This window comes from Eptesicus fuscus, chromosome 18 (assembly GCF_027574615.1).
Source record: "Eptesicus fuscus isolate TK198812 chromosome 18, DD_ASM_mEF_20220401, whole genome shotgun sequence".
NCBI lineage: Eukaryota > Metazoa > Chordata > Mammalia > Chiroptera > Vespertilionidae > Eptesicus > Eptesicus fuscus.
The window spans coordinates 59,653,035-59,764,045 of record NC_072490.1 but is presented as its reverse complement, the minus strand read 5'-3'; the positions used below and the strand labels follow the sequence as shown (position 1 = coordinate 59,764,045).

Genomic DNA, 111,011 nt, shown 5'->3' with positions numbered 1-111,011 from the left:
TAGAAAGGCCATAGATTTCTTGGCATTAATTTTGTATCCTGCTACATTGCCAAATTCATTTATTAAGTCTATTAGTTTTTTGACGGAGTCTTTCGGATTTTTTTATGTACAATATCATGTCGTTTGCAAATAAAGACAGCTTTACTTGTTCTTTTCCAATTTGGATGCCTTTTATTTCTTCTTCTTGTCTGATTGCAATGGCTAGTATTTCCAACACTATGTTGAACAGGAGTGGTGAGAGTGGGCATCCCTGTCTTGTTCCTGTTCTTAGGGGAAATGGTTTTAGTTTTTGCCCATTGAGTATGATGTTTGCTGTGGGTTTATAATACATAGCTTTTATTATGTTGAGGAATGATCCTTCTATTCCCACCTTGTTGAGAGTTTTTATCAAGAATGGATGTTGGATTTTGTCAAATGCTTTTTCTGCATCAATTGATATGACTATGTGATTTTTATCTCTCAATTTGTTTATGTGATGTATCACGTTTATTGATTTGCGGATATTGTACCATCCTTGCATTCCTGGGAGAAATCCTACTTGGTCATGGTGTATGATCTTTCTGATGTACTGCTGGAGCCGATTTGCTAGAATTTTGTTGAGGATTTTGGCATCTATGTTCATGAGGGATATTGGTCTTTAATTCTCTTTCATTGTTTTGTCTTTATCTGGTTTTGGTATTAGGGTGATGCTGGCTTCATAGAAGGAGCTTGGAAGTGTTCCTTTTTCTTGAATTTTTTGGAATAGTCTGAGGAGGATAGGTTTTAGCTCTTCCTTGAATGTTTGGTAAAACTCTCCTGTGAAGCTGTCAGGCCCCGGGCTTTAGTTTGCCAGAAGCTTTTTGATGAGTGCTTCAATTTCATCCATAGTTATTGGCCTACTGAGCTGTTTAGATTCTTCTTAATTGATTTTTGGAAGGTATATTTTTCTAGGAATATGTCCATTTCCTCCAGGTTATCCAGTTTGTTGGAATAGAGTTGTTGGTAGTATTTTGTAACAATCCTTTGTATCTCAGCAGGGTCCGTTGTTATTTCACCTCTTTCATATCTGATTTTCTTTATTTGGGTCCTCTCTCTTTGCTTCTTGGTGAGCCTGGCTACAGGTCCGTCAATCTTGTTTATCCTTTCAAAGAACCAGCTCTTGGTTTTGTTGATCTTTTGTATTGTTTCTTTGGTCTCTATGTCATTTATCTCTGCTCTGATCTTTGTTATTTCCTTCCTTCTGGTTTCACTGGGCTTTTCTTGCTGCTCTTTTTCTAGCTCTTTGAGTTGTAGGGTTAGGTAATTTATTACCATTGTTTCTTGTTTTTTGCCATAGGCTTGTAGAGCTATGAACTTCCCTCTCAAGACTGCTTTCGCTGTGTCCCATAGATTTTGGATTGTTGTGTTTTCATTGTCATTTGTTGCCATGATGTTTTTTATTTCTTCCTTGATCTCTCTGGGGACCCAGTCCTTGTTTAATAGTATGCTGTTTAGTCTCCATGTGTTTGATTTCTTTGGATTGTATTTATTGTAGTTGATTTCCAGTTTTATGCCACTGTGATCTGAGAAGATGCTTGATATAATTTCTATCTTCTTGAATTTGAAGAGACTTTGCCTGTGACCCAGCATATGGTCTATCTTTGAAAATGACCCATATACACTTGAGAATAATGTATATTCTGTGGCTTTAGGGTGAAATGTTCTGAAGATGTCAATTAATTCCATCTGGTCTAGTGAGTCATTTAGGATTGCTGTTTCCTTGCTGATTTTTTGTTTAGAGGATTTGTCCAATGGTGATAGCGGGGTATTAAAGTCTCCTACTATGATTGTATTGCTATTAATCTCTCCCTTGATATCCTCCAGGAGTTTTTTATGTATTTGGGTGCTCCTATATTGGGTGCGTATATGTTTACCAGAATTATTTCTTCTTGTTGGATTTCTCCCTTTAGTATTATGAAGTGGCCTTCCTTATCTCTTGTTATGGCATTTACTTTGAGGTCTATTTTGTCAGATATAAGTATTGCTACCCCAGCTTTTTTTTCATTTCCATTTGACTGAAAGATATTTTTCCATCCCTTCACTTTCAATCTGTGTGAGTCTCTTGTTCTGAGGTGGGTCTCTTGTAGACAGCGTATATATGGGTCATATTTTTTTATCCATTCAGCCACTTGATGTATTTTGATTGGAGCATTTAGTCCGTTTACATTTAAAGTTATTACTGAAAGGTATTTGTTTGTAGTCCTATCTATTTTTGTGTCTGTATTCCTTCTTACCTGTTTATTTCTTCTTTTTACAGTATTCCCTTTAGCAATTCTTGCATTGCTGGTTTGGTGGTGATAAACTCCTTGAGCCTTTTTTTGTCTGCGAAGCTCCTGATTTCCCCTTCAATTTTGATTGATAGTCTTGCTGGGTATAGTATTCTTGGATTCAGTCCTTTGCTTTGCAACACTTTGTATACCTCCTTCCATTCACTTCTAGCTTGTTGTGTTTCTGTTGAGTAATCATTTGACAATCTGATGGGTGTTCCTTTGTAGGTAACTCTCTGTCTCTCTCTTGCCACCTTTAAGGTTCTCTCTTTATCATTTATATTTGCCATTGAAATTATGACATGTCTTGGTGTGGGTCTTTTGGGGTTGATCCTGCTTGGGACTCTCTGTACTTGCGTAACTTTTATCTTTCCCATATCCGGGAAGTTTTCTGTCATTATTTCTTCAAATAGATTTTCTAATCCCTGCTGCTCTTCTTGTCCTTCTGGCAGCCCTATTATACGCATGTTACTTCATTTCATGTTGTCCCGAAGCTCCCTTAGGCTTTCCTCCTGCTTTTTAATGTTTTTCTCCAATTGCTGTTCAGATTGAGCTTGTTTCTGTACTTGATCTTCTAACTCACTAATTCGGTCCTCTGCTTCTTGTAGTCTACTGTTGAAACTTTCCATGGTGTTTTTGATTGTAGCTATATCACTTTTCATTTCTTCCTGATTCTTGCATAAGTTGTTGATTTTCTCATCCATCCGATGTATAAATTCCACGACCATTACTCTGAACTCCTTTTCGGTCATGTTGCAAGCTTCAGTTTCACTAATTTCCTTTCTTGGCGACTCCACATTTTCTTTCCTCTGTGAGTTATTTCGTTTCCCTATTCTGGCTATCACCAGAAAGCTCAAGCTTCTGTTTGCATGGACCTGGGCCGTGTGCTGTGGGGACTTCGCTCCACCTGAGTTTCACTGAAGTGCTCTGACACTAGGACGTGTGGCTGCCTTTGGTTGGTGGGAACCAGACTTGCCCAGGGTCAGTGTCCCCAGTGTTCCGTGTGGTCTCGTGTGCACACTTAGAATCAGAGGCCCTGTGTGCACCACACTCTTGGTATGTGCCAAAAATGAGATCCTTAGCATGTGCCAGGATTCAGAGTTTCCCTGTGTCTGCACCAAGACTTGAGTGTCAGAGTCTGTGTTGCCTTGTGCGGTTTCTCGTTGAGAATCAGGGTCCCTGTGTGTGCATGCACCAACAACTGGGGTCGCTGGGTCTTAGTGTGAATGCGCTGTGAGTCAGGGATCCCAGGCAGCTGTGTCCGGCGTGCCAAATTCCCTGAAGTGGAGCTGAGTCCTGTGTGTGCTCTCTCTACTGAGCCAAACTGGCTAGGGCGCACACTCTCAAATTCCTGAAGGTGAGCTGGCTCCATGCACTCTCCCAGATTCCCCGAAGGGGGCGGAGTCCATCCTGCGTGCCAAATTCCCCAAAGGGAAGCCCCTCTGTGCACGCTCTATGATTCCCCGAAGTGGGAGCTGTTACCCGCAAGCCAAATTCCCCCAAATTTCCCGAAGGAGAGCCTTCTGTGTGCACTGACAGATTTCCCTGACGGGGATCTGCTTCTGTAAGGGGGGAGCGCGTCCCTGCACAAAGCTCTGCAGCTTGGGCGAGGGGCGGGTCTATCAGTTACTATGGCGCTATCCTCTCCCTTGCGAGGAGGGAGATAGGCTCTTTGACTCACGGAAATCTGCCGGGAAGTCTGGATTCTTGTTGTTTGTTGGTCTGAAGCTGTGATATCAGTTCTCTGTCCCCTGTGGCTGCAGGGTCCTGGTTTGTGTCAGAAGCCAGGATCCGAGTCTCAGGCAGCTCTGTTTCTCAAGATGGCGTGGTCTCCGCATCCGCACCAGCTGCTGAGAAGTGTCCACTTTGTGCGCGGGGCTCCGCAGTCTAGGACTGCCCAGTTAGGCAGCCCCTTGGAAGACCTGCAGAATCTAACTGACCCTAGCTCATACACACACACACACACACACACACACACACACACACACACACCACACACGTCTACACTCTCCTCTATGGGTTCCTCACTCACACTCTCTCTCTCCCTACCTTCCTGCCAGTTGCCATCTTTCCAACTACCCGGTCTGCATAGATTTTGTTGAGAAATCAGCTGTCAGTCATATGGGTACTCCCTTGTAGGTAACTAACTGTTTTTCTCTTGCTGCTTTCAAGATTCTCTCTTTGTCTTTTGCCCTTGGCATTTTAAATATGATGTGTCTTTGTGTGGTCCTCTTTGGATTCCTCTTGTTTGGGGTTCTGTGCGCTTCCTGAACTTGTAAGTCTATTTCTTTCACCAGTTGGGGGAAGTTTTCTGTCATTATTTCTTCAAATAGGTTTTCAGTATCTTGCTCTCTCTCTCTTCTGGCACCCCAAAAATTTGGATGTTGGTACGCTTAAAGCCGTCCCAGAGGCTCCTGAAGCTATTCTCACACTTTTGGATTCTTCTTTCTTTCCGCCTCTCTGGTTGGGTGTTTTTTGGTTCCTCATATTCCAGATCTTTGGTTTGACTCTTGGGGTACGGTGATCTACAGTTGAGTTTCTGTATATTCTTTATTTTAGACAGTGTATGCTTAATTTCTGACTGGTCCTTTTCCACTTTTTTGGTATTCTCATTAAGGTCCTTGAAGGTCTCTTCAAGTTTCTCAGCAGTTTTTAGAAGATTCTTGAGTAACCTTATAAATGTGGTTCTGAACACTGTGTCATCCAGTAGTTTACTTTCCTCCATCTCTCCTATTCGTGACCTGCTTCGGTGTCTCCGCATTTTGGCTGCCTCCCTGTGTTGATGGAGTGGCTTTGTGTGGTCAGAAGCCGGTAGCTCAGCTTCCCCAATCACCCTAGGTGGTCGTTCTTGGTACATCCCTTTGTGGGTTGAGTGCAAAGTCTTGGTGTTGTTAAGCCTTGATTGCTGTTGGTACACTGGGAGGAATTGACCTCCAGGCAATTGGCTGTGAGGACCCACTGTGTCTATAATGGAAGCACTGCTGCGCTGGAGACATGCTTATGGTACAGGGCTTGTCTCACACTGACCACTAGGTATACTGGCTTCTGGATCTCCAATGGGGTGCAGTTCAGCTGCTGTCTGAGGCCACCCTGCAGGAGCTACAGCGAGAACTGCTGTCCTCTCCTTCCTGCTTGGTCTTGGAGGCTTTAGAGCTGTCTGTACAGGGTTGCAAGTTTGCTAGGTTAAACTGCAATAGAGAAGGCCATTCATATGCAAAAGCCGCTGCTAGGAGCTTGGGTGTGTTTGTAGATTGTGCGGGGGCGGAGTCTCAGGGCGTCACTAGGCTAGGTGTGGCAAACAGCGATGGCTGGCAGTGAGCCACCTCCAACTGCGTCCCCGCATCTCACGCCCGGCGCCACCAACAATTCTACCTCCACGCAGCTCTGCTAGCAAGCCACCCTCACTCTCCAACCCTATGGCAGACAGCCCAGTCTCTCCCCAGAAACTGGATTTCAGAGAGATTGGGGGCTTGTCTCTCTTCGGATTGAAGAAAGCAATGCCCGCCTCCAGCTGGGCTCTGCTGCCAGCCCGTTTCATGCGCGTGTGCTCCCCTGTACCTCAATTTTTCAGTGTTTGTGCCCTGATTGCTCCCGTCTCTTTCGGTCTAGTTGTAGAGGTTCCACTCAGCCAGCTTTCCCATGGTTCTGGGTGAGAGATGTTCTGCCTTTTAGTTGTAGTTTTGGAAATTGTTGTGGACGGCAACAGCCCAGATGTTTATCTACGCCGCCATCTTGGATCTCCTTCTCTTCCTTTGTTTTAAACTCCCCTGGATTGCAACCTTTACAAATGTTATACTTTTAAATTCATCTAAGACATATAGACAGAAATTTCACAGCTAAGTAAACAAATTAAACAAACATAAAAAACCAGACATAAAACATCAACACACACTCTTATACAGCTGCGTACAGCACTAAAAGTTTTCACCAAGAGCAATGTCTCTGTCCCTGGTTCGGGAACTTGCCTCCCCAGAACCTCAGCATCCTCCCAATGGACTATTTGAGGGGAGTGTATTCTCTAGGCCTAGAATATCCCATCCTCAGCAGGTCCCTTGTGACTATGTGCTCAACCCCCCATGTTGGAGGTTTCTCGTACTCCCCGAGATCTGCTTCGTCCCTCTCTGGCCGCTTCCCTCACAGGAGAACGGGACCACAGATCAGAACGGGACCACTTGCTTTATGTCCAAAACACATCCCAGTCACATATGCTCGACCTCTGAGGACACCCAATCACCAAAGCAGTACTTGGTCCAATTCCCACCTTGGCTCATGCATGAGGTTACCTGATTGCCGCGGGTCTTGCTTGGGCCCTTCCTGCGTTGCTGGCTGACTCTAGATCCCAAGCTCGTAGTCGGCCCTGGGGTAATGGCTGTCCCTCCTCACTGAGGCTGCCACAACTTGGCAGCGGGGTGCACTGCCTCAGGAGAGGAGTCCACTTACCCTGTGGCGACAGACGGTATCCCGGACGAGCCCCCAAATTGTTAGAAATAAGGCAAGCCCCCCAAGTCAGGGGTTCTGGTAGAATACAAAACACTCGGGAGCCAGGAAGCAAGGCAAACATATTTACTTCTACGCAGAAGGGTGCAAACACATGGTCTGGAAGCACATGCACACCAAGCAGGCGGGCTGCTCGGCTTTATAATCCCTGACGCATGTGACCTGTCCCTTGCTCTTGATTGGAACTCAGGCACACAGTCTTTCGCAATTGGCTAATTCAAAGGGCAGCCCCCAGGGGAGCAGCAAGCCATGCAGCCAACATGGCGGCTGCCAAGTCATGTGGTGCAAAATGGCGGCTGTCTAAACTGTTCTTTGACAGAAAAGATGACTTGTTTATTCTCACACCTATTTCCCCCAAATCTTCCTTTAGCCAAAGTAGGGGAGAGGGTCTACCATATAGAATTTCAAAGGGAGAGAAACCTACCCTGGCCCTTGGAGCACAGTGTACCTGCAGGAGTACAAGAGGCAAGATATCTATCCAAAAAAAAAAAAAAAAAAAAAAAAGATATCTATCCAGGGTAAGGTTGTCTCTTGGTATAGCTTAGCCATAGCCTGCTTTAAAGTCTGGTTCATATGCTCCACTTTCCCTGAACTGAGGTCTGTAAGCGTATGTAGATTCCATTTAATTCCTAAAGCCTTGGCTACCTGTTGTACTATTTCTGCTACAAAGGCTGGTCCATTATCGGACCCTATGGTCAGAGGCATTCTATACCATGGAATTATATCCTTCAGCAATGCCTTAGTGACTTCTCTCACCTTTTCAGTGCGAGTGGGATATGCCTCAACCCAACCTGAAAAGGTGCAAACAAAGACTAGCAAGTATTTATTCCCTCTGCTAGGCCCTATTTCTGTAAAATCTACTTCTAAGTCCTCAAAAGGAGCTTTCCCACAGTGCTGAACTCCTATCGGTCCCATAGGACCCTGTTTAGCACTGTTCTGAGCACAGAGGAGGCAACGCTGAGAGACTGAGGCACACAAGGAAGGTAGATGAGCAATTAGGTAGTACCTGCCTAACAAAGCTTCGAGGGCAGCCTTTTCTAAATGAGTTCATACTGCTGGAGGACTACCTTATGGGCTAACTGTTCTGGGACATAGACCCTAGATCTGGGAATATCCACCAGCCTTCCATTGTTCTCTTGCCCCCTTCTTTCTGTGCCCATTTCTCTTCCTGAGGAGTGTATTTTGGAGGTTCCGGTAATTCGGGGGCCAACATGATCCGTGCCGGTGCTGCTTGTTCTTTAGCAGCCAGCTTGGCTGCGGCGTCAGCACACTGGTTTCCTTCTGACACTGAGTCTTTCCCTTTCTGGTGACCTTTGCAATGGATGATGGCTATTTTCTTAGGCTCCCGGACTGCTTCTAATAACTTTAAAATCTCAGTCTGATTTTTTATTCCTTTTCCTCTTGCTGTCAAGAGCCTCCTTTCCTTATATATGGCCCCATGGACATGCAGGGTAGCAAAGACATAGCACGAATAAGTGTAGATGTTGGCATGCTTATTCTTACCGAGTTCTAGGGCTCTTACTAGGACCCAAAGTTCTGCCCTCTGTGCTGACCATTTTTCAGGCAGGGCCTGTGCTTCAAAGTTTGATACTACTGCATATCTGGCTTGTCTTTTTCCTTCATCTAAGAAGCTGCTGCCATCTGTGAACAATACCAAGTCCGCGTTTTGCAGGGGCCTATCCCTTAGGTCTGGCCAGCTGGAATAAACCTCCTCTAGGACTTCCAGGGGCCCCCTCAGTGTTGGATAGAAAGGTGGCAGGATTAAGTGTTCTCACTGCTTTTAATCGTACCCACGGATTCTCACATAACAGCCCTTGATACTGAATCATTCAAGCATGAGTCAGCCATTGCTGCCCCCTTGCTTCCATCAGGGTGATAACAACATGAGGTACTTTTACATTTAAGTTTTTGTCCTAAGGTAAGCTTATAGGCTTCCTTGACTAATAATGCTGTGGCTGCAAGGACCCTGAGGCACAGGGGCCACCCGGAGGCAACCAGATCAATCCGCTTGGAGAGATAAGCTATTTGTCTTTGCCAAGGTCCAAACTCCTGGGTTAGAACTCCTAGGGCTATCCCGCTGTTCTCATGAACAAAAAAATTAAAGTCTCATGTCACATCTGGTAGTCCTAGTCCCGGGGTAGCTTTGAGCTTTGTCTTTATGGTGATGACTGCTTTCTCCTGTTCAGGACCCCAGTCAATGGGTGCCTTCTCTTCTCCTCCTAAAGCTTCATAGAGAGGCTTGGCCAGGTCTGAAAACCCTGGGATCCAAATTCGACAGAATTCTGCCACTCCCAGGAATTCCCAAATCTGCCACCGGGTGCTAGGGACTGGGATGGCACATACTGCCTGCTTCCTTTCAGTCCCTAGCCTTCCTTTCCCTTGGGTGATCCAGAAGCCTAGATACTTGACTTCTTTCTGACAAATCTGTGCCTTTTTCTTAGACACCTGATAACCTGTTTCAGTTAATAGTCTCAGAAGGGCTCGTGTTCCCTCCCAGCACTGAGCTTGTGTGGAGCTGGCCAGTAGGAGGTCATCTACATACTGGAGTAGAACACACTCCAAGTCCTGTCCTGGGAACTTAGATCAGATGATAGTGCTCCACTAAAAAGAGTAGGGGAGTTCTTGAACCCTTGTGGCAGTCTGGTCCAGGTGAACTGCTCCTTGGCCCCTGCAGTTGGGTTTTCCCATTCAAAAGCAAACAGAGGCTGACTGGAAGATGCTAATCGAAGACAGAAAAAGGCATTTTTCAGATCTAGGCATGTAAACCATTCCGCCTCTGATGGGATGAATCCCAGAAGAGTGTAGGGGTTCGGCAGTGCTGAATGCAGGGTTATAACAGCCTCATTAACAGCCTGTAAATCCTGGACAGGGTGGTAGTCATTAGTCCCAGGCTTTTTGACAGGCAAGAGAGGTGTGTTCCATGGAGATCTGCATCGTTTAACAAGTCCCCATGAAGCAGCCGGTCTAAGTGGACCTGGATTCCTAGGTGTGCTTCCATTGGAATTGGATATTGGCGGATTTTAACAGGCTGTATCCCAGGCTTTAATTCAGTTAGCACCGAGGCGTAGTCCTAAGCCAGTCCTGGAGGATTCCCTTCTGCCCAGACCAGTGGGAATTCCTTCTCTAATTCAAGTTCTAATGGTGAGGCGTTTGTCTGGGGGGTATAAAGTCTCCATTCTTCATTCCTCGGCATTGCTAAGGACAGGATCATTGGGGAGGTCTCCTCACCTAGGTGAAGCTGTGCTGAGCCAACTGGAGCAAAAGTGATTTCTGCACCCATTTTGGCTAAAAGGTCTCTACCCATTAGAGGCACTGGGCAGTCTGGCAAGTACAGGAATTCATGAATTACTTGATGACTGCCAAGTTGGCATTGGCGAGGGCGGCAGAATGGTCTATGGGTCTGGTCCCTAGTAGCTCCAATAATGGTGACCTCCTTTCCTGAGAGAGGCGCTATTTTCTGTGTGACTACTGAGTGCTCAGCTCCTGTATCAACCATAAAGTCCACAGTCTGGCCCCCAATTTTCATTCTGACCATGGGTTCGTGGGGGCCTCGCTGAAGTCAGCCCAGTCTGCCCTAGTCGGAATCAGCCATTGCTAGCCCAGTGAGATCTGCTTCAGGTGGCTCTGGTTGATAGTGACTGGGTGGAAAAGGGGGTCCAGTTTTCTTACTTTGTCGTTTGGGACATTCATTCTTCCAGTGTCCTGTCTCCTTACAATAGGCACACTGGTCTCGTCTCAGGCTCTCTCTTCCTTTTCCCCCTGATCTGTATTCTTGCTTCCCTTTTGGATCTGTCTGGAAGCCTGAGCCTCTAAAAGCTGCTGCTATTATATTGGCCCTTCTTTGTATTCTCTTTTCTTCCTCCCTCCTTGCTGCACTGTCTTGATTGATGAAAACATTGTTAGCCATCTCTAGCAGTTCAGTAGCATTCTTTCCTGCAAACCCTTCCAGTTTATGTAATTTTCTCCTGATGTCAGGCTGGGCATGGCCTACAGAAATGACATTTACCATGGTTTGATTTTCCGGGGCCTCAGGTCTTAAGGGGGTGTAGATCTGGTATGCCTCACATAGTCTCTCATAGAAAGCTGCTGGACTTTCATCAGGCTTCTGGAAAACCTCAGAGATTTTAGCCATATTGGTGGGCTTCTTGGCTCCAGCCCTGACCCCCTAGAGGAAGGCCAGCTGATATCTTTCTAGCCTGGTCCTTCCATCTTCTGAGTTTGGGTTCCTCATCTGAGAAGTCCTTCCTGGCCCATCTGTCTGTATCTAATATTCCTGCTGGGGCCTGGGTCTAGAGCCACTTCCGTGCCTCTACTACTACTCTCATGCACTCCTCAGTGTTAAAGAATGTGAAAAGGAGCTGCTTGCAGTCCACCCAGGTGGGCTTCTGTGTCTATAAGATTATTTCTAGGAGGTCTATCATGGCCTCAGCTTTTTCAGAATAAGCTGGGGTGTGATGTTTCCAATTCAAGATGTCACTGGTGATAAAGGGCTGATAATAATAGACTGGCCCTCCCTCCTAAAAGGCCCCATCTTTGCCAACTACTTTGGCACCCCAAATCTCCCTTAGAGGCATCTAATGTGCTGGTTGTGGCCTGGGCCCTTGATCAGCTGAACGCAAGCGCTGCCCAACTGGCTCTGGAGAGCCTAGTTGAGGAGAAATGGAAGTGGGTGGTGTTTCTGGACCTTTCAGACTAGCTAGAGAAGCACTTGGTGCTGCCTGTAAAACATATGGAGATGGTAAAATTAGTTGGACTTCCTCAGGGGATCCTGACAGAACAAGGGGTTGGGTTCCCTTCTGAGAGACCTGTTTCTTTTCTCCTATTACTAAAACCTTACAGAACCGGGAGGAACCAAGATGGCGGCAAAGTTAAACAACTAAACTGCCGCCTTGCAGAACAATTTCAAAAATACAACTAAAAGACAAAATGTCTACCACCCAGAACCACGGGAAAGCTGGCTGAGTGAATGATTTACAACTAAGGAGAGAAAGGAGCACAAATGCTGAAAAGCTGAGGTACAGAGGCGCACGAATCAGGCTGGTAGTGGGCAACTGGGCGCGCGGCTTTTCTTCAACCTGAAGGGAGACAAGCTCCCAATCACTCTGAAATCCAGTTTCTGAGGACACGCGGGGGACCCAGACGCCTACGGGGAGAAGCTGGACTCTCGGCCATCAGGTCAGAAAGTGAAAGCAACTTTTTTGCAGAGGTGCGCCCAGCAATCAGTGTTTACTGCACTGGAGCACGGGACATGGGGACTTGGAAACACAAAAAGGCAGAGACGGCAGATGGCAGCGATCGCCATTCGCCACACCCTAGCCTAGTGATGCCCTGAGACCCCACCCCACCTTGAAACCCCGCCCCACACATTCTACAAACCCGCCCAGGCTCCACATAGCGGCTTTGGCATATAAATGGCCTGTTCTGTGGCAGCTTAACCAAATTAACTGCAGCTCCAGTCAGACTGCTCCAAAACCGCCCAAGCAAGAGGAGAAAACTGTAGTTCTTGCTGTAGCTCCTGCTGGGGGGCCTCAGACAGTAGCTGACCTGCACCCCATTGGAGATCCAGACACTAGTGTATCTAGTGTTCGGTGTGAGACGACACCAGATTTCAACCACTCTCATAAAGGACACATTCAAGAGGCAGACTCAGTGAGCACCAAAGTCCTACTGTGTCTCCAGCACAGCAATTCTTTCGTTATAGACACAGTGGGTCCCCAAAGCCAATTGGCCTGGAGGTCAGTTCCTCCCAGTGACACCAACAACAATCAAGACTTAACTACAACAAGGCTGTATACACAGTCCACAAGGGGGTACACCAAGAGTGTCCACCTCAGGTAACTGGGAGGCTGACCCATTGAACCAATAGAACATCTAGTACACAAAGCTACCCAACCAACTCAGGGAAGCAGCAAATGAGGAGGCAAGGAAACAGATCCCAAATGAAAGAAATGGAGAACAAACAAATGGACATAGAGTTCAAAACCATGGTTGTAAGGTTTTTCAATAATTTCATGGAAAAGGCCGATAAATTTAATGAGACCCTGAGGATATGAAAAAGAACCAACTAGAAATTAAACATACACTGACTGAAATAAAAAATATTATACAGAGACCCAACAGCAGACTAGAGGAACGCAAGAATCAAGTCTAATATTTGGAATACAAAGAGGCAAAGGACACTCCTCCAGAGAAGCAAGAAGAGAAGAGAATTCAGAAAGTTGAAGATAGTGTAAGAAGCCTCTGGGACAACTTCAAGCGTACCAACATCAGAATTATGGGGTGCCAGAAGAAGAGAACAAGATGATGAAAACCTATTTGAAGAAATAATGACCGAAAACTTCCCCCACCTGATGAAAGAAACAGACTTACAAGTCCAGGAAGCACACAGAACCCCAAACAAAAGGAATCCAAAGAGGAACACACTAAGACACATCATAATTAAAATGCCAAGGGCAAAAGACAAAGAGAGAATCTTATAAGCAGCAAGAGAAAAACAGTTAGTTACCTACAAGGGATTACCCATACGATTGTCAGCTGATTTCTCAACAGAAACAATGCAGGCCAGACGGGAGTGGCAAGAAATATTCAAAGTGATGAATAGAAAGAACCTACAACCAAGATTACTCTACCCCCCCCCCCCCAAAAAAAAAGATTACTCTACCCAGCAAAGTTTATCAATCAGAATTGAAGAGCAGATAAAGAGCTTCATAGATAAGAAAAAGCTAAAGGAGTTCATCACCACCAAACCAGTATTATATGAAATGCTGAAAGGTATTCTTTAAAAAGAGGAAAAAGAAGAAAAAAGTAAAGATAAAAATTATGAACAACAAATACATATCTATCAACAAGTGAATCTAAAAGTCAAGTGAATTAAAAATCTGAGGAACAGAATAAACTGGTGAACATAATAGAAGCAGAAGCATAGAACTGGAGTGGATTGATAATTCTCAGGGAGAAAGGGGTGTCTGTGTAGGGGGTACGGGAAGAGACTGGACAAAAATCATACACCTATGGATAAGGACAGCGGGGGGGAGGTAAGGGCAGGGAGGGGGTGGGAACTGGGTGGTGGGGAGATATGGGGGGGAAATGGAGAAACAATTGTAATAATCTGAACAATAAAGATTTATTAAATTTAAAAAAATAAAATAAAACCTTACAGAACCGGACCCAAGGTGGCAAGGTTTGAGCAATTCCTAACCAGCCGTAAGGGAACTGATCTGGGTGTCCAGCGTCTGTTGTGACTATTATTCCAGACCGCCCTGACCAGTCCTTCATCTAAAGAGCCTTCCAGGGGCCAGCCAACCCCAAAGGCTGGCCATTCTAATTCACAGAATTTCCTCAGTGTTTTGGGGTTCATTTTAATACCATAGTCCTCAATAAAACCCTTTTCAAAATTTTCCAACATGCAATGGGTTTACTTTGTCCCAACCCCATGATTATCAGTGACGAGACACAGACAAGGGTGCAGGGAAATTTACTAAAAGCCTAGAGGGTCTCCTTAAAGAAAAGATCCTTAATCAGCACATGCAAGGGCAGGGCGGGTAAAATCTCTCCACCCTTTGGAGCTGTGAGCCCCACCCCTGAAAGTCCCAGCCAGCCAAAAGAGACAAGAAAAGCCACAAATACCTTTAAATCTACCCCAGAATTCCAAAACTTCTACCTAACACAGCAAAATCACAGAGCAAACCAAAGCCCCTAGAGTACACAAACATAGACAGAAATTTTTATCAACTATCCCTCCATGATAGAGAGCAAACATCTCTGAGAAAACTAACTCAACAGCGCTTGAGACTTTTGCAGACCATCACGGGTTCAGCCTTCAGTAAATCAAACGTTTTAACCAGATGAGCAAACAGAAAATCAAAGTAGCTTTCTTTCACACAGACCAGTTAATCAGCAGATAATTATGCCAAGACAGACAAACATCCGTACTCACACTCTCTTAGTAGACTAGCCCAGACTGGAGCTGAGCAGATAATGCCCAACTCCGCAAATGGGCATGGGGGCACTCCCAGCACCCACGCCCCAGAACAGAATTTTGACCGATGTCTCGGTGAGAACCTACCAGAGGAGTTAAGACTTCGTCCAGCCCCCCTTCACCCATAATTTCTTAATTGAATTTGAATTCACTCACCTCCAGAGTCCTGATTCCTGATTTACCTGACGAAGTCCTATGACTTCAGGGGTGGTGATCAAGCTCCCCCTTCCACTCACTTGGAGTGGGCCTGACTGACTGGGGCCCCTACCTTACCGATTCTGTCAACAGGTCCAGAGGTGTCTGTCCACTTTCTCCAGATGCCGGCCGGGTCCTGGGCTGAGGTCCGGGAGCATCTGGAGTCCCGACGTCGCCCCCACCCTGTTCAATTCTGCTAAAATCAGCAGCACTCGCCTTCTGGAGGCCTGGCCCTGGCCCCCGGGCCCCAAACCCTGTCTACTCACCGGAGGCAAGAGCCAAATGCGGTTAGCTTCCCGGTTCAGGGAACCAAATGTTGCAGAAGGCCAAAGAAATACCAAGCACACTTCCTAGAGAAAAGGAGGGACCCAATTATTAACACTAGTGGACTCCGGGAATAATTTCCAAATCAGAGTGAAGAAACATGCACAGGGCTTCACTTTTTATAACCTTCTGGGGTCTTTGTCTTGCAGATATGGCTCCCCTCCCTTTCGTGGGCTTACAGGAAGGCCCCCAGCTGTTGGGGGTCCCCAGGCCATATCCGATGATCTGTCCTGGGGCCAGCGATAACGACCCTCCCACCCCCCACCCCACCACCCCCCGCCCAGGGCAGTGCATTGTTCACAGTTTTTATGGCCTGACATGCCTTGCAAGACCAGTTTCCTACTCACAACATCCAGTTCAGTTCGTTCTAAATGAATTTCACCCTTTGGGGGAAAGAATATATGGGCAGCATGAATTTCAAGAAAATCTCTCCCTACCAGGTGAATTGAGGCCGATTTGACCAGTAAGAATATATGTTTCCCCGAAACATTCCCTGGCTGAAAGGGGACGGGTTCTGATTTTAAAAGACATTGGCTGGTTAGACACCCTACTATTTGTATAGATGCTTTACTCCAATGGAGAGGGAACCTTAAATGAGAGGGTTAAGAACAGATAAAATAGCCCCAGTATCTACAAGGGCCTTCGTAACTTCCCTTTTTATGATAATTTCAAATTATCCTAATGTATTAGTAAGGAGAAGGGAAATGCTCTCTCCTAGTTCTCAGAGCAGCCCTATGTTTGCTTCTGTTTGTAAATCCCATTTCCGTTTTCTACAACCCTTCTTATGGTGACCTGGACTTTTACAGTAAAACAGACTCCTCTCCCGGCCCTGTCTGAGACCTTTAAGCAGATCTGACTTATTGCTTAATTGATGGAGCTATAACTTCATAACTTTGGCAGCTTTATCTTTTTCTCTCCTTTGAATAGTTTTAGATAGTTAATCAGCCAGAATAGCCAGTTCATCAGCATGGGTTGTCTGCCCGTTTAATTTATGCTGTTTGATCAACATGTCCTTCAAAAAAATGCAGAATTTGTAAGGGATCATTTTGGTGATCCTTAAAGTTGTCTGGAGACAGACAAAACATTAAGAAAACAAGCACTGGTTTTCAGGTTTCTTTTACATTGCTGGATCTTGGTCCGGTCCATTTTACAGGGTAAAATCTCAGGTATGGCTTGGTAAAGCTAGTGAGCTAATTCCCCGCATGTTCCCAGTCTGTCTTTCTCTGTGTGCCAGCAAATCTTATTTGGCCATTCTGTTGCTTGTTCTCAGAAACCAATAAGTATATTAATTAGAATAGGTTAGAATAGCCAGGATCAGATGTTCTAACAGTTCAATCAGATTTCTTTGCAAACCCATCAGGGTCCTAGAGAGGGTCAGGGAACTCTTTAGCTTTCTTAATTCTATTCTAGTCCAAGGAACATATACAGTCACTGGTTCCCCTTTACCAGAAGCAGGCTTTTCCCTGAAGGAAGCTGCTAGAATCCCTGGATTATCCTCAGTTTCCCCTAGGTCAGTGGTCGGCAAACTCATTAGTCAACAGAGCAAATATCAACAGTACAACGATTGAAATTTCTTTTGAAAGCCAAATTTTTTAAACTTAAACTATATAGGTAGGTACATTGTTATTAACTTAATTAGGGTACTCCTAAGCTGGCCTTTGCTAAAAACTCAAGGGCCAAAGAGCCACATGTGGCTCTCGAGCCGCAGTTTGCCGACCACTGCCCTAGGTCAATAGGGAGTATTAGTGGAGGAGATATAAAAGGAGAAGGAAGAAGGGAGGTGGAGGGCAAGTCTTCACAAGGAAGCTAAGGGAGCAAAGGATATAGTGGAGGAACTATAGAAGGGGAAGGAATGGGGTCTTGGCACTTAGTGGCTTCAGAAGCCTTCTTTAGTTCAGAGACAGTCCCTAAATTTTTCTTATTAACTTTCTGAAGGGAAGACATTTTATCTGAGACTCTCCTAGAAGCTTCTACTTTCCAATCAAGACAAGTTTCCCATTCATTCTATTTAAAGCTGGCTCTTTCTAATTGAGCACACATAATAATAAATCAGGAGGTGTGAAAAAAATTTAAAGGTGTCAACAGTCCCCTATTTTGGCTATTTCAAGCTAATATTAATTTAGTTAAATTTCCCCATTTTTGTAGACACTTGCAAGTTGAGATCCCATACAAATTATACATATAAATTGTGGGATTATTAATGGGGGACTGAGATTCTTGGGGTTCATCAACCTTAGCGGCACAATTTCCCATTTTAATTTTAGTTTTTATTTGGATATCTGCAGTGTCTGAACACTTTCTCTAGGGCTATTGTGTAGCAGGCCAAAGTGAGCTGCTTACGGATTGAGCGCCACAAGGATCTTACCCTCTGAGTTGCATCAACCCTCTTTCATGCCTCAGTTTCTCTCCCTGGCTGTCTAATTCAGCCATGAGGGCTCAGAGTGCTACATGACCAACAGTTAAATGTGCAGGGAAATGAGTTGGAATTTCCCTATGAGGCTCCTATAAGTCATGAGGATTGCCCTCTGACACCTCTACAAAGATTCTTAGTTGCCTAAGAATTCAGGCTGGAGGGAGAAAGTGCCTTGTCTTCAGAACTGAATGAGTTCAGGCTCTCATTTCAGCAAAAGATTTTGTTCAGAGTCATAGTAAAGTAATTCCAATTGAAAAGTTTAAATTAAAACTAGCAACCCATCTCAACTCCTAACATTTAGTGCCACCCTGAGGATTTTCTAAGAACAACTTAAATAAAGTTAGACCCCACAACCAAGGGAAGGTCCTGGATTCTAAGAAAAAACTCACCCAAGTTTACCTGAGATGGCAGGGCAGCCAGTGGGGCTCAATGGGTCCCCTGCTGGATCCTAGCACTGGGTGCCTGTCCACGGGGAGGTCCTGGGTGAGTTTCTTTGGAATCCTGCCACACTGTGCCAAGTAAATGTAAACATAAGTAACATTCAAACCTGTGGAGGATTTTTGTGAGTTTATTTGAGCTAAATTGATGACAATTGCTGGGAAACAAAATCTCAACCGATTGAGAAAATACTCTGGAAAATGACAGTTCTGCACCTAGATTTATACATTAAAATAAAAAGAGAAGATGTAGGTGGGTTACATGAATCCCATTGATGATAGATGAGGGAGGCAGGAAAAACAAAGCCAGGGGTAGAGGCGGGTAACCTCTGGGATTGGATAAAAAGTAAAATGAAAGACACATACTTCTTTTACATAGATGGGTACAGGATAGTTAACAGTCAACAATTACATCATAACAATAACAATGAGGGCATCTATGGTCTCTTCTCTGGTGTGGTGACTGCTTTGAGGGGTCTGGAAAAAGAGGTATGTCATTGTAAAGACAATAGATGGGGCTCAATTAAGGTAAAGATTGGCCTTTGTCAGAGGAGACTCTAGCCTAGAACATGACTATGTGCCATAAACAGCTTTTAGTTAAAAAGTTTTAATTTCAGATCATTCTATGCGGTTACTTAGGTCTCCGAGTTTGTAAGACCGCCATGCAGGCCTCCCCTGAAATTTCAGGTATAAATTTTCATCCACATTTCATCCACATTTGGATGCTGGATGGAACAACCAAGAACCTACAGAATATCTCAAAACTATGTGTTAGTGACATTGTTTAAAGCCAAAAGAAAAACTATACATCTTGGACTATTGCTGTTGTTTAGCTCTCACTGTTTCATGCTTAACTAGCTATATATTTTATCTTCTCTTACATATTTATCTGGAACTTGCTGCATAGTCAGTCCTTCAGAACATGATTAATATACTTAGTCTTTGACTATAAACTACATGGGAACCAAAGAACTGGAAACATTAAAGCCTGTACCTGCATCTCCAGGTGTTGACTGTCACCTTCGGTCACTTATATTAAATGACATGGTATTTGCATATTTAACTATGCATAACCTCCCATATACCTTTTTTTCATAGTTTTATTTTTGTTTTATTTATTTTATATATATGTATATTTTATTGTTGACAGTATTACATATGTCTCCCATTTACCCCCACCTTTAACCCTCTTCTATCAGCCCCTATTCACCACCCCCAGGTCTTCACCACACTATTGCCTGTGTCCATGGGCTATGCATATCCTATATAATAAAAGCCCAGTGACCGAACGGCAGAACGACCAGAGACCAGAATGACCACAGCCCCTCACCCCAGCCAGCCATCCCCAAGTGAGCAGATAGGGACAATTTGGCAGACAGGCAAAGTGCTTAGGGGCAATCAGACAGGCATGCAGACTGGTTAGGGGCAAACAGGCAGGCAGAGGCAGTTAGGGTCAATCAGGCAGGCAGGCAGAGGTGGTTAGGGGCAATCAGGCAGACAGGCAGAGTTCTTAGGGGCAATCAGGCAGGCAGAGGCAGTTAGGGTCGATCAGGAAGGCAGGCAGAGTGGTTAGTGGCTATCAGGCAGGCAAAGGTGGTTAGGGGCTATCAGGCAGGCAAGGAGAGGCAGTTAGGGGCAATCACGCAGGCAGAGTGCTTAGGGGCGATGAGGCATGCAGGCAGAGTGCTTAGGGGCAATGAGGCAGGCAGGCAGAGGCAGTTAGGCACAATCAGACAGGCAGGCCGAGGTGGTTAGGGGCAATCAGGCAGGCAGGCAAGCAGTTAGGGGCAGCAGTCCCAGATTGAGAGAGGGATGTCCACAACTGCTAGTTTAGGACTGATCTTCAGGGATCCCTGTGGGATCAGGCCTAAACCAGCAGTTGGGCATCCCCTGAGGGATCCCAGATTTTGAGAGGGTGCAGGCCAGGCTGAGGGACCACCCCCCACCAGCCCGCAGTGCATGAATTTCGTGCACTGGGCCTCTAGTAAGTATATACATTCTTTGGTTTATCTCTTCTCATTCCCCCACCCCCACATCAAGGTATGTCAGTTTGTTCCAAGCCTCCCTGCTTCTTTTGTTCATCAATTCATTTTGTTCATTAGATTTCACAAACAAGTGAGATCACGTGATATTTGTCTTTCTCAGATTGTCTTCATAGCATAATATTTTCCAGGTCCATCCATGCTGTCCCTCTTTTTTACAGCTGCATGGTATTCCATAGTACACAGTGTAAATGTCCCAGTTCTTTTTTTTTTTATCCACTCATCTACTGATGGACACTTGGGCTGTTTCCAAACCTTAGAACATAGCAATGCCTATTTTCTTTCTGATTGGTGTTTTGGGGTTTGTAGGATATATTCCCCAAAGTGGGGTCGCTGGGTTAAAGGGAAGTTCCACTTTTAAATTTTTGAGGAAACTTCATACTGTTTTCTGTAATGGCTACACCAATTTGCATTCCCACCAGCAGTGAACTAGGGTTCCCTTTTCTCCGTTTCCTCGCCAGCACTTGCTATTTGTTAATTTGTTGATGGTAGCCATTCTGACTGGTGAGGTGATACCTCATAGTCATTTTAATTTGCATCTCTCTAATGATTAGTGAGATTGGGCATTTTTTTCATATGTCTGTTGGCCATTTGTATGTCTCTTTGGAGAAGTGGCTGGCTATTCAGGTCCTCTGCCCATTTTTTATTATTTATTTATATTTTTATTGATTTCAGAGAGGGAGAGATAGAAACATGGATGAGGATCGTTGATCAGCTGCCTCCCACACCCCCCCCCCCCCACTGGGATCAAGCCCACAGCCTGGGCACATGCCCTTGACCAGAATCAAACCCTGGAACCTTCATTCCGCAGGCTGATGCTCTGTCCACTGAGCCAAACCAGCCAGGGCATCTCTCTGCCCATTTCTAAATTTTTGTCTTCCTTTTGTTGAGTTGTATGACTACTTTATATGTTTTGGATATTAACCTCTTATCAGATGTATCATTGGTAAATATGTTCTCCCATATGGAGGGCTCCCTTTCCCCATTTTGATTTCTTTTGCTGTGCAGCTTTTTATTTTGATGTAGTTCCATTTGTTTATTTTTTCCTTTGTTTCTCTTGCCCTAGGTGAAGTATTGGCAAAAATATTGCCACATGAAACGTCTGAGATTATACTGCCTGTTTTTTCCTTAGGGTTCTTTTATGGTTTCTTGGCTTACATCTTTTATCCATTTTGAGTTTATTCTTTATGATGTAAATTGATGGTCTAGTTTCATCTTTTTGCATGTATCTTCTCATTTTCCCAACACCGTTTGTTGAAGAGACTATCTTTATTCCATTGTATGTTCTTGCCTTTGTCAAATATTGACTGTAATGATGTGGGTCCATTTCTGGGGTCTCTGTTCTGTTCCATTGATCTATATGCCTGTTCTTGTGCCAGTACCAGGCTGTTTTGATTACAATGGCTTTGTACTATAACTTGATATCTGGTATTGTAATCCCTCCAATGTTGTTCTTTCTCAAGACTGTTGCAGCTATTCAGTCTTTTATGGTTCCATATAAATTTTTGGAGTATTTATTCTAGTTCTGTAAAGAACCTTTGGTGTTTTAATAGAGATTGCATTGAATCTATAGATGCATTGGGTAGTATGGACATTTTAATTATGTTAATTCTTCTAATTCATGAACATGATATATTTCTCCACTTTTTTATATCTTCTTCTCTCTCTCTTTTTTTGTAGTTTTCACAGGACAGGTCTTTTACCTCTGGTTTATTCATAGGTATCTTATTCTGTAACAATGATAAATGGGATTTTTTCTGAGAATTCATTAAATAAACTATGGCTCATCTCTACGCTGAAATATTACACAGCTATTAAAATGACTGGGACAGCTTTCTGGGTACTGGTATAGAAATATCACAAAAATACATGAAACATTTTTATAGAGACAAGTTGTATTTCAATGTGTGTAATGTGTACTCGCTGTGGAAAGGAAAACTTTGGGCTTGCAATGGTATAAGGTTACCTTTGGACACATATAGCCTATTTCTTTTAAAATGCTAATTTTTAAACTCATGCTTGAGTGCATGCTATATGCCAGACCCTTTTCCAATGGTTAATTCATAACAGCCCCATGCAGTAGGCACTCATCTTACACAGAGATCACACAGCCAGCAAAATGGCAGAGCACACAAATATATTAAAAAAAAAAAACACAAACCTCTTGATAAACTTTGAGAGATTGACACCTCACTGACATCACTGGATAGGTCTTCTAGACAAAAAAAAAATCACCAAAGAAACAGAGGCCTTAAATAACACACTAGATCAGATGGACCTGATTCTTATAGAACATTTCACTCCAAAACAGTATATACATTCTTCTCCGGCCTCCCCAGAGCATATCAGCTGCACTTATGGGTCTCACCTGTGCATCTCTTCAAGTCCAGGGACATTGCTACTGTTCCCGAAAGGGGACTGAGTTCTCAAAGGTCAGAAATCTGCTCTTTTAGACCCCAGTACTAACAACTCACACAAGGGACAAATACTTGTTCGTACCTGTATGTCCTGTGTACTTTTTCTTTCCATTTATTGAAGTGAAATTTGAAAACATAGACTCCAAACTGAACACTTGGAATTCTTTTTTCAAATGTATTTTATTGATTTTCCAGAGAGGAAGAGAGAGGGATAGAGAGTTAGAAACATCAATGAGAAACATTGATCAGTTGCCTCCTGCACACCCCCACGGGGGATGTGCCCGCAACCAAGATACATGCCCCTGATCGGAATCGAACCTGGGACCCTTCAGTCCGCAGGCCGACGCTCCATCCACTGAGCGAAACCAGAATTCTTAAATATATTGGAAATTTATCTCCAATTTCCTATATCTGCAATGTATTTCTAGTATTCAATACAAAAACATGATCACAAGGCACTGCAAATTCTATTATGAATCACCAAATATTAATATATATTTAGTCGTTTATGTTGCCTCCATAAACCTTCTTTAAAAAACAACCTGGCAAGCTGCTGGATCCCCCAACACACCTCAATCTATGGAGTTCAAACTTATACTGCAAACACTGTGGGAGGCGTCTTAAACCCTCATTAGGAATTGGGCCACATTTCCCAACAGAAATACTACAAATGCTTAATTAACTACTAAATCACTCACAGTAAGGACTGAACAGCTTCATGTGTAGTGGCCTGACAATTAGCTACACTTCTAATAATTTATTTAAGAAACTGTATTCTGAATCCAAGTAACTTAAGTTTAGGTACCCAGCCAGGCTGAAGGTGGGGCTGTGTGCACTACTAAATGCACAGGAGAATGGTCAGTCACAGCAAGGAAGCTTACCCTCCGTACTGCAGCAGTATGAGCAATGCGAAGAAAAACAACCATCTAAAATGAAGACAGCCAAATACCACGTTTATCCCTCAAATAGCCAGCATTAAAAGACTTGGAAGCCTACTCAACTGCAAAGACTTCTTGATGCAAACATCACTGACCACATATCAAGTACCATTATACTACATCTAAAGCAAAACTTGGCTAGCTTACTGATCCAGCCCACTCGTAGAAACACCTGTCCCCCACCACGTGAGGGTGTGTTATGCCTCTCTGTGGTCGGGGTAACTGGTCTTGTCACAAAAGTTTTGTTACTGGGATGCACATTTCTTAGTGATTCACCATCTGCCTGAGGCTCCCAACACCACAAACTAAGCAACACAAAAAGCTCAGGGATAAACTCAGTACCTTGAAGTGAGAAAGTAGCCTCACAATACATTTTACTTTTAATAAATGTATTGCCTTTGGAAAAACCTTGACATTTACAAATAAATTCAAAGACCGGATACTCAAATGCTCAATATTAAACTAAAGGGGAAAAATATCTGTTGTTCTAAGACTGTTAGAACACAAGGGAACAGTATACTCTTCATTCTAGACAGCCAAGAAGCCAGACCTCTCACCGAGTCAGTTGAAGAATCAGTCTTACAATCATTAATTCAAAACTCTGTATTAGCTATACCATCTAGTAAATAAAGTGGGGATAAGTGAAATTAAATGAGTTAAAACCCAAAAGTATTTCCATTTAGAAACATGCAAGTACCCGTTGTTTTTTTTTCACTTCAGAGTATCACCTCTTGTGCAATATGTATAAAGAAATGAGAATCCAGAATTGAAAACAATCTATCCACTTAGGGGGATTCTACACATCTTACCATGTAGTTGTCTGAAAGTGAGATTTCTAAAATGATTCTAAACAAATGTTATAGCAACAACTTAATGCCAAGAGAAATTTGACATAGTAAATATAAATTTTGTCAGATATTGTTTGAATTGCTCAGCAAAGAACAATTGTCCATTCAACTCAGATGCATCCTCTTTGCAAAAATAGTACCACTTAAGCAGCAGAGCTATAATAAAGTAATGAATACATTAACCTTTCCTCCCTGTAGATCAGGAAATGCTAATGGATGCTGGACTATGAGGTCAGTAGGATGGGGGAAGCAGGGGAGGGATTTGTGAATTACTATAGCAAATAAAATATTCCACACAGTCTTCTAATTTATATTTTATTGCATTATGAAAATAATACATTTGGCAAAGTAATCTATACTCCAAGTTGAAATAAAAATTCTCAAAGTGTACTGTATTTTTAAATGTGAAATATTAGATGTATTCTAACATCCTAGCATTCATATTAGGCCGATAATCCAGTAAACCTAATAATTGCATATGAAATGACAAGGTGATTTTGCATTCATCCATTTTAATAGCACAAATCTCGAGAGAACTGAACTTCATTTGATCAAAATGAAAAAATGAAAGGAATTCCTGTTCAGAAGACAATTTGAAACACTACCCCACTTTTTATTTCCTTTGCTTCTACAAGTTGCATTTGCATCCTTACCACAAGATACATTTCTCATAATCACACATTGTAGCGGTTTTAGATGCTGCCCAACTATCTTTATAGGTAAACTAGTATATTATTTTAAAAATCGCTAATTTTGCCCTGGCCAGTTGCCTCAGTGGCAGAGCCTCAGCCCAGACAGAAGTGTCACGAGTGGATCCAGCCAAGGGCATGGACCGCGGTTGCAGGCTCAATCCTCTTGCCTGCCGGGGAAACGTGCAGAAGGCACCAAATCATTCTCTCTCTCTCTCTCTCTCTCTCTCTCTCTCTCTCTCTCTCTCTCTCTCTCTCTCTCTCTCTCTCTCATTGATTTTACTGTCTCTCCCCCTCCCACTTGCTCTAAAAAAAAAAAAATTTTTTTTTAATATCCTCATGTGAGGATTAACAGTGAAGTTGCTGATTTTACAAATGCATAAATACATGCCTATCTACACCAGCAAAGCAAATACTCTGAGCCTCAATGTTTTCACAGGCCATGTCTTCTGGCCACGATTTCATGGATGCCTTTCCATGCTGAAGGGTTATGGCTCCCTACCACTGCTCAGGACACACTTTTGACAGATATAGTTAATAATAAATCCTAACTGGATTGAACTTACCTAATAATTAACACTTTCCCACTAATTTCACTCCTGCTATTCAGAACTGAAAAGCTACATTTTAAAAAATGTAGTAGGATAATGTTTTATTTTAAAGAGAAAAGTGCTAAAGATGTATTACCTGTATATTTTTACTTTTTTGACCAGCAAGAATTTCAAATTCTTTTTGCATGCTGGGTTCAGAGTATAGTCTTATAGGTAAACAATCTGCTCCAGGCCAAAAAAGTAAATTTTAATCATTGAAATTAAAATTAATCATTACAATTCTTTAGATCTTTTAATATGACTTTGCTGGTGGTATGTTAAGAAAATGTGCCTAAAATTAGTCTTTTAAAAAGTCTCATCTGACCCGGCCGGGGTTCTCAGTGGTTAGAGCATCAACACATGGACTGAAGGGTGGTAGGTTCAATTCCCAGGCAAGGGCATATAACTCAACTACAGGCTCAATCCCTGGCCCTGGCCGGGGCACATGGGGGAGGCAACCAATCCATGTGTCTCTCTCACATCTATGTTTCTCTCTCTCTTTCTCTCCTCCCCTGCCCCTAAAAATTAAATTAAATTTTAAAAAATCAATGGAAAAAATATCTTCAGTTGAGGATTTTAAAAAAAAATTCACATCTAAATCAGTTATGAGTAGAACTGACATTTTCATGAAGCAAAGTCTAAGTGCACCTATGCACACCTGTGGAAATTTACTTCCAAATGGGTATCAGTATCTTAAATCAGCGGAACAAGGTTCCTCAGTTTAACTACAGAGGTAGTCCATCTATTCTAAAGATATTCATGAGCATTCTACAGTTTTCTGTATAAAAAGCAACAAATTGATCAATATATAAAACTTAAATATGAAATTAAGCTACAGATCAAAATGCAGATCTCTCATAGAGTTAAGTGACAGCATTTTGGTACATTCACCATTATTGTACTTTATTTAATAAAGATATACATTTGCCCTTGCAAAAATAACAATCGCAAGTTTACAAATGAACCACAGACCTCAAAGTCATGATTGTTAAAACTTCAACCTAAAGCAACAAAGTAAATCTGTTTACAAATGGTCCATGGCACAATTAAAATAAAAATATCAAAAGTTCACAAGGTCTTAAAGAACAGGTTTATTGACAATAATTTCATAAATATGCTAAAGAAAATTTCAAGATTTCTTAACATGTTTACAAATCTGTTCTCATTGGCAAAATACCCTTCAACAAAATAAGGTTAATAAGTCACTAAAAAAGAATATCACATTTAAAATTTGCTTCATTTTAACATTTTTGCAACATTAAAAAATTTGTGTGATTTTTCTCCGAGTACAATAAATCAGTATTATTATTTCGACTACTAGACATATTCATAAACATATCTAGCTGCTGTGAACCTGACAGTCAAGCCAGTCAGTAGTTTGTTACCCTACAAACATAAACGGAGCCAAATTGTCCTAGTATTTTTAGTCATAGCAATTTAAGTAGTCAAAATGCAAAACTGTAGTTGCCATTCAAATCACCCAAAAGCATATGATACAGTGTGAGAAATTGTTTGCATCAGTTTTACAAGTTCATCTGTGTACTTCAGGTATCTGAAACTAAAAAAGAGATTTTATTTTTGATAAAAATGTACTCAAATATTTCATAACATTAGTATTTATTGCTTTATATGAATACTGTATTGAAAGCCCAAGCACTCAGTTTACACACAGAAATTATACAGTTATATACCGCGTCACAAAGGCAGTGAACACATTACATCCTACAAAATCTACTTTACAGAAATTTAAAAATTCTAAATATCAAAAGGTACAGCCAAAGAAAACAGGTATAAATTTGGCAGCCAGTAATTTGACAGGAAAATTGAATCTTACATGACATTAGATATGTGAATTTGAAAATATTGAGTTTAAAGTAATTATTGTGCTTTGTGTTGATCTGAAAAATATAACACTGGCTGTTGAAGAAGCATGTTCAAAAATATTTAATTCACTTCAAAATGTCATACAAATTATGGTGATTTCTATGCACCCCTAAAGCTTCTGTCATTTAGCTCCAGTACATTAATAAAGTAATATATTAATTCTTCCAGTACAGTGGTGTTTCATATCATTGACATCTGTATACTCTAGAATAATTTAGAAAGAAATGTGTAATATTCACAATGTTCAGAAAAGCAAGCAAAAAGTTAAGGAAACTGCTCAGTTCTGAGACGTTCTCATGTCAGCTTTATAAGCGTTCATTCTACAAAATAGTAAGCTCATGTTTGAACACAATTTCCAAGATAAAGCACATTTTCTCATAAATAATGAAGTTGTTTTCTCAGGCACCTCAGAGGTATAGAAAAGAATTTTAGTTTGAACAGATCTCTTGGAATGTGTTTAACCTGGTATTTCAACAGACTCTAGATTTCCAGGGTTTCACAAGGGCCAAATTTTATTTGAAGAGAAAGAAACTGTCTTCTGAAAGAGTGAAGTCATGACCAATAGAAAAAGTATCCACTGTATTTATTCATCTCTTATAGAAACAGAAAAATATAACATTTCCCCCCTTAGAATAATATATATGTGTGTATATATATGTATATATATATATATATATATATATGTATGTCTATATGACTTAAAGTTCCATTGTACAGTCAAAAACAATAAAATCTGGAAATCAGCATGAAACCCTAAAATTCACGTTAAAATGTTGAAACTATGACCAAAATATGAAAACTGCTAGAGCTGTCAGAAAAAGACAAGACAAAAAGCTTTTTTTGTGTATGTATAAGCTAAATAACCTCCAAAAGGTTTTCAAAATAATTACTTTCCAGTTAAAAAACTTTTAATTCTAAAAAAAAAAAAAAAAAAAAAAAAAAAATCTATACACACAAACCACTGATTTGACCAAACCAAAACAGTCAGCGGTAAGCAGGACCCATGGAACTGATATTCATAGTTCTTACAACTCTTTCAGGATTTATCCCACAAAATACTTTATATTACAACCTGCTTCTCTTGTAAAACTAAAGGTCCACTTTATTACATAAAAGTTTTATACAGTGTAAAACCAGAACTGTATGTAAAATACTGTATCTAATTAGTCTTGTTCCATTGGTTCCTCTGTGACCTCTGTGGGTGCATCATCATTTTCCATGGATGATTCTGAGAGAATCTCTCCAGTTTCACTAGAGCTGGATTCTACCAATTCCTCTGTTTCATGGCAATTAGAACCACTACTGTGAGGGCCTGTATTTTCACTACCTTCAGAATGTAAATCTTTCCCAGCTTGAGTCAGATCAGATTCTTCCATCTGCTTATTTTCCTCAGAAGTCTCTTCATTCACAGTTAAGGCATCAGATTCTTTTCCTTGATTTTTTCTTTCAGGGACCATTTCTCTTGATGTCATAAAAGACTCTAAAAATAAGCAAATGTTGTAGTTAAATTTTATTTTCAAAATACCTCCAAGAGTTAAGTCTCATGAATTGTGATATTCCACAGTTCAAAATCACATCCCCTGAAATTGAGCAGCAACTACATAAATGTGGGAGAAAAGCCCAACATCAGCATTATGTTACGCTTTATTTGAGGATCTCCTTACTCCACCCTTTTACAGATGGTTTCTAAATACCTTCTTCTCCCTCCTCTTCCTCCTCTTCCTCCTCCTCTTCTGTACAGTGTTGCCTGGTACAACCACTTTCTTTGTCTTTATCCTGAGATGAAGATGATGCATCTGTTTCTTCTACTGTAACTGAAGGAATTTCACTGGAAGATGTCTGACTGGCCGTCTCCCTGACTTCACTTTCTCTGTCAAACCGAAGCCTTTTTACCTCATGCCCCTCGGCTTCCACGGCATCTTCATCCGGATGTTTAGTTTTCATAGGGCTCACTGAGGAGCTTTCTGGTCCAGGTGTCGGAGAGTTACTGTAAATGGTTTTTCAAAATGTCATTAATAAAATTATTTTCTTCATCCTCTACATTCTCATTTTAAAGATCTAATTAATTTTTTTATTGTATTTCAGTGTCAAAGTTAAATTATACCACCTGGGCCAAGAAAACACGAGAAAATTTTCAAGGGAACCTAAACTGTTTAATGAATGTTTACCATTAGGAACTAGTCAACAAGTTATATGACTTTTCTGGTTCAATTCTCTGAATAAGTTAAATGTCCTCCTATAATAAAACTACAAAGTCTTCCATATGGGCATGCTCTTTAAATCCTCTCATTCAGTCTTCTTTCCCTTAAGTGATGCAGAAAATTTGATGAGTTATAAATAAAATGTTTCATTTTATGATCTATATAAGAAATTACCCACAAAATTTCAACTCATTTACAAATATATTTTCTAGTAGCTTTCAAAAAAAATTAAAATGCATCATGACTACCTTATTTTCTTAAGACCCTATTATAAAGAGGACCTCCATAATTTAGCAGTTTTAGTCTTTTCTATGCCCATCTTCAGTGTGTGCTAATAGCTCCTATAACCACATTAAAATCTGTCTATACCTCAAACATTAGTAAATTATGGATAGTAAACAATGAGTGCTAAAAATCACCAATGTTAACATTTTATAAACAGTTTTTGTTTTTAAATATAAATCTCAAACACACCTGTGACTTTTGTCCTCAGTTTGCTGTAAGTTTGACTCTTTGTCATCTGTGCTCTCAGGCAAGCCATTGGTTGTCATGGGGACTGACAAAGAAACCTTTGGTCGATTAAGTGGCCTAGGTGTTCCTGGCCCATTTATATTAGCCCTGTGGTAAGACAAGTGAACATCATTTTCCCATTTTGCTAAAAGTCATCCCTTTCAAGGTCATACTGACTTTCAGATCCACATTAACTAATATATGTTCTATTATCCTCCTAATGCCTAATTTTTTAAAAAAATATTGAGCCTGCTACTCAAAACTAAGAATATGTTGCCCTAATCGGTTTGGCTCAGTGGACAGAGTGTCAGCCTGCGCACTCAAGGGTCCCAGGTTCGATTCCGATCAAGGGCATGTAACTTAGTTGCGGGCACATCCCCATTGGGGAGTGTGCAGGAGGCAGCTGATCGATGTTTCTCTCTCATCGATGTTTCTAACTCTCTATCCCTCTCCATTCTCTGTGTTAAAAATTAATAATATATTAAAAAATATCTTTAAAAGAAAAACACCTAAGAATATATAAACTCTTTATTTAGATATTAAAAATCAAGAGTCTCACCTTTCAGTGTAAGTTGGTGAATTTCCAGGAAACATAACACCATTCATTCGATTTAAACTATTAGAATTGTTTTTCCTTTGAGACAAAACAAACAAACACTGTTATGGATGGTTTCATGTACTAGTTTTGACAGGAATCAAGATTTACATCTTTGTTAAGATATCACTGTTGCAAAACCAAACAATAAGACCTCTGTGAGAAATAACTATCATGGGATTATCTTAATTCATAACATGTATAATCTTGAAAAAATTCTGAACAAATTCAGGTGTTTTTTTTGCCCTGACCGGTTTGGCTCAGTGGATAGAGCGTGGGCCTCTGGACTGATGGGTCCCAGGTTTGATTCCGGTCAAGGGCATGTACCTTGGTTGCAGGCACATCCCTAGTAGGAGGTGTGCAGGAGGCAGCTGATCGATGTTTCTCTCTCATCGATGTTTCTAACTCTCTATCCCTCTCCCTTCCTCTCTGTAAAAAAATCAATAAAATATATGAAAAAAAAAATCAGTTTTTGTCTATTAAATCATAGGTATTTTTAATCTTAACACGTTAAGCGCCCAGTCAGTCACCAGTGACTGACACTATACTTTCTGTCTGGAAGACAAAACAGGCTGGGCGCTTAACCTTGTTAAATCAATTTTTCTCAATGAGAGGCAACTTCCTCCTCACAATCCCTCCACCCCACACTGCATCCCGGAAGACATTTGACAGTGTCTAAAGACTTTTTTTTTTTTTTGGGGGGGGGGGGGGAGGGAAGGGGATACTAGTGACAGTCAGGGGGTAGAGGCCAGGGACACTGCTAAACTTCCTGTAATTTCCAAGATATCCACTCATTAACAAAACGTTAATAGTGCCAAGGACTGTGCCCTTAACCGATATCTTATAAGTCTGGAGAACTGGAAATAGTTTTCCATCATGAAGAGGAATGTAATCAAGTAACTAAATTTCTAAAGATGCCCTGGGAAAGTATCTAGGATAGGGTCACAGGGCCCTGAGAGCCATGACAATACATAAATCCAACAATGTGAAGATTATGGTAAATCACAAATCTCCTTAATCCAAATCCCTTTATTGCAGAAACACACAGGTAATATTGGTAATATTCAATTTTGGAAACTGGGTGGTACATTCACAGGTATTTATGAATGTAATTATGTTTCATTACATATAAAATAAATGCAACTTTTTAAGACTAACATATTAGAAATAGAAAAGTTTCTCTACTTACTCCGAAGAAGGATGTACACAGCTAACAACCATCACATTCTGCAAACAAAAATTGGTGATTTAACTTGAGGAAAAGTACTACAACATAAGTTTAATCATTTGTTTCTAATTTCTCAAATTCATCCTAGTAGGTTAAATTTCTATTTATTCTGATTTTACTAATAAAAGTTTTAAAATAAAAACTTACAAACAACAAAAGACCAAAATCTAATATCCTACTAATGCATTTTTTTTTGACAGTCTTGTTTCTTTTTTACTCTACTTTAGTTTCTTTGGAGCCCTAACATTATATATTGCATATAATAAAGTAGAACCACCCTCTCCTTATTTTAGTTAGAATCGCCCCCAAGATACTTAGACATTAAAGTTCAAGGCCAAGTATAAATGAATTTCCTTATAAAGCAGTACCAATCAAAGCCTGATGTGTAGTATCATATACCACAAGAGACTAAAAACATTAATCCGGTAAGGCCTTATGATCTATTGTAAATGACTCATTAACAGTTTTGGATTCCAGCTCCCAGGGTAAATAAACTGAATTTGAATTATAACCTTAAAATGAACACTGGACTAGGATCAATCACCAAGGGAGGGGATTAGCCACCCACTGGTCCAATCTTGGTTTCCAGGGCTCCTTCACCTTCTTTACACAAATCAACTTCCTCAAACACCTTGATGTTTTTGCTCATAATGCTCTTCCCTCTGTCCAAAATGTCCTTTCCTTATTACTAATATCTCCTCAACTCACAGAAAACCTAATGTTTTCTTCATTCTTCAAGCTGACCTTTACCTTTCACAACATCTAATTTAAATGCTTTGTATCAGTGAATTTCCAGAGTTGTGTACATCTGAATTCCAGAACTGAAATAAATGAATTCCATGGATTAACAAGTTTGCAAAATACTCTATTAAAGTTAAAATATCAATTATAGAACTTCACAGAACATTAAATATACTGATATATAGTATGAATATCCAGGAGAGAATTCCTAAGCTACTTTCCTAAACTTAATTGATCATAAGCCCTCATCTGCCCCTCTATTAAATCTCTCAGAAACTCTGACCACAATTCAGACAATAACTTGGGAAAAACTTCAAGTAGGTTGAGAAACTTGTTTCAAGAAAAGGTGACTACATTAATTCTTACTCAATGCGTTTTTATGAAATCTATTATGCTACAGTTTAATATAATTTCAATAACAAAATATATACCTTCTCTACTCCTCTGAGAAATTTGTCTGTTCCTGTATAATTTCTCCTTGGATCAGTTAGCAATTCACATAGCCGTTGAATAGTAAAAGGGATACTGCAAAAGAATATAATTTTATCATTTGAGGTAGTTATTAAGAAAATTAGAAATATTATCAGTCTCACTTTTTAAAGCTTTACCTAGTCAAGCATGTGTTAAACTACAAAAGAAAATGCTGTGATAGGAGAATGAATGAGTCATTTAAAACCAGGCAAAACAATAGGCACAACCTATCTTTTTATTTACAAAAATACCCCAAACAATTTTCCATTCTTTGCCTTAAAAAGCAATACAGAATATCCAAAATTAACAGAAAGTTTAAAAACTGAGAAAAAAAATTTGTTTCAACTCAAAATTTTTTCCTCAATCATTCAAGCAAGGCAGGGGGGCGTTTTCTGGGAGGATGGCCGGCCACGGGAGGTTGGCCGTGGGAGCGCACCTGACCATCAGGGGGCAGCTCCTGCATTAACCGCCTATCTCCTGGTGGTCAGAGCACATCATGGCTACTTGGCCAGCTGTCCGGTCATCATAAGAGTCACTTAGGCTTGTATATATATAGATACATTTTAAGTATATTACATGATTTCAGAGTATAGCAATATACCTGAACCTCAGCCCCTCTTCTAGATCACTATCTCCAATCATTAAACTCACACATCATCACCTCCACCTGTTATTTCCTCAGTAAATGTCTCGTAGTGATTCTGTAATTAAAAGTTTATGTACTAACCAAAAATACACAAAAAAGCATCCTGTGTTAAGAATTTTTAAATCCTTAACTGGCACATACTTAAACAGATAATGTCTTTCCTCAAAGTAAATTTCTTTCACACATCAAAAGCTAATACTTTCTCTTAAATGAATAAGCTTTAAAAAATTAGTATCGGGAGAAACCAAAATGGCGGCATAGGTAAACACCTAAACTGCTGCCTCGCACAATTTCAAAACTACAACTAAAAGACAAAACGGACACCACCATCCAGAACCACAGAAAAGCTGGCTGAGTGGAAATTCTACAACTAGAAGGGAAGAGAAAAGCACATTGAAACTCAGAGGAGCTACAAAAGGCTGAGGTGCGGAGACGCGCGTGCAGAGAGGGTGAACAATTGAGTGCACGGCTGCCTCTCTCTAGCGGGAGGGAGACGGAAGCTCCTGAATGCGCTGAACTCCAGTTCCAGGGGAGACTTTGGGAACCCAGACTCAATCGGGGAGAAAATGGACTGACAGGCAGCGGGCAAAACTTGAGGGCGGCTTTCTCTCAGAGGTGCCTGCAGCGATTACTGAGTGACACCGAGACCCAGAGGCCTCATAGGGCAGGGCTGACAGGAAGCCAATACTGTCTGCTCTGCCCAGAGACTCTGCCCCATCCAAGCTAAGCACAGAGATTTTTGCAATTTTGCAAGTCTTGTCTCAGAAGGCTGTCTCCAGCACAGTTCTCCCAGCGTAGACACAGCTGATCCTCACAGCCAATTGGCCTGGACATCAATTCCTCCCACTGATACCAACAACAATCAAGACTTAACCTTTTGCACTTGGATGTCGAGTGTTACTCGACACGGTTAGCATCGGTAGCCCATCCCTCCTCCTTTATTTGGGCTTTTCTTACATTAAATAAATAAGTTTGTATGAAAAGAAACTCCAGTTTTTTATTCTACTGCCGCGCTTTGTAAAATCTAGGGTATTTAAAAAATTAAATCCCGAGTAGAATAAAGGAATCAAGAAAAAAGCAAGCAAGTGCAAAGGGTTAACTACAACAAGGCTGTACACACAGCCCACAAAGGGGTGCATCAGGAGTGTCCACCTCAGGTCACTTGGGAGGCTGAGCCATGGGGCCCTATATAACACCTAGCACACAAAGCTACTCTACCAACTCAGGGAAGCAGCCAAAATGCGGAGACAAAGACACAGATCACAAACGAAAGAAATGGAGGAAAACAAACAACTGGATATAGAGTTCAAAACCATGGCTATAAGGTTTTTCAGGAATTTCCTAGGAAAGACTGATAAATTTAGCGAGACCCTCAAGGATAAGAAAAAGGACCAACTAGAAATTAAACATACACTGACTGAAATAAAAAATATTATACAGAGACCTAACAGCAGACTAGAGGACCACAAGAATCAAGTCAAAGATTTGAAATACAAAGAAGCAAAAAACACTCAACTGGAAAAGCTAAAAGAAAAAAGAATCCAAAAATTTGAAGATGGTATAAGAAGCCTCTGGGACAACCTCAAGCGTACCAACATCAGAATAATGGGGTGCCAGAAGAAGAGAGAGAGCAAGATACTGAAACCTATTTGAAGAAATAATGACCGAAAACTTCCCCCGCTTGGTGAAAGAAATAGACTTACAAGTCCAGGAAGTGCACAGAACCCCAAACGAAAGGAATCCAAAGAGGAACACACCAAGACACATCATAATTAAAATGCCAAGAGCAAAAGACAAAGAGAATATTAAAAGCAGCAAGAGAAAAACAGTTAATTACCTACAAGGGAGCACCCATACGATTGTCAGCTGATTTCTCAACAGAAACTATGCAGGCCAGACGGGAGTGGCAAGAAATATGAAAAGTGATGAATAGCAAGAACCTACAACCAGCAAAGCTATCATTCAGAATTGAAGGTCAGATAAAGAGCTTCACAGACAAGAAAAAGCTAAAGGAGTTCATCACCACCAAACCAGTATTATATGAAATGCTGAAAGGTATTCTTTAAGAAGAGGAAGAAGAACAAGGTAAAGATAAAAATTATGAACAACAAATACTGAACAAAATTATGAACAACAAATATCAACAAGTGAATCTAAAAATCAAGTGAATGAAAAATCTGATGAACAGAATAAACTGGTGAATATAATAGAATCAGGGGCATAGAAAGGTAGTGGAATGACAATTCTCAGGGGGAAAGAGGTGTGGGGGGTGCTGGAAGAGACTGGACAAAAATCGTACACCAATGGTCGAGGACAGTTGGGGAAGGTAAGGGCAGAGGGTGGGGTGGGAACCGGGTAGAGGGGAACTATGGGGGGGGGAAAAAAAGAGGAACAATTGTAATAATCTAAACAATAAAGATTTATTAAATAAAAAAAATTTAGTACCTTTATTTAAGTTTCCCATTTAACAACATTTACACTAAATGTTTGGGTAATTTTCTTTAGGAAGGTAAGTAAAACTGTAGTCAATTATGAACAATTTATGTTTGGGTGATTATCATTACTGCTTTCAGGGGGAAAAGGTACATTATGTTTGCACAACAATGTTGGCAAAATTAGTTTTAATTCACAGACACTTTCAGAAGCCTTTAAAGTCATTTTGTCAAATGTCCAAGAGATGGCACTAAAATGTCATAGAATACTTCCCTTCCTCACTTGAACAGGATATTATTTACTTGTAAATAACAGAATCCATTGGAAATTTTAACATCGTAATTTTGACAACTACACTAAAAGGTGTCTTTACATAGAGTTAGTATTTTCAAATAAATAGGAGAGCCTATTATATGCTGGAAAAACTTACTACCCAAGAAGACAGACATGTAAATAATTACAGTAATAAAAGGTAATAATATTATGTACCAGTGCAATGAGGATAGAATAAAATGCATGCCAGGGAAGTATGCATGCATGTGGGAACATTTAATTTGAGGTAGGTCTTTGAAAGGAGGCATAAGAATAAATCAGATAAATCCAAAATGAATGCTTGGTACAACTATAAGAAAGGTTTGGTTTCTGTTACTCTTCCATTAGACATAGTACACAAAACAGTTTATTTTATCTCCTGAAAATATTAAGGCTCTTCCCAATAAAATTCACTAAACTAAATTCAGATACATGTGCCAAAAGAAAAAGGACGCGACTCACTTTCAAAGAAAAACATGAACCAGAATCCCTAAATTTGGTTAATGGGGGAAAGATGTTCATTAGAAATGGTATACTGTAAAATAAATAACTTAGTAGAAAAAATATTTTGGGTTATTTTAAAAATAATGCATTCAGTTTATTTATTTAATATATTACCTTTATTTTGCCCACATTGTAAGATGGAATTTTTTCCAGTATTTAAGGAACTGAAAAAAACACACACATTTAAAAAGGCCATGACTAGCCAGCATTTTTTTTTTTAAATAATGCCTACAAAATCTAACACACACACACACACACACACACACACACACACACACAGCTAGGTGCCTGGGAGACCTTGCCCAAATTGAATTTACTTGTCTTAAATCATCATGTTCTTATATCAGGAAAACAGGGCTTCTGAAAGCACACTTCTTACATGATATACATAAATCACTAATAGTACCTGAAATATTTTATGAAACATTCAATAAATCTTAGTTCCTATTATCATCCTGGTCCCTCCTACTATTTAACAGAGAATGTAGGAAGACACAAATACTTCAAAAACCAACTGCAGAGGCACAAAACCAAAGATATATCTGTTTTTAAAAATGTTCCTTTTAATTCCAAGGAAATAAGGTTACACATTTTACATTAGTTATATATCTTACTCTGACTGCAATCTGCCCCCATTTACTGATTTAAAAAAAGAAGTCTGGCCGGTGTTATTCAATGGTTAAGTGACACTCATGGTTCTATTCCCGGTCAGAGCATATGCCCAGTTTTGTGGGCTTGATCTCCAGTAGGGGTCGTGTAGGAGGCCACCGATTGATGCGTCTCCTTCATCATTGATGTTTCTTTCAATTTCTCCTTTCCTTTCTCTATAAAAATCAATAAAAATATTTTTAAAAAATTTTAAAGAAAGATCAAGTACCTAATAGCTATGGAAATTCAAATACCAAGAAATGCTACTAAGCAGAAATCAGCAATCCAATGCTATTCTTTAAAAGAAAAAAATTTAGCCCTATCCGGTTTGGCTCAGTGGATAGTGCGTCGGCCTGTGGACTGAAAGGTCCCAGGTTTGATTCCGGTCAAGGGCATGTACCTTGGTTGCGGGCACATCCCCGGTAGGGAGTGTGCAGGAGGCAGCTGAATCGGTGTCTCTCTCATCAATGTTTCTAACTCTCTATCCCTCTCCCTTCCTCTCTGTAAAAAATCAATAAAATATATTTTTAAAAGAAAAAAATTTAAACAATATGGCTAAGGTCTAAAGGAGTAATTTCTTATCTTTAAAAATGCGCTTCAGATTTAGGAAGGACAACCGAGATGGCAGCATAGGTAAACACCTGTACTAGCAGCCTCCCACAACCACATCAAAATTACAACTAGCCCTAGCTGGTTTGGCTCAGTGAATAGAGCACTGGCCTATGGACTGAAGAGTCCCAGGTTCGATTCTGGTCAAGGGCACATGCCTGGGTTGCAGGCTCGATCCCCAGTAGGGGGCATACAGGAGGCAGCAAATCAATGATTCCCTGTCATCATTGATGTCTGTCTCTCTCTCTCTCTTCCTTCCTCTCTGAAATCAATAAAAATATATCCTATATAATAAGCTAATATGCAAATTGTCCCCTCGACTGGGAGCGGGGCCAGCAGGCCAACTGCCTGTAGCCCCTCCCTCCGACCCCATGGGGCAGGCGGGCCAGACCCCACCCATGCACAAATTCAAGCACCGGGCCTCCAGTATAAAAAAATAAAAAACTACATCATTCAGAACTGCCTAAAATCTGACTGAATGAAGTCCTACAACTAGAGAAGCAAAGAAAAAAGCACATTGACACTGGTAAGAGGGGTGGAGGCTTGGATAGGGCTGGCCCAACACCCATGTCTGACTTTTTTCAGATCAGGAGGGAGACAGTCCCTGTGGAGGCTGTGTGTGAGGAGCAAGGGGACCCACCCAGGGTTCCAGAGCTGGCAAGAGAAAGCCCTGTAAACTAGGGGCTAGCTGTAAAAACCAGGGGAGATGGGAGCTCAGTGACACAGAAGCTGCTGAAGACCTTAGGTATTGCTCTTAAAAGGCCAGCACATGAACTTACTCGAACTCACTTCCTCTGAACTCCAGTACAGGGTGACTCTGGGGGGCCCAGACACATAGGGGAGAAACTAGATTATCTGGCATCAGGGCAGGAACTTGGAGGTGGCTTTCTCCCAGACTGGGGGTGCTTGTAGGGGTCATTGTTCCTGAGCTGGGACCTTCCCTGTCACAAGGCTGACCGACAGCCATATCTGAATCTCCATCAGCCTGGAGCACACAGTTTGCTCTGCCCTGGCGATTTCCTGAGAATCCGCCCCACCCAATCTGTTTGCAGCAGCTTTTCCATATGAATGGCCTGTCCTGGCTCAGGCAAGCTGCAGCTGGTGACAGTGTGTCTCAAACCTACAATAAAAGGCCCAAGACTTGACTCTAGTATCAGCCTGCCTTGCTTCACAGCTGGGCCTCACCTGCACACCTCCAAGCCCAACACAAATAGCAGCCGTCTGCAGAGCCCTCTGTAGCTCCTGCCCAGTGGCCCCAGGCAGAAGCTGACTTGGCACCTCCCTGGAGGCCCTAGAGACAGTGCCCCCAGTGGACAGCTTTAGACCATACCAGATTACAACTCTACACATCCACAAATGTGCAGACTCAGTGAGCACCAAAGCCCCACTGAAGTAAGTCCTGCTCCACAAGGGTGTCTCCTGCACAGTAGCTCTCCCACTGTAGTCACAACTGGTCCTCATGCCAACAGCAATCAAGGCTCAACTACAATAGGGGCACACCTGGCTCACACAGGGGCACAACTAGATGCCCACTCAGGTGACTGAGGAGGCTGAGCCACTGGGCTCTACAGGACACCTAGACCACACAAGACCACTCTGCCACCAATCCCAGAAGACATAGCAGCCCTACCTAATACATAGAAATTAACACAGGGAAGCAGCCAAAATGCAGAGACAGAGTAGCATGTCACAAATGAAAGAAATGGAAGCAAGCAAACTACTGGATATAGAGTTCAAAACCATGGTTATAAGAGCAAGATATTGAAACCTATTTGAAAAAAATAATGACAGAAAACTACCCCTATCTGGTGAAAGAAATAGACTTGTAAGTCCAAGAAGTGCAGAGAGTTACAAACAGGAGGAAATTAAAGAGGCCACACCAAGACACATTAAATTAAAATGCCAAGAGTTAAAGACAAAGAGAGGATCTTCAAAACAGCAAGAGAAAAGCAGTTAAGTTACCTACATGGGAACACCCATACAACGGGTCTGTTGCTTTCTCAACAGAAACTTTGCAGGCCAGAAGGGAGTGGCAAGAAATACTCAAATTGATGAATAGTAAGGACCTACAACCAAGATTACCCAGCAAAATTCTTATTTAGAATTGAGGGTCAGATAAAGAGCTTCACAAACAAGAAAAGGCTAAAGGAATTCATTACCACCAAACCAGTATTATATGAAATGCTGAAGGGTCTTCTTTAAAAAGAGGAGAAAAGAAGAGGAGAAAAAATATCCTGGAGGAAGAAGATGACGGCTGGCAGGATGGAGTGGAGAGAGAGGAAGTGAGTGAGTGAGGGTATAAAAGGAGAGTGTGTGGTTGTGCGTGGGGTGTGTGAGAGTGAGTGAGGGAAAGTTAAATCTCGCAGGAGCAGCAGGGGCTGGCAGAAAGCCTCTCCTTGACAAAGAGAGACTACCACCACTGCGGGCACTCCCAGGACGACGGGACCCGAGCACAGAGGGAGCCTACGCCATCTTGAGCTGAGAACGGCCTTAGGTAGAAACTCATCAACACCACCAACAAGACAGGCCTTGGAACTGTCCCGCGACCCAGCACCCACTCCAACCAATATCCTGCTACCCCAGCTGCAGACTCGCGGAACCTGGGACCTCCACCTCCAAAGACACAGCTTTCCGCAGCTGTAAGTGCAACTCCCCCTCCCCAACAGCAGAACCCCTGGTACCCGCCCGCGCACATACCAACACGCACTCCTGTGGCCTCATCCCCAGGACACTTCACTCCGGGTTTGCACCCAAGGGTGAGATTCTGTGCAGATGGGGGCCCGCGGCCCCGCAGTGGAAATTCCTTCTTCCTTCTTTCTGGAGGGATGCCGACATTAACCCCAGCTGCGCACACACTTGCGTGTTCTCAGCCCCAGATCACTTTGCTCAGGGTTTGCAACCAAGGGTGTGATTCTGCGCAGACGGAGGCGCGCGGCCCCGCAGTGGAAATTCTGAATTCCCTCTTCCTGGAGGGTTGCCCACGTTAACCCCAGCTACTCAACCGAAGTGCCAGGACCCCTTGGAGTGCATCAGAGATCTGCGACCAGAGAGAGCGCCTCCACAGATACTAACACACTGAGCCCAACCAACCACAGAGCGCTAGTGGGAGCCACCATGAGCTCTCCTTGGGTGTGATCTTGAACAAGCAGGGGGCACATGCCCCTCCAGCAGTAGAAGCTTTGAACTCACTTACCGTGGATACCGGCCCATAGGCACCCCAATTACCCGGCTACACTGCCAGGGCCCTTCAGAGCCCTTCAGTGTACCTCACTGGCAAAAGTACTGAGGGTGCTCCTGTAAAACACTGCTGGGAGTAAGAACCTATCCACCACAGGTGCAACAGAAAAAGCTGGGTCTGTTCACCCCACGACTGCAGATCTCAGGGCACCACAGCAACGCCTTTCAAAGACCAGATCCCCTGAGCCCAACACCCCAACAGAAGGTACCTGGGGGCCAATGTGAGTCCCTGCTGGGCAGGTGTGATTACAATTAAGGGTGCAAGACAGCAAAAATGGAGACACTCCCACCCACAGCTGCTGACATCTAGACGCCGCAGTTGTGCCTCTCAAGCTCGCAGGCCTACATCAAGAGAACCCAAATAGCTCGAGTAGGAGCTACACTAGATTAACAAACCCAGGAAAACTGACATTAATCCAGTAGCACCATCCCCAAAAGAACCTGGGCAGCAAAGCAACTGGATCTACAATCAAAACATTACAGGAAAACATGGGGAGACAAAAAGGAAATCCCCAAAGGAAAGAAAAAGAAGAATCACCAGAAAGGGAGTTAAATGAACTTGAGGCTAGCAACCTAACAGAGAAAGAATTCAGAGTATTCATTACAAGGATGTTTAAGCGGATGGATGACAAATACACACAACTCAATGAGAACTATAAGGAGCTGAATGAGAATGTCACCAACATGAAAAGAAACCAAGAGGAGATGAAGAATGACATAGCTGCAATAAAGAACACAATGGAAGGCCAAAAGAGTAGAGTAGAAGAGGCTGAGGACCGCATCAGCGAATTAGAAGACCAGGTAGGAAAAAACACACAAACTCAGCAGCAATTGGAAAGAAGACTTAAAAAGCAAGAGGAGAGCCTAAGGGAGCTTTGGGAAAACACAAAACGCAACAACATTCGAATAATAGGGATAAAAGAAGGAGAGGAAGAGAAACAAGGAATAGAAAACCTGTTTCAAGAAATAATGACAGAAAACTTTCCTGATATTGTCAAGAAAAAAACTATCCAAGTGCAAGAAGTACACAGAGTCCCCAACAAATTTAACCCCAAAAGACCGACACCAAGACACATCATAATTAAATTGATGAACACCAACGACAAAGCAAGAATCTTAAAGGCTGCAAGAGAGAGACAGAAAGTAACATATAAGGGATCTCCTATTAGACTATCAACTGATTTCTCAACAGAAACACACCAGGCCAGAAGGGAATGGAATGAAATATACAAAGTGATGCAAAACAAGGGACTGAATCCAAGAATACTATACCCAGCAAGGCTATCATTCAAAATTGAAGGTGGAATCAGAAGCTTCACAGATAAAAAAGGGCTAAGAGAGTTCATCACTACCAAGCCAGCAATGCAAGAAATGCTAAAGGGACTGCTGTAAAAAGAAGAAAGAGAAAGGCAAGAAGAAAAACAAACACTAACAAAAAATATGACAACAAACAGGTACCTATCAATAATAACATTAAACGTAAATGGATTAAATGCACCAATCAAAAGACATAGGGTAGCTGAATGGATAAGAAAACATGACCCATATATTTGCTGTCTACAAGAGACCCACCTTAGAGCAAAGGATTCACACAGACTGAGAGTGAAGGGATGGAAAAACATTTTTCAGGCAAATGGAAATGAGAAAAAAGCTGGGGTTGCGATACTTATATCAGATAAAATAGACCTCAAAGTAAAGGCCATAATAAGAGATAAGGAAGGCCACTACATAATACTAAAGGGAGCAATTCAACAAGAAGATATAACTCTGGTAAACAATGCAGGAGCACCCAATGCAGGAGCGCCCAAATACATAAAAAATCTCCTGGAAGATATCAAGGGAGAGATCGACATCAATACAATCACAGTAGGGGACTTTAATACACCACTGACATCAATGGATAAATCCTCTGGACAAAAAATCAGCAAAGAAACAGCAATTCTAAATGACACACTAGATCAGATGGACCTAATTGACATCTTCAGAGTATTTCACCCCAAAGCCAGGGAATATACATTCTTCTCAAGTGCACATGGGACATTCTCAAAAATAGACCACATTTTGGGTAACAAGCAAAGTCTCCCTAAATTCAAAAAGATTGAAATCATATCAAGCATTTTCTCAGACCACAATGGCATAATATTAGAAATAAACAACAATAAAAACACTCCAAAAAATTCAAACACTTGGAAACTGAATAGTATGCTACTAAACAATGATTGGGTTATCAATCAGATCAAAGAAGAAATTAAAAACATCCTGGAGACTAATGACAATAAAAACACAACATTGCAAATCCTATGGGACACAATGAAAGCAGTCCTGAGAGGGAAGTGTATAGCTTTAGAGGCCTACCTCAAAAAAACAAGAAATAATGGTAATAGATGATCTAACTCAACAACTCAAAGAATTAGAAAGGGAGCAACAAGAAAAGCCCACAGTGAGCAGAAGAAAGGAAATAATAAAGATCAAAGCAGAAATGAATGACATAGAGACAAAAAAACAATACACAAGATCAACAAAACCAAAAGCTGGTTCTTTGAAAGGATAAACAAGATTGATGAACCTCTAGCCAGGATCACCAAGAAGCAAAGAGAGAGGACCCAAATAAACAAAATCAGAAATGAAAGAGGTGAAATAACAACAGACCCCACAGAAATACAAAGGATAGTCAAAAAATACATTGAACAACTCTATTCCAACAAACTAGACAACCTGGAGGAAATGGACACATTCCTAGAAAAACACAATCTTCCAAAACTTACTCAGGAAGAGACTAAAAATCTCAATCAGCTGATAACTATGGAAGAAATTGAAGCAGTCATCAAAAAGCTTCCAGCAAACAAAAGCCCGGGGCCAGATGGCTTCACAGGGGAGTTCTACAAAACATTCAAGGAAGAGCTAAAACCTATCCTCCTCAGACTATTCCAGAAAATTCAAGAGGAACACTTCCAAGCTCCTTCTATGAAGCCAGCATCACCCTAATATCAAAACCAGATAAAGACAACACAATGAAAGAGAATTACAGGCCAATATCCCTCATGAACATTGATGCCAAAATCCTCAACAAAATTCTAGCAAATCGAATCCAGCAGTACATCAGAAAGATCATACACCACGACCAAGGAGGATTTATCCCTGGGATGCAAGGATGGTACAATATTCGCAAATTAATAAACGTGATACATCACATAAACAAATTAAGAGATAAAAACCATATAGTCATATCAATTAATGCAGAAAAAGCATTTGACAAAATCCAACACCCTTACTTGATAAAAACTCTCAGCAAGCTAGGAATAGAAGGATCATACCTCAACATAATAAAAGCCATATATGACAAACCCACAGCCAACATCATACTCAATGGGCAAAAACTAAAACCATTTCCCCTAAGAACAGGAACAAGACAGGGATGCCCACTCTCACCACTCCTGTTCAACATAGTGTTGGAAATAATAGCCATTGCAATCAGACAAGAAGAAGAAATAAAAGGCATCCAAATTGGAAAAGAAGTAAAACTATCCTTATTTGCAGATGACATGATACTGTACATAGAAAACCCTAAAGACTCCATCAAAAAATTATTAGACTTAATAAATGAATTCGGCAATGTAGCAGGATACAAAATAAATGCTAAGAAATCTATGGCATTTCTATACACCAATAATGAACTTACAGAAAGAGAGACTAAAAAAAAAATCCCATTTACCATCACGCCAAAAAAATTAAGATACCTAGGAATAAACTTAACTAAGGAGGTAAAAGACCTATACGCGGAAAACTATACAACACTGAAAAAAGAGATAGAGGAAGACATAAACAGATGGAAGAACATACCATGTTCATGGATTGGTAGAATAAACATCATCAAAATGTCCATACTACCCAAAGCAATCTATAATTTCAATGCACTTCCCATTAAAATACCAATGGCATACTTCACAGACCTAGAACGAACTTTCCAAAAATTCATCTGGAATAAAAAAAGACCCCGAATAACTACAGCAAACCTGAGAAAGAAGAACAAAGTAGGAGGGATCTCAATACCAGATTTGTGGCTATATTACAAAGCCACTGTTCTCAAAACTGCCTGGTACTGGCACAAGAACAGACATATAGATCAATGGAATAGAATAGAGAACCCAGAAATCGATCCAAATTACTATGCTCAATTAATATTTGACAAAGGAGGCATGAACATACAATGGAGTCAAGACAGTCTCTTCAATAAATGGTGTTGGGAAAATTGGACAGATGCATGCAAAAAACTGAAACTAGACCACCAACTTACACCATACACAAAAATAAACTCAAAATGGATAAAGGACTTAAACATAAGACAGGAAACCATAAAAATACTAGAGGAATCTACAGGCAGAAAAATCTCTGACATATGCCAAAAGAACTTCTTCGCTGATACTGCTCCTAGGGCAATGGAAGCTAAAGAGAAAATAAACAAGTGGGACTACATCAAAATAAAAAGCTTTTGCACAGCAACGGAAACCATCAATAAAACAACAAGAAAGCCCAGTTCATGGGAGAACATATTTGCCAATGATGTCAACGATAAGGGTTTAGTCTCCAACATTTACAGGGAACTCATGCAGCTTAACAAAAAGAAGATAAACAACCCAATCAAAAAATGGGCAACTGATCTAAATAGACACTTTTCGAAAGAAGACAGAAGGAAGGCCAAGAAACATATGAAAACCTGCTCTAAATCACTAATCATTAGAGAGATGCAAATCAAAACAACAATGCGGTACCATCTCACACCTGTCAGAATGGCCATTATCAACAAGTCAACAAATGACAAGTGCTGGCGAGGATGTGGAGAAAAAGGAACCCTCATGCACTGCTGGTGGGAATGCAGACTGGTGCAGCCACTGTGGAGAACAGTATGGAGTTTCCTTAAAAAACTAAAAATAGAACTCCCATTTGACCCAGTGATCCCACTTCTAGGAATATATCCCAAGAAACTAGAAACACCAATCAGAAAGGATATATGCACCCGTATGTTCATAGCAGCACAATTCACCATAGCTAAGATTTGGTAACAGCCTAAGTGCCCATCAGCAGATGAGTGGATTAAAAAACTGTGGTACATCTACACAATGGAATACTACACTGCGGAAAAAAAAAAAAAAGGAGCTCTTACCATTTGCAACAATATGGATGGAGATGGAGAACATTATGCTTAGTGAAATAAGCCAGGCAGAGAAAGATAAATATCACATGATCTCACTCATTTGTGGAATATAATGAACAACATAAACTGATGGGGAAAAAATAGACCCAGAAACAGAGAAACATCAATCAGAACGTCAAACCTCAGGGAAGAAATTGTGAGGTAACCAGAAACACAAGAATGCCTGAGAATGCCTTTCTAGCCACGCTAGCAATCATCAGATGTACGGTAATTTTACCTGGGACAAGAGGGTAAGTATTCTGGTCTTATGCTACTGACCCTTCATGGGTAAGACCCCTTACAGGGGCTGATCCCCTGACTAATGTAGTTACCAATAATACCAAACACCTTGGTCATCCAGGAGGCCCATGGGTGGGGCAAGAAAGTATAAATACACAGGGGTCTCCACCCAGCTTCCCTTTTGTATGACACAAAATCAAAATAATGCCCCTTTGTGTGTACAATTAAAGAGAGGTTTCTGGCTTGTGTGGACACCAAAGAAAGGGTGTCACTACTATCACTACTTGCCCCCGGTAGAGGTGCAGAAAATGTAACTAAGACCTTGTCTATATAAAAAGAAATGAACAGCCAGTTTGAAAGGGAATTGCCATGGACTAGAACAAAGAATATCCTTACATGATATTATTCTACACTGTCAGTAAAATTTTTCCCAGATTTGGATCACCCTCAGTACTTATAATAGTTCCTCGCACCCTTGAGGATAACAAAAAACAAAAACAAAAACCATCTGTTTGGTGCTTGGAGACAAACTTAACACATCTCTTGACACTTTAGAATTACAACAGCATAATATACAATTATCCCAAGCAAACTTATTAATTCTTTGAATGTCTGGCAGCAAGTTAAAAAGGACATGTAAGGATTTAATCCTTTTCATTGTGTAGAGGGCCTCCTGGAAAGGCACCTGAGCATTCTATATTGGTCCCTCTTACCCTTTAGGCCAAGAGAGACCGTCTTCTCACAATTCAATTGCTCACAGCTGTTGCATGAGCTCTCTGTTCATGTCGAGGTTGAAGTCTCGTGATGACTGGTGCAATGGATCTGTCTCTCACCCAGTGGGGCGAACTGAGCCCTCCCTGGAGAAGAAACCCTGGTTCCACAAGATATGTGATCAGTGCTGGGGCCCCGCCAGCAGGCGAGGGGATCCCAAGACAAGTGCTGGGCATGGAGGCCATGGGGGCATAGGCTACCAGGGAGATAAAACTGAACCTCACGTCACCCTACTTGGCCCCGGAGGATGGCCGGTTATCCAGAGACGGGTAAGATTCCTCAAGGAAGGAACAACCTAAGACAGGCACAGTCGCAGAGGGGCCATCAGGAGAGAATTTGGGGATCAACAGAGGTGGGGCACAGACCCTCACCCGCCCTCCGCAACATTGCAGGAGCCTGAACCCTATCCCCTTCTGAGGGAGGTCTCCTGCCCCATGGCTGCTTCGTGCTTCCCATGCCCAGCTCAGATCAGGACCCAGGTGACCGACAGAGACTTGGCCGACAACAGCTGCCCTCTTACTCCAACAAGAATTGTTTGAGTTGTCTTATACCCATGGTGTGGGGAAGTGGGTTTACAATATCTAAATCCAGCCTACCACCAGGAATGCTCAGGACATACTCAAGAAGGCAAATAATCCCTTCAACTAATATTTACAGGGTAAAATAAGACTGTTGTTAGAGTAACAAATTTGACAGTAAAATAGTAGTCAAGTTTTCAGGCAAATTTAAATTGGCTAGTTGAAACAAGCGAATATTCTAGAAAAATTAATTGTACTGGACAAAAAGGTGTTCCTAAAGTGTTAAGTAAATTTTTTTATTGGTACTTCATCTCATGACAAAATTGTGCACCATGTAATGAACCTAAAACAGTAATACTATAGAGCAAAAAATTAAAATGTAAAAGCCATCAAGACTACATTATAAAATTTTCAAAAGCCTCCTAACATTTAAATCAACAAAGGAGGGTATAGTAGAAGGATATCATGTAAGGGAAAAAAAACCTGTAAGTAAATTACATCTGGAAAATTAATACTTTAGAAAATTAATTGTAAGGCTAAAAGCAAGACACCCATGAAAAACACACAAGGTGTCAAAACAAGCCAGAGGAAAATCATTTGGGCAAAAAATGAAATAGGATCCCAGGTCAAATTTATAGAAAATATTCCTTTATTAACTTTTGGTCGAGAATATGTTTGTATATTTTCAGAAAACAGCTCCGAGACCATGTAGATTCCAGCAACAGAGTGGAATCAACAGGACTACTCCAGCCATGAAGACAGAAGAGAAGCAGTCCAGAGATGGAAGACGCTGACTTGGTCTTCCCATACTAGCAGTTAGCAGCTGTGCATCACTGTAGGTTGCCCAGGACCAAACCAGAGAGAGTCGGACCTGCATGACCACCATTTCTCCACCATCCAGAACTGTAATGTCAGTGCTGACATGTACACATAAGGAACTGTTGGACATTGTAATTGGGTCTCAAAAGAACTGTTGGCCCAGAAGGAAACTCACTACAGACTGATTCATTTCCTGTCACCATAACCATTATTGCTTGCCTCATTTTCGGTTCTTGTAAGTGTATTTCTAATAGCACATGATCTCACTCATCTAGGGGAAATAATGAACAACATAGACTGATGAACAAGATCAGATCCAGAAACAAGGAGGCACGGATCAGACTGTCGGGCCTCAGAGGGAGGGTAGAGAGGGTGGGGGTAAAGGGGAGAGATCAACCAAAGGACTTGGGTGTAATCATATGCGCCTAACCAGCGGTTGGGGACAACAGGGGGGTGGGGGCATGTGTGGGGAGGGGTGTGGGATGGGAATGGGGGCATGAGGACAAATATGTGATACCTTAATCAATAAAGAAATTTAAAAAAATTAAAAAATATCCTATCTAATAAAGAGGGAATATGCTAATCGACCCTCACGCTGTTGCAAAGATGGCAGCGCCCACAGCCTATAAGGAGGGAATATGCTAATTCACTGCCCCAACCTCAAAGATAGCGGCGCTCACAGCCACAAGATGGTGGCATCCAGTCCTCTCAGCCCCACCAGGGTGTAAGGCACGCAGTCAGGCCAGGCCTGTCCCTAGGCTGGCCCAGCCTTGCCGTGTGCCTGTCTCCGGAGTCCCCCAGACCCCTCAGCCCCCCAGGGCCAGTCCGAGGCGCAGGCAAGCCTCAGATGGCGGCTGCCCAGCTGCCCAGGGCTGCCCGAGGCTCAGGTAACCAGGGCTGGCTGAGGCTTGCACTGCCCGTAGTGGCAGCAGCAGAGGTGGGATGGGGACGTCGCCTTCCCCAAATCGCAGGGTCGCCTCCCGCCCCTAAGGGCTCCTAGACTGGGAGAAGGGGCAGGACAGGCTAATGGACCACCCCCTGCCAGTGCATCAATTTTCATGCACCAGGCCTCTAGACAACAATAAAATGGCAACAGGAGATCCTAAAGATGGTGGCCAACAGGACAGCAGGGAGAGAGAGTGTGTGACAGAGTCAAGAAGCGAGAAGAGCATGTGTGGAAGTGCGTGGTGTGTGCGTGGATGAGTGAGGGACATGTAAGTATCTCAGGAGTACCAAGGACTGGCAGATTGGGCTCTCCTGGATGAGGAGCCCTTACTATCGCCACTGGCACCCCCACGCCAGTTCGGCTGTGGCTTGGAAAGCAGGCCATCTTGTAGAGGGGAGCAAAGGAGGCCTGGAGTCCTGCCCCACCAACATCCAGACTGACCTGGGGCAGGGAGCTGCTTGCCAGCCATAACCCGTGTGGAACCACCACCGTGCCCCAGCAGTGAGCAATGCAGTATCTCAACGTGGGTCCCAGACGTCTTTAGTGGGAGAGATCAGACAGACCTCCGGAGCTGAGCTTCCTATCCAGAGCCCAAACCCAGCATCCCAGGATCCCACGCTTCAGGTCCTCGCTCTGTGAGTGCAAGCTATGGTCCCCCACTCGCTGCTCCATCCTTGATACAAATACAGAACCTCAGCCTGGTGTGTCCTACACCCTTGCCCAAACGGAACCCTAGCCAGGCAAGTGCCCAGCCCCTTACACAGAGCGCGCTCTCCAACAGTTCAGGCAGAGCTCTCACAGGGCGAGGGCCACACCCCTTGCGCAAGACTGAATGCGCTCCGCCATGAGCTTTGTGCTCCACCAACTTAGGCAAAGCCTGCGAAGGGCAAGTCCCCTGCCTCTGGCTCAGCCAGTGTGTGCTCCACCGCCAGCTTTGCCCTCCGCCGCCAGCTTAGGCAGAGCCCTTGAAGGGCAAGCATCCCACCTCTGGCATAAACTGAGCGAGCTCCATGGTAGATAGAGCCCTCAAGGGCGACTGCCCAGCACCCCAACAAAGACAGAGCGGCTCCACCATCAGCACAGACTGATCCTTTGGCTGGGGCACACCCCACTCCGGCACAGACAGAGCTGCAGCCCAGTGTGTGCTACGCATCTGGCTGAGACAGAACCTTGAGCCAGTGGGTGCTCTGCTACCAGCATAGAAAGAGTCTTTGGCTGGTGCACGCCCTACCCACAGCCCAGGTCAGAGCTGCTGGCGCGAACTGGTGTGCCAAATCACAGGCCACAGGTCCATGCTGCAAGTGCACTGCCAGAGGGATCTAGGGTACCATCCTGCCTTAGAGGCTGGAGGAGCACAGCGAACTGCATGCCAGAGGGCTCTGGGCTCTCACAGAGAGTCACACACCAGGGGTACTGTGCAAATACTCCTCAAAGATAGAGATCGAGAACAATACAATCATACTTTAATACATCACTGGCATCACTGGATAAATTGTCTAGACCAAAAAAAACAGCAAAGAAACAACAATCCTAAATGACTCACTAGATCAGATGGACTTAATTAACACCTTCAGAACATTTCACCCCAAAGCCACGGAATAGACCCTCATACTCGTTCACGGGCAAAGTCTCTCCAAATTCAAGAAGATTGAAACCATATCAAGCATCCTCTCAGATCACAATGGCATAATATTATAAACTACAATAAAAACATTCCAGAAAATTCAAACACTTGGAAGCTGAATAGCATGCTATTAAACAATGATTAGATTACCAAAGAGATCAAAGAAGAAATTAAAAATATCTTGGAAATGAATGACAATGAAAAAACAACAATTCAATATCTATGGGACACAGTAAAAGCAGTCCTGAGAGGAAAAGTTTATAGCTCCACAGGCCTACCTCAAAAGAACATGATAAAATGGTAATAAATCATGTAACTAAGCAACTTAAAGAATTACAAAGAGAGCAACAAGAAAAGCCCAGAGTGAGCAGAAGGAAGGAGATAATAAAGATCAGAGAAGAAATAAATGACATAGAGACCCTCCACCCCCCCCCCCAAAAAAAAAATACAAAAGATCAACGAAAACAAGAGCTGGTTCTTTGAAAGGATAAACAAGATTGATGAACCTTTAGCCAGGCTCACCAAGAAGAAAAGAGAGAGGACCCAAATAAACAAAATCAGAAATGAAAGAGGTGAAATAACAACAGACACCGCCGAAATACAAAGGATTGTTAAAAAATACCATGAACAACTCTACTCCAACAAACTGGCCAACATAGAAGAAATGGACATATTCCTAGAAAAATACAATCTTCCAAGACTCAATCAGGAAGAATCTAAAAATCTCAATAGGCTGATTAACTATGGAGGAAATTGAAGCAGTAATCAAAAAGCTTCCAGCAAACGAAAGCCCTGAGCTGGACAGCTTCACAGGGGAGTTTTACAAAACATTCAAAGAAAAATTAAAACCTATCCTCCTCAGACTATTCAAAAAAAATTCAAGAAGAAGCAACACTATCAACCTCATTCTATGAAACCAACATTACCCTAATACCAAAACTGATAAAGACAACACAAAGAGAATTACAAGCCAATATTCTTCATGAACATAGATGCCAAAATCCTCAACAAAATTTTAACAAATTGGATCCAGCAGTACATCAGAAAGATCCTACACCATGACCAAGTAGGATTTATCCCGGGGATACAAGGATGGTACAATATCCGAAAATCAATAAATGTGATACATCACATAAACAAATTGAGAGATAAAAATCACAGTCATAATCAATTGATTCAGAAAAAGCATTTGACAAAATCCAATATCCTTTCTTGATAAAAACCATCAGCAAAAAATTATTAGACTTAATAAATGAATTTGGAATAGAGGGATCATATATCAACAAAATAAAAGCCTTCCTTATACGATAAATCTATAGCCAACATCATACTCAATGGGCAGAAACTAAAACCATTTCACCTAAGAACAGGAACTAGACAGGGATGCCCACTTTCACCACTCCTGTTCAACATAGTGCTGGAAGTACTAGCCATTGCAATCAGACAAGAAGAAATGAAAGCTATCCAAATTGAAAAGACGTAAAACTGTCATTATTCCCAGATGACATGATACTGTACACAGAAAACCATAAGACTCCATCAAAAAATTATTAGACTTAATAAATGAATTTGGCAATGTAGCAGGATACAAAATGAACACCAAGAAATGTATGGCATTTTTATACACCAATAGTGAACTTACAGAAAGAGAGATAAATCAACATCATCAAAATGTCCATACTACCCAAAGGAATCTATATATTCAATGCAATCCCCATTAAAATACCAACTGCATATTTCACAGACCTAGAACAAACTCTCCAAAAATTCATCTGGAATAAAAAGACACCGAATAGCTGCAGCAAACCTGAGAAAGAAGAACAAAGTAGGAGGAATCTCAATACCAGATATCAAGCAGTTTTACAAACCCACTGTTCTCAAAACTGCCTGGTACTGGCACAAGAACAGACACATAGATCAATGGAACAGAATAGAGAATCCAGATATTGACCCAAGCCACTATGCTCAATTAATATTTGATGAAAAAGGCAAGAGCATACAATGGAGTCAAGACAGTCTCTTCAATAAATGGTCTTGGGAAAATTGGACAGATACATGCAAAAAAAATGAAACTAGACCACCAACTTACACCATACACAAAAATAAACTCAAAATGGATACAGGACTTAAATGTAAGATGGGAAAACATAAAAATATTACAGGACTCCACAGGCAGCAAAATCTCAGGCATATGCCGAAGCAATATCTTCAAATACTGCTTCTAGGGCAATGAAAACCAAAAGAGAAAGTAAACAGATGGGACTACATCAAAATAAAAAGCTTCTGCACAGCTAAAGAAACCATCAACAAAACAACAAGAAAGCCCACTGCATGGGAGAACATATTTGCCAATGATAGCAACGATAAGTGTTTAATCTCCAATATTTAGAGAACTCATACAACTTAACAAAAGGGCACACCACTGTTTTGTGGGCTCCATATCCAGTGAGAGGGTGTGGGGGAGGCAGCCAATCAATGATTCTCTCTCCTCAATATATACCAATTGATGTTTCTCTGTCTCTTTCCTTCCCCCTTCCTCTCTGAAATCAATAAAATATTTTTTAAAAAAAGATGCAAATCAAAACAACAATGCGGTACCATCTCACACCTGTTAGAATGGCTATCATCAACAAATCAACACATGACAAGTCCTGGCTAGGATGAGGAGAAAAAGGAATCCTCGTGCACTGCTGGTGGGAATGCAGACTTGTTGCAGCCACTGTGGAGAACAGTATGGAGTTTCCTCAAAAAACTAAAAATGGAACTGCCATTTGACCCAGTGATCCCATTTCTAGGAATATATCCCAAGAAACTAGAAACACCAATTAGAAAGGATATATGCACCCCTATATTCATAGCAGCACAATTTACAATAGCTAAGATTTGGAAACAGCCTAAGTGCCCATCAGCAGATGAGTGGATTAAAAAACTGTGGTACATCTACACAATGGAACACTACACTGCAATAAAAAAAAAGTAATTCTTACTACTTGCAGCAGCATGGATGGAACTGGAGAGCATTATGCTAAGCAAAATAAGCCAGTCAGAGAAAGATAAATATCACATGATCTTACTCATTTATGGAATATAATGAACAACATAAACCGATGAACAGAAACAGATCCAGAGACAGAGAAGCATCGATCAGATGCTCAAATCTCAGAGGGAAGGGAGGGGAAAGTGGGGGTAAAGGGGAGAGATCAACCAAAGGACTTGTATGCCTGCTTATAAGCATAACCAACGGACACAGACACCAGGAGGGTGAGGGCACGAGCGGGAGTGGGAGGCGGGGAGGGGTGGGGGGGGGGGGGACGGGCAATGGGAGGATAAGGACACATATGTAATACCTTAATCAAAAAGAAAAAAAGTGAAAAAAATGGCAGCAAATACATATTTATTAACAAATGAATCTAAAAATAAAAATGAACAAGAAATCTAATGAACAAAATAAACTGGTGAATAAAACAGAATCAGAGGCATGGATGCATGGAACAGACCGACGAATCTCAAAGGGAAGGGGGGAGGCAGGGACAGGAAGAGATTAACCAAGGATCTTACCTATGGACACAGACAGTAGGGTGGTGAAGGTGGGACAGGAATGGGGTAAAGAGGGGCAATGGGAGACATCTCTAATACTCTCAACAATAAAGATTAAACATAAAATAAAATAAAAATATAAAAAAATGAATATGCATTTGACTTGAAGTTTAAGAAAAACAAATTCAGATAATTAACTACCTCATCTCTGTGTGTATAAGCAACTTTCTTCATGAAAAAGGTTAAGTACAGCCCAGCAGGTGTGACTCATCGGTTAAACTTGACCCAGGAACCATGAGGTCACGGTTTGATTCCCTGTTAGGACACATGCCTGGGTTTCAGGCTTGATCCCCAGTAAGAGGGTATGCAGGAGGCAGCTGATAGATTATGATTCTCCCTCGTAGATGTTTTTATATCTCTATTCCTCTTCAGTACTCTCTCACTCAAGTCAATAAAAACATAATTAAAAAAAGATAAACACAAAATATAACAAAGAGGCCAGTAGTGTAAAAGGCTAAAGAGATAATCATTAAATCAAACATCTTATTTAAGAAAAAAGCTAAAATAGCCAATTCACTTTTGTTTTGTGCTTTAGTTAACACTATTTAGGTGGAAACTAACTTAAATATCTCACAATTTTCAAAGGCTGAATGGGTTCAGTTTTGTTTCCTCTAAAGTCCCCACAAGAGACAGAAATGCCACTGGTTTTCTGCAATATTATCTTTACTTAAACTGCAAGCATGTCACACTCATGGCCCGCCGACCACGAGTGTGACATGCTTGAAAGCAATGGGTTCTTTCTATACTCAGACTTTATTTAATATATGGATAAAATATACACATACATCAATACTCATATACATATACCAGAGCCCTGGTGCACGAATTCGTGCACAGGTGGGATCCAGCCGGCCCACCCCCTGGTCGAACTCTAGTCAAACTCCCGGTGATGGGGACAACTTGCATATTACCCTTTTATTATATAGGAGGATTTTATACCTTAAACCAAACTCCAGAAATTCTGAGATTAATTGAAGATGTCATTGTGAAATGGTAAATATAAAAAATGAAGAAAATAGCCCTAGCCAGTTTGGCTCAATGGATAGAGTGTCGGCCTGTGAACTGAAGGGCCCCAGGTTTGATTCCAGTCAAGGGCACATGCCCGGGCTGCAGGCTCAATCCTCAGTAGGGGACTTGCAGGAGGCAGCCAATCAATGATTCTCTCTCATCATTGATGTTTCTATCTCTTTCTCCCTCTCCCTTCCTCTCTGAAATCAATAGCATGTATTTTTTTTTTTAATGAAGAAAATAAAGAAGCAGACTCTTACAATAAGGGTAAATAAACTAATACCTGTACCATTTCTCATCCCAAAATAAATCTCTAGCAATTGTCAACACTTTTAATCAAAAGCCTATCGTAGTATGAATTATTTAACTTGCATCAAATAAAGTCGTCAAGAAAAAATTCATTGGATTTCTGCTAGTTCCTACCTTTCAATGTAAAATTTTTTATTAGAGAGAGCATAACCTCAGACCATATTACCACGAGACAACATTTTTAGGGGGGGGAAGGGAGGTTACTAAATTAATCTGATTAGCAATTAGTTATGCTAAATAGAATGAAAGGGAATGAAGAAAAAGTAAATAAACACATTTGAACTACTAGAATAAATATGTTCAACCAGCAATGACACAAATACTTTTTAAAAGTGCAAAAACTCTATTTTTCCAAACCAACCAAGCAGCAGAAAATCCAGTAAGTACTAATAGGTCAGGTAAGTAAGAAAACAAAGTAACAAAGAAGGCTAGAATAATCTTAAACTGTAAAGCAAACAAAAATAAAATATGATGTGTTTTATATCTACACGCCAGACCTAAGAGTATAAAAATCTCACGTGACTTTTAAAAGACGTGTAAAGAGGTTCTGAAGTGCAGAAACTTACAAGAAATGTCTGTGTTTGTGCATACACATAAAACAATCATGTGAAAAGTTTTCAGGACTAAGCAAAATCTGATTAATCATGTGTATTAAAATAACTTTAGAGAAGAAATTCAAAAGTCGGAAAGACTATCATGCCAGAAGACGATAAGCACCTCTTAGTTATGACTATGCCTGCCTTGGAGATGATGTAACAAAGGTTTTTAGGTATCAGGTGGTTCTGTACTTTTCCCAGACCCCTCTTGCATAGCCACATTATATTTTAGTCAACTACCCAAAATAATAAAACTTCCTGCTTATTATTTACTAGAGGCCCGGTGCACGAATTCGTGCACGGGTGGGGTCTGGCTAGCCCACCCCAATGGGGGCCGTGGGCAACTGACCAGCAGGGGGGAGGGGACACAGGTGGTTGGCGGCGGGCCCTGCCCCCGACCGGGGTATTGGGGGCTAATCAGGACCTGGATCAGGCTGGTTGGCTGCTGCAGTGTATGTCATAGCCACCGGTCATTCCACCGTTCTGGTCACTGGGCTTTTCTAGATATACTAGAGACCCGTTGCAGGAAGATTCCTGCAAGAACAGGGCTTCTGTCGGGCTTCCCTCCCACCACCACCACCTCTCCCGGCCCCCTGCGCTTTCCCTGCCGCCTCTACCCCCCACTCCACGCTTTTTCTCCCACTGCCGCCGCCCCCCAACCCTCCGCGCTTTCCCTCCCACAGCCGCCGCCCCCCTGCGCTTTCCCTCCCACCGCCACTGCTGCCCCGTACTTTCCATCCCGCCGCCGCCTGGTGCTTTCCCTTCCCTCCCGCCGTCTCTGCCCCCCATCCCATGCTTTCCCTCCTGCAGCTGCTGCACCCCTCCGCGCTGTCCCTCCCACTACCGCTGCCCCGTGCTTTCCCGCCGCCTGCCCCTTCCCTCCCGCAGCCACCTTGCTTTCTGCTTTCCCTCCCTCTTCCTTCTATGCTGTCTTCAGTCTTCTCTCCTCCCTCCCTCAGCGTATGCAAATTAACTACCATCTTTGTTGGGTTAATTTGCATACTCACTCTAATTGGCTGTGGGCATAGCAAAGGTACAGTCAATTAGCATTTTTCTCTTTTATTAGTATAGATATATACTTATTTTTCTTCCTGCTTATTTTAGAGAGGTTGTAGGTCTAACATTGTCAAAGGAGAGACAAGACTTAATTAATTTACGTTTACATTCATTAATCCTTTCAGTCTCAATAATTCAGAGGACAATTTTTTAAAACCTCTAGAAATGTAAGTTACATTTTTCTCTACCCCTCAAAACCAGGAGTTTCTAAATTATATTCACGGTGTCCATGATAAGAAGAGGATTTTAAAAAGTGGCCCTGGTTTAATAGAATAAGTCCATATACTCTTATTGTTTATTATAATACTAAACAGAGGGCATAAAAGGGCAACAAATATGTTTTAATTGACCATCCCATTAAGTTTCTAGTTTTATTTTAATTTTTGGTGCCTTCTCACCTAAAAAAAAGTAACTTCAGTTCTGGAGAATAACTATAATCTATCTCCTCTTATAAAATCTTAAAGTTCAAAGGTAATCTAAAAAGAACTAAATTTAAAATAATAAAGGACCTAACTAAACATTGAACCATGTAATTCTATTTAACATTCCCCATCAAGTCTATTTAACATGCCCCATCAAACCAAATATAGATATAGAAATGTGCCTTTATTCCTTTCCTTTATTCATTCAATACTTATATTACAGTTCAGGAAATCAAGCAAACATGTGAATGGACAATTTCCACCTCAAAGTGGGAAAATTTGTAAGATGACAACATACAAAAGTAATTTAAAAAAATTGATAATCTTTTTCATGTCCAAAAACCATGTAGCATTTACTAAAACCATGTAGTTTTTACTAATTAAAAACAAAAGCAAAACAAGATGAACTTGCCTATTAGAAAATCAACCAAAAGATAATAAAAAATATGAAACAAATTCATAAGAGTCAATAAGAACATAAAAAGATGTTCAATTTCACCTGCAATCTAAGAAACAAATCCATGCACATACACCCAAAAATAAGGAAGAATTCTACTATCTGCACTCATGTACCCATGGAAGCGTTTATTTGTGGTCAATTTGCAAGTATCAATGAAAATTTTAAGTGTACATATAATATGACCTAGCAATTCCATTTCTACAAATTTTAAAAAGGCAACAATAAATCCATACATATAATCAATATATGACATTCATCAACACAAGAAGGTGTGTACCAGGATGCTGGTTATAAGTACTGGTAAGAGCCAAAAGTTAAACATCAGCCACCAATGGGGAAAGGGCAAATGAATTATAACCTGTTCATATAATAGAAAATAATGCAGCCATTAAAAAGAAAACACAGACAAACAAGACAGAGCTATAAATGTACTGATACAAAGATCATCAAAGCTCTTCCAAAATGAAAACACAACTAGCATCTAACACAGTCCTACTTTGATTCTTTTAGATACTCCTATTGTTACAGGATAGTGAGAAGCTAGGAAAATTCCAGGGCATGCATGAAGAATAGAGAAACTGAGACACAAAGAAATTAAACAAGGCCAAACATGTAGGCTAGCTTGTTGCAAAACCTTATACTAAGAACAAATGTTTCTCCTCACTAACCAAAGAATGTAGGAAAGAGAGGGGAGTTTTTAATGCCTCTTCTCCTCAACCAGAGTATGTATACACAGTGTAAATCACCCTGGAACTGCTAAGGCAGAAGGGGGAAGAAGGAAAGAAAGAAGGGAGAGATTTATCTCAAAGGCAGCCTTTTTGGGGAGTGGGGGGAGAAGAGGGAGTGTTAACTGTTTAAACAATTTACATTCAAAACATGAAAATAAAATTGAAAGATATAGGCATGTTTAATGTACCAATATATGATATTATAGTACAGACAAAAAAGGGTAAATTTAAAAAATATTAACATATCACTAATAAAGATTGGATTATGCTTGATTAGAAAATGATTCATAAACTTTCATTCTAAAAATTAAAGTTCAAAACCACGGTTCAAAGATGAAAAATATTTTAAAAGCAATTATGTTTAAGTATGCTTAGGTATTTAATGACCATTCAAGTCATTTTTGAAAGTAGGTCAGTTACCTGTTTCACAGATTAACGAATTCATTTAGACTTATTTAATAGTCTACATATATCAATGTCTGGTCCAATTTAATTTGAAAGAATTGAAAGTATTACTAATTCAGAATCACAAATAAATTAGCTTAACGTTCACAAAGCAGTGGTACAATTTGACCTGTTTCACCTTAACTCTTATGTTTAAATGGTAGCCATAACCCTGGTCGGTTTGAGTGTCTGCCCACTGACTGAAGGGTCCCAGGTTCGATTCACACTCAAGAGCACAACCAATCGATGTGTTTTTCTCAGGTAGATGTTTCTCGCTCTTCCCCCTCCCTCTTTCCCCTCCTATTCTCTCTAAAAGTCAATGAAAAAAATATCCTCAGAAGTGAAGATTTAAAAAAAGAAAATTAAAAAATGGTAGCCATAATTTACTGAAAAGATGAATCACCATAATGTCTAAAAAGCACTCTTATCTTGAACACATTTCAATCAGTAGTAAATCTTATGCAACATATTTCTAATAAACAGTATGTGACTTCTTGTGGGTATGTGCGTAAAAAAAGTAGCATCAATAAGTAATATATATGTATACTAGAGACTCGATGCATGAATTCATGCTTAAGTCCCTTGGCCTGGCCAGCAATCGAAGCCTATGGAGGTGGAGGGGGTGTGAGGGGACCGCAGGAGGTTGGCTGTGGGAGCACACTGGCCACCAGGGGGCAGCTCCTGCACTGAGTGTCTGTCCCCTGGTGGTCAGTGTGTGTCATAGTGACTGGTAGACCAGTCATTCTGTTTTAACAGTTGCTTTGGCTTCTATACATATACTAGAGGCCCGATGCATGAAATTTGTGCACAGGGGGTGGGGGGAGGAGGGAGGGGGGACAGGCGGGGGGAGATGTACCCTCAGCCCAGTCTGCACCCTCTCCAATCCAGGACATCCCTCTCACAATCCTGAACTGCTGGCTCCTAATTGCTCACCCGCCTGCCTGCCTGGTCACCCCTAACTGCCCCCCCTGCTGGCTAGGTCGTCCCCAACTGTCCCCTCCAAGCCAGCATGGTTGCCCCTAACTGCCCCCCCACTGCCGGCCTGGTCGCCCCCAACTGCACCCCCCCCCCTCACTGGCCTGATAGGCTCTTACTGCCTCTCCTGCTGGCCTGGTAACAGCCACGCAGCCTGCTTGTTCAGCCATTTGGTCATCCCTTGGGCCAGACCTGGGTGGCTGAGTAGCCACCATCTGAGGCTTGCCTGAGCCTCAGGCCGGCCCTGGATGGCTGTGGGGCTGAGGGGACTGGCTGTGCTGCCATCTTCTGGCTGTGGGCGCCACCATCTTTGAGAGTGTGGCAGTCAATTAGCATATTCCCTCTTTATTAGATAGGACTAAAGGTCCAGTGCATGGAATTCATGCACAGGGGAGGGGGAGGTGTCCCTCAGCCCAGCCTGCACCCTCTCCAATCCAGGACTCCTTGGGGGACATCCCTTTCACAATCCTGGACCACTGGCTCCTAATGGCTCACCTGCCTGCCTGGCCGTCCCTAACTGCCCCGCTCCCCCGCTCCCCCGCCAGCCTGATGGCCCCTCACTGCTTCTGTGTGCCAGCCTGGTCACCCCTAATGGCCCCCCGCTGCCAGCCAGGTCGCCCCCAACTGCCCCTCCCTGCCAGCCTGGTCGCAAACTGCCCCCTTCCCCCACTGGCCTGGTCACCCCTCACTGCACCCTCTGCCGGCCTGGTCACCACCAACTGTCCTCCCCATCGCCTGGTTGCCCATAACTGCCCCCCCCCCCCCACACTGGCCTAACCACCCTTCACTGCCCCCACATGCTGGCCTAATCGCCCCAACTGCCCTCCCTGCCAGGCTGGTCGCTCTCAACTACACCCTCCCCACTGACCTGGTCGCCTCTTACTGCCCCCCCCCCGCCCCCGCCGGCCTGATCGCCCCCAACAGTCCTCCCCTACTGGCCAGATGGCCCCCAATGGCCCTCCCCTGCCACATCCCGCCTCATCCACGTGAGGCAGCAGAGGCACCAGGACCGGCCTCCTCCACGCCGCACAGAGCTGCAGAAGCCCCAGGCCTTACTTCACGAAGAGGCTGCCAGGCCCTGCCTCCGCTGTGCCCGCAGCCATCTTGTGACTACATGAGGGCACGACGACCACTGAGGCTATTATTAGTATAGATGGTTTAATAACTTTCAACAGTACAACAGAGTACACACTGAAAATAAGTCTCTTTCCCATCCTAAATCCTCAAGGTCAACTATCATTAATGGAACTCAAAGCTGTAATTTCCTCCATTCCCCAATAAAATATTTTAGGAACAGGCCTGGCATCAAAGCATAAGGATTTGATATTTTAAGTAAAACTCCTAAACTTAAAAACAAAGGAACATGGAATACTGAATTACACTATCTGTTGGAAATCACATTTGATAAAATAGGTGGAGAGAGACTATTATGCTAACTGAAAATACAAGTGAAACCTCTTCAAATAAAATCTGTCCCTAAATATAAATTTATAGTTAACATACCCACAATTCACTAAATTTGGTATTGTCACTCCACACTCTAAATTGTTAATGCCAAACTAAATACTGAACAATTCAACTTCAGAAATACTACTCTCCCCTTCAATAAAGAAAACCCTAAAAATACTGCCCTGGAAAGTATTTAAAATAATACAGAATGAGACACAGCAACATTTTTTAAATATCAGTTATATTATAGTGGAGAGTATGTTTTCAAGTGCGATGTTTTACATAGGGCTAAAAATGGTTACTTGGGGAAAAAGAGGAGAACTCCCAAAATATTTTTTAAAGTCACTAAAGTAAAATAACACAAATTGTTAATTTTTGTGTTTTTTTTAAATGTGACATCTCATGTGTAAGTTCTATACAAAGTATAACAATTTATAACATTAAATATAAAATGCAAAAAGGACCCATTAAAATATTTCCTGTTTATTATACCCATTTCAAGTCTGAAAGCCACTGATATCCATTAAGGTAGTTGAAGTTTTTTTTTTTTTTAAAAAAAGCTACAGGGAGCATTTGAGATCTTTGTCCCAGGCATATGTTGTCAGTTTGACTCAAACTCATAAAAATTCTCTAAAAGTTTGGATGTTTAGGTCAACATTTATTTGACATAGTCGACAGGATTCTGAAGGACAACACTGCAGACCCAGACCCTGTGCTGGGTAAAAGCAAGGGTCCACTGTGCCCACCAGTTCCCTGCTTCACATCGGGTAAACTGGGTGAGACTTCTGGAATTCTGGGCCTCCTTGCTTTAAGCAGCAGGCCATGACTTTATTTGAGCTGTTCTTAGAAAATCCTCAAGGTGGATAAGGGTTGAGATAACTGAGGGAAAGGAAAACAAAATGGGTTGCTGCTTTTAACTGGATTGCTTCCTAAGAGTATGAAAAAAATCTTTGCTGATCAAATGAGACTAAACTCTCTTTAGCTCAGAAAGAGAAAGGACACTTTGCTTCCCTAACCTGAACAGCCAATGGGGTGACAATAGCTGTTCAGATCCCCAAATCCAGATTGGCAGAGATGGGCGCCAGGGGATATTCAGTGCAGCTGATACCAGAGAAGCCAGAGGGAGCCCCAGGGAAAAGGGCAGGGCACACTGAAATGGGTTCTAAGAAAGGGTCTGAGGGAGGGGCCCATGCCTTGGAAAGCATTCAGGTTCTGGAGGTATCTGGTAAGCTCTTGGTGGCCCTTGTTCAGGTATTCTTAGGTGACTAAGACTCTCTGCGGTGTTGCCTGAGGAAAAATTTCCTCTACCATGTAAAACTGTCCTACAGGGACGTCCACCACATCTGGCTGCTGGAAGGACTGGTTTGCATATAAGGACTGTTTTCCCTAGAAGTTTGTTCAAACTCTACAGATCTCAAAATTAAAGGAAAAATCATGCCTCCCAGGCCAAAAAGGCCCATGACAGTCAGCCTCCCATTAATACCACGAATACCATTCATAATGCGGATTTTGTAATCAAAGAAAACACGATAATTTCAAGAGAAACATCAAAAGTGCTTTATTCAAAGTAACGTTCATTGCTAGCTATGCATTTCCCCCATCTCACAGGTAATTTGTGGATACCGTCCCAATAGAACTTTTTTTTTAAGCCAAACCATTCAGAGACCCAATGTTCCACTTCTTCGTACGTTTTGAGGTGCTGCTCAGAAAGTGGATCGGAACAAGTGGTCATCTGAAGGAGCAAGGAGCAAGGTCTGGTGAATACATCAGGTGGGTTAATACTTCCCAGGCAAGATCTTTTAACGTGTCTTTGACTGGTTTTGAAGTGTGTGATGGTGCGTCATCATGAAGCAAAATTACTTTGCCGTGTCTTCTGGCCCATTCTGGTCATTTCACGATTAAAGCATGATTCAAATTGATTATCTGTTGTAGGTACCGGTCAGTATTAACGGTTTCACCTGGTTTTAGAAGCTCATAATACACCACACCTTCCTCATCCCACCAAACGCAGAGCATTGTCTTCTTTCCGAAGCGATTTGGCCTTGCAGTCCATGTTGATGGTTGACCTGGATCAACCCATGATTTTGTGCATTTGGTATTCTCAAAATAAATGCCATTTTCATCGCCAGTCACAATGCGATGCCAAAAAGACTTTCTTTCGTGCCGCTGAAGCAACATTTTACTGATGAGTTTTTGGTTTTCCATTTGTCTTTCGTTCAGTTGACGTGGCACCCATTTTCCTTCCTTTAAAATCTTTCCCATTGCTTGTAAATGATTGGAAATTGTTTGCTGAGCAACGTTTACTCTTTCTGCAAGTTGTTTTTGAGTTTGACACGCATCTTCATCCAATAATGCTTGTAATTGTTGGTCTTCAAACTTTTTCGGTTGACCTGGACGTTCTTTGTCTTTCACATCGAAATCATCACTTTTAAAGCGTTCCCAAGAATCTTGAGGTGGAGCATGTTCACCAGAAGCTTCCCGAAGTATATGATAATTTTCAGCAGCACTTTTCTTCAAATAAAGTAACGAATTAAAACTTCCCGCAAATGCTCTTTTTTTGGCATGAAATTCATTTTTAAGCATAAAAATATCTGATGTTAACACCTTCAGAAAAACTGACATATGAAATTTTGAAGCTTGTTATCAATACAACAAAAGAGCATACATATCAAATCGCACATATATCAAAATATGTGTAACTCCATCTATTGAAAAAAATCCACATTATTAGCCGGTACACCTGGTATTAAGATGGCCAAGATGAGGATCCTTTGATACTTCTAAAATAATTTTTGCACACACAATTAGAAAAAAGGCGGCTACAAAATTAGGCAGTAAGAATGGAAAGCATATTTAATTGGTCTCTCAAAGCTTCAAAAAGGATTTAGATAAATGGATCAATCTATGTCTTTTAGGTGTCAACCAAATTCTTTGAAGTATTAAAAACATGAAAGGTCATTTGGAACTTGACTTGAAAATAAAATTTGAATCCAACAGTTTTTTATTTTTGTCTATCCTGTACATCTATTATATGTATACTATAAATGTGCAATTTCAATATCTAGATGGTATTGTTACAATTAATTGAAAGGCAAGTGCTTATAAGGACTGGGTATTCGAAAATTCTTAGAAATATGGAAACGCAGTAAGGGCAGAGGGTGAGGTGGGAACCGGGTGGAGGGGAGTTATGGGGGGAAAAAGGAAAAACTATTGTAATAATCTGCACAATAAAGATTAAATTAAAAAAATAAAAAAATATGGAAACACAAATGCTTTTTAAATTCACGTGACTTGAGAAAACTACTTGTAAATAAAAGCTAGCTTAACTTTGTAGGTTTAAGTAACAGACATATCTTTATTTTTACCTGGGTTTCACAAAAATAAATTTATTTTAATATCTGACTTTGATGTCTATGAAATGTTTCTAGAGGTCACGCAATGCCTTCAATATATCTGCCAGTAAAACGTCTGTTTCTAGAGGTTATAAAGTGTACTCACATATCTGCCAAGCTAAAGAAGGGCACCTGAGCACCGCAAGGGATTGTGTCTTTTATGCTAAACTGCGTGGGAAAAGAATTGACTGAAACCAATAATGGATAGTTGGGGCTATGGGAAACCCGAGACAGCCACTGGGCTCCTCTCTGCTCCCTGGCTCCCCACTTTTCAGTTTTTTACATTCCTCTATGCATCAGAGTGCGTTTAAGCTGAACTTACATGAAGGAACTTATGAGCTGACATTATTGAAAGGAAATATCTTACACTATTGCCAAGGTTTGACAGAGACACTTCAAGAAAATGCCAAGCTCTGAGCGGTTTGACTGAAGGGTCCCAGGTTCGATTCCGGTCAGGGGCATGTACCTTGGTTGCGGGCACATCCCCAGTAGGAGGTGTGAAGGAGGCAGATGATCGATGTTTCTCTCTCACTGATGTTTCTAACTCTCTATCACTCTCCCTTCCTCTCTGTAAAAAATCAATAAAATGTATTTTAAAAAAGAAAAAAAGAATAAAAGAAAAGATAATGCCAAGATGGTAGCTGCTTCCTTTCACAGTTAATTCTAAGGAGACACTGACTTTAGATACTACTTTTGGGAAGAGACACTTTCCAACCTGTTTGGCAGGAAACTTATCAGGCACCTAAACACAAATGAACACTTACCCCTGCCTCTGGCACCTGCCTCCACCTACAACAAACATCAAAGACTCCTCAAGGATGAGAACCTGCTGACATCAGAGGTAGACAGCGATCCCAAGACACTGACAAAGCCTACATGCCTATGGACTGATACTGAACGCAGAATCCATTTTTTCTTTACCTGTCTGCTAATGATATTAGTCATAATAGTTATATTTGTTCTTTGTGTTTTTCAACTATTTATGATTATTGAACATGTATAAAATAACTGTTAATCCTCTTTTCATGGCTTATATAAATGTTATACCAGATTCCAAATATATAAAAATAAGACATGACAAAACTCAGATCATGCTAGTTATAGAAATGACCCAGAGTGGTATTTTTTAGCCTTATGACTGCCTTCCATCTACCTGCCCTTCCCTTTGGGAGAAAATTCAGACTTAACTCAGATCCCATCCCCAATTGACAACAGGACAATGTCCATATTGAGACTTCCTAATAACGAGCCCTCCTAGTGCGGTGAGACCACACTATTGGACAAAAGGTTCATCAATGAATCTTTTGAATTGATTTATGACCAAATAGGGGAACTGTAAATGTAAATGGGGTTCTCGGAATATAACCTAACAGGGTGATCTGATCATAAATTCATCACTGGGCAGGTCATGGTTGGTAGTCAAGCCCCAGGCATAGAACTTCTTTACTGAACAACTTATCTTTGCCTTAAACAAGCCCGTACACTGTTTTCTTTGCATGTGGGATAGCAATTTTTGAAATGTCTCTTTACAGACCCCTCCTTCTGGAGAGCAAATGAGCTATGCTGCAATTCAATCCCCAACTTGCTTTTTCTCACCTTCTTTAATCTTCCTTACTCCCCTCCTTAATTTCAAATGCATGAAAGAAACTGTAAAACTGTCATCTGCATTTGAGATCTTGCTTTCCAGCATGTTTCATCAGTTTGGCTCAAATAAACTCTTATCAAAAAAATTTAATACTGTACATATTTTAAATATTTGTAAGCTGAAAATCAGTAACTACTACATATATATATATATCACAGAACTAAATCGAATGGATAGTCAAACAACCAGATGCATCAAAACTTAAAGAAAAATCTAAAGAGCAAACCTTTAAAATAGTATTAAGTGCATACCCATTAAATCCAGTGACAATTTTCAGTATTCTTTCCTTCATTTCATCAAAGGGAATATATTCGACATTGGGGTTGGGTGGACCTCTTGGTTCAGGAGCTGAAGTTCTGAAATCATCCATCACTTTCTCCAGTTTGAAAGTAAAATAGCCTTTAAATTGGGACCACTGAATCCTACAAGCAAAAAAAAACAACAACTATAATACCATGTAGCTTTACAATTCTTGAACACAAAGCACAAATTCAGAATTTACCATCACTAATGCCACCAAAATGAACATCTAATAAGTAGTGAAAGTTAGAATGTCTTTGTTCAGCAGTATGCACTATGCCTGATCAACCTGGCTCATAAGCTCCAATCCGGTTCCATCCATTTCTCCCAACTCTTGACCCAAATGAAATCCAATCTCTGATTTAAAAAAAATTTTTTAAATGAAGTACCTCTGGCTGAAAGCCATTTATGTGCTACACCCTATTATTAGCATTTTATAACACTATTTTGTTTACATTCTCTGCCACATAAAAAAAAAAATCTAACCAGGAAGGTGTAACTATCCCATTTAAAATACATTATTAGATATTGGCCCAAGTTCATATTTATAATGTCAGTGTATAAGTCAAAATGATGCCATACCCTAAGCAATAATCCTATATAATAAAAGCCTAAGTGGCATTACGCCCTCGTGCAACACCCTCCTGTGACACTGCCACAAGATGGACGCCCTCAGGTTGTCACAAAATGGCCGCCACAAGATGGCCGGCAGGGAAGGACAGTTGGGGCAAAGGGGCCAGCAGAGGAGGGCAGTTGGGGGTGATAGGGCTGGCAGGGGAGGGCAGTTGAGGGCCATCAGGCCGACAGGGGAGGGCAAATGGGAGTGATCAGGCCAGCAGGGGAGCAGTTATGCGTCAATCAGGCCAGCAGGAGAGCAGTTAGGGGCGATCAGGCAGGCAGGCAGGCAGAAGTGGTTAGGGGCAATAAGGCAGGCAGACAGGTGAGCGGCTAAGAGCCAGCAGTCCCAGATTGTGAGTCGGACACACCCCAAGGGGTCCAAGATTGGAGAGGGTGAAGGCCGGACTGAGGGACAACCCCCGCCCCCATGCACAAATTTCATGCACCGGTCCTCTAGTGCTTATATAATCTAGTAAAGAAATCCTACTCCCTTTCCCCCATTTGTTACATAACAAAATGTCTCTGTGTTGATTTTTGGGCTACTGGTACAAAGGTAGCAATGGGTAAAAATGATGACACTTTATACAAATCAAGGCAGCAGTACCAAACTGTAATATTAGTAGTCATTATCATCTTCACTGCAACAATTTCATATTAAAACAAACCAAAGCAAACCTGTTTCACCGAAAGTTTAATAAACAAAAAATTTACTCATTTTATTAAATATTAACTTTTTAATACACATCGTTTTTGTTTTAATCTGTATAACAAAATGAGAAGTAAAAAGTACTTCTGCATAGCAAAATACTATGGACATCTCAAGAAAAAACAACAGATTATTGTACTTTTCTCAAAAATATTTATCACTTCAAGATAAACAACTCAAGTATTGGTGGCCAATGATAAAATTAACACAAAAAAATAGTCTAAAAAATGTTTATTTGTCACTATGTACTTTGAAGGTTCCTGATACATTCATATGAGGTACTAGAACAGTCTAATTCAAAGAGACAGAGAGCAGAAAGGCATTTGCCAGGGGCTGGGAGACATAAACCAGTATTGATATAAAAAATATTGTGACACCGAAGATAAATAAATGAAATAAAAATAAAGAACTATAACTCAAGAACTCAAACCCCAAACAACCCAATTAAAATATGGGCAAAGTACCAGAATAAACATTTATACAAAGATGGCCAATAAGTACATCAAAAGATACTCTCAACACCACTAATCATTAGGGATATTTATCAAAACCACAGAGATAGAATTCCACCTATATTAGGTTGGCTGTTATTTTAAAAAGGAAAACAAAACAAAACAAAACACAAGTATTGTCTGGCAAGGATGTAAAAAAATTGGAACCCTTGTGCACTGTTGAAGGGAATGAAAAATACTGCAGCGACTGTGTAAAACAGTATAGTAGTTCCTCCATCAGGCAATTTCATTCCTAGGTAGCTATCCAAAAGATCTGAAGACAGGTACTCGAGCACATACATGTACCCCAAGGTACACAGCAGTATTATTCACAATGACCAAAAGATGTAAACTTCCCAAATGTCCACCAACAGATGAATGGATAAACAAAATGTGGTGTATACATATACAATGGAATATTACTCAGCCTTAAAAAGAAGGAAATTTTGACACATGATGCAACATGGACTAATCTTAAATAGAGACATAGGCTAAGAGAAATAAACCAAACTCAAAATGAGTATTTTATGCTTCCATTTTATGAGGTACTAAAATAGTCCAATTCAAAGAGAGAGCAGAAAGGCATTTGCCAGGGGCTAAAAGGGTAAAGCGTTACTGTTTAATTAGTACCGAGTTTCAATTTGGGAAGATGAAAAAGGTCTGGATGTGGATGGTGGTGGTGGTGGCTTTAGCACAAGATTGTGAATGTATTTAATATCATTGAATTGCACACTTAAAATTATAAAGTTTATGTTACATATATTTTACCCCAATTAAAAAGTTTTAAAAAATGGACAAGAGATTCAAACAGCCATACCTCTAAAGATGATGCTTAACAGATGCAAATAAAAACCACAATGAGATACTATTTCATACCCACTAACATGACTATAATTCAAAAGATGGACAGTAACAAGTGTTGGGAAGGATGTAGGCAGGCAAATTGCTGAAGGGAATGCAAAATGGTGTGGCCATTTGGGAAAATAGTTTGGATGTTCCTCAAAAAATGAAGCACAAAGCTGACATGTGACCTGACAATTTCATTCATTGAATTATATATATATATATATATATATATATCATGTAAATTTTATTACCATTATTAAAAAATTGGATGAGGATGACAATTAAAAGCTATTTGCATAGCTACCTTTTCCCTCCTTTCCTGAGAAAGGGGAATTTGCAGTTAACAAGCAGAGGCAGCATATTATATTTTCTGATATGCTTAATATTAATTTCTGATTAATATAAAATTGTCAGTGGTTACTAAAATTTATTTTTGAATTTCACTAGACTCCCCATATGCATTTAACTAATCCTTAAATACGCCATGGAAGGTTATCATTGAAATAGAGTCTTGCACTTTTCGTTCCATAAATTAAAAATTCTTTATGTAGTTTTAATAACCACCCACTAAATCATAATCTGTCTTATGAATTAAGATTTCCACATACATGTTTTTTCTTACCCTATCTTTCCATTAAGCACTTGCCAATCAACCTGTGACACACACACCCAAATCCATGTGCCTGTGTACAAACACATACATGCATGCACCGATTAATGGAAATAATCAGACAAGAAGTGATGAGGCCTAGGTAAAGCTAACTGTGGGGAGCTTCAAAAACCCTATGATGTTAAATTATCAGACAGGAATTACGTAGCTCAACTGGAATAAATTATGAACACATTGTATTTTAAGTTTCAAATATCTAGTACAGTTCCTCTAAATTAGATCCAAGAGATGCAATTTGAGTTACACCATAATAAATGAAAAAAAAAAAAACAAAAACACAAAAAACACGCCTTTACAAAATGGAGAAGATACAGCTTTTTGTTGCAACCCAACTATTTAATAAAAACAAAAAATGCTTCCCTGACAATTACATAATTTGAGTACAAAAACAAGTCTTGAGCAAATCGAATGAAAATTTGATGATAAAAATAATTTTCTCAGAAATTTTCTCACTTATTTATTGGGTGAGTAGAAACCAGAAAACAACAACAACAAAAACCCCTTATTTTCAACATGAAAATAAATTTATTCTAAACAGTCAGGTGCTCAAGATACATTTTCAACTTTAGAATCAATTCCTCCACATATAAAAATCCCCCTCCAAAATACATACTCAGATTTTTGTTGTTGTTGTTAATCCTCACCTGAGGATATTTTTCCATTGATTTTTTTAAGAGAGAGTGGAAAGGAGGGGGAGAGACAAGAGAGAGAGAGAAGCCCCCAATGTAGCCGGGCTAGAGCCTGTAACCTGATATATGAGAAAACAAAGATCTATTCAGTAAGATTACTACAAGATTATATTAGAGTTTAAAAATAAAAGATATGTGTGTTTTTTCCTTTGCTGGTTATATCAACAGTAATCATTGTAAAGAAGTAGAATTTACAGAAAGAAACATAATAAATATGTTCCATAGTCTGCCCAGCAATCAAGTACATTTTAATGTATTTTTCACTAACCTTTTTATTCTATTCTTTTTATTTACTTAAATTGGCACTCTAGTTTAATATCCCTTAGTTCCTCCACCTTATACATGGGACAGTCTCTAAAGACTTAATTGCAGCACACATGGTTATACCATTATTTAACAGCTACCATTTAAAAAAAACAATCTAGGGAGTGATGGTCCTCCTTGGTCTCTGCCCTGTAAGTTACAACTTGAACAGCCATAATTTAACAAAAGATTCCTTGCTCAACACACAAACATTTCTGAGAGATCCGTGCATTGAAACATCCCAAGATGGGAGAGTGGGAGGGTCCAAGGGAGGAGGGAAGAGAAAACGCTGAATTGACACCTTGGAAACAGCCAGCAGCCCAAAGCTGGAACTCAGATCTCACTTTCCAGTCCCAGGAGAGGGAGGAGTCAGATTGCCTTTGTCACTCCCTTCAGCCAGGAGGAGCAGAAAGATACAGTGAGCAGAGAGAGAAGAGTGAGTGTTTGCAGTAGGAGTGATCAGTAGGCCCTGTGCTGAACCCAGGGACCTGGGCAGAGAGAGCACAGAAGTGCCCCTCTGGTTGTCTGGTAACCACCATCACCAGACAGATAAACAAAGCCACAGAGCCTGGCAGTCTCCCCTTGCCCTCTCAGAGCTAGTGAGTGAGTGAGTGTGTTGGGGGGAGGGGGGAAGGGTAGCAGAGGAAGCTGTAGCAGTGAGTGTCAGGTTGCAGAGCATATTATCTGCAAACCTGAGAACTAGAGCCACAGAAACATTTCCCCCCTGAGAGACAGGTGGGGATAATCCCAGCGTGGAGATACAAAGGTGAGGCTGCTGAGTTCTGCAAGTCACCATTATAGGAGAATAAAGCCACAAAGGCAGTGGGCAGCTTTAGGGTTTCACTTTCCCGACAGGGGTGGTGCCCTGAGACCAAGAAAGCCTGCTCACAGAAGAGATGCCCACCTTCCCACTTAATACAGGTCATTTTCCTCCACCCCTACCACCCCCACAAAATTTGAGAAGCCAGACCACTGCAAAAGAAACGAAAAAGACTTTTGCTTCATCACCACCTATTGGAAGGAAAACAAAAGCAGGACTTATCAACCTATTACAGATATGCCACTCTTTAAAAAAGAAAACACCCATTTCATTTCCATAAATGTCTAGACAGAGAATACATCAAATACAATGGATGACTAAGGAAACAAGGCAGCTCAAAAAGAAAATGAAAAACCTTCAGAAAGTAAATTTAAAGACTTAAAAATGTGATTTAAATGGTAGAGAATTCAAGATTGCAGTTCTGAAACTCAGAGATGCAAGAAAATACAGATAGTTAAATGAACTCAGAAGTAAAATCAACAAACAAAATGAATACTTTATCAGGTAAGAACTTTAGAATGAACTGGCAAGCTTAGGAAATAGAACTGATCAGATGGAAAAAAGAACCAGTGATATGGAAGAAATATCTAGAAATGAGGCAGATAAAGAGAAACTATCTTACTCCATCAGAAAGAGTAATCCTGAGAGAGAAACCAAGATGGCGACATAGGTAAACACCTAAACTGCTACCTTGCACAACAATTGCAAAACTACAACTAAAAGACAAAACGGACATCATCCAGAACCACAAGAAAGCTGGCTGAGTAGAAATTCTACAACTAGAAGGAAAGAGGAAAGCACATGGAGAATCAGAGGAGCTGCAAAAGGCTGAGGTACGGAGACACACGCGCGAACGGCTGAGTGCCTGGCTGTCTTTCTCTAGCGGGAAGGAGACAAAAGCTTGCAAATGAGCTGAACCCCAGTTCCGACTGCACTGAACCCCAGTTCCGGGTGAGACCCTGGGGACCCAGGCTTATACAGGGGGAATCTGGACTGTCAGGCAGAAACTCAGGGGAGCCGCGAAAAGGCAGAGGTCTAGAGGCACACGCGAGTGCGTGAAGAGAGGACTGACTGCTGAGAGACACGCGCGCAGGTAGCTGAGTGCCTGGCTGGCTTTCTCTAGCGGGAAGGAGACAAAAGCTCCCAACTGCGCTAAACCCCAGTTCCGACTGCATGGAACTCCAGTTCCGGGCAAGAATCTGGGAATCCAGATTCACTGGGGGAGAAACTGGACTGTCTGGCAGCAGGTGAAACTCAAGGGCGGCTTACTCTTAGAGGTACTTGCAGGGATTATCGAGGGATACTAAGACCCAGGGGCCTCATAGGGCAAGGCTGACAGGAAGACAAGACTGTCTGCTCAGCCCTGAAACTCCGCCCCATCCAAGCTGATCACAGAGGCTTTTGCAATTTTACAAGTCTTGTCTCAGGAGGCTGTCTCCAGCACAGTTCTCCCAGCGTAGACACAGCTGATCCTCACAGCCAATTGGCCTGGAGGTCAATTCCTCCCAGTGATACCAAGAACAATCAAGACTTAACTACAACAAGGCTGTACATACAGTCCACAAAGGGGTACACCAAGAATGTTCACCTCAGGTAACCAGGGAGGCCGAGCCACTGGGCCATATAGGACACCAAGCATACAAAGCTACCCTACCAACTCAGGGAAGCAGCCAAAATGCGGAGACAAAGAAACAGATCACAAACGAAAGAAATAGAGGAAAACAAATGACTGGATATAGAGTTCAAAACCACAGTTATAAGGTTTTTCAAGAATTTCCTTGGAAAGGCCAATAAATTTAGCAAGACCCTCGAGGATATGAAAAAGGACCAACTAGAAATTAAACATACACTGACTGAAATAAAAAATATTATACAGAGACCTAACAGCAGACTAGAGGACCACAAGAATCAAGTCAAAGAAGCAAAAAACACTCAACTAAAAAAGAAAAAAGAAAAACTAATCCAAAAATTTGAAGATGGATTAAGAAGACTCTGGGACAACTTCAAGCGTACCAACATCTGAATAATGGGGAAGCCAGAAGAAGAGAGAGAGCAAGATACTGAAAACCTATCTGAAGAAATAATGAACGAAAACTTCCCCCACCTGATGAAAGAAACAGACTTACAAGTCCAGGAAGCGAACTCCAAACAAAGAGGAATCCAAAGAGGGCCACACCAAGACACATCATAATTAAAATGCCAAGAGCAAAAGACAAAGAGAGGATATTAAAAGCAGCAAGAGAAAAACAGTTACCTACCTACAAGGGAGCACCCATATGATTGTCAGCTGATTTCTCAACAGAAACTATGCAGGCCAGATGGGAGTGGCAAGAAATGTGAAAAGTGATGAATAGCAAGAACCTACAACCAAGATTACTCTACCCAGCAAAGCTATCATTCAGAATTGAAGGTCAGATAAAGAGCTTCACAGACAAGAAAAAGCTAAAGGAGTTCATCACCACCAAACCAGTATTATATGAAATGCTGAAAGGTATTCTTTAAGAAGAGAAAGAAGAAAAAGGTAAAGATAAAAATTATGAACAACAAATACCTATCTATCAACAAGTGATTCTGAAAATCAAGTGAATTAAAAATCTAAGGAAAAGAATAAACTGGTGAATATAATAGAATCATGGGCATAGAAAGGGAGTGGAATGACAATTCTCAGGGGGAAAGGGGTGTGGGGGGTGCGGGAAGAGACTGGACAAAAATCGTACACCTATGGATGAGGACAGTGGGGAGGGAGGTAAGGGTAGAGGGTGGGGTGGGAACCGGGTGGAGGGGAGCTATGAGGGAAAAAAGAGGAACAATTGTAATAATCTGAACAACAAAGATTTGTTAAATTAAAAAAGAAAACAAAATTTTTTTAATTAAAAAATAAAAAAAAAGGAAGAGTAATTTTATCCTATCTAATAAAGAGGGAATATGCAAACTGACCATCACTCCACTACGAAGATGGCATTTCCCAGTCCCCTCAGCTCCACCGGAGTCCCCCAGTCTTTCAGCGCTCCCCATGGCGAGAGGCAAGCAGGCCCCCACAGAGAGCAGACAGGTCCACAGAGAGCAGAGAACCACAGAGAGTGGGCCTAAGCCATCAGTAGGACATGCCCTGAGGGTTCCAAAATTGGAGAGGGTGCAGGTTGGGCTGAGGGACTCCTCCTCCCCATCTACGAATTTCATGCACCGGGCCTCTAGTTTAAGAATAATAAGTATACCAGGAAGCGTAGAAAGGGACAGAGAGCCTATTCAAACAAACAATTGCCAACAACTTCCCAAACCTATGGAAAGAGCCTAATCCTTGAATCCAAGAAACAAACAGAGCACTTCAAAAAGGCCTTCTCCAAGGCACACTGTATTAAAGCTGTCAAACATTAATGACAAAGAAAAATTCTCAAGCCCTAACTGGTTTGGCTCAGTGGATAGAGCCTCAGCCTGAGGACTGAAGGGTCCCAGGTTCAATTCCAGTCAAGGGCATGTACCTTGGTTGCGGGCACATCCCCAGTAGGGGGTGTGCAAGAGGCAGCTGATAGATGTTTCTCTCTCATCGATGTTTCTAACTCTCTATCCTTCTCCCTTTCGCTCTGTAAAAAATCAATAAAATATATTTTTTAAAAAAAAGAAAAAGAAAAATTCTCAAGGCAACCCGGGAAAATAAGGCAATTGCCTATGAAGGAAATCCCATTAGATTAATGTCAAATTTCTTAGCAAAACTCTACAAGCAAGGAGAGTGGAATCAAATATTCAAGCTACTGAAAGAGAGAAATTGCCACCCAAAAATAATACATCCAGCAAAGATATCCTTCAGATATGAAGGAGAAATGAGCCTTTCCTAGACATACAGAATCTGAGGGAAATTACTATCAGAAGACCTCCAGTTATATGAAAAGGGGGTTATTCTACTTAAATAACAAAAGGATACAAAATTATAGATAAGAAATAATGAGATGACTAACAGACAGAAGCCAGATATTACAACCATTTTACAAAATAGGGTACTAGACACTTAAATATAACTAAGGTTAAGGGAAGTAAGACATTAAAGAGAAGACAACAATAGCTACTGCAATTTGGAAAAGAACTCACAGAACAAATAAGATAATTTGTGACAACAAACTCAATAAAGGGAAGAGGTAAAGGTCTGAATTTTGCAAAGTGAAATAGAGATAAGATGTATTCAGGAATAAATTACTACTGTATATATAGAACTTCCTTCTGCATAAATCTAATGGTAACCACCACCACCCCAACACACACACACACACACACACACACACACAATCCAAAACTGGGGCACATAACTTAAAAAACTCAACCATAGGAGACACATCTCACCTATAAAGACATATACCTAGACTGAAAGTGAAAGGGTGGAAAATGATTCTCAAAGCAAATGGCATTCAGAGAAAAGCAGGTGTAGCCATATCAGACAAGAGATTTCAAGACAACAAAGGTAACAAGAGACAAAAACGGACATTTCATAACAATAAAAGGGGCAATACATCAAAACATAAAACACTGATATATATATGCACCCAATCAAAAAGCACCAAAATATATACAGCAACTACTAATAGAACTAAAGGGAGAAACTGATAAAACAAAATCATAACAGGGTACCTAAATACCCTATTAACAACTATAGACAGATCATCCAAATAGAAAATCAATAAGGAAACATTGGCCTTAAAGGACACATTAGACCAAATGGACATAATTGATATTAACAGAGCCTTTCATCCTAGAACACCAGATTATATAACGTTTTTCTCCAGGGCACATGGACCATTCTCAAGGATAGATCATACGTTGGGACACAAAACTAACCTTAAAAAATTTAAGAATGAAATCATACCAAGCATGTTCTTCAACCACATTAGAAATCAACTGCAAAAAGTAAAAAAAACCACAAATGTGGAGATGAAACAACATGCCACTAAAACATGACTGGGTCAAATAAAGAAATAAATGACATAAAAAGATCCATAGAGACGAGTAAGAATGGCAACACAAGATATTAAAACTTTTGGGAAGAAACAAAAACAGTAATAAGAGAGAAGTTTATGTCATCACAGGTTTATCTCAAGAAATAAGAAAAATACCAAGTAAACAACCTAACACTACGTTGTAAAAAAATATAAAGAGAGGAACAAAAGCAGCTCAAGTCAGCAGAAGAAAGGATATATTAGAGAAGAATTATATGAAACAGACTTGTGAAAAGACTCTACAAAAAAATAATGCAACAAAGAATTGGTTATTTGGGAAGATTAATAAAATTGAGAAAACCCAAGCTAGAGTCAATAAAGAAAAAAGAGAAAAGACGCAAATAAACAAAATCAGAAATAAAAAAAGGAAACGTGCCCTGGCCGAGTGGCTCAGTTGCTTGGAGCATCATCCCCTACACAAAAGGGTTGCGGGCTCGATCTCTGGCTGGGAGCATATAGGAGGCAGCCAACTGATGTTTCCACATCTATGTTTCTCTCTCTCTAAAACAATAAAAATAAACAACAACAAAATACCCAGAAAACATATCCTCGGGTGAATATTTTAAAAAAAGAAAAGGAAAAGTTATAATACAACGGACACTTCAGAAATACAAAGGATCATACAAGAATACTAGGAAAGATCGTATGCTACCAAATTCAATAACCTTGATGAAACAGTTAAGTTCATAGAAATCTATAACCTTCCTATACTGAATCATGAAGAAGTAGAAAATCTAAATATACCAATCAACAGTGAGAGAATTGCAACAACAATAAAAAACCTAAAAGCCCAGAAACATGATTTTTCACTAGTGAATTCTACCAAACATTCAAGAACATTTAATGCCTGGCTAGTGTGGCTCAATGGTTGAGCCTAGACCCATGAACTAGGTCAAGGTTCAATTCCCAATCTAGGCAGATGCCCTGGTTGCAGGCTCAATCACCAGTAAGGGGCATGCAGGAGGCAGCCGACCAATGATTCTCTCTCATCACTGATGTTTCTATTCCTCTCTTGAAATCAATAAAAATATATGAAAAAGAACATTTAATACTTATCCTTTTCAAACTCTTCCAAAAAATTGAAAAATAATCAATACTTCCTTAACACTTTTTATGAGGTCAATATAACCCTGATGCCAAAACCTGGCAAGGATAACACAAAAAATGAAAACTACACACTAATATCTCTGATGAATACAGATGAAAAAAATCCTAAACAAAATACTAGCAAATTTCATTCCAGGAACACAAGGATGGTTCAACATATGCAAATCAATCAATATGATACACAACATTAACAAAATGAAGGATAAAAGCAGTATACAGATTCAAAAAACATTTAACAAAATATATCCATTTATGATTAAAACTCTCAGTAAAATGGGTGTAGAAAAAAAGGTACCTCAACACAAGTAAGGCCATGTATGACCTTGTAAACCTTCAGCTACTATCATACTCAATAGTAAAAATAGTTCAAGCTTTTCTCTAAGGTCAGGAATAAGACAAGGATGTCCACTCTCACCACCGTAATTCAACATAGAACAATCAGGCAAGAGGAAGAAATAACAGGCATCCAAATTGGGAATGAAGAAGTAAAATTGTCATTTTGCAGATGACATGATTCTTTATATAGAAAACCCAAAAGACTACACCAAAAAGTTATTAGGAACAATAAAAAATACAGTCAAGTTGTAGAATACAAAATCAATGTACAAAAATTCTTTGCAACAATGAAATAAGAAAAAGGAACGAGGAAAAACCAAGAAGGCCGTATAGGTAAACACCTGAACTTGCTGCCTCGCACTTCAAAACTACAACTACAAGACAAAACGGTTATTATCCAGAACCATGGGAAGATTGGCTGAGTGGAAATTCTACAAGAAGAAGGCAAGAAAAAAGCACAATGAGACTTGGAGAAGGTGCAGAGATGCGGAAGTGAAGTTCAGAGGTACAAAGGCGCATGCGCGGAAAGGGGCTGGCAACTGAGTACACTGTTGTCCTTTTCAATCGGGAGGAAACACAAGCTCCCGATTGCTCTGAACTCCAGTTCTGGGAGAGATTCTGGGGACCCAGACTCATACGGGGAAATACTGGACTATCTGGCATCGGGCCGGAATGCAAGGGCAGCTTTCTCTCAGAGGTGCTTGCAGTGATCATTGTTCCTGCACGTTGCCGCAGGACACAGAGACCTGGGGGCCTCTTGTGGGCAGTGCTGACAGTCAGCCATTGCTGTTTGCTCCACCCTGGTAATTCCCAGAGATCCCGCCCAATCCAATTTACAACTTCACCCAAGCTGTGCACAGAGGCTTTTGCATATGAATGGCCAGGCTTTTTACAATCTAAAATTACCTACCAAACTGCAGCTGGGTCAGAGAGCCCAGCGCTTCCAAAAGAAGGCCCAAGGCTCCACAGCAGCTTGCATTGCTTCACAGCTGGGCCTCATCTGGACACCTCCAAACCCCAAACAAAAGAGGAGGAATCTGCAGATCTCTCTGTAGCTCCTGCTGGGTGGCCTCAGGCATTGGCTGAATTTTGCACCTCCTTGGAGATCCAAAAGCCAGTGTACCGTGGTCAAAGTGAGACCATCCAGATTACAACTCTTCAGATCAATAAGGGACACACACAGGGACAGATCAATAAGGGACATACCCTATTAACAACTATATTAATTGTGTTGGGGTGGTAGTGGCAGACTCAGTGAGCACCAAAGCCCCACTGAAGCAAGTCTTGCCCCATAAGGGTGTCTCCAGCACAAAAGTTCTCCCATCACAGACACAACTGATCCTCACAGCCAATTGGCCTGGAGGTCAATTCCTCGCAGTGATACCAACAACAACGAAGGCTCAACTACAACAAGACTGTGCACACAGCCCACAAAGGGGTGCATCAAGAGTATCTACCTCAGGTAACTGGGGAGGTGGAGCCACTGGGCCGTATAGGACACCTAGCACACAAGGCCACTCTATCAACTCAGGGAAGCAGCCAAAATGTGGAGACAAAGAAAGATGTCACAAATGACAGAAATGCAGGAAAGCAAACTACAGGATATAGAGTTCAAAACCATGATTATAAGGTTACTCAAGAATCTTCTAGAAACGTCCGAGAATTTTAGTGAGACCCTCAAGGATATGAAAAAGGACCAACTAGAAATTAAGCATACACTGACTGAAATAAAGAATAATATACAGAGATCCAACAGCAGACTAGAGGATCGTAGGAATCAAGTCAAAGATTTGAAACACAAAGAAGCAAAAATCACCCAACCAGAAAAGCAAAAAGCAAAAAGAATAAAAAAATATGAAGATAGTGTAAGGAGACTCTGGGACAACTTCAAGCGTACCAACATCCGAATTATTGGGGTGCCAGAATAAGAGAGAGAGCAAGATATTGAAAACCTATTTGAAGAAATAATGACAGAAAACTTCCCCTACCTGGTGAAAGAAATAGACTTACAAGTCCAGGAAGCGAAGAGAACTCCAAACAAAGAGGAATCCAAAGAGGACCACACCAAGACACATCATAATTAAAATGCCAAGAGCAAAAGACAAAGAGAAAAACACTTAGTTACTTACAAGGGAGTACCCATAGGATTGTCAGCTGATTTCTCAACAGAAATTATGCAGGCCAGAAGGGAGTGGCAAGAAATATTCAAAGTGATGAATGGCAAGAAACTACAACCAAGATTACTCTACCCGGCAAAGCTATCATTTAGAATTGAAGGTAAGATAAAGAGCTTCACAGATAAGAAAAAGCTAAAGGAGTTCATCACCGCCAAACCAGTATTATATGAAATGCTGAAAGGTATTCTTTAAGAAGAGGAAGAAGAAAAAAAAGGTAAAGACAAAAATTATGAACAACAAAGTGGCAACAAATACATATCTATCAACAAGTAAATCTAAAAATCAAGTGAATAAAAAATCTGATGAACAGAATAAACTGGTAAATGTAATAGAATCAGGGGCATAGAAAGGGAGCAGACTGACAATTCTCAGGTGGAAGGGAGTGTGGGAGGTGCGGGAAGAGACTGGACAAAAATCTTACACCTATGCATGAGGACAGTGGGGGTGGGGGTTCTAAGGGCCTGGTGTGGGGTGGGAACCAGGTGGAGTGGGTCAATGGGGGAAAAAAGAGGAACAACTGTATTAACCTGAATAATATATTTTTTTTTAAATGCAAAAAAAAGGAACGAAAAAAGCAATACTTCTACAAATACAACAGAAGAAAATACCTAATAATAAACTTTCAATACACTGAAAAATACAAGACATTATTAAGATATTTTGTGTTCATGGATTGGAAAAATCAACACTGTTAAAATGGCCACATAACCCAAAGCAATATACAGATTTACTATAATTCCCCCAAATATACCAATGATTTTTTTTACAGAAACAGGACAAAAAAATCATCAGATTTATGTGGACGCAGAAAAAAGCCTGAATAGCCTAAGCAAACCTGATAAAAAATGACCAAAGCTGGAGGAATCAATCTGACTTGAAATTATACTACAAAGCGACAATAATCAAAATGGCATGGTTATGACAGAAAATAGACACTTAGAATTAAGAGCCCAGAAATAAACCCACATGTATATAGGCAACTAGTTTTTAACAAAGGAGCCAAACACATACAATAGGGAAAAGCAAGCCACTTTAAAAACTGATGCTGGAAAAATTGGAATGCCACATGACTGTATTATGGACAAAGTATTTTTATGATGTGACACAATTATGAACATAATTTTTGGACTCACATTTTGTAATGACTGCTTCAAAAAAAAAACCTGTTTTTTTAGGAGAATTTTTTTCGTAATCCTCACCCAAGGATATTTTCCCACCGATTTTTAGAGAACGTGGAAGAGACAGGGAAATACTGAAGACAACACTGATGTGAGAGAAGCACATCAATCAGTTGCTTCCTGCATGAGCCCCGACCAGGTACTGGGCCAGGGAGGATCCTGCAACCGAAGTACATGCCCTTGACCAGAAACAAACCCGGGACCCTTTGGTCTGCAGGCTGACACTCTATCCACTGAGCCAAACTAGTTAGGGCAATAAAAACTGTCTTTTATATAAATGTGGAAGTGATGTTAAAGTATATATTTGTCTAATTTTTTTCAATTTTAAAATTACCTTTGAAATATTACACATTTTCTTGCTCAGAACACAAGTTCATATCTAAAGATGGTATAGTGCCTGACCCAAAGCAATCAAACTTATGACACAAATTCTGAAGAGAAAGTATCTGCCACCAAAAATGAATTTTTCTTCTTTTTTAATCCTCTCCCAAAGAAATGTTTTTATTGATTTCACAGAGAGAGAGGAAGGCAGAGAATGAGAGAGAGAGAGAGAGAGAGAGAGAGAGAGAGAGAGAGAGAGACAGACAGACAGACAGACATTAATGTCAGAAGAGAAACATCAATCACTTGCCTCCTGGAAACGCCCCACCCAGGATCAAACCCAAAACCTGGGCATGTACCCTGACCTGTAACCCTTAGGTGCACGGACAATCCTCCAACCAGCTGAGCCGAGCCACACTGGCCAGAGCTGAAAGTGAGTTTTTCAAGACAGAGTGATAAATGTCTCAGGATGGCTGTACACATAAAGAATGCAATCAGATGAAAATGAAAACTTCAACAGGTAAAGAAAACATTCAGACAGTACCTCAGTGTAAGCTAAGGTTTCTTTTTTTGGCAACTTGTATATTCATGATAAGGATTCTATCTAACATTCTAAAGATTCAAGTTACTTTACTCATCTACCTTCCCCTACCAATTAAAACAAAAAAAAAGTGTTTGAGTTAAGTTGATTTGTACTTAACTCTTGGCTCAACCTTCAGCCCCTATTGAAAATTTCTCTAAAACTTATTATATACTAGAAAGTCCTACGCACGAATCCGTGCACCAGTAGGTCCCTGCCACTCTCCTGTACTCCTCCCACCCCTCCCTCATAGCTTGCTCCTCTGCCCCGTCCTGTAGCTCTCCGCCGCCCACTTGTATTTTGCTGCCCCACCCTCCTGCAGATCAGTGATCAGGTCGTTATTCGGTTAGTCATTACGCCTCAGGGCATAACGGATAATTAGCATATTCCTCTCTTATTAGATAGGATTGGTGTTTGGAAGTTTGACCCAGAGTTGTGTGCTACTTTAAAGTTTCTAACTAAGTGCCCTGACTGGTTTGGCTCAGTGGATAGAGTGTCGGCCTGCAGACTGAAGGGTCCCCGGTTCAATTCTGGTCAAGGGCATGTACCTTGGTTGTAGGCACATCCCTGGTGCGGGGTGTGCAGGAGGCAGCTGATCAATGTTACTCTCTCATCAATGTTTCTGGCTCTCTGTCCCTCTCCCTTCCTCTCTGTGAAAAATCAATAGAATATATTTTAAAAAATAATAATAAAAAAATAAAATTTCTGCCGAAACCGGTTTGGCTCAGTGGATAGAGCGTAGTCCTGCGGACTGAAAGGTCCCAGGTTCGATTCCGGTCGAGGGCATGTACCTTGGTTGCGGGCATATCCCCAATAGGGGGTGTGCAAGAGGCAGCTGGTCGATGTTTCTCTCTCATCGATGTTTCTAACTCTCTATCCCTCTCTCTTCCTCTCTGTAAAAAATCAATAAAATATTTTTTAAAAAAATAAAAAAAATAAATAAATAAATAAATAAATAAATAAATAAATGAATAAAATTTCTAAGTAAGTTAATTAAATAAAGATATACCCTTGCCAGTGTGGCTCAGTTGGATGGAGCATTGTCCCGTATACTAAAAGGTCGCAGGGTTCGATTCCCAGTCAGCACACAAATCCAGGTTGTGGTTTTAATGTTTCCCTATCTCTCAAAGCAAACAAATAAATAAAAATATAGATTTAGAAAGTTTTTGCCTTTATCTGCATCATAACCAAAAGGAAGAAAAAAATCATCTACTGCAAGAAACATTTGCACTCTGATCTAAGAATTGCTTGAACATGGATAATCCTTCCTCAGAATCTCTACCTACATATAATAAAACTAAGAAGATAAACTGGAAAAAAAATTTAATGGAAATGTTTTTAAAATAAAACTGACAGAGCTAGTCATACCTGATGGTAAAAAACTGAAAACCCGTTTTTAAAATATCAAAACAGGTGTGCCTACTTTCTCCACTTTTAGTCAATACTAGAGGCCCAGTGCACGAAATCGTGCACCAGTGGGGTCTGGCCAGCTTACCCCAATTGGGGCCGATAGGGCCAGACTGGCCTTGGGATGGGGCTGCGGGCGGTTGGCTGGCTGGCCCTGCTCCCTGGTCAAACTCCCAGTTGAATTATCAACTGAACTCCTAGTCAAAGGCCCAATTTGCATATTAGCCTTTTATTTTATAGGACTAGAGGCCCAGTGCACGAAATTCATGCACGGCAGGGGTGGGGGGGTGTCCCTCAGGGCAGCCGGCACCCTCTCCAATCTGGGACCCCGCGGGGGATGTCTGACTGCCTGGTGGGATAGGGCCTAAACGGGCAGTCGGACATCCCTCTCACAATCCAGGACTGCTGGCTCCCAACTGCTCGCCTGCCTGCCTTCCTGAGTGCCCCTAACTGCTTCTGCCTGCCAGCCTGATCATCCCCTAACCACTCCCCTGCCAGCATGATTGATGCCTAACTGCTCCCCTGCCAGCGTGTTTGCTCCTAACTGCCCTCCCCTTCAGGCCTGGTCCCCCCCAACTTCTCTCCCCTGCAGGCCTGGGTCCCACCCAACTGTCCTTCCCTGCAGGCCCTGTCACCCCCAACTTCCCTCCTCTGCCAGCCTGGTCACCCCTTAACTGCCCTCCCCTGTGGGCCTGATCGCCCCCAACTGCCCTCCCTTGCAGGCCTGGTCCCTCCCAACTGCCCTCCTCTGCTGGCCATCTTGTGGCGGCCATCTTGTGTCCACATGGGGGCAGGATCTTTGACCACATGGGGCAGCCATCTTGTGTGTTGGAGTGATGGTCAATCTGCATATTACTCTTTTATTAGATAGGATAGAGGCCTGGTGCATGGGTGGGGGCCAGATGGTTTGCCCTGAAGGGTATCCTGAATCAGGGTGGGGGGTTCCCTTGGGGTGTCGGGCGGCCTGGGTGAAGGGCCTGTGGTGGTTTGCAGGCCGGCCATGCCCCCTGGCGACCCAAGCAGAGGCCCTGGTATCTGGGATTTATGTATCTTCTACAATTGAAACTTTGTAGCCTGGAGCAGAGCCAAGCCTCCTGCTTGCTCTATGGTGGCAGCCATTTCTGTTAGAATTTATGTATATCTATAATTGAAATTTTGTAGCCTGGAGTGGAGGCCTAGGCCAGCCAGGGCTGCAGAAGCTTTGCTTCCTCCATTGCCAGGGGCAACCCTTGCCTCCTGCTCTTTCCAGCTCCGTAGCTGCCGCCATTTCTGTTTGGATTTGTTTACCTTCTATAATTGGAACTTTGTAGCATCGAGTGGAGGCCTAGGACGGCAAGAGCAGGTGGAAAGCTTGGCTTCCTCTGTTGCCAGGGAAACCCAAGCCATTCTCCTGCTTTGGCCACAGCCATCTTGGTTGGATTTATTTGCATATTTGCTCCTGATTGGCAGATGGGCGTGGCTTGTGGGTGTAGCAGAGTTAGGGTCGATTTGCATATTACTCTTTTATTAGATAGGATAGTACTGGTAGTCCTAGCCAATTAGGCACAAAAAATAAACAAAAGACAACTAAGTCAGGAAAGAATAGTAAAACTTTCTCTATTGACAAATAGCATAGTATTATATGTAAAACACCCCACCCTGGTTGAGTTGCTCGGTTAGAGCACTGTCCCAGCACACCAAGGTTAGGGGTTTGATCTTCAGATAAGGCACACATGAGAAGTAACCAATAAAGGCATAAATAAGTGGAACAACAAATCGATGTCTCTCTCCCTCTGTTACCCTCTCTAATGCTTCCTCTGTAAAAAATAAATTTTAAAAGAAAACAATTCTATTTACAGTAGCCTCAAAAACAATAAAATGCTGACAACTTAACCAAGAAACTGAAAGATTGGTATACTAAAAACTATTAAGACAATGATGAAACTTAAGAAACAAATAAATGTAAAGATATTCATGTTCATGGGTTGGAAGAATATTGTTAAAATGTCCACACAACCTAAAGCAAGCAAGAGACAAAGCAATTCCAATCAAAATTCCAATGTCATTTTTCACAGAAATAGAAAAAAAAATCCTAAATTTGTATGGAATCACAAAAGACTCAGAAAAGCCACAGCAATCTTAAGAACAACAAAGTGGCCGAAACCAGTTTGGCTCAATGGATAGAGCATCGGTCTGTGGACTGAAAGGTCCCAGGTTCGATTCCGGTTAAGGGCATGTACATTGGCTGCGGGCACATCCCTGGTAGGGAGTGTGCAGGAGGCAGCTGGTCGATGATTCTCTCTCATCGATGTTTCTAGCTCTCTATCCCTCTCCCTTCATCTCTGTAAAAAATCAATAAAATATATTATAAAAAAAAAAAAAAAAGAACAACAAAGTGGAAGCATCATGCTGCCAGATTTCAAACTATTCAATAAAGCTACAGTAACCAAAATAATATGGCACTGGCAAAACACAGAACAAAAAGTCCAAAAACAAAGCCAAGAATGTGGGGTCAATTAAGTTTTGGCAAAGGAGCTAAGAATATACAATGGGGAAAGGACTATCTCTTCAATAAATAGTGTTAGGAAAACTAAACTACATGCTAAATAAAGAATGAAACTGGAAGATTCCAAAATGGTGGCAGAGTAAGTGAAATCTACACAGACACTCTCCCAGGACCAAACTGGAAATACAACTAAAATACTGAACCACCCTGAAAAATCAACGGAGTTCTAGCTGGAGAGAACCCTGATAACCAAGGACAGAAAGTGGAGACCTCACAGAGACTGGTAGGAAGTGTGGAAACAAGAAAGGGGTGGCTGGGCTCCCATAGACAGCAACTGAAGTTCCAGAGGGATTATCTCAGCTATGGGGGGATTCCCACTGAGAACTCTTGGGTCAAAGCTGGGCTGCAAAGCCCAGACCACCAGAACTGAGAAGGGTGCCCACAAAACATCTGGCTATGAAAAGCAGCAGGGCTGCTGTCTGCCAGACAGCTGTAGAGAGGGAGAGAAATGTAGGCACCATCTTAAAGGGCCAACACACAAAATTTCGTGTGAGGAACTCAAATTGGATTCCGGCAGAGGGAGAGCTGAGTAGACTGGAGTTGTGTGAGGGGAGTCTAGGCTTGGGGGTTCTGGGGTTAGAGACTGGAGGGTTGCCACCTAGGTTTTCTTTACTGAGTCATTCCCTCACCCTGTAGTGGACATCTTTAGATAGAATTTTTATATCTAAGCAGTCTTTGCCTGGAGGGAAAGCAGTTGCCCCACCCTGTTGGAAGACCTCTCAACCTACTCTGTGATCAAGAGTCTGAGGCTAATCAAGTCTAAGTGTCAATGGGACTGCAAAGCAGAGGCAGGTCTCTGGAGGCTTTGAGACTTCCTTTGCATGCTCTAAGCCCAGGCCCCGGGCTAGGAAAAGCAGACCCTGGTGCAAATCTTGGTCCCAGCCACAGCAGAGGGAGCAAAAAGCTAATAGCTCCAAACAGAGTACTTAGGGTCAATCACAAACAGCATCTGACGTTGTCCTGCTCTAGAGATTGGTAGTCATAGCAGATCTACCTAATACACAGACATAAATCCAAACAGGCAGCCAAAATAGGGAGAAAAAAAAAGTCCCAAAATCCATGGGACACAATGAAAGTAGTCCTGAGAGGGAAGTTCATAGCTCTACAAACCTACCGCACAAAAAAACAAGAAACAATGGTAAATTACCTAGCCCTATAACTCAAAGAGTTAGAAAGAAAGCAACAAGAAAAGCCCAGTGTAAGAAGAAGGAAGGAAATAATAAAGATCAGAGCAGAGATAAATGAAATAGAGACCAAAATACAATACAAAAGATCAACAAAACCAAGAGCTACTTCTTTGAAAGGATAAACAAGATCGATGAACTTCTAGCCAGGCTCACCAAGAAGCAAAGAGAGAGGACCCAAATAAACAAAATCAGAAATGAAAGAGGTGACGTAACAACCAATCCCACAGAAATACAAACAATTATGAAAAAATACTATGAACTACTCAATTCCAACAAAAAGGACAACCTAGAAAATGGACATATTCTTAGAAAAATACAAGCTCCCAAAACTCAACCAAGAAAAATAAAAAAACCTGAATAGGCAGATAACTATTGAAGAAATTGAACCAGCGATCAAAAATCTTCCACCAAACAAAAGCCCTGGTCTGAATGGCTTTAGAGGGAAGTTCTACCAAGCATTCAAAGAAGAACTAAAGCCTATCCTCCTCATATTATTTCAAAAAATTCAAGAGGAAGGCACAATTCCAAGCTCTTTCTATGAAGCCAGCATTACCCTGATCCCAAAACCAGATAAAGACACAACAAAAAAGAGAGAACTATAGGCCAATATCCTTGATGAACATAGATGCTAAAATCAACAAAATTCTAGCAAATCAATTCAGCAATATATTAGAAAGATCATACACCATGACCAAATGGGATTTATTCCAGGGATGCAAGGCTGGTATAATATCCTCAAGTCAATAAATGTGATACATCATATAAATAAACTGAGAGACAAAAATCAAATAATCATATCAATTGATGCAGAAAAACATTTGACAAAATCCAACACCCCTTAAAAACTCTCAGCAAAGTGGGAATAGAGGGATCATATCTCAACATAATAAAAGCCCTATATGAAAAACATACAGCCAACATCATACTCAATGGGCAAAAACTAAACCCATTTCCCCTAAGAACAGGAACAAGACAAGGATGCCCACTTTCACCACTCCTGTTCGACATAGTACTAGAAGTACTAGCCATAGCGATCTGACAACAAGAAGAAATAAAAGATATCGAAATTGGAAAAGAAGTAAAACTGTCCTTATTTGCAGATGACATGACACTATACAAAGAAAACCCCAAAGACTCCCATCAAAAAACTGCTAGACCTAATAAATGAATTTGGCAATGTAGCAGGATACAAAATTAACACCCAGAAATCAATGACATTTTTACAAACTCATAGTGAATTAGCAGAAAGAGAAACTAAACAATCCCATTTATCACTGCAACAAAATAAATTAAGATGCTTAGGAATAAACTTAAACAAAGGGGTAAAAGACTTATACTCTGAAAACTACAGGCACTGAAAACAAAAACAGAGGAAGATATAAACAAGAGGAAGAATATACCGTTTTCATGGATTGGAATAATTAACGTAGTTAAAATGTCCATAACTACCCAAAGTAATCTCTAGATTCAATGCAATCCCTATTAAAATACCAATAGCATATTTCACAGATCTAGAATAAATACTCCAAAATTTATTGGTACTAAAAAAGACCCTTGAATAGCTGTAGCAATAGTGAGAAAGAACAAAGTTGGAGGGATCAAAATACCAGATATCAAGTTATATTACAAAGCTACTGTAATAGCCTGGTACTGGCATAAGAACAGGCATACAGATCAATGGAACAGAGACCCTAGAAATCAACCCAAGCCATTATGCTCAATTAATATTTGGCAAAAGAGGTAAGAACATACAAAGGAGTCAAGACAGTCTCTTCAGTAATTGGTGTTGGAAAAATTGGATAGATGCATGCAAAAAAGTGAAACTAGACCACCAACTTACACCATTCCCAAGAACCAACTCCAAATGAATAAAAGACATAAATGTTAAGTTGTGAAACCATAAAAAAAAAACCCTAGAAGAAACCATAGAGGAGAAAATAAACAAATGGAACTACATCAAAATAAAAAGCTATGCACAGCCCTAGCCGGTTTGACTCAGTGGATAGAGTGTCAGCCTGTGGACTGAAGGGTCCCAGGTTTGATTCTGGTCAAGGGTACATGCCCAGGTTGCAAGGCTCAGTCCCCAGTAGGGAATGTGCAGGAGGCAGCCGATTGATGATTCTCTCTCATCACTGATGTTTATGTTTCTGTCTCTCTCTCCCTCTCCCTCTCCCTTCCTCTCTGAAATCAATCAAAATATATCTTAAAAAAAACTACCATGAGATAAAACCTCATTAGGTGTTAGGATGACAATTATGAAAAAGACAAGAGGATATACAGAATGGGAACCCTTTTGTACACTGTTGGTGGGAATATAAACTGGTACAGCCACTATGGAAAACAGTTTAGAGGTTCCTCAAAAAAGTAATAATAGAACTATCATATAATCCAGCAATCCCACTTTTGGGTATATACATAAAGGTTAAAAAACAACCATTATCTTGAAGAGATATCTGTTCTCCCATGTTCATTACAGCATTGTGCACAACAGCCAAAGGAAACAACCTAAGTGTTTGCAACAGATAAATGGATTTAAAAAAATGTAATATGCAAAACAGGTCCTCAAAAAACATTACTTCATTCAAGATTGTTTTAAAACATTAATGAGATGCCATAGGAACTTAACTCTTGTTTTATATCAATTCGCCTATGGTAAAAATGGTTCATTATAGGTCTTTTCACGTAAAGTGACAGAACCTATAGACAACATTGAGATTCACTGTGTATACAATGGAGTATCATTCACCCTTTAAAAATAAGAAAATCCTGTTAGTTCTAACAATAAAGAACCCAGGAGGGCATTATGCTAAGTAAGATGAGCCAGACAGTGAAAGACAAATACTGCATGGCATCATTTATATGTGGAATGTTAAAAAAAAAAAAAAGTAGCCCTAGCCAGTTTGGCTCAATGGATAGCGTGTCGGCCCATGGAAGAGTCCCAGGTTTGATTCCAGTAGGTCCCAAGGGTACATGCCTCAGTTATAAGCTTGATCCCCAGCCCCAGTCGGGGTGATTTCGGGAGACAAGCAATCAATGTGTCTCTGTCTCCCCGCTTCCTTCCACTCTCTCTAAAAATCAATGAAAAAAGATCCTCGAGTGAGGATTAACAACAACAAAGTTGCCTGTAAATGCAAAATCATGGCCCTGAACTGACCTGTTGTATTAATAAACTCACTAAATTGTGTGGATGTAAAATTTTGATGACAATACAAACAAAAAGGTAAAAAAAAAACACAACACACAAAAAAACACCTATTTAGAAAGAATTGGGTAGTGCTGGAGTCTAGAAGCTTGGTTGGGTTCAAATTTCAGTTCAGTCATTTTTTCATTTGTATGACCTAAGACAGGTAAGCCTTCTTTTGTTTCCCCATCTATAAAATGGCGATAACAGTACCTACCTCACAGTACTGCTGAGGATTGACATCAGTGTGAACAGAGTGCATCTCTAAGCTACTCTGTGGTAGGAAAAGATACAAAAAGAAGAGTCTAGTTGTCTTCAGAGAATTCAGTCTAAACAAAAAATGATAGCATAACAAAATATAGAAGTATAATAATCATTAAATACTATAGGGGGCTAACATATGCTTAACCCAGGGTCAAGGAAAGTTTTCTAGACCCTTAGTATATTATCTTAAAAGATAAGCACAAAGGAAAAGAAAGATCTGTTCCAGAGAGAGGGAGCAATATGTAGAAACGCAGTGGGATGAGGGAGCATGATGTACTGGAGAATTTGTGAGTACAGTACAGTAAAACCTTGATACAATGGAACAATATCGGCAAAGAAGTATCTGTTAAAACTGAAGGTCTATTATTTCCTGAATATATACATAAAAATTTGGCAAATTCGTTTACCCGTTTTTACTTATGTAGACACATTTATGTAATTAAAATTAAGTATATGTGAAAAGTTTAATTTCACAGAATGGTATTTTATATATATTACTGTAACTTTAAATTTATACTGAACAGATCTAGTAAGTACATGCATTCATCAGTCACCACGAGCAAACAAATGCACACGGCTGGAGCGTGGCTTAGTGCACATTGGAATGTCAGCTGGCACACGTTAAAACTGCTGCAGAAAGCCACACCATGCCAAGAAAGAATCAATTACTAGCGCAAAGCGGTGTGATTTTGTGCTAATCATCCCCCAAACATTGTTTACAAGCATTGATTTCTGGATTTAAAAAGTGGACAATAGCTGTAGAAAAAAATAATAACAACATGATAATTTATTTATAAACATATCTTGGTTAAAAGCATTTTAAAATTAAGAGGGTGTTAATTTTCACATGACATAACTAACAAACCAGAAATTTTGTCCATTAAATCCACGTGTGCAAAATCAAGGGTTTAGTATGTTTAGGAGAGCAGAAAAAAAACAAAGGGATAGAAAGGTAAGTAGAGATTCAATCATAAATCTTAAAATATCATAAGGATATAAATTTTAACTTCAACGAGGAGAGTGGTAAGATTTTAATCATGGAAATAATATGATATTTACATTGTTGCACAGCCACTGCTAACAGCATAGATTAGAGACTAGACCAGGCAAGCAAAACTGAAGTTAGGGAACCGTTTACAACAGCGGTCACCAACCTTTCGGACCTCACGGACCACCGATTGGCGACCACTGATTTAGAAAGCCTATACAGAAACTCTGGCAAGATGAGAATGATGGCAAGATAAATGTCTACAGGACCATAACCATATACTGGCTGAGTCTTGATGTCCATTCCCAATAACACTGCTGTATTTCAAATTCTCATTTCCTCTAGTTTAAATTCCCATAATAATCTCCTTGACTTTCCTGAATTAGACCCAAGTTCCCCATGGAAAGCTGATTTATCTCCCCCTGCTAAAAAACCTTCAATAACTACTTTTACGAAACCTAACTTTTATTTTCTTACATGTCAAAATTGGTGAACAAAGAACTTGAAACTACGGGGAGGAAAGAAAAGCAGACTCAATAAAAGCATTATTAACATAATAACAACTACTATTTATTGAGCACTTATTGTTTACCAAGCATTTAAGTTTTCCATGTATTATCTACTCATACTCTGAGGTACTTTTCATAGATGAGGAAACTAACTTAACAGGACCTGACTTTAAAAGTTTTCCTAGCCCTAGCTGGCCTGCGGACTGAAGGATCTCGGGTTTGATTCTAGTCAAGGGCACATGCCCAGGTTGCAGGCTCAATCCCCAGTAGGGGGCATGCAGGAGGCAGCAGATGAATGATTCTCTCTCATCATTGATGTTTCTATCACTCTCCCTTTCCCCACCTCTCAGAAATCAATAAAAATATGTCAAAAATAAATAAATAAATAAATGTTTTCCTAAAAAGTGTAATTCTCAGAAGATGACCGCGGTGCTATAGTTTTCTTCTCTCCAAAACCCCATATATTGGATACAATGAGACAGCAAAGCCTAAAACCAATAAACAAAAACTTTTACAACAAAACTAAACTAGCTAACAAGGAAGTTACACACACACACACACACACACACACGCACACACACACACACCTCAAAAAATGGGTCAGGAGCAAGTGATAATCCTTTCACCTGTGTATTATCAAGACCTGTGCAAGGAAAAAAAGAAAAAGAAAGACCTATGCAGAGAAAGCAGAGAAAAGTCACGGTGCACCTGAAGGACCTAGGAATAAATAGGAAAAGCACAAAACTCCAATAGATATTCACTAGAAGTCATGGCAGGACAATTTGGGAACAGCAGCTGAAAGTGAGATGAGTTCTGCCTACTCCAGAAGTGAGCCCATACATTCAGAGAAAGCTGAAAGGAAGAAGCCGTCTTGCCCCCATGAGCTCTTGCAAGTGATCCAACCAACTCCCATCCAGAGATGACCCCACAATGAGAAAGGAACAATACAGACGAAGGTCTAAATGAAAGTAGAAGTAGAGAAGAAAGCAAACTGCCATGTTCTTAAACACTTCACAAAAACACAATGAAAGAGCTCTGTGAAGTTAGAAAAGATACTCTGAACCATGCCTCCTCAAAGTTCAGGAAAACTAACTTCATATAAAAACACAATAAAAATATATTCAATATGAAGTTATAAGAAAAAGTGGAGAATAAGGAAAACATCCATATAGACAACAAAAGGAAGCTAAAAATTTTGGACTTGTCCAAAATCAGATCATAATTGTATGATACTATTTCAAAATTAACTAAAGACACTGAAACAAATGATACGAGTCAGAATTAAAAAACGAAGTGATAAAATTCAGCAAAGAAATTGAAATAAAAACATTACTTTGAGAAATAAAGACTAAACTAGAAAGTACACAAGAACAAATGAACATAGCAGGTAATACCAGTAAAAGGAGAAAATTTTTAAAAATTCAAAATGGAATGAACAGAAAAATGTTCACTCTGAAAGACACTTGAGAATGAAAAGACAAGCCACATAGTACCAAATTATCTATACATATAAAAGGCTAATATGTTAAGTGTCCAACCGTCCAGATAATGACGTCACATAGCAATGCCCAGCTTCCTCTCTCTCTAGAGACTAGCCTCCTTATGGTTTCTTCAGCCCAGGAACAGGACCTGCTTTATAGCCAGGTGCAAACATTTCACACTTTAACCAAATGACTATGAAGTGTTTTCCTGTGCCTCGTCTCATTTGATCCTCACAAAAGTCCTGGAGTAGGTAGATAGGAGACGTGGTGGAATCCTATTTTCTTTTCATTAGCCAGAAAACGGAGATTTTAAAAGCTTAGAACCTTGACCTGACTGAAAAGAAGAAATGGTGGACATTGAAAATGACTTCAGGTTTTCTCACTACGCAGAAAATAGTCAAACACTGCGCAGTTAAATATTTCACCCTTTGTTCTCCCTGCGTGATCTATAATAATAATGTGCTTCGTGTTGCTATTTACTGCTGTGTTGCTGACAATTACCTGAAAGAGAAGCTGAGGTGCTTCACTGGGCTAGAAAAAGTTTAGCTAAATCAGAAAGCAGGTCTAATTAAGCAAGTTTATTCTATACGTATAAAAGGCTAAGTTGACTCGCTCACGCGCAACCATCTACACTAATAAAAGAGAAAAATGCTAATTGACCGTACCTTTGCTACGCTCACAGCCAGTCAGAGCAAGTATGCAAATTAAGCCAACAAAGATGGTGGTTAATTTGCATACGCTGAGGGAGGGAGGAGTGAAGACTGAAGACAGCATTGAAGGAAGAAGGAGGGAAAGCAGAAAGCAAGGCAGCTGCCAGAGGGAAAGCGCGGGCTGGACGGAGCGGGGCAGAGTGGGCGACACGCGGGGCCGCAGCAGCCGCTTGCGGGAATCTTCCTGCAACGGGCTCCTAGTATCTAATAAAAGAGTAATATGCAAATTGACCGCCACACCAAGACACAAGATGGCTGCCCCCATGTGGACACAAGATGGCTGCCACAAGATGGCCAGCAGGGGAGGGCAGTTGTGGGTGACCAGGCTGGCAGAGGAGGGCAGTTGGGGGAGACCAGGCCAGCAAGGGAGGGCAATTAGGGGGGACCCAGGCCTGCAGGGGAGGGCAGTTAGTGGGACTAAGCTAGCAGAGGAGGGCAGTTGGGGGGACCAGGCCTGCAGGGGAGGGCAGTTGTGGGTAATCAGGCCAGCAGGGAGGGCAGTTAGGGGTGACCAGGCCAGCAGAGGAGGGCAGTTGGGAGAGACCAGGTCTGTAGAAGAGGGCAGTTATGGGCGATCAGGCCAGCAGGGAAGGCAGTAAGGGGTGACCGGGCCAGCAGAGGAGAGTAGTTGGGGGAGACCAGGCCAGCAGAAAAGGACAGTTGGGGGGGAAGGACAGGCCTGCAGGGGAGGGAAGTTGGGGGAGGCCAGGCCTGCAGAGGAGGGCAGTAAGGGGTGACCAGGCCAGCAGGGGAGGGCATTTAGGGGTGACCGGGCCAGCAAGGAAGTGCAGTTGGGGGCAACCAGGCCTGCAGGGTAGGTCAGTTAGGGGCAACCAGCCTGGCAAGGGAGGGCAGTTAGGGGTGACCAGGCCAGCAGAGGAGGGCAGTTAGGGGCAATTGGGCCGGCAGGGAAGCAGTTAGGCGTCGATCAGGCTGGCAGTAGAGTGGTTAGGGGGTGATCAGGTTGGCAGGCAGAAGCAGTTAGGGGCAATCAGGCAGAGGCAGGCTAGTGGTTGGAAGCCAGCAGTCCTGGATTGTGAGAGGGATATCCGACTGCCCATTTAGGCCCGATCATACTGGGATCGGGCCTAAACGGGCGGTCGGACATCCCTCAAGGGGTCCCAGATTGAAGAGGGTGCAGGCTGGGCTGAGGGACACCCCCCCATGCACGAATTTCGTGCACTGGGCCTCTGGTACATATAATGCTCTCGCTGGTGCCAATCGCATGCATGTGTTTCGATCTCTCATTGTTGATTGTGAATTTGGTTGACACTTCTATCATAGGAAAAGAGCAAATAGCGATATTAAAGTATTTCTTCTAATTAATTTCCTTTCAATGTGCATGAATTCGTCCTCTGGGCCACTAGTATGTTAGATAAAAGGCTTGTATCCATAATATGTAAAGAACTCTTAAAACCCAACACAAGAACAACCCAGTTTTAAAATGGGCAGACTTGATTAACAACTTACCAACAAAGATATACAAATAGCAAATGAACATAAGGTGCTCTACATCATTACTTATTAGGGTACTACAAAATAAAACCTCTATGCAATATGCACTGATTAGAATGGCTAAAGTGAAAAAGACCGACCATACTAAGTGCTGAAAAGGCTGTGTGAAACTGAACTCAACTCCCATAATGCCAGTGGAAATGCAAACTGGTACAATCACTCTGGAAAAGTTTGACCATTTTTAAGAAGTAAACATAGTACAACCACCCCACTTCTATGTTTTGATCCAAAAGAAAAGAATACACGTGCCCATACAAAGATTTGCACACAAATGTTCACAGCAGCTTTATTTATAATTAAAAAACTGGAAATAACCCAAATATCCATCAACAGGAGAATGTATAAAAAACTGTAGGATTTCCATATAATACTCAAGTATAAAAGGAATGCAACTATTGATATCTTTAATATTGGATCAATCTCAAAATAATAATTTTCCTGAAATTAAAAAAAAAAAAAGCTGAAAAACTTGAAAATACATCTTCTAAAAACACACCACATTACCTGACTATACTGACCAAAAATCCCAACACTTAGAAAACTTACTGCACTTTAAAGAAAAAATTGTTTGTGAATCTAGGCAAAAAGAATAGGTGGTTTACAAAGTAAAGAAAATCAGGTTATCATCAGATTTTTGACAGTAACTCTTTAAATTGGGGGAGGGAAGAAACAATGAAATTAACATATTTAAGCTACTCAATGGCAAAAAATGTAAAATAAAGATTTTATTTTCACACAAACCGAACTTCAAGAACACAGGGCACAAAATGTTAGCAACACACAAGAACTCCATAAATACGTTTTCAAGAGCCTAAAGAATCCACTAGAGAATAAGCTTCTGACAACCAAACTGACTAGATACACCAACATAAGGATCAGTGGTGAGCACTACATATATAACTAACATAAAACTGAAAGTAAATGATTGATAAACAATCATGCTCAAATAATGTAGACACCAACTAATTTTTTTCAATTGTAGCTAAAATTGGGAGAGTGCATGTAAAAAAATATTTAACATTCTTAGTAGGAATTATATTGGTGGTGTATAATGTTCAAGTCAGTAATTATGGAATATACTAACTCTACTAAGCCCTTAAGAACTAGGATTTTTGGTGTGGAAGAAGTAAAAAACCCTGAAGTCCTAATTTTGAATTTGAAGTAATATGAATCATGAAGTATTTTATCTAGTTCTGTCCACTGAAGAGGCCATAATGACCAATTCAATATAATAAGCATCTCTAGCACCCAGATTTTAGTCTTTAAACTCCCATTTTCCACTAAAAGAAGACAGGGCTTCTTCAAGAAATGGCTGATTCCAGGTCTGGGGCTGGAAATAAACTTAGAACATATTATTATACCAGAGATAAGGATTCTATCAAAGACTATTATGCTCAAGTCAAAAGATTCTAGAATCAATTAGAAGAGGTTCCCACTGGCCAAAGAGACAATTTGATTATCAAGAAGAAAACTGCAACTAAAATCCATCAAATTATTTATATCATTATTAAAACCATCACGTTTCTGTTTATTCACCACCTATTAAGTTAGAAACTGTAACCTTTGGAAAAGTGTTGCTCCATTTTCAGAAGTAACCTTTTCAACATCAAAGTAATATTCTTGAAATTGCCAAAAACAACCTGGGGGTTGTTATGGATAGACAGATAAGAAGATATCTCCCTTTTCATAACAGTTTGATACCCCATGTTTTGGCATCTTCCCCAACTTCCTACAACAGTGTTCACAGGTAGTTTTTAATAGACCAGGAAGGAAAATTGTTCCAAAGCTCTTTAATCTTCCACCAACCTCCTCCTCAGTAAGAACCTATACTTATAATACTAAAATCTCTCTAAAGCTAAAAACACAAGTCAAATCAATTTTAAAAAGTAGCCTATTGTCCAGGAGAGGCCGCGCGCCCCTGGGTCCGGGTGAAGCCACGCGCCCCTGGGTCCTGGTGAGGCTGGATCCCGGGACTGGGTGAGGCCGCACATACCTGGGTCCGGGCGAGACCAAACCAGAGGGAGTCGGACCTGCATTACCACCATTTGTCCACCATCCAGAGCTGAAAAGTCAGTGCCGACATGTTCACATAAGGAACTGGTATACATTGAAATTGGATCTCAAAAGAACGGTTGGTCCAGAAAGAAACTTACTATAGACTGATTCATTTGCCTGTCAGCATAACTATTATTGCTCGTCTCACATTCGGTTCTTATAAGTATATTTCTAGTAACACATGATCTCACTCATCTAGGGGAAATGATGAACAACATAGACTGATGAACAAGAACAGACCCAGAAACAAGGAGGCGTCGATCGGACTGTCGGGCCTCAGAGGGAGGGTAGGGGAGGGTGGGGGTAGGGGGGAGAGATCAACCAAGGGACTTGTGTGCATGCATACGAGCCTAACCAGTGGTTAAGGACAACAGGGGGGTGGGGGCATTCATGGGGAGGGGTGGGGGATGGGAATGGGGGGATGAGGACAAATATGTGACACCTTAATCAATAAAGAAATAAAAAAAAAGTAGCCTAGGCTATCACTGATTTTCATTCTATAAACAAAGTTGCATCTTATTGACGAGAATAAAAACAGAACTATAGAAGTCTTATCTTAAGCAACTCATTCATCCTAAAACATCAGAGACCTGACTTCCTGTTCTTTACATTTTCATTTTATGTTATAACCTTAGAAGTTAGACAAAGCTCAGTTTAGCTATAAATGACAGAAACCGCAAGTTTCAGTATTAAAAGTTAAGGCATACCCATGTTGATTTAAAAAAATAACAAAGGCTAAATGTATAATAAAGCTAAATGTATAAGCATCAGTTACTTAAATGATAAATTGTAAAATATTTTCCATACTCAATAGACAACCTACCACTACCAATCATCCTTTACAATAAAAGCCTAAAATACTAAGTATCCAGTAGGCCATTGAACCAATCAAAGAGTAATCCTACATAATAAAATGGTAATATGTAAATTACCATCACTCCGCTACGCCCACGATTGGGCCAGCAGGAGGCGCAGGGGGCGGGACTCAGGGTGGCCGGGGTGGCCAATTGGGCGGGCAGGACGTCTGCGCCATGGCTGTGCTGCGGCACAGAAGGGGCCTCTGGGGCAGCGAGCCCACGTCCTGCTGCTGACCATCAAAAGCAGGGAGCGAAAGCGTGGGAGCTGGCTGGCTGTCCGCTCTGGCACCAGGCCTTTCAAAAGAAAGCCTCCGCCGCGCCGGAGGCTTTCAAAAGGCCTGGTGCACCAGCGGACAGACAGCCAGCTCCCCCGCGATCGAAAGCGGGGAACTGTGTGTCCACTCCAGCACCAGCGGACCCCCTGCCATCAAAAGCGGGGAGCAGGCTGCTAGCAGTGTCCGCGGAGCGTGCTAGGCTTTGCGGGGCAGTGGATATGGCCTGGATGGCAGGTTAGGCCTAGGGGACCCTACACGTGCATGATTTAATCATGCACTGGGCCTCTGGTATGTTAATGACATGCTAAGGCCACTAAATTGCTTGCTATAACGTGCACTGACCACCAGGGGGCGGCGCAGAACAAAGGAAGGCCCCAGCCGGGGGCCTCTAGTGATCCTACCCGTGCATGAATTTCGTGCACTAGGCTTCTAGTTTTAATACAAAATACTCTTATAATAAATGTACAAATACCTAATAAGGATGGCAGAGACACGTTAAGTCTTCTAACAAGGACAAGATAATTGTCTAGAAACATCAGGTTAAATTTAACCACTCCCCTGCCAGCCTGATTGATCCTAACTGCTCCCAGCCAGCCTGATTGCCCCTAACTGCCCTCCCCAGCAGGCTTGGTCAACCCTAACTGCCCTCCCCTTGAAAGCCTGGTCCCCCCCGCAACTGCTCTCCCCTGCAGGCCTGGGTCCCCCCAACTGCCCTTCCCTGGAGGCCTGGTCACCCCCAACTTCCCTCCTCTGCCGGCCTGGTCAACCCTAACTGCCCTGCCCTGCAGGCTTGATCGCCCCCAACTGCCCTCCCTTGCAGGCCTGGTCCCTCCCAACTGCCCTCCCCTGCTGGCCATCTTGTGGTGGCCATCTTGTTTCCATATGGGGGCAGCCATCTTTGACCACATGACAGCAGCCATCTTGTGTGTCGGAGTGATGGTCAATTTGCATATTACTCTTTTATTAGATAGGATGGCCAATGAATTTTATCCAAAAGGGAAGACAGTTTGTTCAGACCTGATAAGCAGAATAATGCGAGAGGTTTTAAAGTATTTATCTCCAGATAATTTAACATAATCTTGTGTATCAAAATTCTGAAAGTAAAAAATGCTTTTTGTAGAAAGGGGTAAGTATAGACCAAACAGCAACTAGAAAGAAGGAGTGGCAATCTAAGCATTTATGATTTAGACATCAATTTATTTTTGAAATCGAGCATGTACTCATTTTTAGGTTTATCTATATTGGGCACCAGTCAGTCATTTTGAACAAAATTTTTTTTTTTAGATTATATTGAGTTTTTTCCCCTAAAACCTAAATGAAGGGCAACCAAGATGGCGGCATAGGTAAACACCTGTACTTCCTGCCTCTCACAAATACATCAAAATTACAACTAAAAGACAAAACAAGTATCATCCAGAACCATGGGAAAGCTAGCTGAGTGGAAGTTCTACAACTAGGAAAGGAAAAAGCGCATTGAGACTGGTAGGAGGTGTGGTGGCGCGTGCAAAACAAACTGGCAACTGGGTGCACTGTTGTTTTTTTCAATCGGGAGGGAGATACAAGCTCCCGATTGCTCTGAACTCCAGTTATGGGTGAGACTCTGGGGACCCAGATTCATAAGGGGAGAAACTGGTCTGGCATCGGGCCAAAAGGCAAGGGTGGCTTTCTCTCAGAGGTGCTCCCAGCAATCCTTGTTCCTGCATGGAGGCACAGGACACAGAGACCCAGAGATCACTCTAGTGCAGGGCTGATAGTCAGCCATTGCTGTTTGCTCCTCACTGGTGATTCCCAGAGACCCCACCCTACCCAATTTACAACCCCACCCAAGCTGTGCACAGAGGCTTTTTCATATGAATGGCCTGTCCTTTCTGAAGCCTAAAACCTAATAAATCTGCAGCTGGGTCAAGGAGTTCCAAAGCTTCCAAAAGAAGGCCCAACGCCCGACAACAGCAGTCAGACTTGCTTCCCAGCTGGAGCTCATCTGGGCACTTCCAAAAACCCAAACTAAGAGGAGGAATCTACAGATCTCTCTGTAGCTCCTGCTGAGTGGCCTCAGGCAGAGTGGCCGACTTTGCACCTCCTTGGAGATCCAAGAGCCAGTGTACCCAAAAGTCAGTATGAGACCATACCAGATTATAACTCTTCACATCCATAAGCAACACACTCAAGGGATAGACTCAGTGAGCACCAAAGCCCCACTGAAGCAAGTCTTGCCCCATAAGGGTGTCTCCAGCACAGCAGTTCTTCCATTGTAGACAAAGCTGGTCCTCACAGCCAATTGGCCTGGAGGTCAATTCCTCCCAATGTTACCAACAGCAATCAAGGCTTAACTACAACAAGACTGTGCACACAGGCCACAAAGGGGTGCACCAAGAGTGTCCACCTCAGGTGATTGGAGAGGCTGAGCCACTGGGTCCTATAGGACACCTAGCACACAAGACCACTCTATCAACACAGGGAAGCAGCCAAAATACAGGGACAAAGAAACATGCCACAAATGAAAGAAATGGAGGAAAGCAAACTACTGGATATAGAGTTCAAAACCATGGTTATAAGGTTACTCAAGAATCTTCTAGAAACCTCCAAGAATTTTAGTGAGACCCTCAAGGACATGAAAAAGGACCAACTAAAAATTAAGCATACACTGACTGAAATAAAGAATAATATACAGAGATCCAAAAGCAGACTAGAGGATCGTAGGAATCAAGTCAAAGATTGAAAACACAAAGAAGCAAAAATCACCCAACTGGAAAAGCAAAAAGAAAAAAGAATCAAAAAATATGAAGATAGCCGAAACCAGTTTGGCTCAATGGATAGAGCGTCAGTCTGCGGACTGAGGGGTCCCAGGTTCGATTCCGGTCAAGGGCATGTACATTGGCTGCGGGCACATCCCTGGTGGGGGGTGTGCAGGAGGCAGCTGGTCAATGATTCTCTCTCATCTATGTTTCTGGCTCTCTATCCCTCTCCCTTCCTCTCTGTAAAAAATCAATAAAATATATTTTTTAAAAAATTAAAAGAAAATATGAAGATAGTGTAAGGAGCCTCTGGGACAACTTCAAGCGTACCAACATCCGAATTATGGGGGTGCCAGAAGAGAGAAAGATACTGAAAACCTATTTGAAGAAATAATGACTGAAAACTTCCCCCACCTGGTGAAAGAAATAGACTTACAAGTCCAGGAAGTGCACAGAACCCCAAACAAAAGTAATCCAAAGAGGACCACACCAAGACACATCATAATTAAAATGCCAAGAGCAATTAAGCCTTGGAGAGAAACCAAGATGGCGGCATAAGGTAAACACCTAATTGTTGCCTGCCACAACAATTTTGAAACTACAACTGGAAAACAGAGCGCACACCGTCCAGAACCACCGGAAAGCTGGCAGAGTGGAAAACCTACAAATAGAGAAAAAAAGAGAGGGGGACGCTGAGCCTCAGGAGCTGTGGAGGTGCGGAGATCTGTGAGCGCAAAAAGGGCGGGTGGCTGAATACGCAGCAGGCTTGCTCGCAGCGCACAGAGAGGGAGGGCAGCAGACGCTGCGTGGCTAGCTTTCTCGTTTGGGAGAAAAACAAAACCTCCCGACTGCACTGAAATCCAGCTGCGGTCGGGGAGAAACTGGTCTATTTGGCAGCGGGCGAGGCTCGAAAGCTGCCTTCTCACAGAGGCTCACAGCCATTGATTAGGGCACAGAGAAACCTGCCCTCTTAGGGCGGCGCGGACGGAAACCAAGTTTGTCTGCGCCATTCTGAGACTCCGCCCCACCCAAGCTGAGTACAGCCCTCCCAGTGACTGGATTTCTCGTTCGGGAGAAAAACAAAACCTCTGGTCTGCACTGAAATCCAGCCCCAGCTGGGGAGAAACTAGTCTGTTAGGCAGCGGGAGAGGCTCGAAAGCTGCCTTCACTCAGAGGCGCGCGGCCATTAATTCGGGCACGGAGAAACCGCCCCTCTTAGGGCGGAGCAGACGGGAAACCAAAGCTTGTCTGTGACACCCTGAGACTCCGCCCCATCCATGCTGAGCACAGAAGCTCTCCCAGCGGAGACACTGCTGATCCTCACAGCCAACTGGCTTGGAGATCAACTCCCGCCAGTGATACCAACAATCCCAACCACTCTGAACTCCAGTTTCTGGGGACACGTGGGGGACCCAGACGCCTACGGGACTCTCTGCCATCGGTCGGAGAGTGAGAGTGACTTTTCTGTCGGTGTGGACGACACCAGATTTCAACCACTCTCATAAGGGACACATTCAAGAGGCAGACTCAGTGAGCACCAAAGCCCTACTGTGTCTCCAGCACAGCAATTCTTCTGTTATAGACACAGCAGGCCCTCACAACCAATTGGACCGGAGGTCAATTCCGCCCAGTGTACCAACAGCAATCAGGGCTTTTAACTACACCAAGACTTTCCACTCAGCCCACAAAGGGGTGTAACAAGAGCGACCACCTAGGGTGATTGGGGAAGCTGAGCTACCGGCCCCTATAGGTCACTGACCACACAAAGCTACTCCATCAACACAGGGAGGCAGCCAAAATGTGGAGACATCGAAGTATGTCACAAGTAGGAGAGATAGATTAAAGCAAACTAATGGACGACACAGTGTTCAGAACCATATTTATAAGGTTACTCAAGAATCTTCTAAAAACCGCCAAGAAACTTGAAGAGACCTTCAAGGACCTAAATGAGAATACCAAAAAAATGGAAAAGGACCAGTCAGAAATTATGCATACACTGTCTGAAATAAAGAATATACAGAGTAGACCACCGCACCCGAAGAGTCAAACCAAAGATCTGGAATATGAGGAAGAAGAAAACACCCAACCAGAGAGGCGGAAAGAAAGAAGAATCCAAAAGTGTGAGGATAGCATAAGGAGCCTCCGGGATGGCTTTAAGCGTATCAATATCCGAATTTTTGGGGTGCCAGAAGAGAGAGAGCAAGATACTGAAAACCTATTTGAAGAAATAATGACAGAAAACTTCCCCCACCTGATGAAAGAAATAGACTTACAGGTTCAGGAAGCGCACAGAACCCCAAACAAGAGGAATCCAAAGAGGACCACACCAAGACACATCATAATTAAAATGCCAAGGGCAAAAGACAAAGAGAGAATCTTACAAGCAGCAAGAGAAAAACAGTTACAGTTACCTACAAGGGAGCACCCATATGCCTGTCAGCTGATTTCTCAACAGAAACTATGCAGGCCAGATGGGAATGGCAAGAAATATTCAAAGTGATGAATAGCAAGAACCTACAACCAAGACTACTCTACCCAGCAAAGTTATCATTCAGAATTGAAGGGCAGATAAAGAGCTTCACAGATAAGAAAAAGCTAAAGGAGTTCATCACCACAAAACCAGTATTATATGAAATGCTGAAAGGTATTCTTTGAAAAGAGGAAAAAGAAGGAAAAAGTAAAGATAAAAATTATGAATAACAAATACATATCTATCAACAAGTGAATCTAAAAGTCAAGTGAATTAAAAATCTGAGGAACAGAATAAACTGGTGAACATAATAGAATCAGAGGCATAGAATGGGAGTGGATTAATAATTCTCAGGGGGAAAGGGGTGTCTGTGTGGGGGGTACAGGAAGAGACTGGACAAAAATCATACACCTATGGATAAGGACAACGGGGGGGAGGGAACCGGGTGATGGGGAGATATGGGGGGAAAAAAGGAGAAACAATTGTAATAATCTGAACAATAAAGATTTATTTTAAAAAAATAATAAAAATAAAAATAAAAAAAATAGAATGCCAAGAGCAGCCGAAACCGGTTTGGCTCAGTGGATAGAGCGTCGGCCTGCGGACTCAAGGGTCCCGGGTTCGATTCCGGTCCAGGGCATGTACCTTGGTTGCGGGCACATCCCCAGTAGGGGGTGTGCAGGAGGCAGCTGATCGATGTTTCTCTCTCATCGATGTTTCTAGCTCTCTATCCCTCTCCCTTCCTCTCTGTAAAAAATCAGTAAAATATTTTTTTAAAAAATGCCAAGAGCAAAAGACAAAGAGAAAAACAGTTAGGTACCTACAAGGGAGTACCCATAGGATTGTCAGCTGATTTCTCAACAGAAATTATGCAGGCCAGAAGGGAGTGGCAAGAAATATTCAAAGTGATGAATAGCAAGAACCTACAACCAAGATTACTCTACCCAGCAAAGCTTTCATTTAGAATTGAAAGTCAGATAGAGAGCGTCACAGATAAGAAAAAGCTAAAGGAGTTCATCACCACGAAACCAGTATTATATGTAATGCTGAAGGATATTCTTTAAGAAGAGGAAGAAGAAAAAGGTAAAGATTAAAATTATGGGCAACAAATACATATCTATCAACAAGTGAATCTAAAAATCAAGTGAATAAAAAATCTGATGAACAGAATAAACTGGTGAATATAATAAAATCAGTGGCATAGAAAGGGAGTGGACTGACAATTCTCAGGGGGGAATAGGATGTAAGGGGTGTGGAAAGAGACTGGACAAAAATCTTACACCTATGGATGAGGACAGTGTGGGGGGTGGGGATTTAAGGGCCTGGTGTGGGGTGGGAACCAGGTGGAGGGGAGTATGGGGGGAAAAAGAGGAACAACTATAATAATCTGAATAATAAAGATTCATTGTAAAAAAACACACCTAAATGGTTCCATTTTTTAAATGCAACAAATATAAAATTGAACAACACATCATAATCACATTCTTAACACATTGTGGACCAGTAGTTTTATTGCTAGCTTTTACCAGTGGCCAGATAAGGTCTACTGAACGAGTACAAAAAACGTTTTACGTAAGTGTTAAAAGCACACTTTAAAATTAAATACCCATTGCATTTTGAAGCTATTTATTACATGTTCTTACAAGCTAATATCTTTTTAAAGAAGTCTTTTGATTGGCCACAAGCCTTAGAACAGAAAACACGAGAATTCTCGTGATCCGTCTGCAATATGTTAAGTTGGCTGGTAATTTTAATAAAGCATTAAGGAGGTTCAGCTTGTCCATATTACCACTAAAGCAAAGAGTTGTTTTTTTTTCCTTTCTTCTATCTAAAATTAGGCTAGTTAATGCCCTAGCTCAGTGGTCAGCAAACCACGGCTCTTTGGCCCCTTGAGTGTGGCTCTTCCACAAAATACCACATGCGAGCGCACATGTACAGTGCAAATGAAACTTCATGGCCCATGTGCATAAGTCGGTTTTCAGCCTGGGGGAGTCTATTTTGAAGAAGTGGCGTTAGAACACTCAAGGGGCCAAAGAGCCGCATGTGGCTCACGAACAGCAGTTTGCCAACCACTGCCCTAGCTGGTTTGGTTTATTGGAAAGCGTCAGCCTGCAGACTAAAGGGTCCCGGGTTTGATTCCAGTCTGGGGCACATACCTGGGTTGTGGGCTCGTTCCCCAGAAGGGGGCATGCAGGAGGCAGCCAATCAGTGATTTTCTCTGAAACATCATTGATGTTTCTCTCTCTCTCTCCCTCTCTCTTCCTCTCTGAAATCAATAAAAATAGTTCCTGTGCACAAATTCATGCACCAGGCCTCTAGTTTGTTAATAAAGCCAAAGTAAATATTCACCACTTGTCGAAGCATACATTCTTATAGTATAGACTTCAAAAAGAAAATTTTAAAATAGGCAATAAGTAGGGGAACCCACAGAAATTCCACTTATTAAACCTGCATCTAAAGAAACCTTTCTCCCTCCGGCTCCCCACTCCCTATCCAAAGACAAGACTACAAGCAAGTCACCTAAACTACACTGCTCTCTAGGAATTAACTTTGACCAAGTGTGAAAACAATTCCTGCTAACCAAATACTCTCACAACAATGCAGTGAAATGTTCCTTTTGAAAACAGAACTTCATTGTATAAGTTTTAGATTTACAACATTTGGAAACCAAGCCTAATAAAATGCTGAGCAGACATAACAAGTTAGCTATCCTAGAAAGTTTACAGAACACTCAAAACTGTAGCATCTGGAATCTGTCAGATTTATCACCCTGATTTCTTAAATATGTGGGTATTTAAGGTGTCATATTTAAAATGACACCTTAAATACCCACATACATAAATATGAAAACAAAAGGTTGGCTGTAAGACAATATGAGAAAATACCACCAAAAAAAGAATCTGAAATAGAATCAAGCCACAAAAATCCTGGAAATAAGCCTGTTACGGCGAAAAAAGGGTCATGAATGGAATACCCATCCTTCCTTCCTCAAGCTCTTTCAGACAACTAAGCTTTCTAAATGTACCAAGGCATTTTTAAAAATTCATTACAAATCATGCATAAAAAAAGTATATATGCACTTAGTGACTGCTTTAAATGACTGGGGCTTTACACAGATTATTCAGTTCTGAAATACACTTTTCCCCCTTTCCCAAACAATTCTGAATGATACATCGGTCTATAACAAGGAATATGTTCTCAACTCACATTGTTTCTCCAGTCTTGGCCACATGACAAAGAAATTGATCCAGGACCGGACAAACTTCCTTTTTCCCCCTCTTCTCAAAATCTAGGTAAGGGAAGAAAGAACAGTTATCAGTATTCCTCATAAGCCCACCAACCATTTCCAAATGCCCTCTAAAAACCAAGTTTCTTTCCAGTCCTTCCTCATATTAAGAACAAGAAAAAAAGTTAGCCTCTCAACCAAATATCCACTTCAACTCTCCTAGTTGTACTTCCACGTGTCAATCTCTTCACGGATAACATCTTCCTAAAGAGGGCACTAACTTCACAAACCATCCTTAACTCAGTGTTTCTCAAAGTGTGTTCCGGGGGAACAACAGCGTGAGCTTCATCTGAAAATCCGATTAAAATTAATGTCCAAGGACCCAATGCATTGTTTATCTAACTGATGTTCAAACATCTGCATTTTAGGAAACACCAGCCATCTCACGCAGCTGTCCCCAGATGATTCCGGGTATCAAAGCGTAATTCTCAAAAGGCTGAAATCACACCGTTGTTAGAAAACCAGTTCTCAAACCTGTTGCTCGGAAGACGACCACCTTAGAATTAGGACCGAATGATGACTCCAGAAGCTCTGAATTTCCTGAGACACAAATTTCAAGTTGCTCCCCCACCCCCCAAACCTTTTGCTTTTTCCCTCTAACTCGACGCCTGGCGTGCGGGGCCTGACGAGGACTGAGCCGGTGCCCGGAGCAGCGGGACAGGATCTGGGGCCCCGACGCGAGCTCCCGGCTCCCCTCCCCCAGCCTAGACAGCGGCGGCGGACACAAAGCCCGGCTCCGGCGGGAGGGAGCTGCCCACAGGGCTCCCGACCCCAGGGAGCGGGAGGGGGATGGGAGCCGGGAAGCGCACCTGCCCCGCGCCCGGCCGGGTCCCAGGAGCCACCCGCCCCCCAGGAGAGGAGAGAAGGCCGCGGAGGGTGAGGAGGAAGGGAGAGCGGCAGCTACCCCCACCTTTCAGCGCCTCCTGCAGCCTCTCGACGTCCATGGCTTTCCGGAGTCCCTCGCAGCCTCCGCCTCCCTCCGCGGGTCTCCGGAGACCGGAAGGCCTACCCCCACCCCCCGACGCCCTCCCCCTGCCTCGCACACACTCCCGCACGCAGGCGACCAGGGGGTGGGGGGACCGAAGGGAGCCGGGGAAGCGAGCGAGAGAGCGAGACCGAGAGAATGAGCACCTCCCCGAGCCGCTACCGCCAGCCCTCCAACATGGCGCCGGCACGTCACCGCGCGCACGCTCCCCGCCGCCCCCGCGCACGCTCCCGCTGTCCCCGGGCACGCTCCTTGCCGTCTCCGCGCACGCGCGAGCCGACCCGGAACCGGAAGTAGCGAGACTGAGCGGGTCGCTGGACGCGGGCCTCTCCTGCGTGGGTGGCTCACAGGTGCGGGAGGGAGCTGCAGGCGGACTGGCGGAGCCTGAGTTGGAGGCAGACCCCTTCGACCGCGAGTCCCTGGCTTTGCTGGCTGTGTGACAATCAGTTTGCTGAGCCTCTCGGAGCCTCGCTTTCCGTGCGTATAACGGGACACTAGCGTGGACCACCCTAAGTAGCTGCTTTGAGAATGAAGGGAGACACCGCGGTCTGAGGACGCGGTAGAAATGCACTGAG

At 41.6% G+C, this 111,011-nt stretch overlaps 1 protein-coding gene across 6 annotated transcripts; it reads right to left on the bottom strand.

Annotated features, from left to right (window-relative positions):
* Nucleotides 1–27,125: 27,125 nt before the first annotated feature.
* On the bottom strand, nucleotides 27,126–110,647 carry PPP4R2 (protein phosphatase 4 regulatory subunit 2). 6 transcript variants are annotated; one of them, XM_054729478.1, is made up of 10 exons: nucleotides 110,362–110,621; nucleotides 109,373–109,454; nucleotides 68,114–68,284; nucleotides 33,244–33,337; nucleotides 32,033–32,070; nucleotides 30,808–30,882; nucleotides 30,213–30,356; nucleotides 29,232–29,524; nucleotides 28,865–29,017; nucleotides 27,126–27,211 (listed from the first exon to the last, which is right to left on the bottom strand). In XM_054729478.1, exons 1-10 carry the CDS (start codon nucleotides 110,393–110,395, stop codon nucleotides 27,198–27,200), a joined length of 1,098 nt encoding a protein of 365 aa, XP_054585453.1. In that variant the 5' UTR covers nucleotides 110,396–110,621; the 3' UTR covers nucleotides 27,126–27,197. The 6 variants fall into 6 exon arrangements, with proteins under 6 accessions (XP_054585453.1, XP_008152355.1, XP_054585452.1 ...); XM_008154133.3 differs by lacking the exon at nucleotides 27,126–27,211 and having other exon boundaries at nucleotides 27,252–29,017; nucleotides 110,362–110,647; XM_054729477.1 differs by lacking the exon at nucleotides 27,126–27,211 and having other exon boundaries at nucleotides 27,252–29,017; nucleotides 110,583–110,630.
* Nucleotides 110,648–111,011: the final 364 nt, after the last annotated feature.

Coding starts and splice junctions, on each gene's coding strand:
- PPP4R2 (XM_008154133.3), bottom strand. CDS start 110,395: ATGGACGTCGAGAGGCTGCAGGAGGCGCTGAAAG. Junction 68,285..109,372: donor GCCAAGACTGGAGAAACAAT/GTGAGTTGAGAA, acceptor TTTTGCTTGTAG/GATTCAGTGGTCCCAATTTA. Junction 32,071..33,243: donor TTCTCAGAGGAGTAGAGAAG/GTATATATTTTG, acceptor TTTTGTTTGCAG/AATGTGATGGTTGTTAGCTG.